The sequence below is a fragment of the Siniperca chuatsi genome, linkage group LG4, assembly GCF_020085105.1.
Source record: "Siniperca chuatsi isolate FFG_IHB_CAS linkage group LG4, ASM2008510v1, whole genome shotgun sequence".
NCBI classification, from domain to species: domain Eukaryota; kingdom Metazoa; phylum Chordata; class Actinopteri; order Centrarchiformes; family Sinipercidae; genus Siniperca; species Siniperca chuatsi.
Genome location: NC_058045.1, coordinates 29,795,791 through 29,917,550, shown reverse-complemented (window position 1 = coordinate 29,917,550; position 121,760 = coordinate 29,795,791). Strand labels below are relative to the sequence as shown.

The 121,760-nt window shown below is 40.4% G+C and overlaps 5 protein-coding genes across 11 annotated transcripts; 2 read left to right on the top strand and 3 right to left on the bottom strand.

The window, feature by feature from the left end:
* The first annotated feature begins 1,458 nt into the window (after nt 1–1,458).
* Nucleotides 1,459–6,990, top strand: LOC122875302 (hyaluronidase-1-like). 2 transcript variants are annotated; one of them, XM_044194272.1, is made up of 4 exons: nt 1,459–1,539; nt 4,117–5,041; nt 5,319–5,408; nt 6,493–6,990. In XM_044194272.1, the coding sequence occupies exons 2-4, from the start codon at nt 4,127–4,129 to the stop codon at nt 6,820–6,822; spliced, it is 1,335 nt and encodes a 444-aa protein (XP_044050207.1). In that variant the 5' UTR covers nt 1,459–1,539; nt 4,117–4,126; the 3' UTR covers nt 6,823–6,990. The 2 variants fall into 2 exon arrangements, with proteins under 2 accessions (XP_044050207.1, XP_044050208.1); XM_044194273.1 differs by lacking the exon at nt 6,493–6,990 and adding an exon at nt 5,614–6,485.
* Nucleotides 6,991–10,841: 3,851 nt separating this feature from the next.
* Nucleotides 10,842–18,182, top strand: LOC122875245 (hyaluronidase-5-like). 3 transcript variants are annotated; one of them, XM_044194175.1, is made up of 4 exons: nt 10,842–10,980; nt 14,593–15,556; nt 16,449–16,538; nt 16,650–18,182. In XM_044194175.1, the coding sequence occupies exons 2-4, from the start codon at nt 14,612–14,614 to the stop codon at nt 17,061–17,063; spliced, it is 1,449 nt and encodes a 482-aa protein (XP_044050110.1). In that variant the 5' UTR covers nt 10,842–10,980; nt 14,593–14,611; the 3' UTR covers nt 17,064–18,182. The 3 variants fall into 3 exon arrangements, with proteins under 3 accessions (XP_044050110.1, XP_044050107.1, XP_044050106.1); XM_044194172.1 differs by having other exon boundaries at nt 10,921–11,060; XM_044194171.1 differs by lacking the exon at nt 10,842–10,980 and adding an exon at nt 13,529–13,675.
* Nucleotides 11,897–22,427, bottom strand: LOC122875246. Of its 2 annotated transcripts, none has more exons than XM_044194177.1 (6): nt 22,311–22,427; nt 21,465–21,503; nt 21,010–21,282; nt 20,050–20,292; nt 18,558–18,674; nt 11,897–12,556 (listed from the first exon to the last, which is right to left on the bottom strand). In XM_044194177.1, exons 1-6 carry the CDS (start codon nt 22,339–22,341, stop codon nt 12,522–12,524), a joined length of 738 nt encoding a protein of 245 aa, XP_044050112.1. In that variant the 5' UTR covers nt 22,342–22,427; the 3' UTR covers nt 11,897–12,521. The 2 variants fall into 2 exon arrangements, with proteins under 2 accessions (XP_044050112.1, XP_044050111.1); XM_044194176.1 differs by lacking the exon at nt 11,897–12,556 and adding an exon at nt 17,912–18,046.
* Nucleotides 22,428–35,836: 13,409 nt separating this feature from the next.
* On the bottom strand, nt 35,837–44,511 carry gpr37a (G protein-coupled receptor 37a). The gene is given in 3 exon segments (XM_044193584.1): nt 35,837–38,073; nt 43,219–43,996; nt 43,998–44,511. Coding segments are annotated over 3 exon segments (1,791 nt in total). The 5' UTR covers nt 44,177–44,511; the 3' UTR covers nt 35,837–37,239.
* A 14-nt stretch (nt 44,512–44,525) lies between these two features.
* On the bottom strand, nt 44,526–117,014 carry pot1 (protection of telomeres 1 homolog). 3 transcript variants are annotated; one of them, XR_006377716.1, is made up of 22 exons: nt 116,968–117,014; nt 99,600–99,733; nt 98,381–98,453; nt 94,992–95,092; nt 92,986–93,093; nt 91,617–91,691; nt 88,189–88,315; nt 83,489–83,619; nt 82,987–83,280; nt 78,863–79,018; nt 57,460–57,644; nt 56,926–57,023; nt 55,323–55,349; nt 53,506–53,662; nt 52,977–53,185; nt 52,620–52,755; nt 50,964–51,046; nt 50,131–50,225; nt 49,652–49,757; nt 48,181–48,375; nt 45,815–45,917; nt 44,526–44,661 (listed from the first exon to the last, which is right to left on the bottom strand). XR_006377716.1 is itself a non-coding variant. In XM_044193582.1 (20 exons), the coding sequence occupies exons 2-20, from the start codon at nt 99,717–99,719 to the stop codon at nt 48,236–48,238; spliced, it is 2,421 nt and encodes an 806-aa protein (XP_044049517.1). In that variant the 5' UTR covers nt 99,720–99,733; nt 116,968–117,014; the 3' UTR covers nt 47,983–48,235. The 3 variants fall into 3 exon arrangements, 2 of the variants coding, with proteins under 2 accessions (XP_044049517.1, XP_044049518.1); XM_044193582.1 differs by lacking the exons at nt 44,526–44,661; nt 45,815–45,917 and having other exon boundaries at nt 47,983–48,375; XM_044193583.1 differs by lacking the exons at nt 44,526–44,661; nt 45,815–45,917; nt 48,181–48,375; nt 49,652–49,757; nt 50,131–50,225 and having other exon boundaries at nt 50,973–51,046; nt 52,577–52,755.
* Between the last annotated feature and the right edge of the window lie 4,746 nt (nt 117,015–121,760).

Here is a 121,760-nt window from a genome sequence, read left to right as displayed (position 1 = left end):
CAAATGAATTCCTTTGCTATGGGCACTTTGTAGACTATTTAACCACATACTATCAGTTATGAAAATATAACCATCTCCTCAGTATGGCTTTACTATAATTAACCAGAAAAGTTTAAAAAGTTAACCAAAACTCACACAATTACAAAAAAATGAATTAAAAAAGCTATGAACACTGCAGCGGGTGCAACAGGCCAATAAATTGTATAGGTTAAAACACTTCTTACACAATCAGCAGCAGAATAAAGTGTGACCGAGCTCAGAAGACGGCTCCGCCAGGTCTTGTTACAGGCCAAATCGAACAACTGCACTACCTTGGGACTTTCACCTAAAGAATACACTGAATACAAACTTCATTTATCAGCCACAAACCAAAAAGGTTTCCACTGGAACAGACAAGACAACAAGAGGACAGAGACGAGTTTTAACAGATAAGAAAACTTATTTTACATTTGTAGTATTTTAGAAAACAGGTTATTTTACTGCTATTAAATATCAGATATCAGATAAAGAAACCAAATAACTTTAAGCCAAATAGAAAGAATGACTGAATTAATATACAAAATCAAAATGAGAATTGAATTAATAGGGGCGACTAAGGCCTGCAAGCTGATTGCCACACTTTAACACTACAAACACAAGATAAGCAAAAGGCACACTTAAGTGGCTGAGTGCAACACCCTGGTCCCAATAGAGCTGCAGCTGCTCACTAGAAGGGAAGCTTAATTTCACACAAGCAGTTATCAGTACTGTTATCCCATCACTTCACCCAAGAATTGTATAAAACTCAGTGGATCGTAACACAATATAAAGAAAGAGAGAAAAAGATTTATGGTGAGGTAAAATAACTTTACCATAACCCATAAGGAACCCCCCACTGTGAGGCAGTGTCACAAGATCTTTGTGACTGGAGGCAGAGATGTGCAGGAAAACATCCATATGCATCGTGTTATAAACTAAAAATGCAAAACAATTTGTTGCAAAATACTGATTTTAAGTACTTCATATATACCATCTCTCTTTTATCTTAATTGCATAATAAAGAAAGTGTCATGTGTATTTAACTTGAATAACTAAAATATTCATTGAACTTCATCTACAAAATATGTCTTTCTCCATCATCATTACTCCCACTGACCCCAAATTCAAAAATGTCCTCCCAGCTCTCTGTCGATGTTGATACCTAACTGTTTCACATGTGCTGTATATGAATTTTGATTGCATTGATGAGCTAATGTGTTCTTCTGTGCTGTGTCAACTTGTAAATGTAAATGAAACCATAATGAAATAGCAATAAACACAAAAAGCTGGTTAAATAACCAATACTGCCAGCATGCAGCTGAGCAAGGCACTGATCCCTGAACCCTCAACTCTTCCAACAACTGACTAAACGTGGAGTCCAGGCCCGACGTTAAGACATCGATCAGATAGCGATCAGAGTGAAGACAGTTCCCTCTGACACATGAGGCAGCAAAAACCAGAGATGTAGAGAAGTTTAGAAACAGCGATCTGTCCTTCACAGGTCACCGAAGAGAGCAGCAGGTAGGAACCGATGACTGATGTTTTAAAAATATGGAAATATTGCACAACTGCTTAAAATATGTATTTCACTTACTCTATCTGGTACGATAAAGGAGATTATTGGATATATATAAATAATATGGAATCGAACATCTGGACAATTTGTTTTGAGTTTTTGCAAATGTAGCGACAGTTAACTGTTAGATTGATTTCATGTTCTAAATATGTTCAAAATTAAAGCTAATTTGTGATTTACAGTCTGATTGTCAGGTGAAAACCTAACCCTAACCCCTGTGCCTACAAAATGTCAAAGTCTTTGGAAAATAAGAAATAAAAACCTTATGTTTAGTTTATATTTATTCAATCTTTAGCTACATACTTTTTATTCTTTATTTAGTAGAGTTTTGATTTGGTGTCACAAAGTTTATACAGAATCCTTTTTTTTATTTTATTGTATATTCTGTATATATACCAGGACGTCTGCCAACAAATTTCATTAGTTTATTTGTTTGGGAAAATGCTCACTGATCAACAGAAAAAAGAAAAGCTGTAAATGAGTCAGAGTTAGCCTAGAAAGCTATTTCTAATCTGTTGTTCCTGGTCAGATGTTGAAAAAGGCACACTAAAACAGAATGGTCTTAAAACTTCTTTTTAATATGTCCTAGAATTTCTTTAACCCTACAATTTTAATCAAAACAAGGAAATCAACAAATTAGAATGAAAACTTTTTAATCCTATACAGATGATATTTTATTGCTGATCCACAAACCTTCTGGACTCAGTAAACTAAACTTTTACACAAAACACCTGACTTGTTCAACTGTTTAGCTTACCCAATATTATGTACTGTTTAACTGTAAATGTATAACATCCACAAAATAGTTTGCATGTGCTGACAGTTGTGAGAGAAATGTGGTGAAATCATTGGTCATTAATCCAAAACGGTGGTCCTAGATCTCACTGTGAGACACGTTTACTGACGGCTGATTTGGAGCTTTGGCAGCCGAACAGAGGTCCTCTCTCGAGGTTTTTCAACACAAATCCAACCAACAAGAATACAGCAGGAAGTGTCTATAGGCGCCACATTGGGCGCGCCCATAGGCACAAACACACAGATACCTCATTGGCGTGTATCTATTGGTAAAAACCCTTATTTTCACTGTGGTGCAATTCACCAAACAATCATCAAACAATATCAAAACTGTTATTGTTCATTGTGACACAGATTAAGAGGATCTGAGATCTTATTAGACCCATCTTAAGGCCCTACACACTGCATGACTTTAGTCATCAATCCAATCCACAGACGGCTGACATGGAGCTTTGTCGACCAAAGTCAGCCTGCAGCAAAATTCTAACAGTGTCCAAAATTCAGGACCAAGTTCTCTCTGCTGCCAAGACCCATGACTACAAACCAACCAATCAGAATACGACATGAAATGACACAGAATACACTGGCCGGCACGACAAAAACACAAGAGCGAGCGGATGACATGCCTCAGCTCTCATTTACGTTTTTTTATTTAAGTCAAAGTGCTACGATTCCCCACACATTGACTGCACAATCTGACAGCCTCAGATTAATATCCTACAGTCTGACACAGACTGCAACCAAGATTTTATTAGACCCAAATATTTATTGCACAGAATAATTGTTATAGAATAATGACAAGCCTTGCTTTTACTGTGCTATTCTGTCTGCCACCAGGCACGATTTTTCCTTGAATATATTAAGGCTTGATTTGCGGCACAAACCTCTTTCCATTGTCTTATTACTATATGATAAATGTTCAGTATTGCACAGGCAAATCTGATGACACACTACTTCTATCTACACACGCTACGTTGTAGCTGCATTGAGTTTACTATCTGAATAAATTGGTCTTTTGATTTCTAGAGGGCTTTACTTCCCGTTAGCTACGGAAGCTAACCCAGTTCGCTTTTCTCAACACACACTAAAGAATTTCTATCTGCTTTCATGTCTCCATTATAGACTAAATGAATGAACAAACTCACACCTTTTCTCCTAATATTTTTAGTCTTCTAACTTTAATCCCCCCTCCAGCCCAACACCAACCCCTGCTATACTTACTAGTTTGTGTGAAGCAATAATATTACTGAAACTCTGTTATTACTATGCAGTGCACATCATTACAATAGCTTTTGCCTGTTCCCAAATTCAAAATAAAATTGTGATCATTTCAATCACCTCTTCCGTGAACATGCCTTTTCTTCGCTCTTATTTCCAAAGTGGTGTTGATCATTTCTTCATGGAGCTAGGCTCAGAGGAAAACGGAAAGCGTCAGTGCCGCAAACAATAATGCCACTTGGAAACGCTGTCTGTTGTCTGTTTCCACTTTAAGTAGCAAGATGAAACTTAAAGTTTTATTCACCTGCGGCTCTTGCGCGTAAGTTAATGGAGAGTCTCCGATGTTGGAGGTTTTTACTGTCCACTTCCTCTCCACAGTAACAGGTTTCTAACGGCCCTTGATATGGCAAACCCTCCATGTGAACATGGAGGCGGAGTGGATAGGGCGAGGATGTCAGGGATTGAATTGAGATTGAGCCGTATTTGTTGTCTTTCCTCCATTTGTCCAGAGCCATCGGGATGGCCCCACCCTTCCTGTCCTGTGTCGCCCTCTGTATAATCGGATCTATCACCACCATCCTCGCACTGCCGCCTACTGAGCCACCTCTGATCCACGACCACCCCTTTGTAGCCATATGGAATGCCCCCACCGACCAGTGTCAACAACTTCACATCCCACTGGACACCGCAGCCTTCCAGGCGGTGACCACACCCGCCGCAGTGCCTGGTCAGTTCCTTACCATCTTCTACGAGAACCGCCTCGGCCTCTACCCTAAAGTCAATACCGCCAAACGCAAGCTCTACAGAGGTGGAGTCCCTCAAAACGGCAACCTTACGGAGCATCTGGCCAAGGCCCAGAGTCAAATTGATCACTACATCTCCCAGGATTCCGCTCCTGGACTGGCTGTCATCGACTGGGAGTCCTGGCGCCCCCTGTGGGACCAGAACTGGGGATCTAAACGTATTTATCAGAAGTTGTCCATCACTCACGCCCTGCAGATGGCCCCGTTTTTATCATCAAAAACTATTTCTAAACTGGCAAAGAGCCAGTTCCAGCATGCCAGCCAGCGCTTCATGGAGAAGACCATCAGCCTCGGCATCGGCGAGCGTCCAAGCCGCCGCTGGGGCTTCTACCTGTTCCCCGACTGCTACAACTATGGCTGGGAGAAGCCCGGCTACACGGGGAAGTGCTCCACAAAGACCCAGAAGCAGAACAACCAGATGCTGTGGCTGTGGGAGCGCAGCACTGCCCTCTTCCCCTCCGTCTATCTTCACCAGACCCTGAGGAACTCCCCCAAGGCCACTCTGTACGTCCGCAACCGTGTCCAGGAGGCGCTGAGGGTAGCCGCGCTGCCCAAACGTCCATACACAGTGCCGATCTATGTCTACTCCAGGCCACTGTACCGGGACCAGACCCAGAAGTTCCAGAGCCAGGTGAGCCCGTTTGATTCCCGTTCCAGCTTGTGAACACGCTAGCCTGAAAGGTTTTTTTTAAAAACACTTCCTGCTCACAGCTACATCACCATATGACACTAAACTAACTGACAAAAAATAAATGGGTGATTAAATCTGTCAGCAGCAAGTTTCAAGTCTCTGTAACGTTGACTTTCATAGAAATGACCTGTTGTAGAAAAGAAACAAATGAAATCAATCTAAAAACTGATTATTAGGAGTGTAAGTGTAATCTGCTGTGTGGTTCGTCCTCTTTCAGATGGACCTGGTGAGCACTGTAGGAGAGTCTGCAGCTCTGGGAGCTTCAGGGGTCGTAATGTGGGGAGGAACCAAAGACTACAACAGCAAGGTAACCACAGTTTTCTGAAGCATATTCACTGGTTGGACTGGTCTGCTCCCAGTCATTAAAGGATAGATTTTCAAGTGTAAATATATATAATATATAATATATATTCATCCTGGCTGTGAAGTGATCCTTTACCAACTACACTGTAAGAGATGCACGACTGGAAATCCAGTCTTTTTAGTACAAACTTCCCTCTTTCTGTTTTCAGACACTCCTTCTTTGCTGAGCTGCAGTGGAGGGATAGTAGTAATAGCAGAAAGAAGCTGGAAATAATCACCAAGACTTGAAGACATGTCATTTTTAAAGTTTCTGTATCTGTATCTGTATCTGTGTCTGCAGCCATGATAACATACTGTGTGTGTAATACTTTTCACAGGTCTGAAAAGGGGAACCCAGATGACCAGGCTTTAATCAGCAAAAGATTTATCTGCCTTTGTTTCCTCTTTTAGGAGGAACAGACAGCCGTGACACTGCAGTGTGTTGCTATCTCAACTGACGGATGTGAAAGAACTATTACATTTTACTTTTCTGCTTGTGTGTGTGTGTGTTATCTTAATTTATTATTTTTTGATGTTAGCTGTCCTGTTTTTTTAATCAAATTATGGTATACTATATGATACAGTGTGGTATATATGATGAAGGTGTTTTTTAAATCCATCACTTAGTTCGTAGCCATGCTAACGGCAGTGGCAATGGCAATGTTGAAATTTTGTGCAGACATTTGGGTTCCCCAGAGAATCATACTGACTTTAGTGATCCTCTGACCTTTCCTCTAGCGCCACCAGCAGGTTGACATTTGAGGTGGATTACTGAATGGATTGTCATGAAATTTGCTATATATATTCAAGTTGATATACTGTTGATTTTTCTAATTCAAATTAAACATTTATTACTAAATTAAATACAAATTTCACTTTTAATTATGTGACTAAATTGATTTCAATTTCTTCTCTGGTTAATTTTTCCCAAATCGTCTTTCGCTAGGATACATTTCTCATTATTAAACTAAACTTAACCCGTAACTGACCTTTTCTTTCCGTCCTAATATACCTGAGTCTCACCTATAAACTCCACCCCCTCCCTTTAGGCTGCCTGTCAGTCTCTGTCCGAGTACCTGACGTCCACCTTCAACCCTTATATCGCTAACGTGACGGCAGCCACCATGCTCTGCAGTCAGGTCTTGTGCCAGGGGAAGGGCCGCTGCGTCAGGAAGAGCTATGACTCCGGCCACTACCTGCACCTGAACCCCGCCTACTTCAGCATCCTGCGGTCTGACAGGAAGTACGTGGTGGTTGGTGTCCCCTCCGCCGCCGACCTGGAAGCCTGGGCCGAAAACTTCACCTGTCAATGCTACGCGGGGCGGAGCTGTTCACCCAGCCTGTTGCGTCCGGCCACAATCAAGCTAATCTGGGTTTAATCTGTTTACTGTTTTCAAAACTGCGCCCCCTGCTGATCCGCATATTTCATTATCATGACGCAATGTGATCATTAAATGTGACATTAGTCTTTCCCAAATCAGACACAATACTGATTTATTTGAATCGAAAACCAAAAGGCACCTTAATAAATGCTTTTCTGAAGACAATGTTTTGCATTTTTTTGGTTTCATTGACAAACCGTTCTACACTGAACAGAACAGCAAAAACTGAGGAACAGATTAATAAAATCAGATCAGGGAAAAAAACAAGGTGATACTTCCAAAGACAGAATGGAACTGTGATTTTCTTTCAGGCATGGGTGAAATCAAGGCCACTTAATCGAGTCTTAGACAAGTTCAAGTAGTTTTGAGATTGTGTCAAGACTAAATGGACTCGAGACCAAGTCAAGACAAGATATATCTTCAATTGCTCAGTACAGTCCTTTGGATTAAAAAAGTCTGAAATGTGATAGGAACAGAAAACAATTGAAATCTGTCTATATTTTGCATTAGTTGCGTAATTTCAACTCTGAGAAAAAAATAGTATTATATTAGAAAGGAAATATTCTTGCTGGGATTGGTTCCAGCCCCCCACAACCCTCTAAGGATAAGCAGGTATAGCTAGTGGATCGATAAATAGGTGGAATTTTTAAAGTTAACTATGAAAGTCCTCTATCGTTCCACACAGTTGTGCATAAAACTACACGTTTAAAATGAGGACATGGAAAAACACCCATGAGTCAGATTCAGAGACAAGTCCGTGTCAAAACACTTCGGTGACACTGCGCCCTTGAGACAGAGTCAAATGCCCACAAGACTGTCCAAGTCAAAACAACCACAAGAAGCCTGGGTCAAAACTGAGTCTGAGACAAGTCTGAGTCAAAACACCCACCAGACAGAAACTAAGAGAAAAACACGCCTCAAGACCGGACTCAAGTACTACAGCCCTGATTCACAACAATCTGACTTTGCACTCAGACGTTGGTTACAGTAAATCCTACGCCTGTTTCATATTAGTCACACTATCACAACATGAACTAAGGCATATTTGAAATGAAAGTAACATTTAATAAGATATTAAGGATTAAAAGAAGGTATGAATTTTGGGGGATTTATTTTTTGGATTGTGTTTGCTTGATCGAGTCTAAGCCTATCATACTGAACTCAGCCATCTTTGCCCACTTTTCTGGCTGGATGTTGGAGGTGAGCAGTGAACACAAAATCGGTGGTGTCTGCCATTTGTAGTTCTGTTTGAATTCTCTAGTAAGAGTAACAGACCTCTCTCACTGCGGACATTTTGACTTGTCATAGCATTAAAGCTCAGGTAAAATTAATAACATGAGTGATGGATCCTTTCCATTTAGGTGTGTCAGTACAACATAAACATAAAGTGCAGTCATTATGATGCTATTAAGTATGTCTGTATCTGACAATAGAAAATATCTGTTGTCTAGATACCTGCTCGTCTGTGAATAAGAAATTAGGGTACGGTCAATTTACTATATATACAGAACAGTGAACAAGTGAATGAGTGAACAAGTGAACAATTTCAAATTCCATCCAGGATTCAAAACATCCTTTTTGAACCATTTGGGTGATGTCACAGACACTACGGCCATGTTAAGTTGAGCAGGCTATACTAAATATTACTATTAACGCTGGACAAGTTGTACACTATGAACACTATGTTATAGCTGGGTAAGTCGATACAAGTAAAATATCTGCAAGTAAAAGCAAAGACATGCTAGACGGACGACCTGCAGCTCTCTATTACATCAATGACACACAGATAGCTGGTGCCCTCTAGCAGAAGTAAGTGTAAGCCATTGGCAAATGACTGGATGTAAATGGAGCTAATGCAGTTCATGACACTATAGACGTCCTAACTAAGAGACGTCTACCCCTAATATGTTTACGGTTCTGGAAAATGTTCTGTGCAAATTTCCCCAAATGCTACAGTTTGTCATGCACAAAGACATTATTACTTTACCTGCCATGTTTAATCAAGCAGTAGCCTTCAGCCATTTCCTGTGCTCATACATACCCCTGGCATTAAAATGTATTTGGATATATTACCTGGATTAGGAAAAACGCATGTTAACGCCAGGTGTAAATGCATGCAGAATGCACTGTGATCAGATCTCAGCCCGTTGAAATGCAACCCGTACAGCGTGACCACATCCTTCGCCCAGCAAGTTGAAAGGTCACCTAACTCCTTCTCTTCCTCCTAACTAAGACAACCCTTCCTCAGAAAAGGAAAAATAAGTAGAGCCCATACAGCAGCATTGCTTTCCTTGACCTTGGACCCGCTATGTCTGTTGAAAAGTCAGCCAGCCCCGCCTAACTAATTTGCAAATTCAGATCCAATCGCAATGAGGGCACAATTGAGATTTTAATACCAGGTGTAAATACAAAGATCCATCATCCAGATAATGTTTCCAGATACAGATCATATGTTAATGGGGCCAAAAGGTCAGTGCAACTTGGATCAAAATTCAACAAATTTCTGATTTGAACTTTCAGCGAAACGCTTGCCTTACAAAGTGCACCAGACACATTAGCGCAGATGCCAGGAAAAAAAAAACAGACCATACACAACAATGTAGGAGAGAATGTGACCGTGGCTTAAAAGAAGCCACTAGCTACAAGCCCATGACCCTGTTAGTTTAGGACACGTCCCTTCTAATTTCTGATCACATGACAGCAAATAAACACTACAACATTCAAAAGATTACACTATTTACTATGGATTTTATGTGTTTGCAACCCATTTAAACTGTCTAAACAGAAAAGAAAAATAACTACCTATAATGACTTGTGTGTTTATCAGAATTAGTGATTTTGTGTACATCTCCCATAGACTGTAATCAGCAAAATTAGAGGTAAACCTCTTCCATTTGTTAGACCCTTGTTGACTGAAAATAATAATAATAATAATAATAATAATAATAGTAATAATACTAATACTAATAATTATGCCCTGATGGCACGGTCACCTTTAAATTCAAGCCTCGACTTTGGAACGGCCAGAAGGGCCCCACCTGAGGCTCTAAGGCTGCGAGTGGGTTCATATGGGGTCAACATTTCCATTATGTAGATGGGGCCAGACCCACACGTGCTTTAAAAGTGATCAGTAAAATTTTAAAATCAATTCTAAAACGAACAGGGAGGCAATGGAGAGAAGCCAGGACTGGGGTGATATGATGTCATCTGTTAAAACCAACGAGAAGCCTAGCTGCTGCACTCTGAACTAGTTTGAGGCAAGAGAGTGACGTTTGGTTGATGTCAGAAAGGAGTTACGGTAGTCAAGTCTAGAGAATGACTCTTTCCAGGTCAGAGTGTAAGAGCACTGGTTTGATTCTGGAGATGGTTCTTATTTGGAGGAAACAGGACTGGACAACTTTTTTGATTGTGGTTTAAAGCTTAGATCTGAATCAAACAGTCCCCCCAAATTTCTGCCAGTGGGCTTCACATTTGCAGACAAGGGACCAAGGCTATTCTCAATTAGACTGATGGGATTTGGGGGACTGAACAATATGATTTCTGATTTTGAGTTATTGATTTGAAGAAGATTTTGTGCCATCCAACAGTTGACATCACTGAGGCAGTCTAAAACAGCAGCTAGGCTTTTTGGGTCACTAGGTCTCAGGGGAAGGTATATCTGTGTGTCGTCTGCATAGCAATGAAAAGAGATGTTGTGATGTTGAATGATTTGGCCAAGTGGAAGCATGTAGATAGAAAATTTAATTGATATTATGCTGAGTTTTAACTTGGAGCAGCTTCGTCGTATGATTCATCACTCTGATGATGAAACTTAGTCCATTTCCTTCAGTTCAGCACATTTCCAACCACAGATGACCAAGTTCAAACTGTCTCTGCATTTTTTGCGTGTCAGGACAGAGGCCTCAGATATGAGCAGCAGTGTGTCCACACATTGTCCTCATCCTGGAGCTTCCTCAGATATCTTCCTCCAGGCAGGGAGGAGGGAGCTTGTCCTCAGCCTGGAACACATCAGGACGTCCAAATAAAAAACAGAACACCTCAGGCCTGCAAATCTTTCTGCTCTGACGTTTCCACGTTTCGAAGTGTTCCTGTAATTGAAGCTCCTGCAACAGCTTATTTAAGGAGGAGCTATTTCGACTCCCAAAGGAGAGCGAGGTTAGTGTTTATGACAGGTAATAATTTCATGACTCACCGAGTGAGCAGTTTGAACAGCAGGAAGTTGGACCCGAGAGCAGGTTGGTGCTTAGTTATTGACATCTCATTTAACTGTCTCATTTAGGTTCAAAGGTTTATTTTTGTTCTGAGAGTTTAACCCAAACACTACTTGGATTGAGTTTACGAGCAGCAGTGACATTGTTTCTACTTTGAAAATAAACCGATAGGAGTGTAATTTAATTTATTAACTCTGAATTTACAGAAATCCTAAAAATGTCAGGCTGTAACCTGCCTCGAGACAAAGATACTGTAGTTTCACATCAGGCCCTGTGACTTTGTAAAGATACTTAAGCTAACACTGTGAAGAGTGTGTAAAGTAAGCTTTTAACAGCAAGTACTGTGTTTACAGTGATTAGTCCATTAGTTAGTTTTATAGATTTATAGAAGCCCAAAGCTATGGCTATGAGAGACTGAAGACAGCTAACTCTAAATAGAAGGAAATGTCTTTATAGCGTTTGTGAAGTGTCTGGTTTCAGTTTGCTCTTTTTGTTTTTAACTGAACCTTCCTGAGTATTGATATTATCAGACAAATGCCAAAAACGTACCATAGATACATGAATATCAGCATATGTAATGGCTGATGGGGAAAATGGAATATTATTAGAAAAAAATACTAAATCAGATTTTAAAAAATATATTATTATTATTATTATTATTATTATAATTTGGATATCTTTTTAAAATATATCAGCCTGACAATATATCATCTGTATGCCCTGCTTGCTACCAAACCAGCATCACGGCATACATATGATCATTCAGTCAAGTCATTGTAGGCTGACCAAGGTGCTTTCTGTACAAAAACATAGATTTAATAATAATAAGTGTAAAAGGCAAAATAAAAGCAATCATGTAGTTGTGTTAATATTAAAGGAAAAGTTTAATATTGACCAGGAAATTTCTGACACATAACCCCCGGTCTGGTGCAGTCTCTATTTGCAGCAAACAAGCTCTGATAATCCACTGTGCACTATCTGCCCAGCAGCAAACAGCAGACACGGTTAGAGACTGGAAGTGGAACATTTAGCAGCTAAAGAGTCCACGTTCATCAGGTGGACACAAACACCACTATAATGACATGTTCATGTTGCTCTATGTCTGCTGGATATCCTAACATTTTCAGACAGCAGAGGTTGTTTTTGTTTTCAAATCTTCAGTTTTTCTGAAGACAAGTTTTCTGCCCTTGGCCACAGAGAATCTCTAACAGAGCAGCTGGAGGTAAATTGCCTTGCATAAGAGGTCCACAGTCTCAGTCAGTGATGGAGGGGAAAGTGTTGTTGACATTTCTTAATTTTAACAGGTTGGTTTGTTGCTGCTATGAAGTGAGAACATCAGAGATACAAACTGAAGCTGCTGAGGTTTCATACCTCATACATTACTGAGTCAGCTCTTTGTCTTCAGGATATTAAAAACACATAAACCTTTCCTGAAGTCAGGCAAGTGGTGCTGTATCACCGCTGTCATATGAAAAACTCCATGATTTAACTTGAACTGAAGGTCTCTCTCATCTGCTGGGCTGAAAAAAAGAAATATGTGGTGGTTAAATAAGCGTGTTATATGCCAAACATTAGGGTTTACTTTCGCTCAAACTAACAATCAAACTTGCATTCAGCTGCTGCAACAGGCTGCTGTTCACTTCAAGGACAAGTAAAAAAATGGATGATAAAGCTACAAATTCTTGCACAGTCCACAACAACAAATCAAGCAGTTTACCATTGCAGGATTGTTTTGCTCTAGCTCAACTCAACATCTCCACAGAGACTCTCCTTGCATCTCTTGTAGTGTCTTTCCCAGGTGTTGTGATTAATAACAAGTCCTACACATGCCCTGATCTACCAAACTAAAAGACTCAAACTCCAACACACGTGCATATAGACCCTAAAAAGTTCACTTAAAAAAATGAAAGGTACCAATGATCAAGGACACATTGTTGGGATCAATATAAAGCTGTAATGTTTGTGAATAGAGCAGGAAAACTGGCTGATATTTTCAATTACGATCAGCTGACAAACACACAAATGGATGATTTTTCATCAAGTCAATCTCTTAAATTATATGGACCTTTCATTTTGTTTTATTGCTAGGTAACAGCTGTTCCAAGCTTACTTCCTGTCAGTTCTTCACATTCTGCAGGAAATACACTTGGATCCACTTAGAATGTTTATTTTTGAAACTATTAATCTATTTTCAAGAGAATCATTTGCATTGTCAAAAACAAATTACTGTTTGGGCCTTTACTGGCTTACATGCAATTGAACCTACTGATAAATGGTGACTGTTGCTATTTTTAAACCATAACTGACTGAACTTTTAAAAACCTTCAGTCTTTCTGATCTTCAAAACTCCCCTGTATGATGTGATTGGCTTCAGACACATAGAATTTCCAACATCTCACAGGAAAGTCTTTCAGAGTCACTTTGGGTTCGCTTTTTCTTATGAAATCTGAGGTTGATATGAGTTTTTTTTTAAAAACAGCAACAAATTCTACTTGCTGTGATGATGTCAGAAAGCAACATTTAAATTTAAATTTGTAAAAATACATCAGTCATTTTGGGGCCTGCTGCTTTACTTCTTTGCTAAGACTTTGAAGAGGGACTTCACCAGCTTATTGCTCCATTTCCTGGTGTTGAACCAGGTAAGCTGTAGAGTAGGTGTGAGGTCATCGTCCTCTCTACATCATTAGCCTAAAAGCTAATGCTAATTCAATCAAATCCTGCAAATTTGAAAAGATTGCTACTAGATTGGAACAAGACTAAGAGTCTACATCAGTTCTAGCGGATAAACCAAAGTATTGGACAAATTCAAATTTTGACCTGATGATGGCGCTAGATGAAAAGTTAAGGAACAACCAAAATGATAACAATTCATCCGAAGGGGGACCTGAATGTCTACTCTGCATCAAATTTCATGGCAATCCATCCAATAGTTGTTGAGATATGCCAGTCTGGACCAAAGTGGTGGACTAACAAACTGACATTGCCATCCCCAGAGCCATGCAGCTAGCATGAATAATAATAATTTTATGTTATATATGTTGTGTCATCTTGTATTATATATAGTATATCATCTTGATTCAGCTCTTCACTGAAACTCAGTGTTTCCACTGAGTGAAATATTTACCCAAGTCTCCATGTTTTTTAGGGCTGCACCATTCAATCAGATGGAAATATTTGACATGTCTGCTGCAACTTTTTAGACACATTTCCGCAAAATTCATGTTTGGTTCCTTAGTCCTTAGTTAATCAACACATTATGTAAGGCAGAAGGAAACGCGTCTTATATCAAATCTGCTCCTGTCTGCAAACTGCTGGATTTGTCAGATGTCAAAAAATGTGTTTAATACGTTTAAACCTTTGAAGATTTGTTTGTTGTTGTTTTATTGTTGTCCCTTTTGGGTAGAACATTTATGGACCAAAAGCATAAAAGTAGAGTGAGAACCATATCTTGAATTAGGATACAATTTACTCACAAGCAAAGCTAGATTTATTTAGAGCTGCAGAAACTCATTCTGACCTCCTTATTTTTCTGACTTACGTTTCTTCTTCCTCACAGATGAGATTACTGTCTCAAAATGAACCAAGTCAAACTGCTTGATGACAAACAGCATTTTTTCTCCATCTTCATCACCATGGTGGCCCTGCTGAGCTCTGGCCAGGCCTTACTGAGGACGGATCCTCCTATCCAGCCCGGCCACCCTTTCTTGTTCATGTGGAACGCCCCAACTGAGCTGTGCGACATTCGCTTCGGCATGCCACTCGACCTCTCCTACTTCCATTTCATCAGCAGCACGCTGAAGACGGCAACCAACCAGAGCATCTCCATATTCTACATCGACCGCTTCGGCATCTTCCCCTACGTGGACGAAGACACCGGCGAGATGTACGACGAGGGCCTGCCTCAGCTCATAGACATGCAGGAGCACCACGAACTGGCTGAGGATGACATCGAGTACTACATCCCTGGCGACCAGCCGGGCCTCGCTGTGCTTGACTTTGAGGAGTGGAGGCCGCAGTGGGTCCGAAACTGGGGCAGCAAAGACATTTACCGACAGATTTCCATTGAAATGGTAAAGAAGAAGAACGCATCGTTGGCCGACGACGAGGCAGAGGACCAGGCGAAGATCGTTTTCGAACGCGCAGCAAAGAGGTACTTCCTCCGATCCATCCACATCGGGAAGAGGCTGAGGCCCAACAAACTCTGGGGTTACTACCTGTACCCCGACTGCTACAACTACAACTACAACCAAAACATGACGGGCTTCACTGGAGAGTGTCCCGCCATCGAGAAGGACAGGAACAATGAACTGATTTGGCTCTGGAGAGAGTCAACAGCGCTCTTTCCATCCATCTACCTGGAGCTGGCGCTCAGAGACTCCCAGCAGGGCCGGCTGTTCGTCCGGCATCGCATCCAGGAGGCCATGAGGGTGTCAGTGCTCCCCAACAGCTCCTACTCCATCCCAGTCTACGCCTACATCCGACCCGTGTACAAGGACAGCGCCAATGACTACATGTCAGAGGTGAGACACACCTGTGATTGCTAAAAAAGGCGACCTTTATTCAGTGGATTATTAGTTACTTATACCACTGCAATAGAAAGTACTTGTTTCTGATTGACCACGGTATACTGTAAGCCTGATAATTCACTCTGAGGTGTCTCAGAGAAAATAATACTCTCACTCTTCACACTTTACGTTGTGTAATTTTTCACCTTCCCGCCATCTATTATTGTTTAAAATCAGGACACAATCATCACGCATTATCAAGTACTTTAATCTGAAAGTATTTTTTGTTGGTCGACGGTTGCCACTTGAAATCATGATGGTGTATTAGGACTCCAGAATCTTCCTGCACCAGAACAAACAAACTACTTTCTGAAATTGCGGAGACATTAAAATGCATGAAAATCAATAAAAGCTTTTCTGGGCTCCGTTTCCCAAAAGCATCTCGGCTAAGACAATTGTAAAATCCACCTTACAACCCCTCTTAAGTTTAAGAGGTGTTTCCCAAAATGTATTGTAACTTAAGACGCACCTCCTGACGATTTATGTATTCAGTGTTCTCTTCAGCACCACAGACAACCAACGTTAAGAGGCGCTTAATGCAGTGTGCGTGCACTCGCTCTGAAGTACAATGTTGGGAAATGAATGTAAAAATGTATGAGAGTTCATGGAAACGTTCTTAGAAAACACTCTTAAGATCTTAAGATCAACTGGTATCAGGAAATGGAGGCACTATTGTTTCAAAAAGTGGGTATTTTTTAGTGAAAAAAATTCGCCATCTTGAAAGTTAACAGTTTTCATATGTTGTTCATATATATTTTAAATATAATCTTATTTTAGTGTTGAACCTTAATGAGGAGTGTTGCTGTTTATCAATCCACACGAGGGCTCTCCTTCATTTTGTTTGCAGTCCGATCTGGTGAACACCATCGGAGAAGCTGCTGCTCTCGGCGCTGCTGGCGTCGTTTCCTGGGGAGACATGAATGTCACAGACACAGAGGTAGAAACTGACATCATTCTGGGGTTTTCTGGGAAGGTTTTTAAACTTATTCTTCTGTTTGCAACTTTACTTATCAGCCACTAACTGACTTAATATCCCCAAATCCTGTAGGACTCCTGCTTTGATGCTCGACGCCACTTGGAGCAGGTCATGAACCCGTACATCCTGAACGTCTCCACAGCAACGCAACTCTGCAGCCAGGCCCTCTGCCAGGGCCGAGGTCGCTGTGTGAGGAAGCACTGGGACGACGACGTCTTCCTCCACCTCGACTCGCGGCGTTACCGGATCCAGCAGCAGCGCCGCGGCGGCCTGCTGACCGTGAGTGGCGGCCTCTCACAGGAAGACGTCAACTGGTTCGACCGCAGCTTTGACTGCATGTGCTACAGCGAGGAGCCGTGCAGATCGGTCCTGACGCTCAACGTCATCCATGAGGCCATCATCACCACGAGGAATCAAGGTGCTGACAGGCCCGGCCCCCTCCTGCTGGCGATGATACTGCTCTGTCTGAAGTATGTCATGATGTAAATATCAATCAATGGCACAAACCTGATACCTGTGATACAGGACGTGTGGTTGCAGACGGTTAAAGGACAATTCCACTGTTTTTCAGCATGTTCTTTCTTTTATTTCTGACTGTTTTTACCTGCGTTTAGATATTTTTAATTCAGTTTAGCCAAATTATTATTCAAATTATCTTATTCACACAACTTTCTTTCGGAATATGCATGAATACAATGTAAACTAAAAAAGGTTTAAAATGTATCATTATTATCAATATTATTATTATTATTATTATTATTATTATTAAGGTCTTAACATGAGATTTTAGCCCTTTAACATAAAACAAACAAATTGGCAAATTTCCATTAAACATAACTACATACAGCTTTTCTACAAAACAATTCTCAGGACCACTTACTAGCTTCTTCTGGAGCTTTCAGCAGTTTGGTACAGACATTCATAATCCCCAACGGATGAATCCTAATGACTTTGGTCATCTGACTTTTTCTCTAGCGCCACCATGAGGTTGATACTTTTGTAATTGTAATAACTCTCAGGATCTCCTGACGTTTCATCTAATGCTTACTTATGACATTCCCATCAGCCTCAGCTGTACTTTCTGTTTAGTGTCAATTAGCAAATGTTAGCATGCTAACACACTAAACTAAGATGGTAAACATGGTGAACAGTATAACTGCTAAACGAGCATGTTAGCATGCTGATGTTAGCATTTAGCTCAAAGCAGAGTGATGTGAAGGACTGACAGCAGAAGCAAAGCATAAGCCTGTTGACACTTTAGCAGTTCATGTGGCTAAAGTGTCTGAAATGAAAGAAATAATCGAAATTGTGCAGCTTCAACCAACACACACACACATGCACACAAACAGCATGTGCCGCCTCTTCAGTTCAGAAAGCTTGCTCAGTGATGACATCAGCAGTGACATCATACAGTCCCTGACCACCTTTAACACTGGGGTCCATCTCCATGAAAATGGCTGGTTTGTTTCCTGTGGACGGAGTTAAGAAGCATGGATGGAGTTAGGGATTTGAACATTTCTGTGTGGGTGTATTCAGTTCCACCAAAATGTTGCTTCGGGGCATTTTCTTCCCCAAAAATGAAAGAGATTAAAGATGGCTGCCAAACAGAGTGACATTTGGTTCCACTTTATTTGAAGCAGGACAGCAACAGCCTCCCTTTGTCTCCCTTTCAAGCCTAGCTTCATGGGGGAAAAAAGGAAAAAGTGCCAACAAAACTAAGTTGACTTTTAACTTGAAAAGATAAAATTCAAATTTGCATTATAAAGCATAATAATTCTAATGATGTCAACTCTTCTTTCATTGGCTGTGAGGGCCGTTGGATTTTATCTTCAGCTGATCTCTTGTTACTTAGCAGAGGACCAGAGGGATTCAGTTCTTTTACATCACACATTTGGTCATTCAGAGGCGCACTGAAGGAAGACAGCGTGTAAATGTGGAACTGAATGCACAGTGTGTGTGTGTGTTTGTGTGTGGTTTTACCTGTCCTCTTGCTGCAGTAGATAGACACCATCAGGATGGTAGAAATGCAGTACGGACAGATGACCACTAGATGGCAGAGCAGCCTGACCACAGACAGAGCAGAATCTGGATGTGGATCTGGAATAGAAACCAGGAGCCTTTACAGCCCTTGCATTCATTCTGTGCAAAAATATATTCAGATGTTTATAGGAGTATAATATGAGGCTTCGGCAGGCCGAAATAGCCAAATTGAGAGGATATCTTCCGAAGTCACAGTCTTTTCAGTGTGAAATTCCCTCTTTCTGTTTCTATTCCTTCCTACTTTGGAAGAACTCTGACTCGTTTTGTGTTTTTCCGGACGAGATCCACTTAGTTGTTCTCATTTACACGTTTTTCTGTTTTTGTTGTCAGACAACGGAACAAGTATAAAACAGTGATTTAGTTGCGACTCACAAGTACTACATGTTAACCGGCAGTCATTCCCAAGCTGCTTCCAGCAGTGCTAATCAAATCATTATTTTATGATCATGATCAAGGGCGAAATCTTCAGTCAGACATTTGGGGGGACCAAACAGGTTGGGGGGGTAGGTGGAACCCTAAAACAAACACACACACACATTAAAATAAAGCACTAATAGCTCATGGTCAGTGTTGCTGATCTGTGCCCGTACTAGCTCCTATTTGTATCCAAATATGCACACATCTGACACACAGTCTGTGTATGAGCATGTTTTGTAAAAACAATGAAACACTAAGTATTTCTCTGTATTAACTCTTTGACCAGCAGCTACATGTTAGATGTTAAGTAAAACATAGAACACACACAGGACACAGGGTGGTAAGGACCACAGACAATGCACACTCTGGTGCACAGAGGTGTGTTTTTACCAACAATAACCTGGTCAGTTCACTGCGACAGTTTAGTGACAAATCAACAGGCCCAGTTTTCAAAAGACAACTAAGAGAGTGAAACTCGCATCATCCTCCAGCCTGTTGCTGTACATTGAAAAACACCCGACCAGATGTGTTCATCAAGCGCAGTAACACACGGGTTTATATTTAGCATGTACATCGGTGATGCTGGAATTTAAACAGACTGTGTTTTCCCCTGTGTGGTAGACCTGTGAGCGATCACTTGTGCATGGTGCACAGCTGGTGTGTTCACTGTTGCTGGTTAACATGTAAACCAACAAAAAGCAGGAAGAGTTCAGTGAGCATCCAGTGCTTTTAGAGGCATTTGATGACTGGCCATTACAAATATTGATAATAATAAGAAGAAGAAGCAGTCTTACAATAATAAGCTTGACTTATGAGAGTTATTATCTTGAGCTGAACTTTAGAAGTCATTTTTTACACAGAACTGGGCCGTGTTATTTTTCATCACTTCACAGCCAGAATGGTGTTACACACAGCAACAACTCTTTACGTGTACATATTGACGTGTGAGGGTTGTAATAAGACATATATAAAAACTGTCATAATACAAACAGAAAGTGAATATCAGTGTCCTGACCTCTGACACTCAGCCAGCTCTTCGTTGATTCTGAAAACAGACCGGTAGAACACGAGTAGAGACCTTCATGAGACCGCTGGACATCACTGATGGTAAACTCTCCTGTGAATCCAGTTCCAAGGAAGCTCCCATTCCTGAAGAAATACACTGTTTGTGTGGCACTATCTCTGGTTTTACAGTGCAGAGTGACATCACTTCCTGCAATCACAGGAAGTTTGGGCAACTCCAGGATCACAGAACGATCTGAACAAGAAAACACAGACCAGTTAATCAAATTAGACCAGAGCCATATACAGAGTTAGGAAATTTAGACAAGAAATATATAGACAGGTTCCCCATTTACAAACAACTGAGGATGTGTACGCAGCAGGGGGATAGAAAACACATTGACACAATGTCATGATGGCTTAATTATGGACATTTTCCATATTTAGAAATAGAGCAACTTCCTCGAAACCAGTAGAATTACTGTTTAGAGGTAAATGCGTATGTGGCATTCATCCTTGCATTTCCAACATGCCAGACTACACAAAGTTAGCTCTTGCAGGTAATGAGACATGACGTGTGTCATCATTGATCACAGATTCTGTCAAATGTTTGAATATTAAATACACAGTATGACAGTATGAGTACCTTACAGCTGGCATTTCTTCCTGCAGTTTCAGTGGAAAACCAGGGCTCTGACCAGACTGCTGAAACTAATCGCTAATTCTGCACTCTGAGCTGAACATTTTCCGCCTACTACTTTTGCGATTCCTGCATTTTAATGTAGAAAAACAACCCATGTTGATTTCCTCATAAACTCTCGGCCATTCCGGTTTGTTTTCTACCTCTGTATGTGCATGCATCTCACTGATGATGTTGCTCTGAAACCCATTTATACAGAAAGAGTTAGTCCAGTCAGACCAATACAAACACGGGGACAGACACCAGGCAGGATGAACAGGTTCGTTTCTGTACCTGATACGCTGATGTTGACCTGGGCACTCCTCTGTCCAGCTCTGGTTTCACACCAGTAAACTCCAGTGTCTGTCGGGAAGAGAGTCGGGATGATGCAGGACGTGCCATTAATTCTCCCAAAGTCTTGTTGACCTCCACCACACGTCTGTGTCTGTCCCCCTGCAGTCCTCTTCACTGTCCATCCATCCACTGTCTGTCCATCTTCAACACAGCTCAGAGAGACAGAGTCTCTTCTAAAGAACAGCTGACGGTTTTGACTGACATTCAGAAAGACTGGAGGACAAAACGACAGACAGACAAAGTTAATTGTTGCTATTTTTGTAGGTGTGTGTGATTTAATGTCCTCCTTCTTGTGTCAGTGTCGAAACTAAAATAAACTAAACAGACGGAAACACAGACAGACAGACAGACAGACAGAAATTTTTATTAACATTATTGAAGTGTCTTCAGCTCACCCGCAGACACCACCAGTCCAAACAGCAGCACAGGCAGTCCTGCAACAGGAGGACAGGGTTAATAAATGTGAGCATGATTACAGCAGTTCAGAGGACAATGTAGGAGACAAAGGATCTGAGATCAGTCCAGACCTTCCAGCCTGTGGCCTTCATCGCTGCACTAGGTGATGGAACTGGGGAAATTTCAGTATATCGTGACAGAAAAGGGAACCACATGAAGCTACACAAAGAAGCAGCAGGAAGGAGAAAAGAGCAATACGGGCAGAATGTGGACTTCCTGCTGCTTTCACAAATACGCAGGAGACAACATTCAAGTGATTCCATTTTTTCTGCTGAGAATCTTTTCTGAAAAAACACCAGACTAAATGTGAAAGGTTCGTATGTGTAATAATAATAATAAACATTATTTATAGAGCACTTATCGAAACAAAGTACATAGTGTTTCACAGAGAGAGAAATGAAATGCCACAGCGAATGATAAAATACATAAAAACAATAAAATAAACAGACAGCTCAGAAGAGGAAATGCTTTCCGACACAAACGCATTTTGAGAAGAGACTTAAACGAAGACACTGACTCAGACAACCTCATTTCTTCGGGCAGGTTGTTCCAGAGCCTCGGGGCCCTGATAGCAAAAGCTCTGTCCCCCTTAGTTTTCATCCTGGACTCAGGAACAGACAGGAGACCCTTACCCGAAGATCTCAAACTACATAAAGGTTCATAAGGGATTAAAAGGTCTAAAATTTAGTCTGGAGCCTTAAAAGTAATCAACAAGATCTTAAAATCAACCCTAAAACAAACAGGGAGCCGATGTAAAGAGGCTGAATCAGGGGTGTTTGACTCACCGAGGAGCAGAGAAATAGACGGAGCCTTCATGTTGTCTGGATGATGAGTCTGTCTTTGTGTCTCTGAACATTTGCCTCACACTGAAATATTACACAACACAACATCTGGTTTCTGAGGATTCACAAATGAAGAAACATTTGTTGGGTGAGTCATACAGAAAGAAACCAGGGAAACTGAAAGGTTAAGGTCTCAGCTACAAATAAATATGTTTTGATGTACACAAATGTTTTCTAAAATTAGGTGATTTGTGGTAGAAAAGGTTTCAGTCGTAGTCATCTGGACACTGTTTTCAGAATCAAGACGTTTCGGCTCCCATCCGGAAGTCATTCTCAATTGGGAGAATTCGGGTCCCCCGGATGGGAGCCGAAACGTCTTGATTCTGAAAACAGTGTCCAGATGACTTCGACTGAAACCTTTTCTACGATGGAACACTCCTGGACGAATGAGGGACTACACAGTCTTATTTTGAAGAATTTGGGGCAGAAAACCTTGGATCTAGGTGATTTGTGATTAAAGTCATGTTGTGCATTTGTTAAAAGGCTATAGTTACAGAAATTAAGCAAACAATAGAAACTATTTGAACATTTAATTCAAAAAAGAACCAGAAAATATGAACATTTCATAGAATATCCAAATAACAAACATTTTTAAGCAATTCAGTAGGAATATCTAATTCCCTTTTCCCATTGTCCATTCAAATGAATAATAATTAACTAACAATATAAACATTGTTTTTAATCTTTCAAAATAGTAGGCCAAGTATAAACAAAATATACATTAACTGTACAGGAACAAGAAAATAGTTGTTAAAAACATGTAGTATTTGAGTAGAAATATTTAATCATAACACTAATGAAGATAATAAAAACCCATTACAATGTAGTTTGTACAACGCACATCGTCCCCGTAATGTGACAAAGTGCATTTAGTTTTAACACACACACTAGTAAAGCAGTGTGTGCGGGCCTGTTTGTGTGTCTGACAGCTAAGTCTGCATAGGGAACGTTTGGAGATTTTGTACTCTGCCTAAATTATATAAATATAAATATTTTGCCACACAGCTGAGCGGTAAACTGCCATTTTAGCATGAAAAACAACTGCAAGAAACAACTGCAGGTGAATAGTTGATCTAGTTACATTACTGTAATAACAGCAACTCAAGTTCAGACTTCAGGCAGCTTATGACAGTTGTGTGGCAGCATTAATGAGGTTTGGAGAAGGCGTCTTTGTTTCAGTACATAGGATATTTTTCAGTCCGATAAAAATAAAGTCAAAAAACAAGTTATACATTGTATGATGACTAGATGATTGTAATGAATGACGTGGAGGCTAAGAACCACCCGATGCGAATTTTAGTTTTTGCTACATTTTTAAATTTAAGTTTTTTCTTCCTAGCTACAGTAGCTGCAGTAGTGACAGTGTTTGCAACAGGTCTGCTGGTGCACAGTCCACTGAGAAAATATTTAAGACTTTAGTTAATTAAAGTAAATCATTTTTAATACCTTCTAAGGCCTTTTACCTTTTTTTTTTTTTTTTTTTTTTTAGGAAACTACATCCAATGACATTCAATTTTAAGACTTTAAGACCTGCAGATACCCTGGTACAGAGTTGAGTTGTGCTGCAGTAGAAACAGTCTGAGCCGCACTGCAGGTTGTTGTCCTGCAGGGGGAGTCAGAGCTCTGTCCCTGCACTCTGCAGTCTCACTGGTTTTATGATGTGTTGACTGAACGAATCACAGACATTTAACACACAGAAGACAGGAAGTCTATTACCAAAGAGAATACTAATTAAGAGACACACAAATCAACACAACTGATAAAAACTACCACTAACCACAGTTCAAAATATGCAACATGTGGAGGTCTACTGTAGTATTCCAGTGTCTCTTGAGTAACACACCTTCCTGTCAGGGTGCATACAAATCCCTCCTCCTTCTCTGAAACTGGCCAATAATGAGAAGTAAACTCAATTCTTCCTGTTTTCTGGTGAGTTGAGTCTTTTGGAAACTAGAACATTTTTCAAAGTGGCTCCAAACAGCAGATATTCTCAGTAGAGTATCTGTTTTTTATTTGAGGTAGCCTAATTTGTGATAAAACACTTTAACAAAAAGGTGTTATGTCTGATTGAAGATTACTCTGGCCAAAATGCAAGAAAAGCACTTTGCAGAGCAGCCAGTAACTGATGCAACACTGAAGAGACTCTGGATCACAGCATGAGCTAAAATACCGAAAAATGTAAAAAAACGAATCTACAGAGTACATTCAGTTGGAGCAGAATATGATGCTGTGTTCATGTGGGCTGCTGTGTAACTCAGTGTGTCACTGAGCACGCTGACTGTGTGTCTGTTTGTGTCTGTCCTCGAGGCAGAAGGATTTTCTTCTGTTTTCAGTTCTGCTGTCAAGAAACATTTTCCTCCTCCAGCGGCCGGCTGTGATCGTCGCGTCTCTACTGCTGTTTCTGATTCACACAACAAAGATCTGAGAGACACACAACTCCTGCGCACTGAGCTCTGCGCCAACACAGCGGATGTGATTATTCTAATTTCATCAAAGCCCGGTTTCTAAAAACCTGCCAAATATGTCAGCGCTTCAAATCGGAGGCTGATTTTGTGAAAGTATTTGGAGTTACGAGTCTACAGCCACTGAGGCTGTGATACTCAATACTCACCAGAAAACTAAATTAATTGGGTAACGCTATTTTACAGGTCAAATAACTGCATTTCTAATTTTCTAAGAGGTTGCGTGGACACAACGATATAATTTGGTACTAATTACAGGAACAATAAATACTTTTGAAAGAGTTATTTGAGTTTAGTTATCTGTGTTGAGTTTATAAAAGTCGCTTATTTCTTGAAGAAAAGACCTGCTGAAATACTTCGACACTTTGGGAAATACGCTTATTCGCTTTCTTGCCAAGAGTCAGATGAGAAGATTGATGCCACTCTCGTGTTTGTACGGGAATTATATGGCTACAGCCAGCAGCTGGTTAGCTTTGCTTAGCATGAAGACTCCATAAAGCCTGGCTCTGTCTGGAGGTAAAAATATCCGCCTACCAGCACTAAGTATAATTTCATTCGAGTAAATACAGTGTTGTTATAAAATCAAACACATTCTGTAGTGTCTGGAATGTGCAGAGCTCAGTGCTGAAACACACACTCGTTGTTGAGTTGTGTGAATGACTGAATTCCAGAGCACAGGGAGATTTTGTCACAACACATCATTTCACGTCCTCTCATCCATATTCAGGACCCGTCAGCATCAGCTGGTCTTTCAGAAGAATCCAGTATCTGAGTGACGGAGCTGCTCTGATGAACAGCCGGCCTGTTGTGCTCTGTATGAATATTTCATGTCTCGGATCTCTTCCTGGTTTCTGCTGTGACCTGCAGGCCTGACAGAACGTCCTGTAGCTGAAAGGATACAACAGTCAGTGTGGCCTGCCGAAGAGCTGCTGTGTTGTGCAACCAGCTTAGCTAGTTCTGACTGCCCCCAAAAATTGCAAATACACTAGACGACACACCGAACGACTGGAGCTTTGGCGGTAGATGACCCTGCACTGTTTACATGCAGTGCAATTTGCACTGAAGAGGCCAAAAAAGGAGGTAAAAAGCACAGAGTTTGGGTGAGATACAGCATGTATAGCCTACAGAGGGAACTGGAGGTGAGTGAACTTTGTAAAACAAAGCTACCTTCAGGTGGAGCTGTTTATTTACGGCTACGTTTCCCTCTGCGCTAGCCATGTGAGTCATAAACATCAAACATGTTTTTAAAAGTCTTTATGAGATCTGAAGACTTGAGATTTGAATTTTTACATATGAAGCACTATATGATTTTATCTGTCAACACCAACTGACCCAGACTGGAACAGACCCTGTTCAACTTGGTCCCATCAGTTGTCACGCCCAGGGGTGTAGCACAAAATTCTGGACCCTGTACATAGGCATTCTCTATTGGCCCCTACCCGCATCCACGGCTATTCATTCAAGTATCTTTGTGGGCCCTCCTGACATGATGGCCCTGTATACTCAGTCCCCCCCCCCAGTCCTACGCCCCTGGTCACGCAAATTAGTAAATCAGTAGTTTGAAACTAGCTATTAGTTACTAAGAAATTAGGAAGAACTTCACTCGCAAAACTGGAGCAACCCAGTCCAGGAGAGGAGAAACATAATTGTGTGTAAAGTTCTGGTCTGATGGTGGCATAGAGGAAAGGTCAGGGTGTTACCAAAAACACCACGATTCAAATTTGATAGAAATCCAGCCATTAGCTTTCCAGATAAGCCAAAGTGTGCTCACAGAGTTTATAGGCTCATGGTGGCAAAACAGGAGAAGTCGGGGGGGGGGGGAATCAGAACAGCAGTAAGAAAATAAACTGTTGAGTATGAACACACCCCAACAGCTGATTCCTCACTGAGCCACAGCCTCTTCCTGGTGGAGCTATCGCCCTCTGTGCTCTGGCAGCCTGGTCCAGCCTGGTCCAGCCCGGCCCAGCTTGGCTCGGCCCGGTCGTCCTCCTGCCTGTGTAATCTGCTCTGTCAGACGGAAACCGTCGTCCGGGGGGAATAAGAGCTTTATTGTCCTGGTTCTTCTCCTTTGTTGGGGATTGCAGCAACGTTTCTAGGTCACCGGCTGTGACTGAACGCCCCGCTGCCCAAACGGATTCTTCACTGAGGGAACCCCCCCATATTTCACCCAGTACTGTCAGGGGGAACACAATTAGAAATATGCTCCCAGCAACAACAGCCGGGCTGCGATCTGTCAAACGATTCCAGCTTCTGTTTTCTGTCAGAGCAGATACATTATGGATGCTGACTCAAACGGCTTGTCAAAAGGCTCTTTCACGGTGATAATTGGGCGGAGGGACTCTCAGATCCTTTCCCCATTCAGATTTCTCCTCATAATTATCTTTAACCTTTCACCCTGAACTCTCTCAGAGACGTTAAGCACACATCCATGTTCTCGTCTGATGCTGCTGTCAGAGGCTGTGGTTAATCGCTGATGGTGGTGTTTGTTTGAGGTTTGAGGTCAGAGCCAGTTCACCTACGAGCAACACTAAAGCTCATTGATCAACATGTTTGATCTTGTTGCTTAATCCGCACACAAACAGAAGCGTAGGTTTAAACTAGAGACCATCTTGCGGTGGGATCACACCATAGATTGTATAGAACATGGACGTAGTGTCCGTGAAGTCACCCATAGGTTTCTGAAGAGCCGTTGTGAAGCTCAAAGTGGGCGGCAACGGCCGTCGCCATCTTGGCAGTGCCTGACTCCGGCTAATCCAAAAATGAGCAAAGAGTTGCTGAACCACCTAGCGGCAAGACACCTGAGAGGGCACCCACCTGTCACTCAAAGCGGCCACGTCCTTAATTATGCATAACTTTAAGCCTTAATATAATTTAAACGGGTGAGTTATATGTACAGTTGTCATGACAGGACACATTAACTATAGAGACCAAAATCGTTTTTTGTACCAGGTTGTCAACATGTTTATTTCTGCTGTGAAGCTGGGTATTTTAACATGGGGCTCTATGGGGACTGACTCGCTTTTGGAGCCAGCCTCAAGTGGCCATTCGAGGAACTGCAGTCCCGGATGCAATGCCCGTCAAGGTCGGACCACACTCATCTTTGAACTTGGGCTTGATTTTGATCTCAACCACACCTGTACAGTTTCGTGACTGCATCTTGCATGGTACAATTCGCCGTTTTACTGTGGGTTATGTGCGGAACTATTTTTTGCCTCTGAGCAGTTGCCAGGCAACCGGCGGAGACTCCAGGAGGTTACTGGTATCAGTCAAGAGAGCCCAGCACATAACCCTCCATAAAATTGTAATTTTTACGCTTTGGTTTTTGCATCAATTTAACAAACGAAATACAACATGTTGATTACTGAGCTTTAGAGGAAGATACTGACTTTAGTGAACTCCAGACTTTGCCTCTAGCGTCACCATGACAGCATGAAATATTTCAACAACTATTGGATAGATTGCCCTGAAATTGGGTTCAAAGGTTCAATATTGTAAAAACTTTTGTGATCCCTGAACTTTTCATCTAACAGCATCATCAGGTCAAAAATGTTCATGTAGTTTAACCAGTACTTCGGATCATGACTAAATACCTGAGTAGACACTCATATCCCCCTTTGGATGAATTGTAATCATTTTTGTTATTCCTTAACTTTTCCTCTAGCGCCACCATCAGGTCAAAGTTTGGTTTAGGACCAAATATCTGCAAAACTAATGACATTCCCAACATCCTCAGTTGCATTTTGTGTTTAGTGCTAACTACCAAATGTTAGGATGCTAACATGCTAAACTACGATGAAGAACATGGTTAACATTATACCTGCGTAACATCAGCATGTTCGCATTGTCACTGCGAACGTTAGCATTTGGCAGTACAGCCTCACAGAGCTGCTAGCATTGCTGTAGACTTTCAGTCTTGTTACACTCATATCTCTTGCATCCACTTCCTGTTTTCAGTCACTCTCGATGCTTTTCAGTTTTTATCACTTTAGCTTTGAAGTCACTAAATCACCATTAAAAAACTCTGCAGCAGAAGTGGGTCACATTAGGTTTGATGCCACTCAGCAGCATTTATGCACCCTATAAGCACTTTATGTATCATCTCTGAAGTGGTTGGCTTCCTGCTTGTGTTTCACGGTTGTTTGTTGTCATGACTTTTTAGACTGTTTCTGCTGACAAGTTAATATTTCTGCAGCTTTGTAACTAAGGGTTCTCCAGACACAACATCTCAGTTTGAACAGAAATCCTGAAACAGCATGTCTCCTGTAGTGTGTCTTCTTTGTGTTTTCTGGATGTGAGACTCACCAGCAGACTGTGTGAGGAGGTGAAACTTCAGTCTGCAGAGTTTCAGTTTGTTATGTGAAGAAACAGATTGGATGTGAAGAGTTTGTGGAGGGAGCTGCAGCAGATGCCTGGAGGGAACCTTTAGTGTGAATCAGATCACTGCAGCTCTCTGACAGCAGCCGCAGTCAGCCTCCATTAAGACTCTTCACCCGGGGGCCACGAATGGCTGCTGCAGAGTCAGAGCCGGTTAGCAGCAGAAACACACTGCAGAGGAGAGAGAAAAAGTGGGTCTGCAGTCAAGACTTTTCTTTAGTCTGAGAACAGCAGGAAATAAGGATGGTGATGTTGGTGCATCAGTCCAACACTTTGGTCTAGAGGAAGACATCTTGACAACGTCTGGTCAGACTTTTCCGCCTGTATATTTATCTGCTGCACTGTTTTTGCAATCTGTCTTTATTTGTTACAAACAGCTGGTGAACTGACTGCGATGAACTCCTGCTTGAGGACTGAAAAGGGATCAATACTCTTATGACAACCCTGTTTCCTAGAAATGACATTTATATATTACTAAATTGTTTTCCTAATTACGCTGTGTTGTCAAACGTAATCGCCGCCTGGATTATGTTGACCAGCAATGTTTTGTGGAGTGGACGAAGCGCTACATTTATGTACCGCACCGGAGTCTGAGGGAGGTGGTCGGGGTGGATTTTGACTCCTTTGACACCAGAGACCGACATTTGCATCGTGAGTCCTGTCTGTGGGTTAGGTTTAGACAACAAAGGCACCTTGTTAAGCGTAGGGAAAGTTTGTGGTTTCGGTTATACATTGATAATCTCATTGTGTTTCGTGATTCAAGTCACTGCAGACGTTTTCTGTAATAACCCAGACCACGATCTTTCTCCAACCTGTGAAGGGTTAAACATAACCATAAAAAGGTTAATAATCACAAAGCAGTCACAACTAGAGGACATGGTATTGCAAGATCAGATATTTTGGCGGGAAACAATTGAAATACACTGTCGATAAACATTTTACTGATATCGTATCAGTATCAACATTTCTGTGACTTGCTAAATACATTAATTAACATTTCCGCATTATGTTATGTTCAGTTTCCTTCTAAATGTATTTGCTATTGCAAATCAGTTGTATATAAATGTAATTTCTAGGAGACAGGGTTGCTTATTGATGCTCACTTAATTTTAATGGAACTAAAATGTATCACTAGGCACACCAGTGCTCAACGTGCCCTTTATTTATTTATAGTAGCCAAGTGATCATGGCATACTGTTAGTTGTTGTTCACCAGAAGGGTGAGGGGATAGTGTGTGACATCTGACTAGTAATTGGTTATCAAACTTACACTTGATTGGTACAAAAGGTAGGAAACAACAAGGCTTCTCCTAAAAAGGGTTGCCAGTTTATTAGGTACGCCGAGCTAAAACAAATGCAGTCTAATACAACAGTCCTGCAATAAATCCTCCCTTCATGAAGGTTATAATGTTCGGAAAGGTTTTGATTCAACTTTATGATCATTTTGGAGGATGCTGTTTGTGGTGTTGTTGAACTGTTTTGCATTATACAGAGGTATTAAGCCTACCCTCATTGATATAAATGGGGTGGACAAAATAATAGAATCTTGAATCAACACGTCTCTAAAACATTTTCAACAAAATCTGAACATTATAACCTTCATGAAGGTTGGCTTTACTGCAGGACTGTTGTATTTTCTGTATTAGTTTAAGCTCCGTGTACTTAATAAACTGCCAACTGAGTGTCTATATATATATATATATATATATATATATATATATATATATATATATATATATATATATATATACACACATAACCGGGAAAGAGCCTCTGAGAGTGAAAATTTCTTTTATGGGACTGTAGAAAGTAGGAGACTAACCTGCTGTAGGAACAGTTAGACAGCTGTTGCCTATCAACTGGTGTGTTGTTCAAACTTTGTCTCTGAATGTGAGCAATAACAGAAACCTTTACGGTAAGCACCATCACAGCAACCTCTTTGCTGTAATGGTGCTCGTATCTTTTTATTTCATGACTGTTTTTATGATTAATTAATGATTGATTAGACATCCCAGTAGAAAAAAGCTATCTGAATCTGCACCATCCAGGAAGAATGGTTTGGTTGCCGTGGAAGCCTGGCTCCTGCCCACCAATCAGGGGCAGCGATCCCAGCCCTCCCAGGACGTCCGTCTCATTCCAGAAAACAGTCCTGGGAGCAGTTTGCAGAAGGTCAGTGAGCAGCTTGTTCAGCAGCGGAGCCTCAGTGTACCCGTTGCCCCATTGTGGCTGAATGAATGGGGATGTCTAATTACTGGAGCAGCGACTGGGGCTGCCAGCCTCGTTTACAAAAGACTCGAACACACAAGTTTGGTGCCAGAGAGCAAATCAAAGCCAAACGGGTGATTAGAGAAGAATGTGGTTTACATACAAAGAGTCCCCTCTTGGTGATTCTGTGATGAATACAATTAGACAAGAATGTTGTTTAATTATCCAAGGGCATGAATATTATAAATGCAAATTTAATTTTGTATCGTACAGTGGTGGAAGAAGTACTCAGATCCTTTACTTAAGTAAAAGTAGAAATAACATGGTCTAAAAATACTCCATTAAAAGCAAAAGAGTTCAAAATGTCACTTAAGTAAAAGTACAGACGTATATTAGGCAAAATGTACTTAAAGTATTAAAAGTAAGTAGTACTCATTATGCAGAATCACTCCTTTCACAGTGTTATATTATTATAGAATATTATATTACGCTATCTTTATCACAAACAAATACATGTTAGAGCATTTTAATACTGTAGTTTGTCAATGTGGAGCCAAGTTTAGATACTTTGTATACTACTGGCTAGATTAGTAGAATAGTACTGCATCATATAAGCATATCATGTGTTTTAATGTGAAAAATAACTAGTAACTATAAGTGTCAAATAAATGTAGTGGAGTAAAAAGTAACATATTTCCCTCTGAATTGTGGTGGAGTAAAAGTACAATGTAGCATAAAATGGAAATACTCAAATAAAGTACAAGTATGTCAAAATTCTACTTAAGTACAGTACTTAAATGTAAATGTAGCCTACTTAGTTACGTTCCACCACTGGTATCATATTATCTTACTTTTCTGATCAGCTGATTAAAGTAAAATATTGGAGTTCATGTATATCCATGCACACAACAAGGCGTTCAGCTGAAAGAAAGTATTTGACATTTCTCGCAGCAGCATGAAGGATCTGATCTGATGGCTGAACAATCTTCCCTCTCATCACGTCTTTGCGCATATAATCGCAGACATATTTGATGGTGCAGTTTTAATGTTCAAGCTTCAGACGTTGCCTGTGTTCAGAAATGGGAAGATGTTTTCTCTGAGGTTCACGCTGGGAGATGCACAGAACGTCCAAATATCTGTCCAGTTCAACAACTTTCAGGCCAAGAATCCATTTGTAGCTGTTGGCTGGTTTTGAGCCAGCAGCTGAATTTATAGGGACACTTTGGTCCGGAGTAAAATGTCTGTCTGTATCCCTGTCAACCTCAGCTGTACTTTGAGATGAATGCTAATGTAGCATGGTAACAAGCTAACAAGCTAATAAAAATTACAAATATTGATATCTTAATCATGCTAACATGTCAAATGTTACATTCTAAATAATTCATGCTAACATGCTAACTGCAAGCATGTTACAATGTCAACTATATCCATGTTAACATGCTAAAATGTATTAGCATGCTAACACGCTAACAGGTTAAGCATTACAAATGAAACGTTTGCATGTTAGCATGCTTATGCTAAAGTGCTAGATACAAAATTTTAAATTATTAATTGATTAACAAGCTAAAATGCTAAAAATTAGTATGTTATACTAACATGTTAAATGTAAGCATGTTTGCTGTGCTAAATGTACACGTTAACATACTAATGTGCAGCTAATAATAATAATGTTCTAAACATAACAGTCTAATGATGTTGATGTTAACATGCTAACATTAGCATATTACCGTGTCGATAAGACCATAGGGTAAACATTATACATAAAATGTTGGCATATGCTCATGCTAAAATACTAAATGTTACATTCAATTATTAGTGCTAACATGCTAAAATCCTAAACTTGAGAATGTTACAAATATTCTAAATGTAACAATGTTAACGTTGACATATTAGCATGCTAACAAGCTTTCTGGCTAAACTGTTACACGTTCACGTCTGAGTCAAAATGATTAGTGCTAACATGCTAATTGTGTGCAGGTCTACTTGCAATAATTTCTAGCATACTTATTAAATACTAATTGTAGGCATGATACCACCTGTAAGTCTTCAGGTTCAGTGTGGGAAGATTAACCAAAGTCCACACTGGTAGTTTATACCATTTACATTCATAATAAACTTTATGAGAATGTGTAGAGCTGAAAACAGCTGCACCAGAAACAACATGTGTTTACTTGTACAGTAATAATTTGAACAGAAGCAGCAGCTCAGGCATCCGTCAGGACCTGCAGTCAGCAGTTTGTTCATGTAGCCTACCTGTTAACATGGACACCTGCTGCAGTTATATTTTGATGTTCGAGCTGTTTACCAAACAACTGTAAACAGGATGTATTCTTTAGAGGCCAGACTGCACTGGTTCAGACCAGAAACCATTAGTGACAACTTCTTTCAGAATAAATGAGCCTCGATGTGTTGCCTGTGGTACTGTAGCACTGTTCACTGCGGCGGCCAGCTGAGAGGCAGACTCCCTCCGTTGTCATGACAACGGGAGGCGAGGACAATGGTGCGCTGTGTCCTCCCCGGCTGGGCGGCGACGATGATGACGAAACGATGGCGAGAGAATAACCAGCTGAGATTTGTGCTGACCGTGACGCAGCAAATAAACAGTATCAGAGGAGGAGAAGTTGGTTTCTTTATAATCTGAGCAAATAAAACTAATTTTATAAAAACTATTTGCATGATAAATTGTGCTCTTGCATTGACTTGTCAGTGCTGGCTGCTTCCCTTCTGTGTCTGAGGAAGGTTCAGTTGTTTGTTGGACTGACTGTAACTATGAGTGGATGAGGAGTTGTGTTGAGTCTGAACAGTACAAACAATAGCGGCTGTGTCCTCTGGATGGACGGCGATGGAGAGTCTCTCTCTGCTTCTTTTTTGGATTAACATGTTTCCTTTTGTACATCTATTTCTCTTTTTCTTCTAGCAGTGATTATGATTTTGCAAAACCCTATATTTCCAATTTCAATTTTTTAGCCCCACTAATCGTAAGGCTGTATGACAAAAATCAGTATGGTCTTTGTTCTGTCCAACACTTCCATATCGTGGCTGTAAGAAACACCGCAGGCTCTAAGGTATGCTAGCAGGATTTTATACTGTGAAGTGCCTGACAGACAAAAAAGTGGCACAGAAAAATTGTTTCGAAGTGGAAGGAGCTATTTCGGATATTAGTCCCATTCATTTTTCCCATAGACAATTTCCTGTGCCTTCTACGACTTGGATCGGCATGAAACTGTTCCGGTTGAATCATCAGAACAATTTGTGTAGAAACACTTTGTGTTATTACTACAAAACTCTACGTGTTAACACGCATTTTAATGTAGTCAAAACAACACATCTCTAAGACATTACTTGAGCGTGTGTCAGAGATCACAAATGTGGAACTGACGTGTATTTTCCACACACGACTCCACTGTAACAAGCTGATTTCGCTCTAAACCTTCACTTTTATAAATGAAAGTCTGACTGTGCTCTTAGCCCAGTTTTAGACACGTTCATTAAGAAATTTGAACAGCTGTTCGAACGTGGGGGAAAATTCTAGAGAGATGGAGGTCTGCTCTGGAAAACAGAGGAATGAAGCTTAGCCGCAGTAAGACAGAATACATGTGTGTCAATGAGAGAGACCCAGGTGGAACGGCGAGGTTACAGGGAGCAGAGGTGAAGAAGGTGCAGGACTTTAAGTACTTAGGGTCAACGGTTCAGAGCGATGGAGACTGTGGAAAAGAGGTGAAGAGGCGAGTGCAAGCAGGTTGGAACGGGTGGAGAAAAGTGTCAGGTGTGTTGTGTGATAAAAGAGTATCAGCAAGAATGAAAGGAAAGGTGTTCAAGACGGTGGTGAGACCAGTGATGTTGTACAGCTTAGAGACAGTGGCACTGAAGAAAAGACAAGAGGCAGAGCTGGAGGTAGCAGAGCTTAAGATGTTGAGGTTCTCTTTGGGAGTGACGAGGACGGACAGGATCAGGAATGAGTACATCAGAGGGACAGCTCATGTTAGATGTTTCGGAGATAAAGTCAGAGAGGCCAGACTGAGGTGGTTTGGACATGTCCAGAGTAGAGACTGTGAATATATTGGTAGAAGGATGCTGAGGCTGGAGCTGCCAGGCAGGAGGTCTAGAGGAAGACCAAAGAGGAGATTTATGGATGTAGTGAGAGAGGACATGAAGTTAATTGGTGTGAGTGAAGAGGACGCAGAGGACAGGGTTAGATGGAGGCACGTGATTCGCTGTGGCGACCCCTGAAAGGGAACAGCCGAAAGGACAAGAAGAAGTTCGAACGTGGGGGAAAATGACATGTTTTTTAGAAACAGAGACAGCCCTGGTTTAGTTTGGTTGCTCAATGTGGTGAGACTGAGCTGCCATTGAACTGTTAGGAAATGTGCTCCACAAATAAACCAACTGTCTAAATGCACACCAGGGTTAAAAAAAAAAAAAAAAAAAATCTATTTTAAAATAATTTTTAATTAAAGTGACACTTCTCTTGTGGCTAAAAAAACAACAACTGTCACATTACATACTGAGCAGAGTGTAGTGATTCACAAGAACATCGTCAGCAAACACGAGACAGCATCAACAGCCCTTTTCAATATATTACTGTACGTCCCATTGACTCACTCACACAAAGAAGGAAAAGAAAACAACCAAGAACATCCAATAGAAAAAAAACTACAGGTATTGATAGCGACAATTGGTTGATGATCAGTTTTTATGCCTGTTATCCCAACACAACAATTTAAGGGAACACTTTATTTTAGGGGTCTGTAATTTACTAATAATTTCCTTGAACATTTCCTGGACAGAACTATGTAATTTGACACTTTTTTTAAAGGAAAAGAGAGAAAATAGCAACATATATGGAGAGTAAAGTTTCCAATAAAAAATTCATAAAAAATGAATATTTTGGGTTTAAATGGAGCAGTTCCTCACAGGAAACTACTTATAAATTCAACACAACTAACTAAACTCTAACTAAAATAATCTCTTTTTTTCCGAGGAAATTGTTATGAAATTACAGACATAAAATAAAGCATTACCCAATTTAATTATCACGTATTTCAAGATGTCAAACCACATTTGTTTGTGATCTTAGTCTGCGTTGTTAGACGTGAAGTCGTGATCTCAAGAAAAGGAGCAGAAAAAGTTATCAGGTTCCACGTCTGCTCTCAGCTTCTGTAAAACACAGTGACAATGAGCAAAAAGTAAGACTGAGTGCAGATTCAGTAAAAATACTGGTGAGTTAATTAAAAAGAACTAAACAAATAAATGCTATAACTAATACTGACTGTGTTGTTTCATATATAAATTCTGTAAACAGTGAATGGACAAGCAGTGACGTCTTCAGCCACGTCAGTAAACACTAATGTGTTCGACAGTTGGGGGTCTTTTCCACTCAAGTTTTAAAAAACTGAGGAATTTACAGCCTGATATGTCATCGCGTCCACCAATCCAATTCCTAATCACATCAGAGGAACGACCCGGAACAAGCGCCGCCTAATAGTGCGCTCACACCAGAAGCTTCATGAGCGCCGCTGGGCGGGAAACTCTGGGAAACTGGGGACCGCAACAATCAGTTTCTCCTCCATTGTCAGTATGGAACAAATATTTGCTAGGAACTTCAGTACATAGGGAGACGTTTACAGGGGGAAGAAAATCAAATCCCAATCAGCAATTGGTTGCTGCTTCAGTGTGTCGCTTCAACTCGTCGCTCTGGCCGCTGGCATTGCGGCGTCGGACGCCTCTCGTCGCCAGCTCTCATTGAAAATGAATGACTGCCGGCCGCTTTTGTAGCTCATGAAGCTTCTGGTGTGAGCGCACGGTAACGCTGTTGATCTTTGACCTTTGACCTCAGCAGTGCGTCCCCACAGCAGCGTAGGCGGCCGAGGTGGACGCCTCCCTGCGGATGGTGCTGAACGGCGACAGCTCCAGCTCGGTGGTGGTGCACTCGTTGTCGACGGCGCTGGTGGTGGTGACGGGGGAGCGGGGCGGGCCGCACTCTTCGCAGCAGCAGCAGCAACAGTCCAGGAAGGCTCTGGTGAACGGCTGGCACAGGCAGAACAGCAGCACCGGCGTCACCGCAGACTTACAGAAGAGCAGCAGCTGGCTGACCAGCTGCAGGATGTCCAGGGTTCTCCTGGGAACGCCGGCTGCCATGTACACGCTGACGATGTTGCAGATGTTCTCCGGAATTATGCAGAACCCGTAGAGGATGGCCAACGCCACCACGGCGCAGTTCATCTGGCTCTCCAGCTGGATCTGCTTTTTGCTGCCGCGGACGCAGGCCCGCTCTGCGTGGCGGATCTTGCGGGCGGTGACCAGTGAGCTGCAAATGGTGAACAGCGTTGGCAGGCAAAAGTAGCAGCCGAAGTACCACCAGAGGCGCGCGCTGTCGTAGGTGAGTCCCAGGACGTACAGCGTGTCCGGGAGGTCAGTGGAGATCCGGACCACGCAGCGCTCGCACGGCGTCACGTCAGGCGGGTCACCGTCCTCAGTGACCAGCTGTCGGATCAGCAGCTCGGGCAGCGCCAGCAGCAGAGCGCCCACCCAGATGACAGCGAGCTTGGCCGTGGTGGACGCCCAGTTCTCGATCATCTCGTAGTACATCTGCACGTTGGTGGCAGCGCGGAAACGATCGATGCACAGAGCGCACAGTGTGAAGGTCGTGACCCCGAGAGAAGCCACCTGCGAAAAGAAGAGGAACGTCAGGTTACCCTCCTCACTGTAAACTTAAGAAAGTTCTCTCCACTCATTATTTTGGGAACAATGAGAAGAGAGAAGTGCAACAATTGTCTGTGTTAGCAGAAACAACGCATCCGTTGACTGTATGACAATTGAAACCTACGACGGAGTATCAGTGGTGTTATGACTCTGCCACAGTCACACTGAGCGTATTTAATTGGTTTCATTTCATTTCAGTGTCCTAAAATGATCATTAGGTGCTTAGAAAAGCATTCAATGCACAGAATGCTACAACAGCTAATTCTGGCTGCCTTTTTCTCTCAAAATATTTCAAAACATCAGATTCTTTCTCCCTCTCAGTGGGGGTGGTAATGCAGAGTACTAAGAAGAACAATGTAAAAACTGATTAGGTCTGGTTATGGATCCTCAATACCTTCAACAAACTGAACTGTGTCTGTAGCAGTGAGACTGGAAATGCGTTGAGAACTGAAAGTTGGCAGCCAATGTTTGGCCAGATTTGTCATCTTTATTCTTTGACCCAATATTTCCTGATTTCAGTCATCACTTTGTTAACTGTCTAATGTTTTTGGAGGCCCAGTTTGTGTGCAGTAAACAAGGACAACTAAGGAATAAAATTTCTTACTGTGATGGATTATTACTCTGCAGCAACTTTCAAGTCTCTGCAGGTTGATTTTTGTAGAAATGAACTGAAACCAATGAGATCTCAGCAATGAAACTGACGAGTAACATGATTATAACTGCATGATGGGTAAAACTATGACCAAACACCGACGACATAATCTTCCTAATTTAACCTGAATCCTGGATCCCGACCCTAAAGTGAAGCATGTGAAGAAGTGAGAGCCAATCCGATAATTTGAAGTGTTTTCTTATGTCAGTAGGTGGAGGGGAACACACAGTTCAGACACACACACACACACACACACACACATACACTCTTCACCCTTCTGCTCTGCGTCATAATGTCACAAACCACATCTGTTGTGTCTCAGCAGCTGTAAACACTTCACACTGTGTAAACAGGCAAACCAGTTGTTTGTGTGTGGTGGGAGGACACAGTCTAACTGCTGGTGAGAGACTGTCATAAACAACCAAAGTCCTGATGTCACTTCCCCACTAGCTTCTGTAACTCAATAACAACTCTGTAACAGTCTCTCTTTGGGAAAAATGAAACATGCTCCTGTGGTTTACAGGTTTAGTATCTTCTGCCGAGCTTTATATTAGAATATTAAAACTTCTTGATTTTAATAATAGTTTCATTCGGTAGCATTCAAAAACTATAGAGCCCATGAAATGTTTCCAGTGCAGCAGTTTGTGTATTACCTCGCTCTTCTAATCGGTCCAACTTTTTGTCCGTAATCTCTATCAATCTAAAAAGCTTCAACACCGTTTGGCTCTCCCTGTTCTCCCTGCTGCGCTCATGTCACCATGTTTACGGCTTGCGGGCGTTCACGTCATCAGAAAATAGTTGTATGAGTACAGAACCCTTTCCATCCAAATGTAGCGCGAATTTGAACCAAATTCTCAAGAAAATCGGCAAAAGGAAATGTGAGTGGATGTGTGTTTCCATCGAAAACCATTACGCGAATATGAGGAGCTGGTTCATCGAGATAAACAGTCGGTGGCGCTAATTCTCCAGTCGGTGATCTCTGCTGTGACATGAACTCGGCCACGGTCAAGCTGCAGCAGCAGTCTGTGGGCTCGTGGGAAATGGTGTTAATTTAAAAAAATATGTATTTATCATTTTTTTTAAATTATGATATTGTGATTCTTAGAGTCTTATCACTGTGTGTGTGTGTGTGTGTGTGTGTGTGTTCGTTGGGGGTCGGACCATCACACCAGCTTTCAGATTGAATCCTCTTCTGCTGTTTTGTGTGATTACGCTCCATTGAACAGTTAAGAGGAGACAACAGGACTGATCTCAGATCTGCAGCTCTGTCTGAACTCTGACTGTATAAGTTACTTTATTTTAGTCTGTTTCGAAATGAACAAATGAACTACCAACCAAGAAGTAAAACACTGACATATCTAATCTTAGTTATCATATCTCATTTCACCTTATTGACTTTTTAAAGTCAAAGAGATAATTTATTTTATTTTTTTCAATAAATGTAATTTTATGTATGCTTAGTGTTAAAATATATAAAGTTTTTTATTATTAATTTGGAATTAAATTGAAGGACAGTCTAGCCTAACATAATAATAATAATAATAATGATTAAAATGAAAAGACAGAAATAAAAAAAGATGACAGTTGGTGACATCAGTAAATATCACTAATGTCATGTAGGTCATCATCTCAGACAAAGAGAGCTGCTGCAGCTGCTAAGAAGATTAAACTCAATAAATACGACCTTTTGTTTCCAGACTTTACATTAAAAGGATTTTCCACCGTCAGCGAGCTGCAAACACGTTAACCTGCTGCTAACGTTTACATTTCAGGCATTCAGCTGATTTAAAACATGTCAACACTGTCCCCTTCGACATCACCAACACCGGAAATACAGGCTGCCAACTCAGAGGACACATGCACTACAAGGCCAAAAGTATGTGGACGGCTGAACAGTGCAGCCCATGTGTGACAGTTAAATGTGATTCCAAAGCCATGGGCGTTAATGTGCTGCTGTAACAGCCTCCACTCTTCTGGTTTCAGTCTTTCAGAAAGCTCCCATTCAGACACAAGAGCATCAGTGAGGTCCAACACTGTGATCAGGTCTGGCTCGCAGTCCAGTTTATCCCAAAGGTGCTGGATGGGGTTGAGGTCAGGGCGCTGTGCAGACCAGTTCTTCCACACCAAACTGGGAAAAATATTTGTCTGTGGACCTGGCTTTGTGCAGAAAAAGGAATAAAAACACAAACTGTTGCCACAAAGTTGGACACACACTACTGTCTAAAATATCATTGTATGGTGTAGCTTTAAGATTTCCCTTCAGAGGAACTAAGGTAACCAAACCAGGAAAAACAGACCCAGAACAAAAGGATCTGGATAAAAAGATGATCTATATAAAATATGAAATTGAACAGAAAGTCTAAATATATCCAGATCTAATCCCAGACCTCCTTGTCCTGCTTCCTCTAATGAAGACTGATCAGAGGGGGGTCGTCTTTCCCTAATCCTTAATCCTGATCTTCACTCGGATTGGACAGCAGGATGTCTCATGTTCAGCAGGTGTCAGCGTGTTTTCTGCAGCCTGATGTGACACTGATCAGATTAAATACCCTTCACATTAGGCGACATTAAACCTGATCCAAACCCGGACTGCAGTCTGCAGCCACCGTCCACCTAATTCTGTTCTGATGTGGCCCGTTCACATGAACATGAAACCGTGTCACATTTTGTAGTATAAAATATTAGGTCCGTTCTGTAAACTCTAATCTTTGATCATTATCTCAGTGTAATTAGATCAGATTGTCACTAAAAAAAAGAGATTCAGAACCGTTTCAGAACTGATAAGTCTTGTAACGTAAAAATATCATCAAATTAAGTTGTGTAAAAACATTTGTAGCTTATTAGCATACTTCCCAGCATGCATTTTGTTTGTATTATAATTCTCCTTTTGCTTTTTATACACACAGTGCTGGCCTTCGCCCCTCAGACAAGAATGGCGATAGTGAACAACTCTCCAAAATCCCAGATTACGTTTGCTGCCAATATAAAAATGTATTCTTTTTACATGTGCATGGAACCTACAGGATGCTACTGTAAGGTTAGGGAAAGATCGTGATTCAAAGGATGGGTTAGGTTCACATTATTTCAAGTGTATCTTAAAACGATACTCACATGCCCATATATATACACTGAAACTATTTCTAGTGGCTGTAACTGTTCCTCCTGTTCATACTGGCAAGAAATCTCCTCATAATATGATTCAGATGTAAGAGACAGGGGACAAAATCCACAGTCTTGTTCTGTGTAAAATAAAATGAAGACAATATGAGGCTTCAGAAGTCTTAATTAGACAAATCAAATGTTTATCTTCCAAAGTTAATGTCTTTTTAGTACAAGGTTCCTTCTATGTGTTTCCCTGGACAGTGTTTCCTTGCTGTGCTGTGGTAGGATTAATAACACAGAGAGGGAATTTTGCAGTAAAAAGTGCTGTGTGATTTTTACACAGAACAAAGACTGTGGATTTTGTCCCCCATCACTCACATTGGAACTGCATTAGGAAGGGATCTGTTCAGGGCCAGTGAGGACAGGAGGAACATATGCAGCGACTGATGATTCTTTCAATATCCACATGAGCATGTGACTGTTGTTTTAAGACAGACTTGAAAAAAATGTGAACTCATCCTTTAATATTGTAGCAATAAAAACAAAAGTTCATGTTAATGCAGGTCTGTGACCGGATGTGAACTTCGGTCCCCTGCATGAAAGTCATTTTCCTCCCCTCTACAAAGAGAACAAACTACTTCCTGTACTTACACTGAAAGTCAGCACTGCAGTCTGAGTAAGATAATAAGTGAGGAATCTTCCAAAGTGTTTTTAGTATAAAAGTTCCTCTTTGTGTTGCTTTCTCTCCACCACGGCTCAGCAAGGAGACACCGTCCAAAGAGGGAATTTTATAATAATTTAAATACTCCCTTGATCTGATTAACTCAGACTGATGATGGCCCATTTTAACTTCAGATGAACTTTGGAATGTATGTTTGCACAGAACGAGGACTGTGGATTTTGTCCCCCATCACTTACATTGGAGACACCTTAAGGACAGGATCTCTTAATGGCCAATATGAACAGAGGGATGATTACAGACTGAACCTGTCCTTTAGTACTGTATTTCAGCTATGAGGTCTGAAGCTCTACAGTCTTAGATCCACTCATATTATTGGTGTGTGGTTCAAATATGGTGTAAACTGTGTTGATCTGTGTAGAGTAAGGCGTTTAACGCAGTATGTGCTCATCAGAATCAGAACCTCCTCCAGAAACTCCTCAGACATCTGATGGGGGGAAACTTCGGGGTTTGACTATAAAATGACGTCATGCGTGCTCCCCCTTACAGACACCTGTCAGACCTGCTCTCACCTGTCAACTGACATCTTATTCATGTACACTCAGTCAGTCATTTGCAGTCTGTACCATCAGCGGCATCAACCCCAGAACCAGAACCCGAACCCCTCCCCTCTCACCTCCAGGTAGGGGATGATCCTGCACGAGAACTCCCCCAGCAGCCAGTTCTTGGTGAGCTCGTGGAACACCACGAGCGGCAGGCAGAAGAAGATGATGACGAAATCCCAGAGCGCGAGGTTGGCCAGCAGCGAGTTGGAGATGCTCCTCATGTAGTAGTTGTGACACACGATGCACATCACCGACACGTTCCCGATGATCCCCACAGTGAAGATGACGGCGGCCGTGATTATGACCGCGTACGCTCCGTACGTCTCTGCGGTGACCGGGTAGAACGGGTTGTTCACCTGCTTGCGTCTGGTCCGCGTGTTCACCGGCACGAACGGCGTGGTGTCGGGAAAGTCCGGCAGAGAATACTCGTCCTCAGAGTCACTGGTGTTGAGTCCGAAGGGGTGTCCGGCTTCTTGTTCTTGCGCCATGGCCGCGGGCAGAGCTTCCCACGCGGCCGTGGCTCCGTCCTGCAGTGGCTCGCTCCGCTTCGTCATGCTCGGTTTTGCTCTCCTTCTCTGCCGCCGGTTGTGTCCGGTCCTCTCGAGGCTACAGGTGCGTCCATGCGGGGTGTGTATAAGCACTTCTCCCGGACTGCATCCATCACTCCGCGGCTCACCAGCCGTGTTTACATCCGTGCGTAAAGGTTCAACTCCGGGTACAGGTCGGATGCGCCGCGCTCCATCTTGCGCGTCGCTTTTACGCACAGCGCGCAGGGGTATCTGTGTCCTCAGCAGCTCAGAGGATGACGGGTTTACAGTATCCAGCCACGAGGCCTGCGCACTCGCACCGCGCGTCCCCATTGTCCTTCCCGATGACTGTGCGCCATCTCCGGCTCTGCGCATTCCTATCAGCGGCGGTGGATTCATAATGAGGACTGAAAGTCGCCTTTGTTTTCTGCCAGTGGAACTGACTTGCGACGGCCTCGCTGCAGAGCCACAAACACAGTAACCTCGAGAATGGAAGCAGCATCGTGTGGTTCTGTCTAACCCGTAAGATCAAACTGATGCGTTTTCCAAAATGATCGATCCATCTCTGGTTTCTGATAATCTGTCCAAAAAAAAAAAAAAAAAAAAAAAAAAAAGCGAAAATCTTGCCACAAAATTTCAGTTTTTCTTCATCTTTGCGCGCAAACAGCTTTCACAAAGTCTTTGGTCGTGTATAAGAGCTGCACCTGTCGGGTTTGGGTGCGTCCCGGAGCGGCTCCAGTCTGGAGGCATCACCGGAGAGACCAAAAAACAGAGCGGAAAATACGTCCTCAAACTTGGCTGGAAAAAGTGAACTGACCGTTCAGATCCTCCGCAGCTGAGGGTGGAGGTGGGGGTAGAGTGTTGAATCACAGCCGGGGCACGTCCACCTCCGTCCCACGAAGTTTCTATTCGCACAGCCGCTCCGCGGCGCTCGGTGGCCGGGCTAGAGCGCGGAGAAATGCGGCCGGTGGAGACGCTGAGCTCCGTCTGAGAGAGACAAGAGGACCCGAGAGTAGGAGGATGAGGAGGAAGGCGCGAGGGAGGGAGGAGGAGGGGGAGTCATCTGTCAAAGCTTGCCTGATCCGATAATAAACTGTAACACACTGAACTGTAATCTGTGTGGGATTATCATGTGTGAATTACACTATCGCCATTAGTTTTTGATCTAACAAGCTTCTCTTGATTTAAACATTTCAAGAAGTCTTGGTCATTTTGATGAAGAGACACTGATACCAGCGGTCCTCAATTTCTTTACACATTTATTAAAATGTAAAGATTCTTCCAGATAGAAGCTGTACTGTAGCCTACTTGTACTTCTGTAGACCTACTTTATACAGAAAATGATCGCTAAAGGTAACAAAGACATACTACTACCTACTTATTTAAAAATGGAGAAAAACTTTATTCTCTTTTAAAGAATTGCAGTTTCGTAGTGCAACAATAAATTCATGTTACAAAACTAATAGGCTACACAAATTTAGATATTTAATTTAATTAAGTTAAGTACAGAAAACTACTGTTATTATTATCAGATATAGAATAACTTGATATAACTTAGTTTTACAGAAAAACATAAATCCACACATTTATAAATAATCCTGCAGGACGTCATTGTGTACTTGTGATATTTGTATAGTATCCCTGCAAACTTTATCACTGAATGTTATGTTTACACAGCAGAAATTTCCCAGGATGCCTGGCAGTTTGGTGAAAACTCCAAGAAATACAGAATAAGTTCCAGTACAGAAATGTTCTGTTTCCTTTGTATTCAAAGGGAAGTTCGCTGGATTCCAAATATTTACAGATATTTTTTGCCATCTAGTGTAAAGTCTGGGTACGACACCAGCACTCTTCTGCTGCACTGATCTGATCTGCAACATTCAAAGAGAATATTGGAGGGTTTGGTTGGTTTTTGACTGACAAGTTTTACAGTTTTATCTCCTGAAAAGCAGAACCAGCTTTAGACTTTCTGCAGTGTTTCACTCTTTAACCCTGGTGACATCAGCTAAAACTTTTCCCTTTTTGGAGTTGGCCCTGTGTGTGTGTGTGTGTGTGTGTGTGTGTGTGTGTGTGTGTGTGTGTCTTTGTTTCCAAATATTTGGTGGAGCTATGGTCTCTCGTGGCCGCTGGTCATCAATACCTGGTTAGGTCAGCATATGCCGCTCATGATTTGAACTTTATTGACCACGTCGCTCTGCAGAGGTTGCTCTTCCCCAGGGACGTCTGGGTCCAATATCTGTCCTCTGGAGAACAGGGGGGAAACGAGTAAAGGTGACAACAGGCAGAGAAAACTGAACTCTTTTGTCCAGGCTAGCGAGACAGATGAAGTCCACAACATTTAGCAAAAGTTTGCTGTGTTTTTTTTTTGGACCCAGTTTATCAATTAAGAATCAAGTCTTTTATAAAGCGCATCATGCTGTCAGTTGGCCAGCAGATGGCGCAGTAACACCACAGATCAGCACTTTAAAGTGTCTGTTTTAATGGTAAATGACTTCATTGTTGCAGAATACTGCAGAAATCATTTAAACCAGCTTAATGTTATTTCTATATAATGCAATGAGGATTGTTAGAAAGACACATTAGATGGACTCTTGGGGGTGTAATATATTACTGCTAAATATTTTGTGATAGAAAATGCGATGACATAAATTATTGAAATGAAAAATAAATTCAACTAAATCTGATCAGCGATGCGCGATTGGTAACATTTATTAAGTGACACACTAACACTGACCTGAGGCTCCCTCTATTATAGCTATTTGTTTGAGTGTTTTGGTGGTTTTACATTTTAATTCTGCAAAATATCAGAGTTTTGTCAACTGTGGCGTATTTCCTGTTGAGAATTCACTGTGCTCTGTGTCTCACGTGTCCTCGGTCTTCCAGGTTATTCTGGGAGAACATGCCAAAATAAAATAAAATAAAATGAACAATTCACAGTGCCATACTGTGTTTGACCTGCAAAACACAAAGGTTTGGTTTTGGCATAAAACAAACCAGACTAAGAGTCTACAGCCACGCTAGACGCTCTGTGAGGCTGTGCATGTGCACAGTGGTGTTGTGAACTACATGCTAACGTCAGCATGTTAACATGTTCACAGTGACAATGTTAACATGTTGATGTTTAGCAGGTATAATGCTTATACCATGCTGATATTTCCTGCTGAGCACTAAACACAAAGTACAGCTGAGGCTGATGGGAATGTCATTAGTTTATTTTGACCTGATGATGGCGCTACATGAAAAGTTAAGGGATCGCCAAAGTTATTACAATTCATCTTGAGGGAAACAATGTCTGAACCAAATTTCATGACAATCCATCCAGTAGTTGTCGAGACATGTCAGTCTGGACTGAGAGACATGCTCTAACGTGGCTAAAAATGGTTCTGGTAACTATAAGCTTTGACCTATAGACAAGTGAAAAGTTTCTCTATAAGGTTGAACATGGTTTTGTTTGGGTTACGATGAGAGGTGGTTGAGGTTTGGTGAAGGTTTGATGTGGCTGAGTTCAGGGTAAGAATCTGGGAGAGGGCGTCCTGGTAGCCGAATGATTAAACCGCATACACGTGACCTCAACGTCCTCAATTGGATTCTGGCCAAGGACCTTTTGTTATATATCATACTCCTCTCTCGCCCCACATTTCCTGTCTGTCTCTGTTCTATCAACTATCAGTTAAAGGCAAAAATGCACGATGGAAGCCACACGACTGTGTCCTCATCTGTCCATCCATATTTCAGCTTCACAGTTCAGACAATAAATTAATCCTGTTTACAGAAACTTGGTTAAACGGAGCCATTTTACTTCCTAACAGACGCTGCAAATTCTGCAAAAAGCGTAACTGACAAGATCTGTGATGCTGGTGAAATCCTGAGGATCACAACCTCCCTGTATCAGAAAGCATTCACTGGCTGTTTGCTTCCACATACAGCTCCAGCTGCTAAAATATCAACAACCTCAGGCTATGTGATATTGGTTTTGATTATAAGTCCTGTAAATGGTTTCAGGACTACCTGTCTCATAGACAGCAATGTGTGACTTGTTCTGTATTTTCACCACTGTCAAAGGGGGTTCCACAAGGTTCAATGTTGGGAGCGATTCAGTTTATCCACCCCAATTGTACCTATTGGTCAACTTAAAGCCATGATTAGACTACTCCGCTCTTGAGTGTAACTGTTTTAACTATGTTCTGTTGTCTGTTTGTTTTCTTGTTAATTATTTTTTGTGTTTTAATTGTACTGTCAACATCATTGAAAATGAGGGCATGCCCTCAATGATTCCTTGAGATTTAAATAAAGGTTGAAGTGAATGAATGAATGAAAAGCAATTTCTTTTATTTTGAAAAAGTCATTAAAAGGCTCTGTGAGCTGCACAGGAAACAAAAGAAGTTTTAAAAATACACTCATGTCAGTTTTATACATTTTTGCAGCAACATTTTATGTACACTGATTTAGTTTTACGCATTAAAACACAAATAAAAATCACAATCACAAAGATCTTAAATATAAAACCTTTTTTTCCCCTGCTGGACTCTGGTGTAATGGTGACCTTTGACCTGCAGGTGCTTCAGGCAGGATCGGGGTCGGACCGTGTGGAGGGGGGTTTGGTGATGGCGGTGTGGCAGATCTGATAGCAGGTTTGGTTCTGTCCCCCGTCGTCCTCTACTGGGTAGGCCGTCAGACACAAATCGAGCCAGGGACGCTGACCTGAGGAGACACAAACATGGTTAACCAGCGTTTGACTCTTTCTACTGCTTTAAAGGCACAGGAAACTCAGAATCCTGAATTTGTTGCTTAGAGCTAGGCTAGGTAATGTATTTCAGAAGCATTTTTTTTTGTTGAAATTTTCTTTACATCCCGAGAGCAATCAATAAATCAAATACTCTGTGGCTGTCGCAGGCCTGTAATAACGCTGCATTCCATTTACCGCGGAAGTCGGAGCTGGGAATGACGTCACATATGAGATGACCGCATTCCAGTACAACAAGTGGGAAAACCAAGATGGACGCCTCTAGCCTCAGCAGTACCAGTTGATAACAACGCATTTCATGGTATTTTGCGCCTACAAACACCGTACCAACATGTCCACAGATAGAAGTTGGACAGTACTGCGTGTACGACTGATTTAATGAGACACAAAAGACAGACGTGCTAATAAACAGTATATTACTACAGCTTTCACTAACTGTTGATGCACGAGCAGCCATCTTGGATTTTGAGGTCGGGGTTGGTGAGGTTCTTCCGACTTTCCGAGTCGGAAACCCGACTTCTGCGGGCCAAATTACCGACTGGGAACGCAGTCCGACTTCCCAGTTCAAATGGAATGCAGCATAAGCCCATCCAATCATATCATTCTAACTTTAATTAAAACAATAATGAAGCTAAGACCTTTCAGAAATACAAGAAAAATTAAATTAAAACCAAGTAATCCAAAAGTTACTAAAATACTATGAAAATAAAAATTAAATAAAAAATTAACCTAATTAAAATTATCCTTTTTTTTCTCCTTTCTCTTAGATTTGAATGTTTTTGAAATAACACATCAGAAAACACTTCTTCCCTCCTCTTTCAGCTGGCAAACAACAAAACAGAAGATCAGCACCATCTGGACAGGAAGGAGTGTAGTTTGATGGACAGAGCAGCAGCGTACACTAACTTAGATTCATGGTCATCAACGTTAACAGTAATTCTCTGGCCTCTGCACTGAAACTCCATCAAGTCACTGTGTTATAACCGTTACAGATATAGATTCATTTGAACTTATCACGTCTTAGCACAGAACAAAACCTGAACCTGAACGTTCACCTTATTTCTATGTATAATGCAGTTCATACATTTTTTTTTTCTTAATTCCCAGAGAGGATGATCTGGGTAATTATTCTTCACTATGATAACATCACTGTCGGTGAAGCTGCTGCTTTACAGAGAGTTTTACACTTTAAACTCTTTAATCCAGCTGTTTTTTTGAGTTTGACAGATGTACCAGTGCTGCCCCCCGGTGGACAGAGGGAGTCCATCGTTTGACAGATGCTGTTCTGAGCCTCCTGATTGGCTGCTACGTCCTCTGCCGACACGCTGAAGAACGACTCCTGATGAAAGACCCAAAGCATCATCGTCACTCATTAACGTTTACCTGAAAATCACTTTCTAAAAACTGTTTTTAGACGTTTTCCTTTAAGATGTTTATTTGATGTCAGTACTCTCACCACAGTGTGTACAACTTAATCCTAATTCTCTGTGTAGAAGGGTTCTGATACTTTACAGCAGACAACATATATAAGACATACTGCCAATACAGTAGTAACACAAACATACAAACTTCATAGTACTTCATATATAATTTTGTTAAAAACTTCAGACAGACAGAAATGTGTAATGCACTCAGATTGTCTCCTTTCTCCTTGTGATCTAATCTCCTCTGCTCCAGAGTGAGCAGGACTTTAAATGTGATCTAAAACTCACGGCGTCTCTCCACAGGAAGACGTCCAGCGTGTCGGTGGCGTCCTGCAGCTCGAGCTTCATCAGCAGGACGAACTGCAGCAGCTGAACGCCGAGAGCTGCGGACCGGAAGACCAAAGACGTTAAACAGTGTGTGATTTATTTCAGAGGAAAACCTGCAGCTACAACAGACCTGAGATCAGCCAGGAGTCGTTCAGGAGCGTTTACAACCTGCTCAATCAGGAGGATGGACTAACATAAAACTCTGTGTGAATGAGCAAGCTTTTAAACCCTGAAGACAACATGAAGAGACATATTTGTTATAATGAGATTATTGTCGTGGCGGCTGCAGTTGAGAGCAGGCACCAGTTTTAAAACTCTCCTTGATGGTGCATTCAAGGACGAGGCCTAATTGACCGGCTATGTTGTCAGAATATTGCTGCACAGTTATTTTTTTAATTATCTATTCGTGTCAGAATGCCCAACACAATCTCCCAGAGCTCAAGGTGACGTCTCCACTGAGTTTACAACGAAAAGCAGAAAATCCTCACATTGAAGAAACTGCAACCAGAGAACAGTTGGAGAGGTTTTTACTTTTGATTACATTTGACAAATCGCTTATCAAAATGGATGCGGATTCATTTTCTGTTGATCAAGTTGTGAAAAGGATCATGTGAAGTTGGTTTCTTCTGTTAAATCTGCATTCATTTTTAATTAATTTTTGGACACTTTTGGGCAGCAGAACAAGCTGAAACAACACTGACATTTTAATGTCAGTGTGAGCTGTTTCCTCCGTGCTCTCCACCTGCAACAGTTTCCTCTGACAGTCCAGAGATTCAAACCAAACTCTCTCTCACCTTCTGCAATGATCTTCTCATCGATCAGCTCGACTCCTTCAGCACACGGTTCCCTCACAGCAGCCTCAGAGCACCGCCTGCACCTGAAACACAGGAAATCAGAAAGAGCGTGAGTGATAAAGAATGTGCAGGCATCCTTTAATGGCTCAGCAGAGTCTCTGCGCACCATCTCTGCAGACTCATGTCACTCTCACTATGTATGTATACGTCACTGTTCACAACCAGTGACGTATACATGCTACTTCTCGTCCTGAGTTCGCTACAGTGTCTTTATTTTGAAATGTAATGTACTTTATCTTGACAGTATTTCCAGAAATGGAACAATGAGACGGCGTTGACAGCAAGTTTATCCAGCAAACATCTTGATGTTTTTGACAAAAACACACAAAACCACAAAGTCCATTAGTAGCTGTTCTGTATCACAAGATCTCCCTCAGCAGAAGATCTTCTCTTTTCAAAGTTTCACTCTCAGCTTTTAAGCTAACATGGATGAGAAGCCCTTAAGACATTTGAACATCTGCAATTCCACGACAACTGGGCAAACTCAATTGCCGAGGAAGATCATGTGATACGATCGAAAGCTCCGTAACAGCTAATAAATGGATCTTGTGGTGAGAATGTTGGGTGTGAGTGTTTCAGATGCATTTTACACTTATTTTAATTTTATACTTATATCCACTTTGTACTTAATTTATCTGACCTGTATTATAGAGTATTATATTTTTTTGCTTATTACTTCTATTCCTGTGTGCACTGACGTGATATTGAGCTGCTGTAACAATTGAGTTTCCCCCTCGGGGATCAATAAAGTCTTTCTGATTCTGATTTCAAGAGGCATGCACCAGGTATTCAGGCAAGCCACAAATACGCACTGCGAAGGGTTACAGCTGCGGCAGCACAAAATGCATGCAAGGGCCCTTGCTGTGATATGACTGTAGTAGTGATGTGGAGTAAAGTATCATCAAACTTTATTCTAGTTACCATCACATATGAACCAACATTAGCCTCTTTCTTGCATCTTTTGTTAATGTGCTGAGGCATAAATGATCCACATGTAAAGACATCGTAACAGCTTAATATTTCTACTAATACCAGAATTCAACAGGTTTTATTAAAACCTACCCGGCAGCATCTTAGATACATACATATCCGCAAAATTGCAAAATCGGCCAGCCAATGAGTTTATTACACATATATCAGTGTCAGTGTATATGTCAGCTGATCAGTAACAGTAAATGTCAGTAGAGAAATGTCAAAGATATGTTTGAGGTGATTTAAAAACAGTCTCTCCTTTACATACTTAGTCCACCAGAGAGCAAGTTTCTTTAACTGTAAAATGTCCCGCTCAGTATACTATTCTCTAATAACCAAATTTAAAGGGATTTTTTTTTTTAAATGTTTGTTTATGGCATGTGCTTACATAAAAGTTGAATATTGGGCAACTTTTATTATTTATTGGATTTTTTAAAAACTCAACAAATATCAATATCGGCCTCAAAAGTCTAGTATCAGTCGACCTCAATAATACCACAAAACAGGAAAGATGGCTGACAGCAAATTGTTGTTCCATCGTACCAATGGAAACCAAATCAAACATTTCTTAACGCCGTAACTGTGCTCTAGGCTTCATCAGAGTGTGCGCAGCTCGTCTCTGACCCGTAGTATCTCTTCCTGCCTCTGAACAGGAAGGGTGCAGACAGGTCGAGCAGAGCCACGTGACCTCCTGATGACCTCACAGGGACGATGTTCTGGTAGCCGGTCGTTAGCCGACAAGTTTCCTCCAGAGTCGAACCTGCAAAACACTCCGTCACCAGGTGCCTGATTTCAGGATAAAAACTTGTATCTTGTATTTTTGATGGCAACAGAAAAAAATAAACCTTTTATTCTTTAAGATGACAAAAGATTCTTGTGTAACATGCTTGATATTTTCCCTTCAAATATGTTCAAATTTTACATTTGCTTATTAAAAAAAGACTAAACTGAGGAGAACAAAGTGTTGGTTCAGACTGTTACCCATGAGGAAGATGAGCTCTTTGGTTTTGCCTTCAGACATGAGCTGGGTGGACAGGTGAACACTCAGAGCTCGCTTCGGGGATCCTGGAGAATCTCCAGGGACATCGACCCTCCCAGACAGAGCCCACGATGGGGGACTGTAGGATCTAGAGTCCCTGGACGCCTCAGAGAAGAGACCTGCCACCAGTTCATCATCTGGGACATCCTGCCTGAGATCACAGTGTAGGATCAGAGGGAAATCCGATATTTCATTTATTTTTTCCAAATCCAACAATGCACACCGACTCTGAGAAAGATATAAAGATTCAGATTTACCAACTCGTATACCTAGAAATTAATTTAAGAGCATTCCTCATTCAACACTTCCTCTGGCTGAGCAGAGCTGCAGCAGTGAATCAGTAAAAACTATGATGTCTGCATGTGCATGTGACAAAAATAAAACCATAAACCTAAAAAAAGATACTGAGCTACAGATTACAAGAAACATTGATGAGACTTTTATTATTGTGACACTTGTGTGTGAGCCTACATTGATGTACACTTGCTGCAGTAGAGTTTCAGAGCCTGGTAAAGTCTGCAGGGCTCGTAGGATCTCAGCTGGACTCTGACGTGGTGAGCTCGACCCGGACCGGACCGCTTCAGCTCGGACAGCGTCACCGGCTGCATGTCGTGACCGCAGATTCTCTCTGTACAAGACAGTAAACACAGTTACAGTTTCACAGAGTTACTTTCATTTCAGACTTTTTTTTTAATGCTACATAAAAGGGAACATAAAAATGTTTATCTTTAAAAAAGTGGAAAATGGAAATAACTGTTGAGCTACCGAAACACAGCCTGTCGCCACAACACTATTCAGACTTCTAAATCAAAGTTTAAGAAGCGCTAAATTTCACACCTGAAACATTTCTTAGCCTGTTCCGTGACAAATAACACATTATTTTGATTCTTGTTTTGTTCAAGACCTGTGATGATATCACAGGGATTCTGCAAGGTGGATCAAGTCAAATGGAAGACTTTTAAAGACCTTTTTAACACCACATCGAATGCATGTTAATACCCTTTTCACTATCACCTGCCAAAGTATGAATGTCTAATGTAAAACCAGGAGGGAGGATATGGCCTAGAATTATGTATTATTATATCACGTTTTAGTACTTCCCAGCAGTATATAACAATAACTTCAAATGACAATCAATTAAATGAATGCAACCTGGCATAAAATGGATGGATGGATTAACCGATTCAAAACAATCCTTTTAGGTTTTTGCTAAAATCGACACTATGAGATGCAGTAGTGACAGCGTTTGCTGCAGGTCTGATGGTGCTGACTGAAACTCCACAAAAAGGATTAAACAGCCTCCTGCGGCACAATCCACCGACGCACCGATCCCACTTTTAGTTTATAGATGTGTAACTTCTCCTGGCAGCTCGCAATCGGATACAAAAATGGTTTATTATTAACATTGCTGCCTGCAGCAGGTAAGATTTTTGCAAATCAAATTCAAGACTTTTTAATACCTTCTATGTTTTTTTCTTTTTTTGAGGAAACTGAATTTGATGCTTTTTAAGACTTTGCAAAGCCTTCAGATACCCTCCCTGTATCAGTGGAGCGTCTATAGATGACCACCCACAATGTTTCGGACACCATTGAACAGACTTTGATGAAATTTTGATGACTTATTGCGTCAATCTGACTTTTTGAAAATGACACATATTGGCCTGAGGGGGGGGAAGATAAAACACGTAATTATCTGTACATCCTTCACGACGTCTTGTATGCTGCAGATTGGATTTATAAAACGTTTTACACAAGAGAATGTTCAGTCTAACAACTGGCAAACAGCAAGTCTGCTCAAAAGTCAACCGGGACGGGTGGAAGGAGAAACATTCACAAATCTTGGATTATGGTCTGCACTGATGTAAACTCCACATGATTTCCAGTAAATGGGCCCAAAATCATACAAAAACACTGGTAGAAGAAAACACCATGTTGCCTTCAATGTTTTTCACTCTGTTTCCAGTTGGGCTGAAAACCAGAAGTGAACTCAAGCGAATGTTAAAGTGTGAAAGAAGTTAGAAAAAAAAATATTTTTAAAGATATTTTTGACTATCCGACAGACTTTGACCCACTTTGCAACATTTTTATCCAAATAAATACAAATAAAAGTGCTAAAAGAGCTGGTGGTGACTTTAAATATATTCCAAACTGAGAGAAAAAGACAATATGTGACAAAATAACGCCAGGACATTTAAACAATCCCCTGATCTTCCAAAGATTCCACAGGCTGCGTCTGTTTAACCTCGCACCAGACCTGTGGAGCTGCTGCAGTGTGCTGTGTTTCATACCTGTGCTGCACTCCACTGTTTCAGCATCTAAAACAAAAACAGAGAAACCATCAAGGACTGAACCATATACAGGAATACACAAAGCAATAAGTAATAAAGGCCTATAAACGAACTGTACAATGCTGAGCTGCTCCAGTTGCCAGCTGGGGGGGGTCACCTGATCTGATTTATTAGAAGGCTTAAAACAAGCAGCTTCTGCTGCCTGCTTCAGCTCACATATTGTGTATAATCATCACAATCACTGCAGCAGTTTCCAAAAGAATAATCTAGAGATTAAAAGCTGATAAAAGATTTTTGTTTCTACAGAAATACAAATGGTCTGTTTCCTTTTGAAATATTCTCCTAAATTGAGGAGAGGTAGTAATATTCACAGCAAATAAAAGTTTTAAAATTATATACAAGCTTTACGCAAACAGGAACAGGAGAATAAATAATAGTTTTTTGGTACATATCAGTGGCTTTATGTCATGAATTCAATATCATTTTTCTTCATCTGCTGACTCTGGTATCTGTGTTCTTAAAAGACCTGGTTCTGTTTCTTTCTTGATGTGCAAAGTGACATTGTTGGGGTATGTTGATAAAGAGGCAAAATTAAAAAAAAAAAACATGTTTGTGCTCTTCCTGCAAAGAAACTGCGTCCCAAATATTTTGTTCACTCAGAGTTACACAACAGACATCAGGCCTGCAGGTCTGAACACAGAGCCTTTCTAATGCTGAAGAGTTCTTTTAAAGCTGCAGCTGTTTGTCTGTCTGTGTGGAAACCTTCAGGTCACAGTCAAAGTTTGGACTTTTTATTTTATCCCCAGTGAAGCGTGGGCTTTTAGAAGGCCCTGCTAATGGAAGCAGCTCCCCGCAGCTTCAATCCATCCATCCATCCATCCTCAGTGAAGAAATTGGTCTGTCTGAGCAGTCAGGATGTTCATATTTCCGCTGCTGGCGAACACATTTTTCATTTAATCAAAGACCGGCGGGCAGCCACTACTCACATCATTCTTTCTTCTTTGTTTTTTAGTCACGCAATGTCATTTGTGAGCAGACACTACAAAGGAGGTTTATTGGGAAAAACAAGACTAAAGGTGTGCCTACACAGGAGGCGTTTCAGCCGTATTTCACTCACGTTACATGCAGGTGAACATAACCCGAAGCGCATTTTTACGCTTCAAGTCTATTTTCTTCCGTTTTACACACGCAACTACAGTGACTGTGTGTTGGGCTCTGAGCGTGCTGTGCCTGAACTGTGTAGATACAGACGGAGCACTGAAGCAGCCGTTGCTGCTCTGCTAACGTGCTGCTCACGCTACGCCTCCTGTGTCGACACAGCGTGAGCGTATACAGCCACGCTAGCAGCTCTGTGAGACTGTAATGCTAACATCAGCATGATAACATGCTCACAATGACAATGCTACCTTGCTTATGCTAAGCAGGTATAATGTTTACTTTACATGTCGTTTCTTTTGCAGGTATTCGGTAATAGACCAAATACAAATCTTGACCTGATAATGGTGCTTGATGAAAAGTTAAGGGATCACCCAAGCAAATTTCATGTCAGTCCATTTAGTGGAAAAACTGATAAACTCGAGGCCCCTCCAACATCCACTCATACCCAGAGACTCTGGTGGAGTGCTCCAGACCTCCAACAATGCTGAGTCATTCAGCTCAGAGAGGTTGTCCTCGTCATCCTCTGGGAAGGCCTCCATGACTCTACAGATACATAAACAAGAAGAAAATTACTTCTGGTTATGAGACTTATGATCACAAACACATATAGTTACAATTATCTACATTTAAAAACTGAAAGGGATGCACAGGGACTGATGCAGCATCTTAAATCCTGGATTAATTTAGATTGCAGCACAGTTTTAAATCCTCTTTCAAATTTTAGTTTTCCTCTATACATTCCTGATGCTCCAAACTATTAAACCCTTGCATAAATGAATAGCAGCCATTGTAGAAGTCCGACTGCACACACCTTGTCTACACTGTACGCTTTGATCTTTTCTGGTCCAATTATGTAGCAGAACCAGAACCAGTAAGTAGAACCAGAGCTCAGACTCCAAACTGAAGAAGGTTTTCTACAATGACTTTATTTTTAGCCTCAGTTCTCTCAGGAATATTTCTCCCTCGTCTCCTGCTGTACCTCTTCAGCTCCTGCACGACGGTGCTGTTTTCTGGAAGAATCCGGATCCCCCTCCCGTACGCCGTCCCTCCATGCAGGTGAAAAGCCAGGTGATCCACCTCCTCTGACTGGCTGCTGGTGAGGCCGGGCACCTTACTGGATCCTGGGATCGCTCGTAGGTTGTAGATCCTGAGGAAATCCCCGGGCTGATGGGACAAACGGGACAAGTAACACAAGCAGAGAGAGGAAGGTCTTTGAGTAGACAAAGAGTACAGGTTCAGTTCTTTGAAAATAAAAACTTGGTGGCAAATTAAGTCAATGTTTCTCAAAACCATTTTTACAAGAAAAACAAAAAACAATGTATAATGGATTGCACTTATATAGAGCTTTTTAACACTAGTGGGACAAAGCTTTTTACAATTTGCCTCTCATTCACCCATTAACCCACACACAGCTGCCCTGGTGTGGCCATCTGAAACAATTTAGGGTTCAGTGTCTTGCTCAAGACACCAACATTAATCGCAGGTTGAACCTCCAACACTGCGATTAATGGAGGACCAGCTCTATCTTTTGAGCCACAGCCACCCCTGCAATGATAACATCTTTTCCATTAGACATCACTATGACATCATCAGGGTTATTTTCTCCTCCGGAGCCACAGAAGACAGAAGCTTTTACAGGCTGAGAACTAACCATGACCAGTAAACTGACCTTGATGTGTAAAATCGTTGCCCTTTTAGACAGAAACATGAAATGTAGTAGAAAAAAAACAGGCGATGCTCACTGAGCAAACATGTCAGTCATTTTGAAAATATGAAGAAGCCTATCTTGCTCTCGAGTTTACAATCAGTATAACAGGAGATACTTGAAGAGCAGCTGTAGCGCTGGTAACAGCTAACGGGGAAGTAAACAAATAAATAAACTAATAATTTATATTTAAAAACTTTGTGAGTTTGTGAAAAGTTTAAACCTGCAATAACTAATTTTTTTTTGGACACTTGGGGGCAGTAGAACAAGCTGTAAACACAACATCTGACATATTATCGGCTTATAAAATAGTTGTGGCTAACTGTTAGCAAACAGCTGCTTACTTCCACATCAAGCAAACACAGAGAAAGTTGATGTTTGTGTCCACCTAATGAATGCACTCTCCTTTTAGCTCTGGTTTGGTCTCCACCAACCTCTGAGAAAAATATCTGGCTCTTTAGCTGTTAGATGTTCCACTTTCTTCACCAGTTAGTCTGTAACTCGAACTTCAAAGAATTTGTAATATTTTGTTCCTGCATGTATGTAAATGGCCATACAGTTCAAATTTAACAAATCTAATTCAACACCTCTTGAATTAACTCCTCTCTGACACAGTGACAACAAGTGAACATGCTTCATAAGGATTTACCCGAATGCCCCATCACACTGTTCTCTCTAATGGAGGTGTTTCTGTTTTTCTGGTCAGTCAATGTAGACTTCATCAGGTTTTATCAATCAGCAGATGGCGATGTTGCACCAAACTTACAGTCAGTGTGGTGACAGTGATTCAGAGGCTGCTCAGAGGACTTGGTTTGGAGGGTTTGTCATTTTTGTTTTTCCCCCCCTCAGCTTTCCGTCACGACGAGCCTGCGGTCGGCAGAAATCTTTCCTCACTCTCATCATCAACAAATGCTTCGGCGATCAAGTGTCAGAGGGATTCACTCTGTTCATACATTTCACCGAAGCATTTATAGTGTTTTTACATGACAGGGTTTGGTCAATATAAGACCCAGATACACACATATACTGCATATGACCTTTAATTGCATTACAGCTGGAGAACTGAAGAAAGTGAATTCTCTATAAGCCATCTCTTCCTTTAAATCCATTTCTCCGTATACGTAAGTTTGAGGCAGTGTCAGGGTGGATTAACAGCTGATCTCCTGAGGCCTCTCCTCCTCTGAAGATCACCATGAAGAGCTAAGCAAAGAACTGGGAGGACTAGAGAGATGCCCCCGCTCACATGGAAGCATTTTTTAATCTGGAATTATCCTTTCATCTAGAATTATGTCCACATAACCAAAGAAATTAAAAATGAAATTCACTTTGTTTTACTTTTTCTGTGCCGTGATCTGAGAAGAAGATATTCAATGAGATCAATTAATGGCTGACCTCTCTCAGGTGCAAAGAAGCAGGTAGCGTGACGTTATTATAGTCCCTCGCAACCACGAAAGGTGTGTTGTGAAACAATGCGGAGTGACTGCAGAGAGTACATACAGTACATTAGCTGTAGCTAGCAAGCAAAGTACTACCCGGCTGCGAGTGTTGAGTATTTTTGTGACAGCTTAGACTCTAAATGATCTCTAAATGATGGATTGACATATAGTGTCTTTGACTGCTGCTCACATCCGGCCTCCTACAAACAGTCAACAATGGTGTCTTTTCGTTATGTAGGTGAACTTTCCAGAACCTTAGCAAAGTTGTTTGGGGCTCACTTGAGTTAACAACACTTCTGTATGTGGGTTGTTTTGGAGGGAAATGACAAACAGCCCTTTTCACTTAGATATAAAGACTTAGAAACTGTCACAGATGTCCAACACTTGTGTTCTGAAGGTGAGTTCAGACTGAATGCAAAGCAAATTTTGGTTTGGGTGCAAATTTTTTGTAGGTGGCGCAAACTGTGGCAAAGACACATTTTTCAACTCAAGTGAAAAGTTCCAAAACATTTTTTTTTTTTTTTTTTAAACAGAGAAAATGAAGAAAACTAAATCTCCAGAATGATGCCAAGGGAAACCTTTTGGTACATTTAGCCTCAGCTTCCAGTCAGCTTCATCACATTCACTGCCCATCTTCTACCAGGCATGAACTATCTTGGCATCATTAGGAAACATGCCTGCCTTTATTGTTACAGACTATTCAATCCCATCAAAAGACTGGATGATTTTGTAACATAAGATTGAAAATATATTGATCCTTGTAGGGCTTCATCTGATTAGTAACCTCTTTATCTTAATTTAAATTTCCATGAAGTTAAATTTAATGCAACAAGGCCAGAAGTAACACTCTCCTCTTTTTCATTGGGTGTATGTTGTGTATGTTTTAGTTCATCAGCAGCACTTACGTATGTTAGAAAACATGCTATTTGAGTAGAAATCCCTATTTAGATCATATAAATCCCACTGTGGCAGGAAGCAAACAATGAGACCAGACAGACGGTATTTTTGTTTGCAGAATCCCAGACTTTGCACAGGTTTTATTTTGTCTCCGGAGATCTGGATGTTTAGCAGAATGAAACAGAAGAAAACAATCGCAAACATTCGGGAGTCTGGCTTTTTTCTCAGAGCTACATGAAAGTTTAGCAGAATTTACCACAGTTTGTGTTTCGAAAGAGGTGTAGAGAGAACTGATAGAGTGACTGATGTTGGGAGACAGTGAAAAACACCAGAAGACAGACGGCAGGACGAACAAAGGAGGTGTCATGTGGTGTCGGCTATGATCCTGCCCTGTCGGGCTTCCTGTCTGTATTCACATATTAAATCCTCTGTAGCGGTCCTGAGAGGCCAGGTGTGATTATAATGAGCAGACATTCAGCTGAGAGAAGCAGCACTAACTTTAGACCAGAACATGACTCATCTGATCAGAGGACCAAGGTCACAGTATGTCCAAAAGTACAACAACTTCTGACAGCGACAAAACTCGTAGGCTTTCATTTTCATTCGTCTTTTTTCGGTTGTTTTTTGTATCCAGATTTATGTAAGCACAGCTTGGAGAATGATTTAAACACAAGCTCTTTTTGTTCCTTTGGTAAGTGGACATGATAGAAAAGACAGAATGGACTTCCAGGAGTCCCCTTAAAGACAATAGCAGATTCCCAGACGTCCATGTAAAGATAAGAGACTCTCAGATATCCACAAAGACAGGCTGCATTTGGTTATGTTCCAGCATATAACACGTTATTAAAAGGGTTAAAATTTTGAATTCTATTTCCATTTCAATGAATATTTTTGTATGGTTATTTGTCTAGGGCTGGGTGCTTAACCTCAACACCTTTTTAGTACTGACTGAAACTGGCACTGAATGTCTGGTTGGATTCATAATCTCGCTTGCTTATTCTGTAATCATATTTACTGATTTAAAACAACATTTTGCCAGGTTTTTTTTCCTACAACTGCTTGTGTTGAGCCAAAGTTTAACATTTGACAATTCTGGCTTCTTTTGTTCAGTGAAAAAAGGGTTTTGTAGAAAAACATGATTATATTTCAAAAGCAGTGGCAAAGGATTGTTTGGTATTGGTATCAAAACTCTGGTATTGTATTGGCATTACTATAAAAAAAATCTTAAAAATCTTAGCAAATTTGGTCAGCTTCACTGGAGTTATGTGAGAGTCAATACAAGTGTAGGTGAATACTAGGGCTGTCACGATTATGGCATTTTAGTTGACGATTAATTGTCATACAAATAATTGCGATTAATGATTTAATTGTCTTTTTCTGTTCACTATTATTAGTATGAGCCAAATAGTTTAATCATACACATACACCTTATGAAGAAGAAAAGTCTTTTATTGTCATTGACGTGTTCATTGGGGGGGGGGGGTTAACACAGAGTTTAACAAAGCAATTCTAACGATTATGATCAAAATGATCGCGGTCGGCTCAAATAAACACGATCAGGCGATTATGTAATAATCGTGACAGCCGTAGAGAATACTGATTCAAATTAAAGGACCAGGTATCAAAGAGTATTTATTTGCATCAGTAACAAAACTCAGGTATCATATTTGCACTCGTTTGTAATTTGTAACTGATGGTATGTGATATAAAACATAAATGATACACATGTATTTCATCAAAACAAATACACAGAGACTACATTATAGCATGGTGTATTATCGAGAGAGAGACCTTTTCTCTGCTTTCTGTGTGAGTTTAAGAGAATTTAAACTCTTCATTAGAACGAGATTACCTGAGAATTTTCCCTTTTTAAAAGGTAGTAAAAGCCCAGGAGAAAAGAGAAAATCACCTCATGGCTCAGTCATTACCACAATAGTTGGCATAGCAACCAACAGCAGGAGAATCAGCGGTATCGTTACAGCTTTGTGACCAGCTTTTTGACCAATCAGATCATTTAGCTGAGACCACAATTAGTATAATGGGCACATTATCACCATCAGCATGTGCACAGGGGGTGTTCAGGGACTGTAGGACACACTGGTCCACAGCTCTGAGAGCAATCAGCCTGTTGGACCCAAAATGGCTCCCTGCAGCTTCCCCTGCAGCTTCCCCTGCAAACAAACCACTTTCATTTTAAAGAAGCTGAGTGGAGCAGCCTGTAGTGGTTTCTGTAAGTGCTTGATCAGTATGAAAACTAAACACGCCACCGTCCGCCAACTGCCAAGAAAGCCAAGACGTCACTGCCGCCATCTCATGGTATTAGTGCTGCTCGGCTGCTCAGTAAAAAAGGATTCCTTAAAATTCAAAAGATTGCTTTGGGCTTCCACGGCTTCTCGTCAAGCTGAGGCTCAATAAAGCAGCCAAAAAACTTGTGCCCTCGCTGAGAAGAAGAAGCTATTCATTTCACACTGGCTTTTTTATGGAGCAGCAGGAGATGGGCTTTAAAAGCCAGACAGATACAGCCTAACTCGACAGCGGGGCTCTTTGTGCAGGAAAATCATCTCAATGGGCAGCAGGGGATTTGACCAATCGAAGAACACCTCATTTCAGATTAAATACCTCGACTGCACTCTGAGCCTTAAATAAAACTATCAAGGACAGGACATGAAGACTATTTTCATTACTGAATAATCTGTCAATCATGTTGAAATTCATTAATCACTACTAGAGTCCAACAGATATAGAAAATATCAAGAAGTGTCAGTACAAACATGCCAGAGATAGGGGGTTAAACAATCACCTCACTCTTTAAATTACATGACCTTTGCTTTGTGATGTAGCTAAACTGGTCGTTTTCCCTGAAGCTTAATAAGCCTGATATTATATTCTCAAAAAGTGTAATAAACAGATTTTTTAGCTCCACTACTGGTAAGGCTCTAAGAATAGCTTACCCCCTATTCACAGGAGACCCAGCAGCAAGACATGGGTGCTTGGAGAAAGTTTCACTTTAAGGACTTCTTGTCCTTGTTGGTTTAAAAGTTGAGCTTCAAAATTAATTCTTATGGCCTTGAAAAGTTCAACTTTCAAGCCAACGTAGACGAGAAGCCCTTAAAGTGCTCAGGAACAAAAAAGAACTACAATTCCATGACTACTAGGTAAATTTCATCTGTTGATGAAGATCATGTGATATGATCAAAAGCTCTAGAACAGGTACTAAACTGACCTTGTGGTAAGACTGTTTTGTTGACTGCTATTTCCAAGGTCAAGAATGGACTTCAGAGCTCATCAGCAGTATGTCGTTTGTTCTGTCCAATACTTTCACATTGTGGCTGTAATGAACACTGCAGCCTCGAGGGGACACTAGCAGGACTGCAAACCTTTAAATGTTCCATCTGATCAGAGACAAAATCCATGAAATCATTTTCCAAACTATAACAATCAAAACATTGTACTGACCACTTGTACTGTGAGTTAAATGAAAAAGTCAGATGGTCATCACTGACATCCAGAATACCTGTGTTTTCTATAAGGCCTTGCTAAGTTGCCCAGATATTTACCATCCTTAGCTGAGTTCAAAGTGAACAATGACACCAGATCACAGGAGCTTTAAAAGTTCCTCATACCAACTCTAAACTGGGGAGGACTGGTTTCCGGTGAATTTGCACCTTACTACTGAGAAGAACTGCAAGACAAACTGAAATTTGAGACACTCATTCCTCCAAGGGACTTATATAAGAATATAAAAAGATACAAAATATTGTGACTGTTTTAATTGGCGTGTGTGTGATGACTGAACTGTCTTGTTGTGATGTCGTACATACTGTATGTATTTTGTTCTTACGGAATCTCTTTTGTAAAAGAGATCTTCCTGATCAAATGAAGCTATCTGTTTGTAGGATTCACTGTGACGTCCGTTTGTTCGTCAATACTCAACATGACTAAACCACTAAATAAAGCACTAGTTTATTTACTGTATTCTTTGGAAGAGTGTTCAGAGAGGATCTTTGTTGCGCCTCTCAGTTTTCTGGTTCCTTATCTCTCTTCATGAATAATAGAAGGAGGTTGAGGCGGTCATTGAGGCCGCTGTGGAGTCAGATGGCCGCCAGGGAAGTCCTGTCCCTCACAACGCTAAAAAGCCTTCAGCAGCAGAATATATTAGTCAAACTGGTGAGCAGACTTGGACCGTTTTACTCTACATGAAGATAACATTCATTTTTCTGATCGAAAGGTTGATAAAGAGCCAAAAGAACAGACAATCGGACAACGGAAAATGCTGGAAAATACTGGAAAATAAAAGCTGTTTTTAAACTCTGCTCCTCAGATTAGGAATTACACCCACTCACACTCACACAGAGATAAATCTGTCCAAGGCTGTATTATCTAAATAAATGATCTGAACATGAGATGAAGCTCTGCACATATAAGAGCTGTGTAATGAAGCGTCAGTGTGAATGTGGTTCTGAACTCTCGGTTGTTTGAGTGATGCTCTGCTGGCTTCTCAAGCGCCAGGAGAAGCAGCATTTCTGTCGGTGGTTTTTGGACGAGATTTGAGCCCGCGGGCCGACATGAAGTCTCATTTTCCTCAGAGCTGTGTTCACTAAACAGGAAACAGTGTGGGAGTAAAGAGCGTGCTGCATTAGCGCACGACCCCCCAAAAACATTCAATGACATGGAAATGTACACTCGGTCGACCGAGAGTGCTAAAAATGAGATAATGAGCGGAAGCTGTTGGAGCTAAACACAGACTGAGGAGATCACGATGACACTGTGAACACAACCATCAATGGCTCAAACTATCCCCACAATATTTCAGGATATGGTCCTTAAAGACAACAAAAGCAGTTATGAAATGCAATGGCTGAATCCAAACGTCCCCCCTTCTGGACTAAGCCCTTGCAGACTTCAATCATTCCAAGTCCACACGCATTGACATCAGTAATTTGTGCATACTTATACTGCATTTACGCAGTATAACAGAAACTAACTTAACTGTTAATGCTCAAACAAAAGTAATTATTAACATATTATATTCAAACCCTTGGCTGATGATCTTCACATTGTAGATGGTCACATTTTTCTTTCTTATTAGGATGAAATGTGTTGTGCTCTGAAGCGCCGCCGCCATAACTCGGGGCAGAGCAGAACTGAATGCCTTTACAGTGACAGTGAAAGCAGAGATGTTTGGATTGATCGCGGTTGGCCGTCAGCCCCTTCGACAGATAAGGGTAGCCTGTGTGAATTACATGCTAGCATTACATGCTAGTTTATGATTACAAATCATCAAACTTGAACAAGATTTCTTGCATTGTAATTAAAAGAAATGTGTTGCTTAGTAAAAATCTGAAACAGCAACCATGATACTATGAAAGGGGGAATGTCGGCCAGGAAACATAAGAGAGTACCAAGCTAGCACGAGACCTTCGGGTGGCTCTCCATCTGTGCTGTGAAGGCACGACGCTCAGTCTTTAGCGGCCCCTGGCCGGTCCTGTCAGCATGCCTCTTGTAATGCGATCAGAACATGAGGACTTAATGGAGAGGAATTAAAGTGAAATTAATTTCATAGATCATAGATCAAGTCTAGCTGTTTAAACTGTACTACATTTTGTTGAAAGGTTTTTTTTTTTATTAGAACCGTTATTTTAATGGCATTCAATGTCTATATTTTGTAGGATCGTCTGGACATATTTCCTGGAAAAAGTGGTTGAGAAGTGATATCCTTTACATACATTAATAACAGCGTACGGGGGTTTACAAGTGAGGTGCCACCGAAGTGATGACGGCTTGTTTACGTTTACTTCTGCCTACAACCCGGGTTTGTCTAAAAACAAACAAATTCTAATTATTAGGCCTATGCATATTCTGTATCTGTACAATGTCGAACCTAAGCATATTCATATTAATAATAATTTATACATCAGAAATGAAAAAAGATGTCTTTGGGAAATGAATGTAGTACATTTGGACTATAGCCTATAGACTGGTTGTTCTGCTTTATTATTACTACTTTCTTTTCTATCATCACATCCATTTTGCAACGAATCATAGTACTCTTCAGAGTGAAATCACGTGACGTCTGCACCCTATGTGAACTTTCTGGATGTCTGAAGAATGTCCGCTTGAGGCCCTTTATGTACTTGATTAAATGTGGATTTGGACAGCCCTCAGCACTTGCGGAGTTCCTCGGAACGCGCCTGTTTAATCCCCAAGTCTGTATGTGTGAGGAAGTCAGGACATTTGGATGCATCACAATTATTTAATCTGTTCTGAAACTAGAAGCAGTTTGAACAATGGGGAAGACATTACAAACACAAAGCAAAGCACAGACAGCAGATGCTGTTCGACTGGTGGCTCGGAGTACTTGGTGTGTTTTTAAATTATAAGATTTCAACAGTGAGAAGCTAAAGTCAGAGGATCACCAACGTCATTAGAATTGATCCTCTAGGGACCATGAATATATGTAGCAAATTTCACAACAATAATTTTTTATATATTTATTATATTTGTCAAGACATTTCATTCAAAATCAAAAACGTCAACCTAATGGTGGAAAATTCAGGGGATCACCAAATTAAGATTCATCCTCTGGGAACCATGAATGTCTGATATATGAAATATGCTAGGGGCATGGCTTCTTTATAGCCATGCTAGGGGCATATGTGTTACATATTCTGCTTTTTTAATTGGTCAAATTAATTTTATGTTTAGCAACAATATAGGCACTAAATGCATGTGTTTGTTTATGTGTTGTGTCAAAGACCAAAATACTAACTATAAATTAATATTTACTGAAGCCTGACCTGCAGCCTGTAAAGGTGTGAGTATGAAGCAGATTCATAGCTATTCCTGAACGTCCACATTAACTCTAATAATAGTGTTTAGAATCTCTTTAGCAGAAACAACAGATATTTTTGTTTGTTTTTGAGTGAGCTGAAGGGATGAGGATTCAGACTACAGAGAGGAGCAGGTTCAGCAGGAAGAGAAAATGAGGCGCGTGTAGAGGTAACCAGGTAAAAATCTGTGCTGGAGATATTGCTGAGGCAGAGAGAGAAGAACTGCAGGAGGGAGAGAGGGGAAGATAAATGAATACATTTAGAATGGCAGAGTCAGGAGAAACTGAAAATAAGAGATGGTGAAATGGAAGGGAAGACACAGGAGTTAGAGAGACTGGGGGTGCAAAAAATGGCGAGTGACTCTGAGGCTGGAAACAGGCGAGAAGGAGAAGACACAAAAAACTACGGGTTCATTCAAGATTCAAGATTTAAATTTCAGCTCTCAGGACTGGAAAGACTGGCAGGCCCATCTGCTATTTCTGAATTCACCCATCAAAAAAAGGGTGGTTGTAATCTGAAAAGCCCCCCAAATGAAGCTCAAAGGCCCATTACCTTAGAAGCTCACTTAGGTGACTGTATTTTCTGTATTATGCTGAGTGAAATGACTATGTAATGTGAAAGGATCACTAGTAGTGCTGAACCCACAGAGAACTATCAGCAACTCTGCACCTTCAGAGGAGAGAGAGCATCCATTTTCACCAAAAACAGTGCAGTTCATTCCCTTGGGCGTGCTACTTGTTACATAGCGGGGGGGGGGTGTTGGCCTAAATGGAGTTCAGGTGGAATATGAGGCGACAGGTATGATGTGAATCTCTATCAGCTGATAAAACAGCAGCAAGTGGTGGAGATGTTGTGGTAAACTTCAATTTCATCTTTTTACAGCTTTTGAGTGCTGACAGAGACAGCTCAGGATCTTTTCCGTTTGGATTCATCAATAGCAAGCCATGTGAAATATACAATACACACTTGAATCTTAGTGTGTATTGTTCTCTTGCTGCACAGAGCAGCTGATTCAAATGGAGTGGAAATTACACCCAACCAACACTGTGGTGGTCGGGTTTTGGAGCATATGCATTGTCACTGGGAGCATGTTAACATGCTGACATTAGCATTTAGCTCATAGCACCGTTGTGAAATACATTTTATCAGATTTCATCAGAGAATCTGAACATTCCCATTCAAACACTGACCTCCCTCACAGAACAGTGCAAGTCTGTTAAATATCAGATCACATAGAGCGCACGTGCCTCCACCGATTAAGTTACAGTAACTAAAGTAAATCAATTTGCTGGAGTTTTCAATGCAGTTTTCAAAACACCACATTTATCCGTTTCTTTAGCCCAGTTATCTGTCCCCTTCTCAAAATGTGACTTGGCAGCAGTTTGTAGAGCAGACAGCAGACAGAGCTGAGTGACAGCTGGAACTGAGGAAGACCGTCAGATGTTTAAAGGTACCATTACACAAAAATTACAGTGCAGGGAGCAGAGCTCAAGCATTTCTTATGGGTGTATGCACAGGCAGACATTTTCACATTTGGAACATGACGAAATGTATGTCATGCGTCATCTGTGACTCAAATGTAACCGTCGATGCTAAGTGCCATACGTAAAAAACTGTGAGAGGCACAAAGTATATTCATGTACATAAGAGACTAACAGCACACGGTGCACTATAATCTACATGCATTCCATCTCCTTGAGCATACAGAGAGTGTTTCTGCTGATGAAGGTGGTGTAGAAGTGACAGACTGACAGTTTGTGACATTGTGTTGCTTTGATTAAGTCTGCAGAATGTTTCTTCCTTTCTTAAACAAGTACCATTCAAATAAATGTTTTATCATTTGTGTGTGTCTGAGAATCAATGATGGAGGAGGCAACACACACACCAACTGCAGCACTCCTCCTCCTCCTCCTCCTCCTTCTCCTCGCTCTCTTGTCCACAGCTTCTCTTTTCATCATAATGGTCTCCTTTCTCTCCTAATGGCCTTCTTCTCACAGAAACGCCTCAGTCAATTTCACACAATATCACTGATGATTCACCAGACGAGCCTGGTAAATGGGGGAAATATTCCTGTTCAAACACTTCTTTAGTGGAAAGGCTCTCAGTGTGTGTCACACTGTGTGAGTGTGAGGTGAATTGACTGATTTAAGTGACTTAAGAGACACCAGTGAAAAAATAATCCAATCAAAGGGACATGTCACCCATGACATGTCACTCATTCTGAGCTTTACTTACAGGCCTTGTGTGTTTTGAATGGATTCCTCTTCACCAATTAGAGTTCGGACTGGGGTTTGTGTGACCGTGTGGATCCTCCTGTCAGCCAAAGTCATCATGGTCACTACCCTTTGAGTTGCAAACACGCAACTGTCAGCTTATACCCTTTTTACACACAAGGCGCATGTATGACGCGAGTCTACTGTGGTATCAGTCAGGCTCAGCTGTGCTATGAGCTGGATGCTGATGTTAGCATAAAGGCTAACATTAGAATGTTACCATGCCTACAGTGAGCATGATAATATGTATGTTAACAACTTCTGGCTGTTAAAATGCTGACATCTAGCATGTAACATTTAGCATGTTAATATGCATATAATTAGCATGTAACAATGCTAACATTTAATTAGGTAGCATCAGTGTGTTTGTTTTCCTTCAAAGGGATTCAGGAAAAAAGGCTGCACTCCACTGGAAATAAAAATGTAAAAAAGTGACCTTAAATCTTTTTTTTTTGTAGTTTTATTTGCAACTAATGGACAGACCCCTCAGATTTATCTTGGGACCCCTTGGGGAGCCTCCAGGTACAGGGACCACTGATGAAGAGGACAGAATTACTGCCATTGCAATTAACACTATAGACTGTGACCAGCAACAACTGTTAGTATAATAAAGTGACTGTACATACACACTACCGCTCAAAAGTTTGGAGTCGCCTGCCACAAAAGCTTGATTCGGTACTGTCAGATGTCAGATATTTTGTATGAAGGGTTTGCAAAGTCTCTCACTTCCATCAAATGGTGCCTGTTTTTCGTATTTTTCAGGTTTTGTCTCTGCTGTTATCTATGTCTGAGTTCACACTCAGCTGATCAGCACAAAGGTAAACAGCTGTAAACACACCAGTGTGATCACAGGTCAAAAACACAGATGACATACTGGGATACAACACATCTGAAGGTGGATGAGGACACATACTGGATGTATAGTAGTTCAGTGACCACAGCTGAGTCCTCTGTGTTTACCACAACAGACCTATCCGGGATACTCCAGAAACCTGATCCGTACCGAGATACTAAAAAAAAAAAAAACCTGATCCATACAGGGATACCCCAAAAACCTGATCCTAAACGGGATACTCTGGGACACTTGTGTTGTATTACACAGTTATTATCACAATATTAATGGAATATTTTTCCAATACTGACATACTGTATATCACGATATGTCAAATGCATGCATAATCACATAAAAAATATTCACATTGATGTTACATTCAACTGTTATCCATTACATCTGACAAAAGATCAAAATGCAATTCCACTGAAAGTTGATAATCAATATGAATTACTGTCTAGTCACATCTGTGAATCTATGAAGTGATGTAAGAAAGGAAAACTGCGACTGGCAGTGTGTTTGTGGTCGGGTCATAATGTTTTTATTTGTTTACATGGACACTAAATCTTTCCTGTTCCTATCATTCATCTGTCTGATTGCTTTTGTTGTGGAGAAACAATGACAGACTCGTGCTGCTGCCGCGACCTCGGTCTCATTTGTCACGTCCGTCACGTCATTAAACAGAAACCGATTTCATCGCAGAGTTAAGTCTTTGGTTTGCAACACGCAACAAAAACACAAGGATGTACAACCTGCTTGGTTTTGTGTGAATATCTTCCACGTAAATTCTGACTTGGGGTGGACATACTCTTATCCCACAGACCAATTTCAAAACGGTAATACTAACGTGTGCCTTAAATGTGTACCGCAGTGCTAAACAGAAAACTCTCCTCCAGCTCTGAGGCCTCAGGTTAAAGGTCTTGATGTATTTTGCTCTGCTTAACATTTCACCGAGCTGCATTTAAACCGGTGACCTCCAGATGATCTCATTCAACACATAACTTCAAACTCATTACCTCCATTGTTGTTTTAAGTTAAATAATGTATTGATGAAGTGTATATAGATGTGGTTAAAAATATTCTGTGTAATGAACCGGCTCCGTTTGATTGTGAAGAGCTCTTTAACGCCTCCAGGGTCGAGTGTAGATGTGCGTCACGAGGACGGAGTGGAGAGTTGCTCACAGTAAAACTGAAAAATAAACTCTGCTCAGCCTCACAGACTCAACATTTAACCGACTCTATAACAACAAGTGACGGATGATTACTATATGCAGCGATAATCAAGAAAATTAATCAAGGAAGAAATTAACTTCACTTAGGAAAACAATTGGTAAATAAAGCAAATAGTAAAGAATAACATCAGAGTAATCTGAATCACTTTTAAAAGCGTAAACTCACTGATGAATTCTCCACAGGAAGAAGAAGCTCCCACGTCTGTTCTGAACAACTTCAAAACATTAAACTGAGCAATTAAATATAACAGAAGAAAAGTTTTTATCACCCCATTTTTCTTTTTGGTTTTGTTGATTTATGAAATGGGCAGCAAACAGGGACGCACACACAGGTAAGACTGAACCAGGGCTGGACGATATAGAAACATTTTTATGACATTTATCAGCTTCAGTCTAGGTATGCCGGGACGCGCTGAGATGATTTTTTAAAATATGGTTACCCAGGAAAATATCACTTTTTTTGCAGGATTCTCAAGATTTCTTAGCCATAAATTAAGTTATGGCTAAGAAAGTTATATTTAACACAAAAGTCTTTATAATTAGTTATAAAATAACATTTATTCCAATTTTCTGGTGTTATTCTTTACTATATATATATGTGTTAGTATTTTTTTAACTATTCCTCTTAAAAGTTCGCTAACTTTGAGGTAGAAAAAACGTAATGGCAGCCATACAGAATGGTTTTTCAGCGTATCGTCAAGTTGTAATTTGTCTGACGGATTTTACGGGATTTTCATCTTCATACGGCTGACCTGAGGTTATTATTGCCACAAGTGGCAGGAAGGAAAATTCAAGGCGTGTATTTCAGTGGTTTGGGGAAAGTTTGTTTCTTTGTTCACATTTAATTGTAATGTTCAGATGCTCTACCTGTTTACGCTTAGTGATTTGTTCACTTGATCTCAAAAATCTAAATCTATATCTACAAAAGTTGTTTGGAATGAGCTCAAATTGAGCTAAATTAAGGAACTCTGTTGTGTATTTTTGGGGTTAGTGGGATGTACAATCCTAAAGGACTGTCATATCTTTGGTTAGAAATAACATCACTTGCGATGTGAAGCAATGTATGTCAAAAGTATTTCAAAGTTTCTATTTTTCCTTTTGTGGACACTTTTGAGAAATATATTAGTGGTGAAACAATTCATGGATTAACTGATAAGTTGATCAAAAGAAGTGACTTATCATTGACAAACATTTCAATCATTCTCTGCTGCCTGCAAGACATTTGAAGAAGTCAGCTTGGACTCAGGCACACTGTGAGGGGCTTTTCACACTATTTTCTGACATTTGAGAGATATAAAAAGTGATTAATTCATTAATACATTAAAAATGAGTTAATACATTAAAAATCAAAAGCTTAATAGGTAGTAAAAAATAACCCTTAGTTGCAGCCCTAAAATATAAATAAATATATATTGTTTATATCGCCCAGCCCTTGAGTTCACCTATCACACACTGCTGCTTATGTAGCTGAGAGCATCTGGTAGTTCTGTACTGAACAAGACGTTTTGACAAACAGAAATATCTGAAAACATCATCTGAGAGCTTCTGCTGAGGGCTGAGCTGAAGCCAAAAACACCAAACCTCCAGCGCTCAAACATCTGAGGCCTCGAGGCTTTAAAAGAACTGAGGCTGTGTTAAACTTTCAGTGATGTTGAAATCAAGGTTACAATAAAAAGATAAGTTCTTCTACAGGCAAACACAAAAGAGAAATCTCTGAATAAAAGTCTGGCAAGGAGTGTTGTGGCCCTCCAGACGTCTCTAATATAAGAGATGTATCAGAGAAAGTAAAGAAACTACAGAAAGGTACTGAAACTACCCAGAGGTCAAACTCATTTATCCCTAAACATATTCAAAGTCTTGTGTGTGAAGTCAGACAGCGGCTGTGGCTGTGTGGGATTAGCTCTGCAGCAGGAGGTCAGGGAATGTGGTTTCCATAGCTATAATCAGTGATTTCTCCTGACTACAACAGAGTTATTTGTTATTATTACAGGGTGGACGTCCTTGTAAAAAAAAAACAGCAAAAAGGACAAATGAGCTCCCGGTTTCCTGCCAGCTCTACGCTGTCGCTTCAGCCACCGTACAGCTCCACAGGCCACTTAATACCGATTACCAATGTATACAAACAAAAAGGACAAAGACCTCAGGGTGCTGAAACACTAAGAATAACCCAAAAAGTAAGAAAAGGGCATTTTTGGCTGTGATTGCAAAAACTATTAGACATAATACTCTATCATTTGAAGAAAGAGAGCTTTTTCGCTGGAGGGGACCTTTATAAAGATGATTATTTGATGAATTGATGCATGTAAGAGAATCATTCTAATTATCAGTTCTCTTCATCCAAGTACTTACAGGGAAGGAGTTGACATTGGAAAGCAATTTGCTAGAAAAGACAACACACCGAAACAAGCGTTTCTTTTTTTTCTCCTGATTTTAGATTTTTTTTTAGGTTTTGCCTTTATTTGATAGAAACAGCTGAAGAGAGACAGGAACGGTGAGAGAGACAGAGGGGATGACATGCAGCAAAGGATCCGAACCCGGGCCGCTGCGGTAAGGACTCAGCCTTGTACTTGGGCCGTGCGCTCTACCAGGTGAGCGACCGGGACAGATGCGGAGGTTGCTCTGTTTCTGCTTGACAGGTAGGTAACATTAGTGTTGCTATGTTTCACAGAACAAATAGGTCAGTATTGTTTTGTCCCGTTTGCTAATGTGTGTGTCAGGTAACATTAAATGACTTGCCGACAGACATTCAGCTTACTTTCTAGTTTGCCCAGATCTGCTGTTGTTGTGATGTTAGCTATAGTAGCAGGAGAGTTGTGAGTATCGCTGTCTGGAGCTGGTTTGCTGGCTCTGGGAAACCGTCTCCTCTTCTCTGCATGTTAGCTTCGCTTCGTTTGCTAACCCACAACTTAGCTAACGCTAGTTACATTACTTGCTGTGTCGTTGCTCGCTCTGTATCATGGTATTTGTCCATACGACGTTTGTGAAGGGTTCTATAGCCAGGAAGACTTAAAAACACAAGTTTTCTAGCAGTGGGATTATTTGGATTGATGCATAATTTGAAATGCTATACTAGGTAAGGTTACCTTCCTTATAAGCTTAGCTACAAACATACATCTTCGGTCACTTTAGTTTTGGAAAAACAATCTAAACAACTAACTCTCGGTAGTTTTTACTCCGCTGTGTTTTGGATGTTGTGTTTGTTCTCTGGATTCCGCCATATTGTCCAGTTGTTAGTGTCGCTGCCTTGGCGCTTCCATAAATTTGGGGGGCAGAGCTTCTGAGGGAGCACTGAAGAGAAGGGTGTATTTGTTTGTCTGTTGAGTTCAAATATCAACAGTCTTTCTCCAGATTCGCTTACCCCACCTTTAAAGGTGGTGTTTCACTGGGCTACATTATATTGAGAGGTTCTTCATAAAGTTTTGTCCTCCCTGTTTAGATACATGAGGGGGGGCAGAATGTACACCATCCCTATTTATGGCCTATATTTTATTTAACACCCCTATGACAGTATCAACAAAAATTGAACATTATAAGCATCATAACAGTAGACCTTATAGCAGAACAGTTGAACTGGATTACATTAGTACCTAATAAAGTGGATAGTGACTACAACTTAATGTTCAATAATATGTAAAATCACTGCAGGCCACAGTCAAACTCTTCTTTATGTTGATTAGACATTTACAGTGTGTGTTTGACTGCATTTATCTCAGTATTATAGTATTCTTTATGGACTAATCTGTCAATTATTTTTACAATTAAACGATTAAGAATTTGGTCTATTAAATGCATGTGCAGTATGGTTCACTGCTATGGTAAATATGAAGCTCTGCCTGTGGGGTTAACACTTGCAGGTGACGCAAGAGAAAAAAATGGACACGCAGTTTAAAAAAACAGAAGGGGTCTTATGAATTTTGAAATCTATAGTTTACATCCTTTCAAGTTTGTGTGGACTTTAAATACATCTGTTAAACGTGACATACAGGTAAAAAGCTTAAGCAATGCTTTACAAACTGGTGTCAGTGTGAACTGTCCTAAAATTATGATGTGCTCAACAGAGTTTTTTAATAAACCTGTCTGAGATTAACAGCTGAGCAGAGAACCTGCAGCTACACAACAGTGTGTGAGTGTGTGTGTGTGTGGTTTGTCTTGTAATTCAATGTGACTTTGTGACCGACACAATGTATGTAATGTCTCAGAGAACTGAATAAAGATGGATGTGCTTCCCTGCTAGTCTCACACACACACACACACACACTTCACAGCAGACAGAGAAATCATTCTAAGAAGACTTGGGTGGATTTGTCCAGTGTTACATCCAATCTAACAGATAGAATGAATCTGAACCACAGTGGATGCTCCTCTGACACACACACACACACACAAACACACAAAGTGAAAGGCTATACAATATGTATGTGTTCATAAATCACATTACAAATCTGGTTTGTTACAACTCTGGTCTTATTTTGGTAGCGCAGTCCATCATTTCTATCAGTAATAACAACAGTGTGATCACCAAGTTAATATCTGAGATCTGGGAACACAGTGACGGCGCTAAAAAGAAGTCATCACGACCAGTCAGACTGTTAAATGTAAACCACAACATGTTCTCACTTTGTGATTCACCACAGGTGCTAAATGACAACAATATAAAATATAAATGCAAAGTAAAAGTCCTCCATGTGTAGTTAAAAAAAAGAAAAAAAGAAACAGGTCTAATGAGTGTCAGAGCTCCACAGCTGTATGTTAATGAATCAGCCTGCACCGCTGATAAGAACAGCTGAGAAGCAAAGAGGATCAAAGCTGCAGTTTTACTTTCCAAAGAACGAGGAGGAGAGAGAGAGAGAGAGCGCGCAAGATGGAAATGAGCAAACTGAGATCTCAGATTGCATCCTTTTTAAAAATTCACAGTGATTATTGTGTGGCGTGTGATCTGAGGGGAGCCTGAGGCGCTGCGAGCTGCAGAGAACAAACTGGTTTGTTTTGCAGAACAGAGATAATGCTGCACTATACAGCAAGGAGGGACGAGGTCAGGGAAAACTGGATACAGATGCAGATTTCTTAGTCACAAAACAAGATTCTCCATGGCCACCTTTATATTTGATTTAGCGGCATTTGAAACACAATTTACACAGTCTGTAAGAAACTAACGATTATTGAGAAGAAGGAAAACTCATCTGTACATACCCTGTACTACTGATACTAGAGTCACCCTGTGCTGCTTATTGTCTGAATGAAGCTGTACACAAGTTACACAGACCTTTGTGTTTTACCAGTCAGTGAAGTTCAGCCCTGCAAACTCCATTCCAGGCCTCTGGAAAGTACTACCCCAGAGCAGGGACTTTTCAGTCAGGAATAAAATTTAGACACTTTGATCAGATAGTTCCTGATTTAAATCTACATTTTCCTTTAGCACTTTGGTTTCTTTTCACTGCTGGAAATGCAGGTAAAGGTTCCTGAGTTGGTTGCTACTGTGGTTGAGAAAAAAAAGCACGGATACTACAAATAAGCAGTAAATGATCATTTGGTTTATCTTAACTTAGCACTCAATGTCATGAGCAAACACAATGAAAAGGTCTGAATAATGTCAAGTACTGTAAGTATTTGAGAGTCTATTATGTACACTGTTATGTTCTGTTGATGTCACCTGGCACCTCCATATTTATCACAGCAAGCAGCTCAAAGTGCGTTAGAATTTAAAAAAAGGTTAGATAAAGACATAAAGAGGCAAACAAATTCAAAGTATGTGAATTTGGACATACAGTATGAGCCTCTCTCTCCAATACATCTCTGCAGACATCCTCATGACACGGAGCCTTTCAGTACAAACTGACTCTAACCAAGCACACAAACAGATTAATCTCAGCATAGAAACAAGCTTCTGAACATTTATGTAACTCTGACTTCAAAACCATCCATCATTCCTCTTGGTTCAAACAAAAATCTAACAGAAAAACTAACACTGTTGAGCTCCTGACTGATTCCTATTCTATCTGATGAATCTGTGTGCAGTCAGCAGGTTTGACATCAGGAACAACCCCTTCGTTTTACTCTGTAATCTGAGAAAACTCAGCAGACACACGACCTGTTTTCATCCTTAATTTACCAGAATAGTTGACTGAGGCTGTGTGCTTTCTTTCTCCAATACTTTGTATTACTTTGACGTAATTGGTTTGTTTTTACAAACTTTATTTACAGGCTTATGGCATATGTCATATACAGTATTAGTTATTTTCAAAAAGAGAAGTATTTGCACACCATGTCTGAATTTATGTGCAGGATATTCACACCAAACCAAGCAGGTAGTTAAAGCCTTGTGCTTCTGTTGCTTCATGCAAATCAAAGATGTAATTCAGACAAATATTTTCAGTTGTGTTGTTTCTTCTGAGTCAGAAATGAGTGTCTGACCAATAAAATCTGTACATAACTGAGACTTAGTAACATAAAAACATACACTGACTGTATACATACTGTAAATCATAAAAAGCTCATTTTCGTGGATTTTGTCACTCCTATTGTTTTATTTTTTCACATTTTCATTTGGGATGAATAAGACTTTTGGTTTGAGTTCCCATCATGCTTTGGGTGATGTAAGCACAAACATCTAAATGAAGATATTCTGGTGTTGTTTAGGGATGATTCGGCCCTGATCTGCCCCCTAGTGGATCTACTTTAAATATCCCAGGAACACACAAAGTACACAGGCAAGTGTGTGAACAACGCTTCTCATGTAGCAGCTCTTGCCAATGCGTACGTGTTGGTAAAAAGCAAGTATATCATGAGCCTAAGCTTTTTCATGCTTTTCACCTTCAATACTGTTCAATTTAAAAAAAAAAAAAACTTCATTATGTAAAGCACCTTGAGTTGCCTCTGTGTATGAAATGTGCTATAAACTTGCCTTGCCTAATATTGTTCAATTTGTGGCAAATCTGAACCATGAAAAATCATACTGCATTAGCTGTTTCCACTGTAACCATGGAAACAACAACGATCACTGGATTACTTTGATACTGAAGAAAACACATAAACATGACTAAGAGGCAAGACCTGATGTTATAAGCTGCTAGGGTAATCATGATCTCAAGATTGAACACATTAATTCTAATTTGAACCTTCACCTGTCGTGTAGTGGTAAATCATTTTCAGGATTTTGTTTTTGTCAGTGAGCTCTGACCTTCAGCTGCCTGGCGAACTCCACGTGGTTGTCGTAGACGAGGATGTTAGCGATGAGGTTCTCTCTCTCTGTAGAGAAGGAGGACGGTCCCTCTGTGACGTTCGGCTCAACTAACACCTTCAGCAGAGTGTGAGGGCACCTGGTCCCGTCCCACACCTGAAAAAAAACACAAAAACAGAAACAGAAAAATAATGGTGATGACGGTTCATCCATCCGTCTGTCCAACTCTCTATAAAATTGTGGGTTTATCATCATTTGGTTTAGGCAACTTAGTTCCAATGGAGGGAAATCTTAATGCTACAGCATACAATTATATTTTTTAGATTTTAATAGTGTGCTTCCAACTTTGTGGCAACAGTTTGGGGTACAATAACAAAGTCACGTCATATTCAACACACTTTTGTAACAGAAATTCATTCATTTATTATCTTCAGTCACTTCTAGGGCTCAATTCTTCCTCTTCCTGGGAGACTTTTCATTTGAAACATCTCCAGGAAGTGTAGAGTCTTTTGACAGAAACTTGACTGGAGTCACTGGAATTAAACAACAAACATGTTAAATAGAGAAAATGTTTTCAGCAGAGAGGTGAGTATGACATGAATGTTGTTGTTCTGAAGATATGCATACTGTGGAAATGTACATTATACTGGATTTGCCATGCAAGACATTATAGTACAGATAATTCCACCATCCCTCAATGTTTTTTTAATCAGGCTATTATTTGAGACTGGGTTACAGTAACCAAAAATGTTACAATCTGGTTATTTTATCTATTAATGGTTTGTCAACTAAACGTCCAGAAAATTCACTGTATCATAGTATATATCAATATCTCAATTTAAAATTACTCATATTATTACAGAGGATTTTATCCATATCACCCACCCCTAATCAAAACCATCAACACACTTCACTCTGACCTGCTCGCCATAAAGTATTTTAGTTTGAAGGACAGAGTCTAAGGATAGAGGGTACAGATATCACATTGATGCAAAAATCATATAAAAATCCAATATTGCCATAAACCATCCTGTTCCCACCAAGAGATATGAAAAGAAAAGCTACCAAGGTAGAAATGGCATGGCAAAATCTGTAATGTAATGGTAAAATTTATATTGTCTCACAGTATATCATTATATCAAAACCTGGACAAATAAAACCAAAACTATCTAACTGGATAGATACCACTAGAGGGAAGAGAGAAAATATGCTTCATTCATTTAACGTAGATTCTCAATTGTGAAAAAATTGGACGGGAAATTCCCGTCCAATGACTTCCGGATGGGAGCCGAAACGTCTTGATTCTGAAAACAGTGTCCAGATGACTACGACTGAAACCTTTTCTACGATAGAACACTCCTGGACGAATGAGGGACTACACCGTCTTCATTCATTTAAAACATTTCTTTAAACACTTTATTCTTTAAGCTCTAAAACTGTTAAACCCAAAGTATGATGTGAGCAGGCTGTAATATTTAATCCAGAGCATCTGAAGAAGTTCACCAGACCTTACCCTTCCTGATGATCTCAGGTGCTTGAAGAAAGGTAGAAAATCTACTCTTCTCCCAATGACCTTTAATGATTTGGAAAACATCCTCTCCTGGTTGTATGTGTAGTTGCGTAACAGCAGGCAGCACGCTCAGCAGCTTTAGGAAATCAGTGAGAGCAGACTGGCAGCAGACCAGCAGTCACTGCCAAATCCTGCTCAAATTTATCTCCTCTATCAGCCTCAATGGCAGGAAACCAGCCACCACTTACAGCCTCATTTCTGATCTGAAAACCGAGGTGACAGGTAAAACGGCTCAGGGTAAAATGCATGAGACCTCCTCCCACTGAAGCCAGAAGTAGATTTACTACAAGATAGATGAAGACTGAAAGCAAACAGCTCCATTATTCCAAAGGGAAAAATACAACATGAACTACTTGAGCAGAAAGTTTTAAAAAGAACCGTAGATGGAGAAACAACGAGGAAACAAGACCGCAATGCAGCTTCCTAACAAGACAACAAGTCACATTAACATCGACATCAAGAAAAAAACAGGTGACTGTGGGTAATAAAAACAACACGGTAAGAACAAATGGATATAAGCTGACAGTAAACAGCCTCCAGGGAAGCGTGCTGGTGACTGTGATGCTGCAGTGTCTGCACATTGGGATTTTGTGTTGTTTATTAGCAGGAAACATCACACACTAAAGGTAAACTTCACCCTCAGATCTACTGGTTATTAGTCTGTGATGTTGAATATATTCAAATTCAATCCTGGAGTCAATATATATTAAAAAACACAATTATGGAACATAAAATAAAATAAAAAGTGAGGTCACACTTCTTTAGAAACATGATTGTTGTTTTTCTAGTCACTGTGTGTGTGCATTTTAGATTTAGTAATATATGGAACACAGGACATGAGACAAACTTTATTTACAGGTTTATGGCTATGTCATATACAGTATTGTTATTTTCAAAAATAGAAAGATTTGCACATCATGTCTGAATTTATGTGCAGCATATTCACACCAAACCAAGCAAGTAGTTAAACCCTTGTGCTTCTGTTGCTTCATGCAATTCAGACAAATATTTTCAGTTGTGTTGTTTTCTTCTGAAATTTATCTGTCAGAAATGAGTGTCTGACCAATAAAATGTCTGTTTAATGCCTAAAAGATCAAGGGTGAGGCAGCAGAATGAGTTTATTGTTTCTCAACCTACCTCGTCCACATCTTATTTAGTGAATGATCTGAGTCAACCGTATACACAGTTTGGACCTGAGGCAACGGTTTTAAGTTGAGCTACTCAGAAACTGCATCATTTGCACGTCAGTGGTACTACACATGAGACTGTTTGCATTGGGCAGCCACTAAGACGTCCCATGTGAGGATGAATTTTCACAGGCCCCCTGGAGAATCTTTCATTCACAGGGCTGTTTTGTTGGATTCTTGGGTTTGACGACCAGTCATGACTGGTGCTCATGACGCTTTGACTCCACAGCTGTAACACGACCACTTTTCAGAACCAAAAAGGCTTGACAAACTTCTATTCCCTCTCCTGAAAAAGGTTTAGCGTTGCTCCTTTTGCGTCATTCATGTAAGGAATGAAGCCTTAACAAAGAAAGAGTGCCAAATCCCCTCAGGTCGCAGTGAAATCACACCTGAGTGTGAGATTAAAGTTCGAATCCAAATCCTGGATTCCTACTGGACGAGCCACCACAGGAGCACAGGAAACTCCTGTGACGTGGCCATGACGTCATCAAGCCTATAAAATTCAGGGCACACCGCTCACCCTGTTGCTGTGGGAAATAACAGACAGCCGTGTCCTGTTTACTGCTGCGTACTTTAGATTAGCACGTTTCATTGTGTGTATCTGTTCCACGTCGCTGGGCCTTTACTTGTGTTAGTTTTCTGTCACTGCATGTGGAGCCAATAACTGCTCTTTATCAGACAAAAGCCCAGTAACATGGCTGCCGAATACAAGTTCGCTGCCGGGTTGCTGCGTGATAAAGGGACAGTTACTGTGTCTTGCCGTTGCATTTAGGATCTTATGTACCTTGCTTTGTGTGCCTTTTCCTCTCTCTCTTCCTTTACTAACCTACACACCTTATGCGCATCCACACACATACACATCTCAAACCCACAGATAGCGTGGTAGCCTAACTCAGTTGTGCGCCAAGACATCTTGGTGAGGACGAGTAGACGGCGTCCTCCATTTTGGTTCTTGCCCCTTTGTTTAAGTTTCAGGGTCTTTGATTATTGATCGGTGCTAAAGTTAGATAAAGTCTATTGTACCTTTAAAGAGCAGTTGCCTGTGGTTATTTACGAATGTGTGGCAACAGCTGGTTGTGATGGTCAGTGCTCAGATTCACCCTTCACTGTCCATCTAAATTATGTAAAATAGTATTTGAAATATCTGCATTTCTAATTGGACAAACACCTTTTTGAGACTGTTATCACATTTTGATTGTTGGTCCCTGATCCCAGGGTGGTGCCCCATAACTTTTAATAATTTAGTGATACTAATAATTGTATTAATATTAATAAATATCTTTGATATTTGCTAATAACCAAACCTGCCCTACCAGATTCCCAACACTTCTACAGTTTATCAGTATTTCACCATGTAACTCTCTTACCCTCAGCAGGGTGCAGGTGGTGTCGATGGGAGCTTTGGCCAGCAGCTGGCAGGTCAGGTCGAAGTAAGCTTTGGGCTGAGCGGCAGACAGAGGAATTGTGGGAACCGGGGGGAGGAGAGCCTGGCTGGCGGCCCAGGATCGCAGCTCCTCCACAGTCCGACGGTCCTCCTGGTCGAAGTGGAAGGAGCGGCTGGAGGTCCGCGGCTCCACGGCTCCGCCCAGCACCCCGTCAAACGCCACCACAGAGAAACCGAAGGTGTTGACCAGCACGATGGAGTCATTGAAGAACTGAGTCTGTGTAGAGAAACGTGGAATCATTTATCACTTATCTTTTTAACATTGATCAATTTAAGTTATATACTGTATTCTCAGTACAAGAACAATACTGGTGGTTTCGGATATTTTAGTTCCTAACTTCCTGCCTTCAAAATGACAAATAAATTCAAATTTGGCAACATAAGACATGGTTACTAAAAGAACCAGTCTGTAATCCAGGCTGGACCTTGACTCTGTGCATGCGGACGATGTCTCCGATTTGAAAGATTTTGGGATGGTCCTCCAGCTTCTCACAGAAGATGGTGCAGCCAATCTTCTGGTTGGACTGATCGGTAATCTTCAGGCTGGAGCAGAAATCTGTGGAAAGAAAACTTTCTGTGGTCAGATCTCTGAGAGACGAGAGTGTAAAAACAGGGACAGAAAACAGTTCAGCTGCTCTTGATAAAGTTATTATGTATTTTGTTGATAGTGATGGAGTACGCAAAACGAAACTTCAGGAATATGATGAAGAACAGGTATTTTTTAGTTATACATGATGATTATTGTTGGTTACAAAAAAAGACAGTACACATTAACACTTAACACAACAAGTCTTTCCTCTGACTTTCTAATCCTGCTTTGTTATATAACCCCATGTGGATGATATTAAACTCAATGTCAAGTCAACAGCACAAGCTGTTGTACAATTTTCAAGGCAAGGCTAAAAATCAGCCGTGTAAGACAAAGCAACACAGATGTAGTTGGAGGAAGACATGCAGGCTAGCTTAATTGGTGACCTCTCGCCCAATGTCAGCTGGGCTCCAGCCCCCCGCGACCCTCTAAGGATAACCGGTATAGATAATGGCTGGCGCATTTCCCATTAATGTGGTTATAGTGAATATGCAGGGTGGCTGGGTTAGCTGGTAAATTGACCCAGATGTAGATCCCTTTGTAGCCATAATGGGGGCTACTTTCTGCGTTTACTTTTGGTGGAACTCAGAGACAAACATTGAAATGATTCATGTAAAAAAAACAAAAAAACATGTTTATTTGGAAGCTTGCTCAGCTTTCCCCAATGTTGTTTTCCCTTGTTTCCCCAAATCTCTACAGCAGAGGTGGAGAGTGCAAAGTAAGCATGACCCATAGATTCACAACAGGCACATTTATGGAAAATACACAGGGTCGTGATAAACCAGAAATATCCTTTAAGACAGTCCTTAAGGCCATGGCACACCAATCAAACATTCTCCAACAAACACAGACAAATACAGATGTTTGTTTGGTGTGCCATGGCTGTCTGTCCTTGTTTGGAGATGTCTGGTCAGATTCGACATGTTCAATCCCTGTTTGTCCATGTTTGATAAAGTTTGGTCAGTTTGTCATGCACTGCACACCCCCACGTTTACAGTATAACAGTTTATTTTTTGTCATATAAACAGATTCTGTTTACTCATATGCCACAATGCAATGTTACGTTGAATGCATGTTTAATATACGTATATAATAGGGGAGTTTCATTACTTTGACATGGTCTATGTGTAGCCACGATTTAGCTCCCAACTGGACGGGCTATTTGTAGCCAACTTCTAGCTAAAATAGTTTCATTGTAGTTTTTGGTCTACACGAAGACTTAATTTCAACGTCTTTAATGTCTCATATAAAATGTCATAAATATGGAACTTTACAGGCTGTGTGCTGCCAACAAGAAGCTTCCAGGACATCATAATAGAAGAAGTTTTGTACATTAATGTAAAATAAGAAATTGGGCTGCTTACTGGTGCAACACACATGCGTTATAAAATCGTTCAATAACCGTCTAATTGATGGCTAGACTGCGGTTAGACTTCTACTAAACTTTCACTTTTGAACCAAATTTAACCAAATTTTAGACTAGACGGCTATGTACTAAATGTCTTAACATCAAATCAACGGAAAATTGCTCAGTGGGGTGAGCTGTACAAGACTGTTGCAATCTAAATAAGATAATGACAAAAACGCTACAAATAATGGTTAACAGTTAACGTTACATAACATTCAAGTGAAAGATTGGCTACAACATGTGTTATTTTAATAATAAATTAAGTGGTAACACTTTACAATAAAGACCTGAAAAGTTATGCGAAGAAGAGGCCTTCAATTTCAAAGGTTGAGGTCATTTTTGAAGTCAACTGTTTGACCTGTTAAGTTTGGTCAACTATTTTGCTTGGATTTGTTTGATCAGTGTGCCATGGGCCTTAAGTGTCTGTAATTCACCCTGGTTAATCGGTTTTAGCAGTAAATACATTTGAGTGTCATCAGCGTAGCAGTCAAAGGAGATATTGCGGTTATGAATGATTTGACCAAAAGGAAGCATAAATAGGAAAAAGAGACGAGGGTCGAGTATGGATCCTTTAGTAACCTCAAAGGAGATACAAGCTTTGGAGAAAAAAACAACTTTGTCAAAGTTGTTCTGTATACTACAAGTGATGCTAGACTTTTTCCCTTCTCCATGCACCTTGGAAGTAGGTGAAGTTGTGCCAGAATTTCCTACTCTGCTTCATGTGTATCTATCTGACAGCATTTGATCTGTGTGAATTTGACTGTGTATCTTAGTGTGGTTTGTGTGTTTCTCCAGTGTCTGATCAGATGGATTCTTCTAATATCTTTACTTTAAAAGATGTCTGAAGGATCCACAAAGTGGTTGCTTTCTCTTTATTATACCTCCCAAAACACACACAAAACACAAACACTCACACACTTCATCATCCTGTGTTGCATGGCTGCAGGTCGACTCAGACTGTACGGTCTGGTGATTATTGTCTTATCATTTCCATGACTCTTCTTTTGTAATTCTGCCGTCTGAGTGCTAACCTCCGCCTGCTCCTCAGGTCCCACTGCTATTTCTGCACTTCATGATGATATCAGCTGCAGTGTGTTAACAGGGAAATTAAGTAAATGACTAAACATTATTCCAGAGGTTCAGTGGATGAGATTAGTGCAGCTTCCTGTGTGATGTTGACGAGTACTACAGCTTTGAAAGCCTGAGCATCCTGTTCAAACCCAGACATCCATTATTAGACCATCAACACATAAGCTGAAAATATATTTTGCAGTCCCACTCCTCAATACGTCTCTCCACACCTTTCTGAGTGTGTTATAGGAATAATCAGAGACATTTCCATCCAAACTAAACATGTATCTGCTCTTACTCAACACTGATCCAGCTTTTATCACTTCATGTAAGATTTTCTCTTCTTTTCTGTCTGTCAGATTATTTCTGTCTCAGAGGAAAAAACTATCAATCTTTTTTTTTTGTGATCAAATTTTTGTTGATTATTTAGAACAAACATACAGAAACAAACAAACTTCACAGGACATATATGACAGACAAACATACCAAACATAAGGTTTTGCACTTTTCAGTATTGCTGTATACTTTGGAATAAAACTCACTGAAAGAATTTACTACTGACGGGTCAGAGCTTATAGAGCTATCCCTTAATATAATGGCAGAGATATTGGAAAACTGCTCATTGACACAGAGTTTATGAGCAAGTAGGCGGCTGAAAATAATAATTAGTGCGAGCTCTGTGAATGAGAAATTCAGCACGTCTTCCTTCGAGCAAACTATGTTCTTTTCTGACGATCCCTCGTTCAAGGGACACTTGTGGAGAAACGTCAACATGCATTTTTGCTTCTAAATTGGTTTCCAATGCGAACATTTTACTTAAGCGAGATTTATATAAATTGAATGAAAAACAGAATAGAATTTGATCTTATAAAACCTTCGACCACATCCAACACCACCCGAGGATCACTGAATTTTTGTTACTATCTATGAATTCTGATAACTGCTCCTCCATCTGAGATATGAAAGTTTCATTCTGTAAGAGTGTGATATTAAAGCGGCAGACGGGCTGCACGAGTTAATTCTATCTTTACAGAGGCCTTACAAATTACTGCATTATGATCAGATAAGGCAGTGGGCATGTACTCTATATTATGGATATTTGAGAAGATATCTTTCGAGTCCTTGCAGGATAAAAAGAATAATCTCTTGCTCTGGGGTTGATAGAGCTCCAGAGATCTACCACAGCAATTTCCTCAGCCCATCTTCGCAAAGCAGCAGTGGCCAAACATTGTTCTCTCGCCTCTGTATGACCAGTCCTATATAGCACACGATCCCATACTGCATTAAAATCGCCACCAAAAACTAAGCAGAAATCTGACAAATCTAACAACATATTTAATAATTCAAAAAAAGAAAACATGGAACACAATAAAGTGCCACTGATTAATAATATACACTTAAGTCCTGTCCCACCCCCTATCCCCACACAGACCACTACAGCACACTCACTAACTTATACTCAATTTCCCCAACCACCCCAGTAGGATTATAAGAAAACCACGGAACTATCAATCCTTCTTACATTTTTAAACACATCTCCAAAAAAGTCTCAAACATGGCTGCTGAGCATCTTAACGTCTCTATCCGTGGTGCTGAAAAGGTTTTGAAACAGTAACTGCTCTTTAGCGTTATGGGACAAAGTTGTCACACTTTTACATACCGATAAAAATCAGGTTGGAAATTTTGAATGGATATGAAAACAAAATTCGTAAGGTTAAGAAAAAAGTCTGATCTGAATTTTATCAGAATAAAATAATAAAATTCATGATATTACAACTTTATTCTACAATTTTATTCCCATTATCTGACTTTTTTGAAAAATTTCAGTAACACTTGGACTTGGATAGTCTGCCTACAGATAAGAAATCAAAAGGGTTGGCAAGCATGAGATATTATTTATCAGAATCAGATCATTTACATCATATATAATATCAATTTTTATCATTTATAATAGATTATCAGTGTGTTTTCTTGCCAGATTCGCTCGCGGCACGTGGAAAAAAAATAGACCAGAGGCCGAAACTATCACTACGGCGCGCTCTGTCTGAACAGCCTACCTGTACCGCGGCTCTTAAACGGCTGTTTGAAGAAGATCACCACTCCGTACACGTTGACTACAGATCCAGCCTTCAGGTCACCCAGTGGGACATATGTGTATTTTGGAGCCTTGGTTGTCCTGGAAACCTGAGGAGAAACAAAGCTGAGTTAAAAAAGAGGCACCAGCAGCCTAAGTTAGTAAGCTATGTATGCTAATGTTAACACACTAATGTCAGCATGTTAACATGCATTATATTAGATAACATACATAAGGTAATTTACATCCCCTGTAATATATACATGCCTGTATATATTTTAATAACACGTTTCTTCTGTTTATGTATGTTTTTATTTCACACTTGCTTTGGCAATGTTAACATCTGTTTCCCATGCCAATAAAGCCCAACTGTATTTAATTAAATTGTCTAATTAATCTTAAGAATTTTTGTAATCAAACTTCTTTGCGAAAAACCAAATCAAAAATAAATTATTATTCAAAGTAGCGTAATTTGTAAATGTCTTAAAAACACGTCTGGGGGGATCTTTATATTAAAAATAGATTTAGACATTTTTCAGCACTCTTGTTGGGAATTCAGTTAAAAACACAGCATGGACGAGACAGACTGTTATTACGTCTCTGACAGAGTGTGATGAAGGACAGCAGGTTACAAAACAACAAGGACTGAAAATAATACACTTTTTACTGGAGTAAAAAAAGAATCCATCTGTGATGTGTAGTAGTTTGGGTTTGGCTTGTGATCAAAGAGAAGAAAGAGATGGATCGATGCACAGGTGAAGCAGTTAGGTGTAGGGCAGAAGTGTTTTACAGTTCTGGCAAACCTCTAGCTTCAAATATAATATAACAAAGATACACTCATCTTTGTCTCCACCTCTTTCATGTACCTGTCCTGTGGACATACAGAGGGCTGTGATCACAGCAGCTCAGCGCTGTTTTCAGCATTTGATTATAAGACTAATCCAGTTACATGTATTTTTTGCAAATTTGTGATATTGGGCTATATAAATAAAAATTGACTTGACAAAATCTTGGAAAATACCTAAAAGAAAACTTTGTTGGCGGTACATGAAGTGAAGTCTCATGTCCATCGTTAGTGTTATAACTGGGTTAACAGCTGTCAGACATGCATGCTAACATGCTAACTGTGTGTGAACAATGAGGTGACCAAGGAGCCTCTAGATCTCATCATCACCTCTGTATCATCACTGCAGACTGTGATGAAGGCAAAACAGAACTGATGCTTGAATAACTAATAATCATGTTTTCTGAGAATGACAGATCTTGTAATCTTGGTATTTAACAAAACAAATGTCATTTCTGATAAAAGCTTAGGAAACAACTGATCAGAGCCACCGATAGTTTCCAACTTCCTCAGTCTCTTTCATCGTTTCCTCAGCCAGATGTGATTTTCAGAGGAGAATAATAAGGATCCGAAAAATGAGCATATGCTCATAAAAGAGAAAACCAGACAGAGGCAGTCTGTCCAAATTTAGTTTTACTAGTTCAAGAGTACAGATCAAACTCAGAATAAGCTTTTGAATTGAGTCTTTAAACTTTGATCACATGGCTTCTGAAAATATTTAATCTCGTTTATTCATTTTTATTCTGTGTTATCTGTATCTGTTAATTTACTCTGTTTTAATGTTTATCACTCCACCTCACTGTTACTCTGTTTTATTTATCCGTCATTGGCTTAATATTTTATTTCCTGTTGTTGTAAAGCAGCTCGTATCAATGTTTTATTATATTACTGTATCTTTCACAGTGGCAGCAGAGTTCAGAGCTGACTTCTATATTCGCTGTTATGCGTCTCTGCAGGCCTACAGTCAGATGGGCTTTAATCATGAAAGTCTGATGTTATTTTTGCAATTTTGCTTTACATTCACTGAGGAGCAGAGCGGTTATAGCCCTTAAAAGCTATCTGTCCCTGTACAACATTTAACATTTGGGATGAGCCATCGTGCTGTTAAGTTTGTATTTCACTCAGAAAGTGGAGGCTAGTTAGCCTAGCTTCCTAACTTCAGCACTGATTCCCACTAGACATTTTCATTCATGTTATTTCCTAACACCTGCTGAGTCACTGGCAGCTCTCACACACTCAATACTGTGTTCATCCTGCATTATAAAAAGAAATAGCTAGCTGTCGCGCTTTCATGGGCCCCGCAGTGGTGATGGAAAATAACCACACTATCAAAACTCACAGCAACGAGAAGTCCTGTAGCCTCAGCTCTATGCATGTTACCCATGATTTGAATCACAGCAAGGAGTAAATTTGTGGCTGTTGGCATTGAAGTAATAAAATGAACGCTGGCATAAAAATTCACACCTGCTGGAGAACATTAATGTAGGGGGTGCTGTCACTACAGAAAAATAAATAAAATTATAATTTTTTTTTTTTTGCGCTTTGAGCACCACAAACTGAGGACCATATAGTCCCATTACATAAAAAAAATGCAGACAGCCGATATCTCCAAAACTCACACCAAAACAATCTAGATAAATAAATAGCACTACAGGTAAGAGGAAAAATATGTATTTTTGATTTTGTGGTGAACTGCCCCTTTAAGGTACAATTGAGGCTCGAATTTCAGATTTAGTTCAGATTCTCTTTTTGTCAGACAATAATAAAATTCATATTTTTGTCTGAAACAATTCTATGCACAAACGTGATTTTTTCTAAAACTATGACAGATAATTACAACACTATTAGGGCCAAAATAAAGTTACGATTTAAGGTCGTAATGGTTTATTACCAAAAGTTATGTTTTAACGTTACGACAAAAAGTCCTAATGTTATGAGAAAAGTTTTAATAATGACAAAAAGTCGTAACAATATGACAAAAAGTTTAAACGTTATGACGACAAGAAAAAAGATGAAAAGTTGTCATTTCAGAGAAAAACAGTCAAAAGCTGCTTGCCAACACAAACCAGACATATATACTGGTCAGAGGAAAGAGACACTGCAGTCAAAACCCAAGTCTTCTGCAAGTAAAAATAGTAACTGTACAGTGTATACGGACTTTCAGGAAATGCTAAAACCTTTTTGCTAGTAATACTAAGACATGTTTCTTATAGTTTGTGTGTAGTAAGATGTCAGATTCTTTTTTCCCCAAAGGACCTAATACCGCGTCTAAAAAGTTGCTCAGCTTCTTGTTTTGTCCACAAATTTGTACACGTTTGAAGCAATGGGTCATTTATAAAAATTACACAAAGCGGTTATTGAAAGCTATGAGGTTTAAAGACACTCATATCAAACAATCCTCCTTGCCACATCATCACCACCACAGAGACACAGAGGTCTAGTGAGACCCTGATCCAGCCCAGGTGACTCTGGGACAGCTGGCAGCTGTATGAAGTGTCCTGACAGATACAAGACCTCCGCAACACACACCAGCAGCTGCTTTAGCTAACCAGGCTTCTGACTCTGACCTCAGCGGAGAGCGCGGGACTCCTCTTGATGGCCGGTGCAGATCTGGGGTCAGGAGGAGGCGGCAGGCGAGACACCTGAAGGACAAAGACAGAGAGGAGACATTACAACCACCACAGCAAACACCACTGCTGCTGGAGAAAACTGAGGAGAGTGGAATAATATCTATAAAAAAATAAAATAAAATCAAAAATAAAACTGAGTGAATTTTAACTCAGAATACAATATACAACAAACTAGTACATTATTTATATAGCCCAAAATCAAAAGTTTGCCTATAAGCTTACATACTTGACTTGAATTTTTAGAACCAAATTGAGCTTTTTTAACATAGTTTTTGAATAGTGGGTACTTTTTTCATCAGAATTTGTGAACCCTAAACAATATATATTGTAAAATTGCACAAGTGACATGTGGGTATGTCCAAAGATTAACAGATGAGTCAGTGTCAGCTGTAAATCTGAGGAACCTTGTTGTGTTGTTAACGTAGTGAAGGCTGAGCCTGCAGGTAAAACATGAGAAGGATGTGAAAGTCAACAGGTAAACAGAGACACGTCTCCAGGTGGTGTTGTTGTCATGTCTGTCTGACACTGAGGCAGAGACAAACACGGCCGAAGATGAGTCATGTTCAATTTTCAGCTCACACAGAAGATCTCATCCTCTGCTGCATTCTGCAGACTGAATTCACACACACACACACGTTTGTCTTTCTATATTTGTGACGACTGTCATTGACATAATGCATCCCCCCCCACACACACACACACACACACACACACACACAGATAATGAAGCTGTGATGCATTAGTTCAGACAGAGAGGATGAGAAGTAAATGTGTACCTGGGATCGTCACCTGATCATGATACTGGGTGTCAGGGTTTGGTCACCAAATGTTTTATAAATTTTGCAGTCGCTGGACTACAACATGCAAAACCATCAGGATGGGAGCCTTTGTTTAGTTTTTTTTTTTGCATGTGTGTGTATTTTTACATGTTAAGTTTCATGTCGGTGTTTAAAGGGAAAGAAAGTCTTTGGGTTATAAGCACTTAAAATAAACTGAAGTTGAAGTTAGCTTTTGAATTCATACTAAAATCACATATCTACTATTTCAAAATACTGTGGTTGGTCTCTTTTTTTGCTTTCGGTCCACAAACAAACAGCACCAGAGTTAGCTTGGAAGCGGACCGAGACAGCTTGAAAAGGAGGATCTCGGTCCAGTTGTTTGGTCAGACCAGAGTATGATCCAACCTAATTTAACCTAATTTGAAGGCATCTATAGTGAAAATGAACTGTGAAATACATGAAAGAGCCTATTTATATATGCATACATTCATTCGGAACATATTACTTAGATTTATAAAAGTCCTCACATAAACGCAGGCGTCATCTCCTGACAGCAGCAGGTTACAGGGGTGCAGCTTGTCCTTATGAACTGTGGGAGATTTGCCCACAGTGAAGCCAGAGGCCACCACCACATCCTGCAGGAACATACACGGTAAACAACAACAACAAGCAGAGAAATCAGGGATTAAAACAGAGAGAGATAAATATACATCCTTCTTCCCAGAGGGAGGACAGATTGAAGCAGCAGATGTTGCATCCTGGGAGACGTTAAGTAAAATGTCAAAACAAGCCACTGATGATAAGCTGGTGTGAAAAGTGGAGATTGTCTTTTGTTTGGCGTGTTAGCTGCCCTCAAAGGCGGGTTTAAAGCCTCCACTCAGGGCTGAAAAAGGGACAGCAGATAGTTTGAATAATCATGTTACAGTGAAACACAGCCTGACAAGAACTCTGATCTACAGCCGAGCACAGCGGCTCAGGCTGTGATGACTTCCTGCCTTCACCGAGCTTTACAGCGCTTTGAGTTCCATCAAGACGCCACTGTAGGGAAACCAAAACTACAGTGAGATGCTGCTGACAGGAGGATTACCCCTGATGTGTTCACTGTCCCCGTCCAGATCAAAAACCAATTCACCGTTCTGTAAACAACATCACAGCTGCTGCTGTGTACAGAAGTAAACTGGCACAGTGAGCTGCAGCAACAATGATTTGATTTGTTTGTCAAGTTTAAGGGAGCTGCAGGAGGTGAACTGTCACACCAGAGCCTTGACACATGAAGAACCAAGTTAACTGAGCTTAGGATCATCTATTCAAGCAAACATTAAAGTTGTAATCCTTAAGATTTCAGTCCAGGTTGATTTGGTGACACCCATGGTTACCGTGGTAACAGCAAGTGCTGTTTAATACTACAGCTCCCAGAATTCTGGAGGCAGCAATCACTTCTTGAGCAGCTACTTTGTCCGGAGCAGCAGAGGAGCTACTGGTGACAAATACATTGTATTTCCTGTGGCTGCTTCACAATAAAAGCCACCTTGTGTCGCCAGTTGAACACTTTTAAATATGAAGCAGCAGCAGTAGGAAATGTTCAGTTTGCATTAGCAGTAATTTAATACAGCTCTGATACAGCTGATGTCAATGAGATCATATTACAAACAGTAACGCTGGATTGCATAAATGCATTGTTTCCTGTGAATCCTTTGTGCGTAAAGGCAACTCATATTTAGCACTGGAGTGGCGGACTCCACCACTGACAATGAAAACATACAGAGATAATTACTGAATGTAAATACATTGAATGGCTATAGCAGAAAAAGATTGTTATATATCATCATCACATCATCATATTCTATTTTCTTATTTCTCATTAGGTAGAATTAAATTGTATTTTAAATAGTTTGATTACATTCCAAATGAATATGAAGAGTAAACAAAAATAAAGACAACGAAAACAAATAAACTGATTATTCTGGCCTCTGCAAAGCATTATGGGATATCCAAAAGTTGGAGTCATTTGGGAAGGTGAAGAGTGTGTGATCTTAACCAGGAAACAAACACCACCAGGGTTTGTTAACACACAGGTGACACAGGAGAGAAAAATAAACATCAAATAACTCAAACTGTAAATTAGATTCATCAGCAAGACACCATCAGTCTGTGCACAAACATCCTCATCATCTCCGTTCACACTTTATCAAAACAGCATGTCTGCACACACTAAATATAGATTCATATGATACATGATTAATTTATCAGGGCTGAAAAATCTGAATGTCTCCTACTGATGTACAAAAAGTTACTTATGTTTTTCTAGGAAAGTAAGAAACCCTGAGGAGTTATCAGTAGTGCTTATAATGTGGGGGTTATGTATATTAAATTGTGAATATATTTCTATCACTTTTGTCAGATGTAAATAACTAAATAAAAAACAAACATAAATAAAAAATAAAAAAACGTCACAATAACTGCTGCCTATACTTTCATATATGTTTCTGTCTAAAAGTCTAAACATTATTCTTTGATGACCGAGTGAACCTACCCCTTGATTGACAGCTTGATTAAAGTCCTTGGCCAGCGCTCCGAACAGGACGACGTTAATGGACGGGTCCTGAGACGAAGCGTCCGGCTGGGAATCTTCTTCTGCAAAACAGGCGCAGAAACATGTTTTTAAACTCGAACAAAGTAGAGATGGAGATTCAATATTCCGATCAGGATGATAAGGCGATGAGCTTGGGCATATATATTTGTTATCATGAATTTGTAAACATTAAGACATTAAACATTAGTTATTTTTCAAGCAAAAATGCAAACAATTCTCTAGTTCCAGCTTCTCAATTGTGAGGATTTGCTGATTTTCTTTGTCTTACAGTATGTGATAATAAACTGAATATCTTTGGGTTTTGGAATGATTGTCCATTAGGACAAATTACAGAAAAACAATAAAATCACCCATCATAATTGTGCAGATGACACTCAGATTTATCTTACTCTGTCACCAAGTGACTACAGTCCTATACATTCTCTCTGAAAGTGCACTGAACAGAGGAAACCAAAATAACTGATTTTAGTGCAAAGGAAAGCCAATAATGAAGGCCCCTTCTGAACAGAAAAGCTTGTATTTTGAGGTGGATCTCTGACTATTTCCACATTTCTGTTACTGAGTTTTGCCAATTCTGTGCACTTTCTGGGATGTAATGGCGGAATTGAAAAGTGTCAAACCTGGTGAATACGAACCCACCCACAAGTTCCAATGAATGAGAAGTAAGTAACATGTAATTTGTGTGTAAAATTGATGTGGTTCTGTGAGGCCCCACTCAAGTGAGTGAGGCATTGTCAGTGCCTCCAATGCCTCACTTGAGTGACAGATTAACTGAACATTATGCATTTTTATAAGGCATCTGTGAAGTTGAATCTGAAATGCTTCCACACATTACTTCTCAGATGGCTTGGTGTCATGGTTATCTGTTCATTTTGTTGTCACAGACAACAACAACAGTGTAGTTTAGACAGGACAATAGGACATCAACAGATTAGAATGGTGGCTTTTACGAATGCCCCCCACTGGAGTACGTAGTAAGACACGGCATGTTGCACTTACACACTGGGAGTTTTTAATTTGGTCAGATCTTTCCAGATCAAATTATTAATTTTCTCCCACGTCAGGAAAGTAGTTAAAATTTAGAATAAAAAGTGATGGCTAACCTAACCAACACACAGCCCTAAGCAGGAAGAGGATGATATATCTTTTATTCAAACATAATAGGGAAATGTCTGTGTTGTGTTCTGTCTGTGTTGAGACACAATCTTTGAGGTGTTCTCATCAGTCTAAACAAAGTGGACCAAATTAGGAAACACCACCAGCACCAATCAGGTTTGTGCAAACAAAGCCTGAATCTATCACTACAGGGTCTTTAAAAAACTACAACAAAAGAAACAGAAATAGGAGAAACATTAGACAGACTGTCACAAATCAGACACAAAATCCCACAATGCACCAGCAGTTCAAACACTGTACCAAAACTGATAAAACTGTCGATAAACCAACAATACAGGAGATGTGGACCTGCTCATCCTGCAGCTAGAGACATAGGCGGGGTGTCAGAGAGTTTAAAAGAATAAAAGGAAGGATGTCCCCGCCACAATAAGAGCCTCAGCTCTCTGTGGCTTTTTAATCAGGCTGTTCAGATAAGAAGACCACAGACAAGGAAACAATGAGACACATTGGCCTCCGTCTGCTTCTACAATCCAGACCAGCTAAACGACTTAACACACACATACAGTCAGTACACAGTGAAACACACCATAAACTCTGCAGTATTACTCAGTTTTTTAGCCTCTTTAGGCACCTAGTTTCGGTTTTACAGCACATTTACAAGCTCTGATAAACCTACTGTAAACAATCAAACCTTTGTGAACTTTTACATATGAATTCATTAACCAACACCCCCTGGCCTTTGAGGGAACAGAGAGCCAGAGACTAGAGAAACAGTAGAGGCTATCATATTAGATATATATCTATTCAGTTTTATATAACCCTGCAAGTGTAAACTGCTCCACAACAGAGATGCAGCACTGTGTGCAGTCAGTCGTCAGACATGAGGCCAGTACCTACCAAACTAGTAACAGCTAGCTTTCTAGCCACTAGCCACAGCCAAATAGCCCACAAGTAACCAAGTATGTCACCAAGCTTCCAGCACCAGCTGTTTCACAAGGACACGCAAATTAATCTTGCACACTGTAGCCCAGAATTTCACATTTTATTAACAATTAAAAACAGTGGGACAGGGGTAAGAAAAGGTAAGACTTTTAAGTAATCAAAAACTAAATTTAGAGTGCACCACTAATCATGTTTTTTCTGGTCTTGAATGGTTGCTGTTCATTTCATGTGTATTGCAATAGGCGGCAACAATGTTTTGTATTTATTCTTGTCAAAACTTTATTTTAGAGTTTGACCTACATGTTATTCTTATTTTGATTAAATTAGGTTGGCGTTGGAAGACAAATATTACAACTCCTAATAGGAGTCAACAAAACATTAGTATTTTGTAGGAGTATATATTGTAGCACCCCAAGGGAGGCATGTAGGGAGGCCTCCCAGCATGCACTGGTGCAAAAGACTCTTAGACTTTTATGTGTCAAAGTGTCTTTGAACAAGACACTGAACCCTGAATTGCTCTTGATGAGTAGTGCTTACTAGTGCTTGCATGGCATGGTAATATGAAAACAACAATACTGCAACATTTTACATGCTCACAAAAAGAAATACTTATTTCCAGCAGAGGCAGATAGCCGCCCACCTTGAGTATGATTCTGCTGGAGGTTTCTGCCTCTTAAAAGGAAGTTTTTCCTTGCCACTGTCACCAAGTGTTTGCTCATGGTGGGATTTGTTGGGTCTCTGTAAATAATATTATAAAGAGTACAGTCTTGACCTGCTCTATGGGAAAAGTGTTAGATAACTTCTGTTAAGAATTGGCGCTATATAAATAAAATTTAATTAAAGTTCAGTTCCAACTCTGCTAAAAAGCTTTTCCTTGACTTTTCAAATTCTGTCTCAGATGAGCAAATTATGTTGTTTCAACTTCAGATATATAGTGTGAATTATGCCTCACTTTTTTCAACTTGAGTAAAGGTTACATTTCTTTAGTGTATCACAAAAATGACTTAACTGAAAAGCCACATTGTTCATTAACTATGTGCAATGAGTGCCAGATAGAGCACATAATAAAGATCACCAACAACTCTAATAACTTTATCAATAAATAATAGTTAATCATTAAAAAAATAAAAACTCACTTTTACATCTGTACCAGCCTGTTCTGAAAACTCATTTATAAACACACAGAACCCAGCAGGGAGCTGCTTGGATGAAATTTAGATACAAGCTGACACCTGATACATACACAGAGACAAACACATGTTGAGTGTTACCTTGGATGACAGTCTTCAGGATGAAGTTGTCAGCTGCTAACGATACCAGTGGGCCTTTACGAACCACTTTCCCCTGGAAACATAAAAAACACAAAACTTAGAGACAAATTGAAAAAGAATCTAGCCCTGACTGAAGCTCTGCAGAATTTCACTGAGCGCCCGTCACCTGATCAAAGCCACATCAGAAAACTGAGCAGCGTTGATGAGCGCCTAAGGCAAAGAAAAAAAGAAACTAGTTGGATGTAAACACAGTGGCAGGTGACAGATAAATGAAAAGGGAATAAAGAGAAAAATACATGGACATCGGTGCAGAAAAATACCAAGAAAACAGAAAAATACATGAAATTCCTGAACTCATGTAGAAAAGATATGGTACCTGTGAAGGGCTGCACAAAACATCAGTCAGCTCATTTTTTGTGCAAATAAGAATTCTTGAGGAAAGGAATGTTTTTTTGTGTGAAAAGATGAAAAAGAGGTTTTTTCCTAATTAACTCTGGCACAAACATCCATAACAACTAAAACATTAAGCTCCATTTTTGTGGCAATGACCAGCACAAGCAACGCTCCGAGAGTTCGGTATTTTCCTTGAAATTGTCTTTGCCCATATTTGTGGTATTGTATTGCCCAGCGCAGCTGCATGGCACTCAGGTGGGAGGTTCGTTCAAATGAAGCAGCACTGAGTGAGTTGTTGGTATTTTAGTGTAAAATGGGGGGAATAGACATCTCAGAGCCAGGTCAGGCTTGGGTTCACAACAACAGAAAGCAGCTTCATCGCAGGTCTTTGTGTTGGTTGGTACTGAGCAGCAGTGAGTTAGTCCATAAACACATTTATAAACATGACTCTTAATATTTATATTAAAACTAACTGTTATCCAGTGCAGGGATTGTAAAACTCTGGCAGCAACGTTCTGAATGAGCTGTAACTGATTTATAGACTTTCTGAGAAGACCTGTGAATAGTGCATTGTAGTAATAAAGCCTACTTGTAATAAAAGCATGCATGAGCTTCTCTTCATGGAGAGAAAAAACGGACTGCCCTGCAATATTCTGTAAACACTGTTGTTCCTTATATGTGGGTGAAAAGTCAGCTCAGTCTAATGCCCAGACATATTGCCTGAAGTAATAAAGTTTAGTGTAGATACAATTTCTGTCTTTGAGAGAAATATCAGTATTAGTCTTATCATTGTGTAAAAATGATTACAGGCATGCTGTAAACAAACCTTGACCATTTTGTTGGTGTAGTCGGTGCTGGTGCTGATGAGCGAGATGGGAATCCTGGTCAGGTGTGTTGGTACCTGGGCACCTGGCCCCGCCCCCTCCGACAGCACACATACAGGCATGACGTCAAGGTGACCTGAGGGACATGAAAATACGATTAACTTCTGTATCAACAAACTGGGTGACAAAGAGTCTCTGGTTTAATGGGACTGATTGTAGGTTTGTGAATAATGATGTCACCAACGAAACATTTGAACATATTCAGTTCATGTTTATCTCGTTTGGACAGAAGTGACTGTCAGTGGTTTCAGGCTTTAATCTGTCATCTGTCTAAGAAGACAGGACACACAGCTGCTGACCTATGATCTCTGGTTTAAGGTCTTTGGTTTGAAGTCCAGTCTAACTTTCCTCCACCACAGACGAGTCATCACAAGGATAAAACCTCTGACAGGAAACACCAGATCCATGTCGACAGCACGACGGGAGGGTTAAAGTCTGTGAGGCGCTTCAGAGAGAAACCCAGAAAAGTGTTGGCCGTGCTCCCAGCAGGTAGCACGTTGCTTCCTGTCAGAGCTAGTTAGTTTGATTTCCGGCAGATTTGACTGGCGAGTCCCTCGGTGGTACCTCGTCGACTGAGGACGGCGGAGCGGGAACAGCCTGCGAGGCAGACGAGCTGTTCACTCAGCCATACAGTCAGCTGCTCAGTCAGGCGGAAAACCCAGCCAGGAAAAAATAAAATCAAATAAACCTCTCTGATTTAGACCAGAGGGGAGGAGCCGGAGGCCCGAATTAGAACACGATGAGTGATTCATTCATGAGTTCAGAGTTGTTCTGTGTGAAGGTACCACAGATGATTTCTGCAAGTGACCTACAGCTTCACAGACTCACCTGCAGGTTCATCAGCCAGGATGCTGGAGCTGCAGCTCACCTGGCAGCTCAGAAAGATTTCAACAGCTTTAAACACCAAAATTAGTCATTATGGTGTCACTGTCGTGCATAAAAATAGGCAAAAATTGCATTCTTTTTAGTGGGTGCACACAGGACTTGTACGAAAACTGTTAAGCACCCAAAGCTGACATTAAGTGTCTGGACAGATTCTCTGTTCTTTGTTCAGACCAAACTTTGTCGATTTAGACTGTATTTTATGATGTTTGAGAGAGCTGCATTGCAACTTAAGAAAACACAAGAAAATAGACGCAATGCAAGCAAACAAAGACAATAGCTACATCCTTTTCACAACATATGTCGCATATAGAAAAAAAATGCTAAAACCCAAGGAAATTCAGGGAACCATGACGCAGAATAAAGAAACGTGATGAAAATACAGAAACGCTGAAAGCAATCTGGTTTTTAAAAATGACAATGTAGGGCCAAGCAATTTGAGGAACATTATTATTTGTGATTTTTCTGAGAGCTATTGCGATTACACAAATTAAACTACAGGCCTGCAGTCGAGGTTTACATAGTATCAAATTAGATAAGTTTATACTGAGCAAAAACATAAACTTGTTTCTACATGAGCAGAATCAGATAAAATAATGCAGTTGCTGAGAAAAGTCAACTTCTCCGTAAACATTTCTCATTTTCTATAGAAATACTGACCAGTTTAGCCAACATACATTAATTGGTATACTGGACAATACTCAATAATAAATCGTGAAATTCAAAAGGTGCCATTATATTTGTTGATAACAGCTGCATAGTTGGCCAGTTATGGTGCTAATGACAAACAATTGGTTTAGGACAAGTGTGTTACATGTATGTTGTTTTATGACAGAATAATGATTGATGATGATGTCGCTGCTTGATGTGTTTGATAACTCTGCACTTCAGCTTTACCTTAAATCCTGCGGGTTCCCATTTAGAGCTTTTATGGTGATAAGTTAAAAACAATGATATGAGGTGCTTAAAAGTTTAATGAGCGATTCCAACCACTTTGTCCAAAAGTTTCAATTTGGCCTTACGAACTAACATTAATTTGTTATATCTGACATAATCTCCTGTCAGTGATATTTGCTAATAAAAAAAAAAACAAATTACCAATTTGATAAGAGAGTCATTAGGCTCAGAGCTTAGGGAATCCTGGGTATTTTCAAAGGGGAGCCAGCTATCAGAACCCAAACCTAACCAAGATGGCATACTGTAACATTCACCTATAGCATCATTAAATCCTGCAGGAGACATGTATTTCTGTGCTGAGTAGGCCTGTCACGATAATTGTCCATATATCGTACGATATCTCCCGTTGTGTTTAGATGCGTGTTTATTTGGATAAGAATGTCCCCAACATTTCAACCAACATGATGCCAGAATAAACAGCAGGGTTTTCCCTACATTATAAGACTTGGGCACAACACCGGAGCGTTTTTTTTCCACAGCACCTAAGCCGAATGTAACGCACAAAAAAAACTATGCTGAGTCTGAGACACGTTTTGCTGTCATTTCTGGTCGAGCTGCTTCTGTCATCTTGTCGTCTGCTTGTGTCTGAGTTCCACCATGGGCGGGGCTCAGGCAGCTTAAAAGTTCATTGCTCTTCGAAAGGGTGTACTTGCATTATTATGCTATTATATTATCATTATATCAGTGGCATAAAATGGTCTTAAAATGACAATGATATAGTTTAAGCCAATTTTTTTCTGGGACAACATTATCCTCCAACAAAAGCCGTTATCGTGACAGACCTAGTGTTGAGTAACACTGAAGTTATCATTCAAAGAAATCATTCAAATGTTGATTAACAGTGATGAAAAACACCTGTGGAACCAGTGGGTCCTCTGACTTTGCATCTCTATCGGCAGCTCCATGGCCACACTACATTCTGCCTGGAGAAGTGACAAAAACCTACCTGTATGATAAAATCCAGACACCTGGACCTGCAGGACCCTAATTATACATGCAGCGAGCTGGCCTATAGCCTCCTGTAACTGGTTTGTTTGTCAGCTTCAGTAAATCAATGGTACAGACTGAGCTGTGAGTCAGAGTCCCTCCCACAGAGCAGCCTCATATCAGAGACCACCAGTTGGCTGTAAACAGTCTGCTGATCCCCGCGGTGGGACAGCAGCTGATCCCTGCCAAATGACGGCCTGGCCACCCCGAGCAGACGGCGGCCTTTCTGCTCCTCTGAGCGTCACCGAAACGCACCGCTTCAGCTGCTCCGGGACACTCATTAACTCAGAGGGTAACTCAAGTTCATCCCAACAACATCGTTCATGAGGAACAGAGAGGTTGAGAGGGACAGAGGATATATCTCACTGCTGAACCATGGGCTCAAACCAGACATGACTGTTGGGGTGGGAGGACTGACTGAAATATTATTGAGCTGTTCCCCTCATTAAGTGGAAAACACACGGCGAGTCATATGACGCGCGTCAAGTGCCGCCCCTAGCACCAATAGGAAGCGTTGTGCTGCAGCGCGTCAACAGGAGGACCACACACAGCTCAGGATGCTTCGACCTCAACAACTGTCTCTGCCCATCCATTGATGTACGCACACGAGAGACAGCGACAGCAAGAGGTGAGGAGAGGAAGTCGAGCTGCCATGGGAGCCTTGTAGATAAAGACACAAGTGAAAGAGTTAAAACTACAGTGAAAAGCAAGCAACAAACGTCTGAGGCCAGGTACAAACAGGGCTCGACAGTAATGGTTGCCAGGTTGCCATTGGCAACCATTTTGAGAAATTGGCAACCAATTCAGTGGGAACCACTTTTTAAACATATAAAAAATAGGGACAGCAAACAGCAAAACGTGCACCCCAAAATAAATACATTTTTAATATTTGTTGCATTAGTGATATTTAAATATTGCTGTTAGAGTCAGAACCAGACAACGCCGCACGTGCGTTGGTGCGTTTACTCATGTGCGCACAGGCATCTGTTTTAGAGACAATGGCAAAGCAAATTAAGTTGTTTGACTGTGGGGGGACAAGTTCAATTAACCCGTCAACATCCCAAATGAATTCTGGTATTTTGTATACCAGGAATTGAGGGTGAACACGTTAACTGATGAAACTAAAGATTAAAATTCTGTAAAGTATCAGATAAAACACAAAACTACAAAGAATTTTGTTCAGTTACTGTAATAAAGCTTTTAAACATTCTTTTATGTCACATTTTCATTATTAAGCTGAAGCATAACTGCATAGTATCTTAACTACTCAAAACATAAGGTGACTAAAAATGGCAACCGTATTTTCAGTTTCGGCAACCAAAAGCTGACGCTTGGTTGCCGGCCTGGCAACCACTTTTAAAAGTTAGTGTTGAGCCCTTAAAAAACTGTTTTTTCAAGGGCGGCGATGCTGGAAATAGGACAGTGGCGTGAGTGGCGCCGGCATGAGGGGACGCGCCACCCCACGACCAGCCACCACCGGTGTGGGGGTTGTACACTGAATATAACAGGGGGCGGCTGTTTTGACACGCACCGTTCGGCAGCCGTGTATTTTGCCCATTTTCCATACCACCTTGGTAAGTGTAAGTCACATCCATTGATGCCTTAAAATTTCATTCATTAATCAATTTTTCTACAAGATACTGCCAAATACAGCTGAAAATGTCAGTCAATTAAATGATCAGTCAACTAACAGAAAATGTATTAACAACAATTCTGATAATTATTGTTTATTCATATATTAAACAAATATGTCAACCATTCTCTTGTTGCATGTGAAGACTTGCTGCTTTTCTCTTTTTTATATCATTGTAAACTGAATATCTTTGGGTTTTGGACTGTTGGTCGAACAAACAAAACATTTGAAGACTTGAATACACTACTACTACTACTACTACTACTACTACTACTACTAATAATAATAATAATCATGAGATCACGTGAGAATCCAGCCCTGATTTGCTACATAGCCTGCCTCGAATATATAGCAGTGGACGGTATGAAGGGTATAGAAAGTATACCGGTATGAATTTGCCCTACGGTATGAATATGGACAGTGGACACTCTCCCCTCCTGCCGTTGTTTTGTAAAAGCTTGTAAGTGCACCTGTTGGTGCGTATGTCATTCAGGATTCAGTATTGGTTTCGATCGTTTCGACAGGCTACCTCATTAACAACAAGCCTCCTCCACACACGGCTCATCTGCTGCTGTGAAAACAGAATCCCGGGTGAAAAAATCCAAAACGCGAGTTGTGTTTTTTTGGGCAACTTTATAAAACTGCTGACGAAGAAAGGCAACAGAGCAGATACATACAGGGATAGAGAGGGGTGGTCAAGCTGGTGTGTGTGCAGTGATAGACAGAGATGTAAGTGTGTATGCGGGGAAAAGAGAACTGAAGGGAAAAGCGAGGTGAGCAGATAAAAGTAGTTTGTGAGTAAACACTAAAATAAGGTGGAGAATTAAGTCAAATTAAAATAACCTACTAGAAATACGGTAAGGTATTCTTTCAAATATTATATATTTCCAAAAGACAAATCTAAAGGTTTTGTATTATTTTCTATTATTGCAGTTTTGCACAATAAATGTTTTTTAAAATACCTCTGTCCTATGTGAAATATGTCCTTGTAATACAGTTAAGAGTACAGAAATAGCTGCCATGCAGTTGCCTTACCAGTACCCCTTCAGAAGCATTTATATTGAAATTTTAAGAAACGCAAATATACCTTGATATATACCGCGGGATAGCTTCCGCGGTGGAAACAGTATTGGCAAATCCCTACTGGTGGACATATTTCTACCGTCGCATGGTATACACAGTCATATCGTCCAACCCTAGGCGCAACAAGGTGACATATTTAAAAAAGCACCAGTAAAACCTCAAACGATGGAAAACCATGCAGAGAACGTGACGGAAATATGGCATTTGTTTGTTTCATGTATTAATCAGATATGTGTCATCAGTTGACATTAATCAATCAAGTTCATTTGTCACATGTAATCATACAGTATAAGGTATAATTACAGTGAAATGTAATTTGGTGATTCAGAAGATCATCAAAGTAAATGTACAGTTATGCACAAACAGCACAACATCACAGTACGCTGTACAAGACTCTCTGCCACCATCCACTGAGAAAGAAACTTAATTCTTAACTCGCATATTTAATTGCTGTTTTACAATCTCCAATTTTCCAAAGTACACTCATTAATTATGGACAGAGATGAACTCCAACACACACAGCTCTGCGTTGGCTGCAACCTGAAGGTTCATTTTCTACAACATAAAACCGCCAGCTGCCACAGGCATACGCTACAGCAGTTTCACCTATTGAATAAATAAAAAATAAACTCACACAGCTCAGCAGGTGATTTCAGGGGTTTTTATCAGGTCAGGAGCAGCTTGCGAGTGCAGAGCAGGGGGAGTGTGTCGAGGGAGAGCAGCTCTGCAGCACTCAAAGAACCCTATTTATTAAAACCATTTAAAACTACACTTTAGCACTGAGTCACAGGCTCTCTGTGGACAAGAGCAGAAAAAAAAGACTAACAGACAGACAGACAGACCCTGGACACAGACACTCCTGTTTAAATTGTCTCATGTCTCATTAGGGTTGGGTACCGAACTTGGTACTTTTAAGGGTACTGACCGAATTACATCGGTACCAACAAGTAACAGTGAGTTACTATGGTTACGGGGACACTCTGTCACTCTGAGACTTTTTACAGGGAAATATTACAGTATGCATGCACTGCGGTGGTAAGAGTTTGGTCTTATTTGTTACAACTGAAATTACATTTTTGTTATTACAGAGAGAGTAAAGTACCGAAAAAAGGTACCAGCACTGGCACCTTATTAGTTCAAATGTGAACAGTACCCAACCCTATATCTCACATACACATTTCCCTTCCTCCAGGCAAAAAAACAAAACAAAAAAAAAGGTTCCATTTCTTAAAAAGCCCCTTGGTTGCTGTTTCAACCTGCAGCTCCTCACACTACACAGCCATTGAGTACAAACATGTAGCCTGGTTCCAGACCTCTGAATCACAGACTACTGTTCAAACCTGCTCTAATCAATATTTTTATATCAACAAAGGATGTCAAAACTCCAGTAATATAGAACAACTAGAACAACTTTAATGTTAGGTCTAACATTAAAGTTGTTCTGTATACTACTCACTATATTTTTCCCCTTCTCTATGCACCTTGGAAGTAGGTGAAGTTGTGCCAGAAACCCTATGCATATTAGCTATTATGCATAGCTATAGCTATGCATAATGTGAAAGATGTCACTCATAGCAGCAAACCCAGACAAACTCTGCAGTTCCCCTCAGCTTTATGGAGCTTCTTTATCCTCTTTCAGCTCCTAGTTTTGGTTTTACTTCAGCTTTTCCTGTCTGGTTCAGTCAGTATTTCCAGCAGCAGCAGGCAGCTGTTTTCAATCAAACAAGCTCAGATAAACCTACTGTACACTACCTGCCCAGCACCAAACTGCAGACAGACAAAGTTAGAGACTAGCTGGTGAAGAAAGTGGAACATTTAGCAGCTAAAGACCTAGATATTTCTTTAGGAGTTGGTTGAGACCAAACCAGAGCTAAAAGGAGAGTGAATATTGGAGCTATATTCATTGGGTGAACACAAACACAACCTCCAATGGGATGATCATGTTGCTCTGTGTTTGTTGGATGTGAAAGTAGGCAGCTGGTTGCTAACAGGTTAACCATATATATTTTTAAGGTGATAACATGTCTATGTTGTGTTTACAGTTTGTTGTGGCACAAAAAATAATCTTTTTAAATTATGCTTTCAAAGTTGGTGTAGCTGCGAGGGTCCATGTGGCATAAATGTTGTTATCTTTTGTCTTTGCACACGAGGGCGTTACAGCTAGACCAACTGCTGCTGCTGGTCGATGTTATTAGATGATAGTAGCTTATGGCAGATATATTGAATATATATTCATATTGAAATAGGTGCAAAAGTATATTTATTGATCAGTAACAGGGAATTGAACCTCTAAGCCTGACTGTGTTAGTGCCTTGTTGAAGTCACAATGAACGTAGATCAGAATGAACCATTACAAAAACCTTTCTTTTCATGTTGTTTCATCTGATTCACCATCAGAAGAATATTAAAATATTCAGTATTTCAGAAGAACTGGAGGAGGTATAATAACACACACTGTGTAGTGGAGAGGGCTTTTATCTATGCATCCCCACAAATCATCTGTCTTATCTCCTCACCCCCAGGTGATACTCTGCGCTGTCACCTCTCCATGAGGAAGCATTCATTACTTGGCCTTGTCAAGTTATAAGTCACGAGAAACGCCAGAGCCTCTTCTGTGTTATTTTGTGATGATGATGATGTTAATTCAAGTAGGATGTGTGATATAAATGGCTTGCAATCATTTCTGGACAACAAACAAGATGAATCAATAAGAACACAACACTAAAGACTTTGCTTTGACAAGGCCAAATGACACTTGCTTCCTTATTTTGTGACGGCTAGTGGCAAAAAAGGAAAGTTGGGAAAGATAAAACTGGGGCTGTAACAGAATTACAATATTCAGAGTCGACTTAAAGTCGGCACTTTAAGTCCGATGCAGCGACTATTATTGATGTTTTTTGTTCTATATACCTTACCTACTATTATGAGAAATATATTATTCATGGCATCCACAGTTACAGTACACCAGCAGAGCAGCTACCACACTCCATTCCTACATGACTCTCATATTTTATCTGTAAGACTCACATTTTACCATGTTGTTCATCATCTGTGATATTAAAACATCACATTTCCACAGTCAGAGAAACAAAAAGTGTGCATCCCAATCATAGTTCAGTTATGAAATCCTAGTGCACCATGGAGCGTCTCTCCAGTCTGGCTGCTGACAGCTCTGTCAGCCAAAGAGTCAGTCACACTGGACGGTAGAGGAGAAAAGGTTGTCAAAAAGTAGTTTACCCAACTTTGCTAACATTTAGCACCGGAGCTGAGCAGCCAACAGAAATGAGTTGTACTGCCCTCTGTTTCCATCACATTAGATTTGCAGTTAGGTAATTTTGACACAAGACTTGATTTGTAAAAGTTTACAGCCTGCCCTGCTGTTATTCCCGCATTGCTCTGTGTAGAATGACGCAGCTATAAAAAGAAGTGCAGTGATTCGACTGATAAAAAGCAAGTGAACTCGGGGGCTTCTTGACTGATAAACTGAATTATTGACATTTAGGGGGCAGCCCTAGTTTAAACCTTAAAAACGTGAGTTAACATGATGTGGTAAATCTGACAAAGCTAGAACAGAAGACTTTAGATTTGTGTATGTTAGGTCACCGCTGTTGCTTCCATTTTGTGCCATTTTGAAAAGCTGACTTGAAAACTTCTCAGGACGCAGAATTAAAAAATATGACCTTAATGATGATGTACTTTTCTTGTAAAAGCAGATTTTTTGGATAAGCACTGAAGAGTTGCTGACAGCAGGCCCCACAGTGATCGGTTTTATTGGTTTAATGGAGAGAGGTTTTAATAACCGCCTATGGAGGTACACCTCACTGAAAAATATTATTTCTACTGAAATTAAATCTCAATTTTTGGCTGAGGACCACTCAGGGCCAAAGCTGTCAGATAAGACGACAGAATTAGCAGGTTTGTAATTACTATATCAGAGAAGAGGACACCTTAATAATATAATTTAATTGCACAGAGGTTTTTCCATTAAAAAAAAAAAACCTTACAGCAATGTAAGATATCAAGAAAGTATTGCTGTGGGTTTAGAGACATTATAATGACAGCCCATCATGGTAAGTAAAGAAAAGGATGACACAAGAGCGAATGTTAACATCTTAACACACATCATAATTCATTCTCAAACTTCACTTGAATACATTCTGTAAATTCTCAAATAAAAGATGGTATTCAAATAAAAGCAGACACACTTAGAAAAGTTGAGTAAAAATCATCGAGGAGGGGTGGAGTTACCTGCACTATAATGTAGGGATGCGCCGATCCGATACTGATATCAGATATCAGTCCGATACTGACACAAATAGCTGGATGCCATTGAGTACAAACATGTAGCCTGGTTCCAGACCTCTGAATCACAGACTACTGTTCAAACCTGCTCTAATCAATATTTTTATATCAACAAAGGATGTCAAAACTCCAGTAATATAGAACAACTAGAACAACTTTAATGTTAGGTCTAACATTAAAGTTGTTGTGTATACTACTCTTACTCTACTATATTTTTCCCCTTCTCTATGCACCTTGGAAGTAGGTGAAGTTGTGCCAGAAACCCCTACTATGCTTCTACATATCAACAAAGGATAAAATAGCTATGCATAATGTGAAAGATGTCACTCATAGCAACAAACCCAGACAACTTCTCTGAAAAACTACAGTGAGTGAAGACTGATCTCCTTTATCAGTGTAGGCTGCCATGTTTTGTCATACAATGCCTCAGTGTCAGAAATTAAGTGAGACAGCAGAAGATGTGAATTAATCCATCCTGCCAAACCTCAGCCAATCAGGACGGAGCAAGGCAGAAGGGAAAACAAACATGTCAGACAGAGAGTGACGGCCATGTTGAGACGTTGCCTTGCGGGATTTTTTTTTTTCTTCTCTGACAAACAGCCACTGTGTGTCAAAATCACAAACTGTCCTCTGTTTCCTCAGCCGACACCAAAGCATTTGCCAAGACACAAACCTTATTTACTCCACATTTGCATAATCTTTGTTTCTCTTTTTGTGGGGATGAGCGAGAGAGAGAGACTCAACAGAAGCAGAAAACCCAACTCCCAGAATAGATCTGGAGAGAGGATTGTCCTAGTGTTAAGTGTATCCATACTGGAGTGAGCGGTGTTGTGTTTCTGTATGAAGAATCAGTAGCTGGCAGACATGCTGCTCTTCTGCTGCTCTTCATCTACAGCCTCACTGAGCTACACCTACACCACAGCCACTTGTTGTTTTGTTTACCTGTCACCTGTCCTGTTACATTACAGGGAACAACCCCATATTTTGGATATGGATTACTAGTTAATCTAAGGCCAGACGATTTGAGATAATAGGTATTTGTAACTTCTCCTGACAAATATCACCACTGTACCAAGTATAATTCAATTTATAAACTAATCGTGTTTCTACATAAATATAATCTGTTAAAACAATGCTTGTTATCCTTCCAGGGTTCTTTTTTTCCTCCAAACAAGTCAGCCAGATAAGTTTTCTATAGAAAAACTGATTTATATATCTCATCTGGCTTGGGAACACCTCGGGATTACCCAGGAGGAGCTGGAAAACGTTGCTGGGGAGAGGGACATATGGGGTGCATCCCAAGTCTCTTATTTGTTATTTGATGGTCTGCCATCTTGCGTCCCAAAGCTCTTATTTCTGCTCCATGGAGCGAGGAGGGATCGCTGAGGAGTCATTAGTGAGGGTCCACAACAGCAGCCTTCACAGAAGTCTCTTACTGGCCAACACGCCCCCCCCTCCTCTTATTGGATTGGACGCTGCAGCTGATTGGACTGATTTGATACATCCCATCATCACTGGAGTTTCATACCGGAGTGAAGACAGATAACAGACTAAACTCAAGTGTATCGCTGCAAAGTTTTAGATTTAATTTGTTTTCTGATTCTCCTCTAGTTAAAAATCTGTTAATTGTAGGTCTGAACAACAAAAGGACCACAAATGACTTCATCATTTATTAGAAAGATTTTCTTTTCATGTTATTTCCCCCATTAACTTTTATTATGGATACAATTACAAATCAGAGAAAGTAGGAGGGTCTGTCTATCAGCAAGAAATACTTTTTTACATAATTTATTGTCACTTCCCTTCAGTCACATGTGAGGCTGATAATTCCTGAACATCAAGTTTGATATGAGTTACATAATTTCAATTTTCCCTGAAACATTTAGCCTAATAAATAATTTCCAATGTTCAAAAGACACCATAATCATAGAGAGATGTAACGAAACCACCAACAAATTGTAAAGACATTCAAATGATTGTGGCTCTTGCAATTTGAAAGAAATTTTCAGATTGCGATTAATCCATCAACATGTAATCATATTTCAGACAGTTTCAGTGAGTTTTATTTAGAACTGACACAGAACAGGTATCTTAGCCTCCTGCTGGAATCTGGATTCTCTGTTTTACTCTAATCAACAATGCAGGTGAAAGAGGTGAAAACAGAGACAGGTGATCTCTTTAATGCTGCAGCCATCAAGGCAAAGAGGAGAAATACCAGTCCAATGTCCTCATCCACTCATACAGCTGTCCAGCAGGAGGCCGCCGGGGTTACGCGTTGTGTAATCTATCCCACAGCAAGCGGCCACCACTTCAAAAGCAGGAGAGAGCGCTCGACTTTTAACTCTCACAGGCGGGCGGAGACAGGATGAGTAAGCTTTTCGGAGCTCATAAATATTCGTCTGCAGATCCACACAGCGGGGAGGAGAATCCGGGAGGAGAATCCGGGAGGAGAATCCAGGAGCTGAATGATCAGCGGACTGAGAGTACGTCCACTTTAAGCCGGTTAAATTCGTAAACGCATCTCTTTTATCAGCTTCAGCCCTCCGTCCACACTAAAACAGCGTTTTTCTCCCCTCAAAGCAGAGCTTTACTAAAATGGCCTTCAGAGTGTATAAATCTTAAAGCGCCCGCTTGGTGTTTCAGCGTGTATGGGGTAAACAGAGCCTTTGCAAAATGCTGATGTAAGCTGCCCAGTGAGGGTCGGGGGCTGTGAGGCAGTAAAGTTTAAAACAACCTTTAGTCGACTTTCTCTGTGATCATTCATTTTAAATGTCAGTAGAGCTGAATACACGGCAGAGCTGTTCTCATTAACCTGTATTTATGTTAATTTTGTAAGATGATGATTTTATCACTGCAGTACATTGGCTTGGGAATGACTGCTGGTTAACATGTAGTGTTTATGGGCCACAATTAAATAACTATTTCATACGTGTTCAGGTGTCTGACAACAGCTGCAGAAAAATATGTAAATGAGAACAACAACTATATTATGAATTTGGCTGCATTAAACCACAGTACAGGTGACTACAGAGAGCAGCAGGACTGAATAGGGGCGTAACGGGACGTCACTGCAGAGTAACTGGCTGTGTGGCAGCAAAGTTAAGACGACAACTTTCTTTCGTCTCTTACTGTTTTTCTGATCACACACTTTAAACGTCAATATAGCCGATCATACAGCACAGCTGTTGTCATTAACCAGTATGTGGTGTTGTTAATTTTGTCAGACGATGTCACAACCATAAAACAATGATTCGGTCAGCTGGGCTGTCTGTCCCACTCCTTAACCAGATGTTGGCTGTGATGCGCAGTACGTTGTTTTCCAACTGAAAAGAGGGCAAAGAAGAAGAGATTTAGCAGTTTTTATGTCGCTCAGGTGTTTCACTGTGGACAGAGGTCTCTACAAAAACAACCTGGAAACCCTAATGTGGACGAAAATCGTTTTCACACGAAAACTGGGTTTTAAAATTTAGACGGCTTAATTGCTTAAAAGCTTTGATTCAAGATTCCAAAAATTGATTCTTGAGTCTCCCGGCACTCAAGGCTGCATATGTGTATGCACAGGCATAGATCGACAGTATGTGACCTTTTTCTGGTACTGGTAACGTGCCACAAAATGTAGCAACCAAGCATGTTGCACCCAAAAAAGGTGAGGAAGAAATGTAAACATGGTTGTAAGCTATGCAGGGGTTTTTTTTTAATCATTTTTGCAAATATTTTATGAGACAGAAAGTGCATTCAATATGTTTGATAGGGTTGGCTGTGGCTTAGAGGTAGAGCGGGTTGTTTACGAGAAGAAAACTCCAATATGTAGTTTTAAAGAGGACAACTTTGATACAAGATAAAAGTAGCTTTCCAGTGCGCCCATAAAGTTGTTGTACTTGTAAAAGAGAGATGGAAAAAAGTATGGGTAAAATCAAAGCAGCAGAGGCTGAGATGACTAAAGGAGTATGGGATCCAACGTTTCCCACAATGCAACAGGTGAGTGTCTTTCATTAGATCCTCCCTGCCTAGTAATACCAAATTCACATCATATGGGATGAATGGTAGAGATGGGAAAGATTCCCATGCTAACGACTTGCAAGCGTTCACGTCAAGACGGATATATGATTACAGAGGTGGTTGCAGTGTGAGGATTAAAATACTGTGCATTGACAACACAACATCCATTAAATCTGGATTTAATTACATTGATCAACGGTCTTGGCTGATGCGAGGTATCCATTTGTTTTGTTTTCAGGCACTTATAAAAGTGACGTGAACGCTATTTAAGAGGTCGGAAACTCGTAAGTACGATAACTCCAACATGACATGAACGAGGCATAAACACCCACATACAAACTCCATATACACAGTGTTGCCAACTTAGCGACTTTATTTCTAAAAAGCGACTAGCGACAAATTTAGAGACTTACTCAGACCATCAGGGAAAAGCCGAGAAATATATTCAAATATATTGTATTGTAATTCATTCCCATGTATGCTGTGCGGCTCTTCTGCCCCCAGCGCAGGGGTTTCTCCCTCCCTCTCCTCTTGCGCGGTGCGCAGGCAGTCAGTGGGTGGCCTGTGGGGCAGGCAGCTTCTCTCTCTCCAGATCTCTGGATTAGGATGTTATAGTTTGTAAATATGTAAATAGTTCGTTTGATCTTTGATCTCCCTTGTAGATCCATCCTCCATCCCTCCGCTTGTAGATGTTTTACTTATTTTTAATTTTTACTTAACACGGGAGGAAATATACAATGTGACTTGTAGATGTTTTATTTATTTTTAATTTTTTTACTTTAAATATACAATGTCACCGTAGTGAGTTTGTGATTATTTGGCTAAAGATTTCTTTATCTACATTTTATATGGTTTAAGATAAGGTGATCTCTCCCTCACTGTACTAAGCTTTATGCAAATGATGAGCGATGACGTCATCAACATGCAAATGAGCATATGACGTCAGCTTTTGGACTTTTGGAGCTAGTGCTAGCTACTTTCATTGGAAGTGTTGGAGTTGGCAACACTGCATATCCAGTATGAACCAACAACAGCTCAACAGGATCTTAATGACGTTTTAATCAGCAGTCACTTTTATTAAATACCTGCAGCCTCTTTCCTTTTAGAAAATTGCAGATTGTGATGTAATTTTCAATCATTTGCTCTAAAATAGAAGTTGTAAAACAGCTAAATCCATTTTCTGAGTTGTTAGGCCCCACACTGTCATCCCTTCATCTGATTAACCAAGCAGCACACCTCAATAAAATATCAGCAGTAAAAACAACCTATTTGAACAGAGGAAGTGGAAGAAATGAGAGGAAAATAAACTCTGAAGTGGCCCATTATGGCTGAGACTGCTGCATCTTACAGTGATGTCTTCTTCTACTCCTGTGGCTCAAAGCTCACATTTATATTTTAAGAATTTAGATAAAACTACATTACTATTATAGGGAAGTTAATAAGCTCTAATTCCTACATCACAAGCAACCAGAAACAGACAGGTCAATGGTTAGAAGTCACAGCACAGATAAAACATAATACTGCAAACATTGAATCACTGCATAAGAACAAATGTTAAGTACAGTAAACTTTCAAGAACACCTGAACCCCAAAAATGTAAGATATTACGCCAGCACTGTATAGAATAACGTAATTCTACCAACTCACTTTATTGGGGAACAAAGGCACTCTGACACATCTCTGGTGTTTGTTTTGAATGTTGGTTTCACTGATGGTGGAGATTGCAGGCCGAGATGCTTAAACAACTAACACATCCGTCACATGAAGAACGAGGAGTTAAAACACAAACTTATATGAACGGAGGAACATTTTAGTTCCATAGGCAAGTGATGCCGGTAGATATGACGGTGTGTCATACTTGTGTTATATGGCGATTCTATGATTCACTCCTACGGGCGTATGAGATTCTTAATGACAAATGCCACTGCTGACTGTTGGTACAGCTGCATGCCACAACAGCATGTTCCACTGACAGGTGCCACTTTCCCCCTACAGGTAGCAGGTAAAGGTGGTAGCATAACAGCAGAAAAAACACTGATTGTAGACAGCTGCAACTCATGTGATGAACGCTATATGTCAATGGAACAGTAGTGATAGGGTACATATTAGCCATCATAATATATTAAGTGGTATGTGCTAGTGTAACACTAAAGACCTGTCGTTTTTTGTGCCATTTTTGTGCCAGCCACAAAGCACTAGTCAAGGCATCTGCATATGACACTACAACAAATGGTATGCTGGTGGAGAGTGGTATCTGCCAGTGGCACACCAGTAGCATCCCGTTTATAAGAGCCAGTAGAACAGCTGCGGAGATAATCAACAGTACTGTACCATCATCAAGTACTACCATCAGCCACTACTAGCCCCGGTTTGTGCCTCTCATGAATTAACATACATTAGAGTCACAGAGGTAACCATCAGTTTCTCTAAAAGATCTAAGCCTACAGTACTGTACACCTAGAAACAGTATCAGCTCTGCTGGTCAATATGTTACCCTTCGTGTCATGCAGTCTAAGGGGGAGTAATAAACAACTAGAAAACGTTAACATGAACAGTGACCATATACCGATATGCCTATACATTTCTGTACCGTTAACGTCATTTCAGATATCAATATAAAGTTCGCTACAGCAAGTTAATTGTTTAGCTAGTTAGCCTGCTAGCCAACTTTAGCAAACACTACCAGGGAGGGCAGCTTAGCCCTGTTTAGCACGCACATAATCGTTTTAGAGTAGCACTCATGACAAGTATACACTTTAAAGTAATTTTATATAGTTGTGAAGTAAGCTAGGGAACAAAGAAAACTGCAAGAAAGAATAGCGAGCGAGATATACCCTGTTCTGTTGTTTAATGAACGTCAACTGAACTCCATTCCAAAATACCTCGATTTAAAGTTGTATTGATTCTCTGCAACCATACACAGATAATAGAAGATAATATACAGGTTTTTATGAATAATTGGACTCTATTGGTAAATTCGGCAAGCATACAATACATAGTGCAGCACGTTATTTAAAAAATATTTCAACTTTCCCCTCGGACAGCAAGCGGTGAAAATTAGCATGATTTGGGGGGTGAGGGGGCAAGGAAGACTGCGAGACCCAACAAAAGAAAACAAAAACTTAATTTCATTCAGCAAAGAATCCAGTTGCGTATTGGGTCTAAGCCGAATTTTAAAGTGGAATGTACAGATTTGTATAATATCTAAATCCGTACTCTACGTGGTGTATAGTTGTGCCAATTTGTTATTCAACCCAAAACATAAGAATTTTAGATTGGATCTGGCCACACGTTCTCTTCCTAAAAGACAAGGTTTGAGCGGCGTCAAACAAACTTCTACAAACTACAATTACAACATTTTGGATACAGTTAATAAAAGGACCATCGTGGCAAATGGCCATCTTTAGCAGTCATTATGTGAACGGAAACATGGCATTACATCCTGGAAATAAAAGAAGAAAACTTACGGCTGCAGGGGTTCAGTTTGTTTTCCCTCGCTTGGTTTCGAATTGACAGGCTGCTGTAACGCGCATGCGTGTAGGACTATTTATATTAAGAAGACAGTATTGAAAGTAATGGGGAACAGATAATAAAACCATAAAAAAAAAAATAAACCTATAGAAAATATAATGTAGCCAGAGAAAATAAGATAAATATATAGAATAAAAAATATACATTTAAAATTCTATAAATAATAAATGAAAATAAATCCTCAAAGGTTATACACAACACAAGTTTTTTGAGTTCAGGCATTGTTCTTTTTTTCTAAACCTTTTGTTTAATTGTTTTCATTGTTTACATGCCAACTGACAGTCCCTTCACATTCATCTCTTACTCAACTGACACCTCAACTCATTTCAATGTTTACACTTTAACTTCAATCAATTTGTCACTTAAATTTCAACTAACATATGAAGTCCATTCAGCACTTGAAATTAAATAGAATCTCCAACTCCTTTTGGCACTTTGACTTGAACTGATAGTTCACTTAAACTGCTGTCAGCAATTCTGTTTCAACTGCCACTTCAATTTCAATTCCATTCAATTTTAATTATATATCACCAATTCATAACAGAAGTTATCTCATTGCACATTTCATATAAAGCAGGTCTAGACCGTACTCTTTAATAATAATATTATTTACAGAGACCCAACAATTCCCACCATGAGCAAGCACTTGGCGACAGTGGCAAGGAAAAACTCCCTTTTAAGCAGAAACCTCTAGCAGAACCTAGGCTCTGCGTGGGTGGCCAGCTTCCTCGACCAGTAATGGTAGTGGTAATATTAATATTACTAAAATGATAATAGTAATAATAGTGATAATAATAGTAATAAGACTAATAATAACAATTGTAGCAGCAGTTGTCGAGCAGGAACATGGGGGCAGCAGGTGGCCCACAACCACAGATCCAGACTCTGCAGGTCCAGAGGCTGAAATGCCTGCAGAAGGTGACAGAAGGAGAGAGGAGAGAGACGAGAAAGCACAGAACTACGGGAGAGAGAAGATGTTGAGTTAGTAACATGCAATAATGGGAGAAGAATGTGTGCAGGTGGAGAGAGAGAGGAGGAGAGAGGAGCTCAGTGCATCATGGGAAGTCTCCTGACAGTCTAGGCCTATAGCAGCATAACTAAGGGATGGTTCAGGACTCACCTGAGCCAGCCCAAACTATAAGTTTTATCAAAGAGGAAAGTCTTAAGCCTACTCTTAAATGTGGAGTAATTTCTTTCAGTGCTTCAACTTGAGCTAGGACTCAAACATGTTCAGACATTGAAGCTATTTCAAATATTTCAACTGCAAAATGGCAGCAGTGAGTACACAGATATTTTCTTCAGAAAAATGTTGTCTTGTTCAGTTAACAACAAATTACCCAGGCTCCACCCCTTTTGCCCAAATTAGGACTGTGGTGGTGACTGTGGTAACCAAATTCCAGGCATAATTAAGTCCCCTCAAAAAGCTGTGGTGGGCCATGCAGATGTTACATTATGACTTAGATACTTCTAATGTCATTAGAATATTTTTCTATCCTTGCAGTGAAGGCAGCCTTTCCACAGGTTCACTCTGCACTGTGTGACAGCAGTTTTCTGTTTTGGCCGTCTAACAGGAGCTGGAGTCTGTCAAGGAGAGGAGGTGCGATACTGACATCAGGCAGGTTGACCTGCCAGCGTCCAGACTCTTGACTGCAGCCGCTGGAAGTGACAGCAGACAACTGAGGACTTCACATTCGGTGACTCCGCCCCCCTACGATTGGTGTGTTTGGGAGGCATTTCAGCAGCACTCCATTTTGTCAGGAGTCAAAATAATGCGAGCTGCTGAAGTGCAGATGCCACCGGCATCAGAAACCCACCCTGGGAGAGTCAATGTCCTTTTCAACACCACTGAGTGTCTGGTCTGAGATGACATGCATCTGTGTTACGTTTACTCCCTTCATGTGTTAGCAATCCATCATGGTTCATCAGCTGTCATGTTTAAACAGGTAATCTCATGGAGATCCAGAAAACATATACAGTGTGTAGTATTTTCCTGCCACGTGGCGTGCATTGGTGATATAAACCTATATCACACCGTTCTCCTGAACTTGCCACATTTGAACTCCCAAGGACACAAGTTTGAAGTTGGTGTACTTGTATTGAGAGAGGTCTTTTGTCTTTGCACAGTTATTTGCGCCGTAGCTTGTATAGCTTGTATCGCTGACCATATGAAGAATGTCTTAGAGGCTTACCAGAGGTAGGGCTAAAAATCTAAATTGCATCCAGTAGCACTAGAGGACAAGTCAGGATGTCACCAGTATCATTAGGAATCATCCTCTGGTGAGCACGAATATCCAGTCAAGTTATTATTGAGATGTCTTTCTGTGGATGAATCTGGATCAATCAGCATCACTATGCGCAAGGCAGAAACAACAACTTCCCTCTCATAAAACAGCAGCTCTGCTCTGAGCTATCACCTGTGTCATATTCATGTGACATTATATATGGAAACCTTAAAAGCTTTTACAACCAGATTACTGACTGTTTAATTAAATTGAAAAATGCCAAACACTCACAGAGCCTGTGATAGAGAGCATAATTCTGCTGCTGTATTAGCAGGAGGCTCATTACTCAGCACTAATGAGTTTCTCCTGCAGAGACACACTACAGCAGCAGGCCTGAGGTTCTGCTCCTGCTTTATGTTTCTAATCAACCATCGTCCTCTGTGAAGAATATCACCAATAAACTACATACATGAAGCTGTCTTCCAGATGGAAAACAACAACTTCCATATTGTTCTATTTGGACCTGTTTCTGCCTGGGGGAGGAAGGGGGTTCATTAGCTGGTCCTGATAGATGCTTTTCACACTGACCTCAGGATCACGCTGCTGCTGCTGCTGCTGCTGCCTTCAATTTGGAAATGTTAATCTGACCCCAAATGTCCAAATCATCTCCACCATGGTTTTAACATCCACTGGAAGTGTTTCAGAAGCAGCACAGCTTCAAGGTCTCAGATTTTGTGCTGTTCATTTTTCCTCAGTTTTCAGGGTTATGCATTTTACTGAATTTTGTGCAAATGCCTCTATCACATCAACTGGAAACTTACCATTATAGATAGCTTATCAACACCCACTGGTTTGTCTGTAAGAACTCAGTCTGCTTTGAAAAAAGTTGTTGTGCGGTCCAACCATCTCTAAAGTCAAGGTGTTTCTACCTGTACTGAATGTCCACACTGGAAGGATGCTCTCATAGCCTCCTCCTGGCTACCTCCCACTGCCTCCCCGATCTCTCTCCAACATCTTCGTGTCTTTTGTAAGTCTTTGTCCTTAATCATACAAATGGGGATAATGGAGCAGACTTTCACTCTGTCCTTGAGAGATTCATGGTGTTGCACTCAGTTGGTCAAAAGTGCCAGAGTGACAGAAGTAATTGTGTGAAAAAGAAAGAGATTTAGAGAGATTTCAAATTCAAACTCTGCCTACTTTCACACCTCCACCTACATGAAATCTTGTATACTTGTCATAATGTTTAGAGTTACATCCACATGCATAAGTACATACACAAACATACATTCCATGTACACATACATACCCCCATACAAATACAGCACATGCATACGCACATAATAATATACTGTACATGCCCATAGTCACATGCATGCAACCCTCAGCTCAAGGTTCTCCTGACAATGTCCCAGTGCCCACTCAGACCCTTATCAAAGTCTTTCAGTCAACTGGCTGCTCTCTCCATGTTAAGCAAGTCTAGGAAATCCTCCAGCCATGACTCCCCTATGAAGCAAGAAGGCTTTCGCTCCCTCCAGCTGAGAAGTATCAGTCTCTTAACTGAAAGACAACCTAATGCCCAAAGGCGTATAATCATGGGACTAGTTATATTATCAGGCTTTTTACCCAAAATGCATACAGAAGGAGAAGATCAGCATCTAAAATCTCTGTCATCATGGCATACACTTCAAACCTACCACTTCTAGTCTAATCTAATCTGATTTTATCTACTCTAGTCTATAGTCTAATCTAATCTGTTCTAATCTAGATATAATATAGTCTAGTCCATTCTTTAGTCTAATCTAACCTTGTCTAATCGAATCCAGTAAAGTCTTCTCTAGTCTAATCTAATCTAATATAGTAAAATTTATTTTCTAGTGTAATCTAATCTACTCTAGTCTAATCTAATCTAATATAGTAAAATTTATTCTCTGGTGTAATCTAATCTACTCTAGTCTAGTCTAATCTAATATAGTCTATGCTTTAGTCTAATCTGATTTCATCTAATTTAGTCTATTCTCTAGTCTACTCTAATCTAATGTTTTCTAGTTTAGTTTATTCTCTTGTCTAATTTGATATAATCCAATTCTGCCTATTCTCGTGTCTAATCCAATGTAATCTAATCTATTCTAATCTAAACTAATTTTATCAAGTCTAGTCTCAGGAAACTGAACAATAAACTACAGCAGACAGAGGCAGTATCGCCAACATTCATAAATAATCCCACGAAAATTACCAGGGGGTCAGATGCAGGCTGAGTGGGTGTCGGTGTCACCCAGCAGCAACACAGATGACACAAAAATATGTCCATAAATCCTGACGCCAACCTCCCAGCAACCTCAGGGACCAGGAACAGGGAGGAAGAGGAGGAGGATGACGAGGTGATTTACTCATCCTGTCCACCCCACAGATGAGCTCCATCATCCCTGTGAGTTTCAGGCCAGGACCTGAGGAGTAGTGGTGTTTTATGGTGTTGTTGCAGACAGAGAGCTGAGGGCGTGGTGGCCAAT

Excerpts from the sequence above, each read along its gene's own strand:
- LOC122875302 (XM_044194272.1), top strand. The coding sequence starts at position 4,127 with ATGGCCCCACCCTTCCTGTCCTGTGTCGCCCTCTGTATAATCGGATCT. Across the intron at positions 5,042-5,318 it reads CCCAGAAGTTCCAGAGCCAG|ATGGACCTGGTGAGCACTGT; the intron begins GTGAGCCCGTTT and ends GTCCTCTTTCAG. Across the intron at positions 5,409-6,492 it reads CCAAAGACTACAACAGCAAG|GCTGCCTGTCAGTCTCTGTC; the intron begins GTAACCACAGTT and ends CCCTCCCTTTAG.
- LOC122875246 (XM_044194176.1), bottom strand. The coding sequence starts at position 22,341 with ATGAAGGCTCCGTCTATTTCTCTGCTCCTCG. Across the intron at positions 18,675-20,049 it reads GAGCTGGCTGAGTGTCAGAG|ATCCACATCCAGATTCTGCT; the intron begins GTCAGGACACTG and ends TTTCTATTCCAG. Across the intron at positions 18,047-18,557 it reads CTACTGCAGCAAGAGGACAG|GAAACAAACCAGCCATTTTC; the intron begins GTAAAACCACAC and ends CTCCGTCCACAG.
- LOC122875245 (XM_044194175.1), top strand. The coding sequence starts at position 14,612 with ATGAACCAAGTCAAACTGCTTGATGACAAACAGCATTTTTTCTCCATC. Across the intron at positions 15,557-16,448 it reads CCAATGACTACATGTCAGAG|TCCGATCTGGTGAACACCAT; the intron begins GTGAGACACACC and ends TTTTGTTTGCAG. Across the intron at positions 16,539-16,649 it reads TGAATGTCACAGACACAGAG|GACTCCTGCTTTGATGCTCG; the intron begins GTAGAAACTGAC and ends CAAATCCTGTAG.
- pot1 (XM_044193582.1), bottom strand. The coding sequence starts at position 99,719 with ATGCCTGTATGTGTGCTGTCGGAGGGGGCGGGGCCAGGTGCCCAGGTA. Across the intron at positions 53,663-55,322 it reads AACAGTGGAGTGCAGCACAG|AGAGAATCTGCGGTCACGAC; the intron begins GTATGAAACACA and ends TGTCTTGTACAG. Across the intron at positions 48,376-49,651 it reads TCCACCGGGGGGCAGCACTG|GTCAGCGTCCCTGGCTCGAT; the intron begins GTACATCTGTCA and ends GTGTCTCCTCAG.